Here is a 121,839-nt window from a genome sequence, read left to right as displayed (position 1 = left end):
CTCTATCCACTAGGCCATGCTGCTTCTCGATATCTAAACATTCCAGAAGAGGAGCTGGGATGGGAGGGTCGATGCGTGAGTGAGGTTTTTTGAAAGCTCTGTTCATTCATTCATTCATTCATTCAATAGTATTTATTGAGCGCTTACTATGTGCAGAGCACTGTACTAAGCGCTTGGAATGTACAAATCGGTAACAGATAGAGACAGTCCCTGCCCTTTGACGGGCTTACAGTCTAATCGGGGGAGACGGACAGATGAGAACAATGGCAATAAATACAATCAGGGGATGAACATCTCATTAAAACAATAGCAATAAATAGAATCGAGGTGATGTGCATCTCATTAACAAAATAAATAGGGTCATGAAAATATATACAGTTGAGCGGACGAGTACGGTGCTGAGGGGTGGGGAAGGGAGAGGGGGAGGAGCAGAGGGAAAGGGGGGAAAGGAGGGTTTAGCTGAGGAGAGGTGAAGGGGGGTGGAGGGGGAACAGAGGGAGCAGAGGGAAAAGGGGAAGCTCAGTGTGGGAAGGCCTCTTGGAGGAGGTGAGCTCTAAGTAGGGTTTTGAAAAGCGGAAGAGAATTAGTTTGGGGTACCTCTTGCCCTAGGGAGATCTTGGAGATGCCAAAGAAACGTCTAGTAGCAGCTTGGGTCCATCTCATCTGCTCTCACCCAATCTGAATCCCAGTTTAGGAAGTTGTTATGATGATGATGATGATGTTAATGGCATTTGTTAAGGACTTACTATGTACCAAGCACTGTTCTAAGTGCTGGGGGTTATCAGTTTGTCCCACATGGAGCTCACAGTCTTAATCTCCATTTTACAGATGAGGTAACTGAGGCACAGAAAAGTTAAGCGACTTGCCCAGTCACACAGCTGACAAATGGCGGAGCCGGGATTAGAACCCATGACCCGTGTGAGTCCCGAGCCCGTGCTCTTTCCACTAAGCCTCGCTGCTTCCCCTATCCTATCGGCTGTTATCCTACTTCTGGAATGTTGGGGTTTTTTTAAATTGTAGCATGCAATTCTTAAGCTAAGGAATCAGTTCTGTGGGGCAGTCTCCTTTTCAATTCCATATTCATTCAATCGTATTTATTGAGAGCTTACTGTGTGCAGAGCACTGTACTAAGTGCTTGGGAGAGTATAATGTAACAAACAGACACATTCCCTTACCACAGTGATCTTACAATGTAGAGGGGGGATTAGGAATTAAACAGAGTTCAACGGTCGAAAGAAAAATATGATTATCAATGGTAATTAATAACTACTATATCTATTAAGCACTTGCTGTAGGCTAAGTCCTTGGGTAACTACAAGATAATCAGAGTGAACAGTCTCGGTCCCAACACAGGGCTCATAGGGAAGCGGCGTGGCTCAGTGGAAAGAGCCCAGGCTTGGGAGTCGGCGGTCATGGGTTCGAATCCCTGCTCTGCCACTTGTCAGCTGTGTGACTGTGGGCAAGTCACTTAACTTCTCTGTGCCTCAGTTACCTCATCTGTAAAATGGGGATTAAGACTGTGAGCCTCACGTGGGACAACCTGATTATCCTGTATCTACCCCAGCGCTTAGAACAGTGTTCGGCACACAGTAAGTGCTTAACAAATACCAACGTTATTATTGCTATTATAATCTAAGAAGAAGGGAGAGCAGGTGTTTGATCTCCATTTTACAGATGAGAGAATTAAGGTACAGAGAGGTTAAGTGACTTGCCCGGTCAGCGGTAGACCCGAAACTAAAACCCAGCCTCTTCTTTCTACTCTCCTGGAACCCGCATTCTGCTTCCATATTCAGTTGGATTTCATCGTTAGGTTGACTTTTCTTGATTAGTACTTTACCTACCAAAAGATTCTGAGCCCCATGTGGGGCAGGGACTGTGTCTGACCTGATTATTTTGTCTTTTTCCCCGAGCTTAGGATAGTTCTTGGCACGTAGTAAGTGCTTGGAAAATAGCACAGCTATTATCATTATTATTATCAAATCCATGAAATAGATGAACTTCCACAAAATCAATCGATCAATAGTATTCTCTGATCACTTGCTGTGTGCAGAGCATAATTTTTAGCATTTCAGAGTTTAAAATACTTAGACATAGTTTCTACCCTCAAGGAGTTTACCGTCTTGTCGGGGAGACAGGCAGGAAGATAAATTTCAGCTAGGAATGGGTACTGGAGTATAAAGATATGATAACTGCTACGTGGTGGGAGTAGTTAAATGGCACAGAAGTGCTGATTGTAATAATAACGTTGGTATTTGTTAAGCGCTTACTATGTGCAGAGCACTGTTCTAAGAGGTGGGGTAGAGACAGGGTAATCAGGTTGTCCCACGTGAGCCTCACAGTTAATCCCCATTTTCCAGATGAGGGAACTGAGGGTCAGAGAGGTGAAGTGACTTGCCCACAGTCACCCAGCTGACAAGTGGCAGAGCCGGAATTCGAACCCATGACCTCCGACTCCCAAGCCCGGGCCCTTTCCACTGATTATCTTGGATCTACCCCAGCTTTTATTACAGTGTCTGGTGCAAAGTATATGCTTAACCATCATCATCATCAATGCGATAAATTGAGCACCTACTATGTGCAGAGCACTGAACTAATAATAATAATAATAATATTGGTATTTGTTAAGCTCTTACTATGTGCAGAGCACTGTTCTAAGCTCTGGGAAAGACACTGGGTAATCAGGTTGTCCCGCGTGAGGCTCACAGTCTTAATCCCCATTTTACAGATGAGGGAACTGAAGCACAGAGAAGTTAAGTGACTTGCCCACAGTCACACAGAGAGCATAACAGAGTTAGCAGACATGTTCCCTGCACAAAACAAGTTCACAGTCCAGTAGGGGAGATAGACATGAAAGACATTACAGTCCAGAGAACTGTATTTAATGTAAGACTTCGATTTCAAATAATTGCCACCCAGCAGAATGTGGCCTCCTGTTCCCATGAAGGACCATTCCCTTTCTTGCTCCCAATACTTCTGGGAATTATTAAAAAATATCATATAAAAATTAAAGTGGAGGATGGAGGATTTGAAGTGGAAGATTGGAAATGAATGTAGATCGTAAGATCCTTGATGGCAGGTATTACGTCTTCTCTGTAACTGTACTCCTCCAACTTCAGTGTCGGGACCACTGTAAGCACTCAATAAATACCATTGATTGATTGATTAAATCACAGAAGGCCATCTGGGAGAGATGGAATTGCGTAAGGGCGTTGCTGATGGGGCGAGCAGTGGGTCTGTTAGATGGGAATGGGGAAGGAGTTCCAGGCCAAGGGGAGCGTGAGAGCAAGAAGTTGAAAAAGGAAGAGATGAGGAGGCCCCAGTGACAAGATAAACTTGATTCTATCTATTGCTATTTCTTTTGCCTGTCCGACTCCCCCCGGTTACACTGTAAGCCCGTCAAAGGGCAGGGACTCTCTCTATCTGTTACCGATTTGTCCATTCCAAGCACTTAGTACAGTGCTCTGCACATAGTAAGCACTCAATAAATACTATTGAATGAATGAGTGAATAAACTTGAAAGTACTGAAGCCCGCAAGTTGGGGAATCGTGTCGTCGGAATAGAAGCCATAGGAGCAAATGAGCTCCCCAAGGGTAAAGAGCTGAAAGTAGGAAAGACTTTGAATTTCTAAACTATTCAATAACACCGTGACCCTGCGAGGTTGCTAGACGTTCCAACCGACATGCCCACAAGCAATCCATCAAGCAGTTGGGCAGGGATTGTCTCTATCTGTTGCCGAATTGTATATTCCAGGTGCTTAGTACAGTGCTCTGCACATAGTAAGCGCTCAATAAATATGAATGAATGAATGAATGAATGAATGAATGAATGAATAAAGCAATCAGAGTAAAAAAGCATCTACACCCATAAAGCGATTAGAGTAAAAAAGCAGCTGCATGGCCTAGTGGCAAGGGCCTGGGAGTCAGAGGACCTGGGTTCTAGTCCCAGCTCTGCCATTTGTCTGCCCTGGGACCTTGGGCAAGTCACTTAACTCCTCTGTCCTCCGGTTCCTTCATCTGCAAAATGGGGGATATGACTATGAACCCCATGTGGACAGGGACTGGGCCCAAACGGATTACCTTGTATTCATTCAGTCAATGATATTTATCTACCACAGTGTTTAGAATAATAATGTTGGTATTTGTTAAGCGCTTACTATGTGCAGAGCACTGTTCTAAGCACTGGGGTAGATACAGGGTAATCAGGTTGTCCCACGTGGGGCTCACAGTTAATCCTCATTTTACAGATGAGGTAACTGAGGCACAGAGAAGTTACTGACTTGCCCACAGTCACACAGCTGACAAGTGGCAGATCCAGAATTCGAACCCATGACCTCTGACTCCCAAGCCCGGGCTCTTTCCACAGAGCCACGCTGCTTCTCTAACAATAGTGCCTGGCACATAGTAAGTGCTTAACAAATACCAGGAAAAGAGAAAAAATAGTAATTGTGGTATTTGCTAAACTCTGTGTGCCAGGCACTGTACTAAGCGCTGTGGTGGATTCAAGATAATCAACACTCCCATGTCACCTAACCACTCGCCAGACTCCTTGTTTTATTTTGTTCTGTTTTTCTTTGCTGTCTGTCTCCCCCTTTTAGACTGGGATCCCGTTATTAGGCAGGGATTGTCTCGATCTGTTGCCGAATTGTATATTCCAAGCGCTTAGTACAGTGCTCTGCACATAGTAGGCACTCAATAAATATGACTGACTGAATGAATGAACCACTCACACCCTGTAGCAGTTATATGCATTCCTTTATACTCCAGGACCCAATCTCAGCTGAAATTTATTTTAGTGTCCTGTCTCCCTCACTAGATTATAAAGTAGATTGAAATATTTGAAAACAACAGAAAAACTGTGATTGCAATCTGTTGCTTTCTCCATTATTTTTGATCTTTAGATCGGAAACAAAGGGTATTAGCATAGGTTGGAAATGCAGCATTACCTACTGGACATAGCATGGGCCTAGGAGTCAGAAGGATCTGGGTTCCAGTCCCAGCTCTGCCACTTGTCTGCTGTGTGACCTTGGGCAAGGTACTTAACTTATCTGTGCTTCAGTTCCCTCACCTGTAAAATGGGGATTAAGACTGTGAGCCCTATGTGGGACAGGGATTGTGTCCAACCTGATTCTCTGTATCTACTCCAGTGCTTAGAACAGTGCCTGGCACGTAGTAAATATTGCTATTGTTTTTGTCTGCCTGTCTCCCCCGATTAGACTGTAAGCCCATCAAAGGGCAGGCACTGTCTCTATCTGTTACCGATTTGTACATTCCAAGTGCTTAGTACAGTGCTCTGCACATCGTAAGCGCTCAATAAATACTATTGAATGAATGAATGAATGAACAAATACCAATATAATAATGATAATAAACCCAAATCAATCAATCAATTGTATTTACTGAGCGCATACTATGTGCAGGGCATTATACTAACTCCTCGGGAAAGTAGGGAAGCAGCGTGGCTCAGTGGAAAGAGCACGGGCTTGGGAGTCAGAAGTCATGGGTTCCAATCCCTGCTCTGCCACTTGTCAGCTGTGTGATTGTGGGCCAGTCACTTAACTTCTCTGTGCCTCAGTTACCTCATCTGTAAAATGGGGATTAAGACTGTAAGCCTCACGTGGGACAACCTGATGACCCTGTATCTACCCCAGCGCTTAGAACAGTGCTCTGTACATAGTAAGCGCTCAACAAATACCAACATTATTATTATTATTATTGTTATAACAGACACATTCCCTGCCTACCAGGCATTTACAGTCTAGAGGGGTAGACGGTCATTAATATAAGTAATGAACGACAGATATGTACATAAGTGCTGTGGATCTGGAAGGGGGAATGAAAAGAGAGAAAGGCATGTTGTTGCAGAAGGGAGAGGGAGAAAAGGAAAGAAGGGCTTAGTCGTGGAAGGCCTCTTGGAGGAGATGTGCATTCAATAAGGCTTTGCAGGTGAGGAGAGTGATTGTCTCTCAGATACGTGAACCATCCCCGTTCTCGCCTATCCCGCCGTCGACCCTTGGGCCACGTCCTCCCGCTGTCCTGGAACGCCCTCCCCCCTCACCTCCGTCAAACTCATTCTCTTCCCCTCTTCAAAGCCCTACTTAGAGCTCACCTCCTCCAAGAGGCCTTCCCAGACTGAGCTTCCCCTTTCCCTCTGCTCCCTCTGCTGCCCTCTACCCCCCCCTTCACCTCCCCTCAGCTAAGCCCTCTTTTCCCCCCTTCCCCTCCCCTCGGCACTGTGCTCGTCCGCTCAATTGTATATATTTTTATTACCCTATTTATTTTGTTAATGAGATGTACATCACCTCGATTCTATTTATTGCTATTGTTTTAATGAGATGTACATCCCCTCGATTCTATTTATTGCTATTGTTTTTGTCTGTCTCCCCCGATTAGACTGTAAGCCCGTCAGTGGGCAGGGACCGTCTCTATCTGTTGCCGACTTGTTCATTCCAAGTGCTTAGTACAGTGCTCTGCACAGAGTAAGCGCTCAATCAATACTATCGAATGAATGAGTGAAATGAGGAGGGAAGGAGTTCCAGGCCAGAGGCAGAACGAGGGTGAGAGGTCGGCGGAGAGATAGACAAGATCGAAGTACAGTGAGTAGCTTGCCATTAGAGGAGCGAAGTGTGAGAACTGGTCTGTAGTAGGAGAGTAGCGAGGTGAGGTAGGAGCAGGAAAATGACTGAGTGAAGCCACGTGTTCCGCACATATGAATTTTAATGTAGTTTGTTACCATTTCCTACAGAGGTCCACTTAGGAATTTAATCCTTCTTTGGCAGTTTCTACAGCAGTTGACTCTTTCTAGATAGACCCACGGACTAGAAAACCAGTTAATTCTAAACACCAAGAGCTAGGGAAGATAATAACGTTAATAATGCTAATGGTATTTATCCATGCTTAATACGTGCTAAGCTTTGGAGTAGATTCAAGATAAGTAGCTGAGACATCGACTCCGTCCCACCACAGAGCTTAATCTCTAAAAGGGAGATCAGGTAAAAACCTCTTTACCTAACAGTCATTCAATCGTCCTGATTTTTGACATTAAGGTTGGAGATAAGCTCTTTAAAGAGAGCCTATTTATTTTGTTAATGAGATGTACATCACCTTGATTCTATTTATTTGCTATTGTTTTAATGAGATGTTCTTCCCCTTGATTCTATTTATTGCCATTGTTCTTGTCTGTCCGTCTCCCCCGATTAGACTGTAAGCCCGTCAAAGGGCAGGGACTGTCTCTGTTACCGATCTGTACATTCCAAGCACTTAGTACAGTGTTCTGCACATAGTAAGCGCTCAATAAATACTATTGAATGAATAAAGAGATCGGTTACCGGATCACATAGAAAATTAGAGTCATTGAGCAAGTAGAAAAATCAGTACAACTTTTGATATACCTCATCAACATGCAATACAAATAACCAGCGTGAAAGAGTAACATAAAAGCATAAAACTCACTGAAGAGCATCTTGTATCTAGTGACAAAAAAAGGCAAGATTGCCTATCCACAACACTTCTCATTTATAGACTAGAATGAGATGACTTATGCAGCAATTAAATTATATGCCAATTAAATAGGATTGCAAACTTTAATATAACATATCGCAAAACAAATAATGAAAGGTATTACTAGAGTGCCTCAATTACCCCTTTCTCAACCAAGAAGAATTGACATTTCAAAAATGAATATTGACCCAAGGATTATGTACTTGCAAAATTTGTAGTGAAACTCTGCCACTACTGAAGCGATCAAAGCCTTGGGAAGAAAAGAGAGAAGAATGTTTAATCCAGATGGAGCATCATCTTACTTCGGGCAAAGGATTGAAGGAACGTGAAAGGGATTGTGCACATATCAGATATTTAGCTTTTTTTCTCCAATAAAAAGGTAGTTTTCACTAAAAAGCATCCCGTTATGGCAGAAAAGAGAACTGGCAAACACCTTCATTTCTCTGTCCATATTCCTTTAATAATAACAATAATGGTGGTATTTGTTAAGCACCTACTATGTGCAAAGCACTGTGCGGATACAAGCTGATCAGGATGTCCCACGGGGGGCTCACAGTTTTAATCCCCATTTTACAGATGAGGTAACTGAGGCACAGAGAAGTTATGTGACTTGCCCAAAGTCACACGGCTGGGAAGCGGCGGAGCCGGGATTCGAACCCAGACCTCTGACTCCCAAGCCCGCACTCTTTCCACTGAACCACGCTGCTTCTCATGAAATGCTTTAGAAGTCAATCTTATCCTTAAGATATCCCAGAACTATTCCAAAACAAATGAATGCAATATCCAAATTCAGCTACACGAGTTTCCGGCTACTCCAATGTTGGATGACAAAGATGGGAAAAAGATTACTGAAACAAATGGGAAACTGGAGATATGGAATTATGACATATCTACTCGTGTCAGAATTACTTTAGAGAAGCAGCGTGGCTCAGTGGAAAGAGCACAGGCTTGGGAGTCAGAGGTCATGGGTTCAAACCCTGGCTCTGCCACTTGGCAGCTGTGTGACTGTGGGCAAGTCACTTCACTTCTCTGTGCCTCAGTTCCCTTATCTGTAAAATGGGGATTAAGACTGTGAGCCTCACGTGGGACAACCTGATTACCCTGTATCTACCTCAGCGCTTAGAACAGTGCTCTGCACATAGTAAGAGCCTAACAAATACCAAATTATTATTTACTGCTTTTAACCACCTCGTAACAAAAACAGAGCATGCCAATCTCCGTTCTACGTCCTCCAACAATCCATCCGTACCGAACGTCTGAGCAAATTTTGCCAGCTAAGCACCCACCAGTTGCAGTCCGCGAAAACTAATTCCCTCGAATGTCATTTGGCAGGGAACAAATACCATTATTATTATACTAACAATAATAATGATGCTTATTCAGTGCTTTTTTATAGTATTTGTTAAGCTCTTACTATGTCCCAAGAAGTGTTCAATGGGGTAGGAATCAGGTAGGGGTAACCCGATGGATGAATACCGATTTTCTGCCTAGACTGGCATTCAAAAATTAAGATGAAAAGGAACTAGGATTCTGCACAACTGGCAATTAATGAAAAGCAGCTTGGAGCCATGACAGAAATTAAAATCCTTAAAATGCTCAATGTCAGCCTTAGCGGCATTAGGATCACCGTGGTCGGTGGTGGGAAGCATGCCAAAGAAGAAGATAGGATACCTGCCCTTCAGGGGCTTAGAATCCAAAGGGGGATGTGGTAGACATGAACGGCTGAACGTAAATGTTGGGCAAACGGGTGAATCCACCCAACGAGAGAAAACCACAAGGGTTACGAAGCCTCTCCCTACACTGAGTGTCACTCGTTTATTCAACAGGCTAGATGTATTAGCTTCTCTATGCTGTAAAATGGGGATAAAATAATCTGTTCTCCACCTAAATCTGTGAACCCAATGTGGGACGGGGACTGTTCCGATTATTTTCCATCCTCTCCAGGGCTTAGTACAATAATCAGTCGTATCATCATCATATCATCATATAAAAATAATCCTATTTAGTGAGCGCCTACTGTGTACTAAGTGCTTGGGAGAGAGTACAACAGATATGTTAGATGCACTAGTACAGGGGAATCGCTCAACAAAGGCTATTATGATTATAGTTATTACAATAAATAAATGATATTGATTGAGTCCTTATTGTGTGCAGAGCACTGTAATAATAATAACGATGATGGCATTTGTTAATAATAATAATAATAATAATAATGATGATGGTATTTGTTAAGAGCTTGCTATGTGCAAAGCACTGTTCTAAGCGCTGGGGGGGTACAAGGTGATCAGGTTGTCCCATGTGGGGCTCACAGTCTTAGTCCCCATTTTACAGATGAGGTAACTGAGGCACCGAGAAGTGAAGTGACTTCCCGAAGTCACACAGCTGATAGGTGGTGGAGCGGGGATTAGAACCCATGACCTCTGACTCCTAAGCCCGTGCTCTTGCCACTGAGCCATGCTGATAACAGAGGCAGCATGGCATAAGTGATTAGAGCATGGGTCTGGGAGTCAGAGGGTCATGGGTTCTAATCCTGGCTCTCCCAAATGTCTGCTGTGTGATCTTGGGCAAGTCACTTCACTTCTCTGTGCCTCAGTTACTTCATCTCTAGAATGGGGATGGAGTATCTGAGCCCCACATGGGAAAGGGATTGTGTCCAGCCTGATTTGCTTGTATCCACCCCAGTCTTAGTACAGTACCTAACACATAGTAAGCACTTAACAAATACCAATATTATTATACTAACAATAATAATGATGCTTATCCAGTGTTTTTTATGGTATTTGTTAAGCACTTACTATCTCCCAGGAACTGTTCAATGGGGTAGGTACCAGAAAACCAGGTTAGACCGTCTTCATCTCCATTTCACAGATGAGGTAACTGAGGCACAGAGAAGTGAAGTGATTTGCCCACGGTCACTCAGCAGACAAGTGGCAGAATTGGGATAAGAACCCAGGTGCTCTGACTCCCAGGCTCATGCTCTTTCAAATAAGCCAAGTTAAGTGATCTTGGCAAGTCACTTAACTTCTCTGTGCCTGATAATTCACCTGTAAAATGGGGATTAAATCGTATTTCCTCCTACTTAGGCTATAAACCTCATGTGGCTGGGTTCAACCCATCTTGTATTTACCCAAAGGCTTAGTATGGTGCTTGACAATCAATCAATCACCCAATCAATCATATTTACTGAGTATTTATTGTGTCAGAGCACTGTACTAAGTGCTTGGTAGAGTACAATAGAGTTGGTAGACACAGAGGCACATTTCCTGCTCACAACTGTCTAGTTGACAGTCTAGAGGGGGAGACAGACATTAATATAAAAAAGCAAATTGTGAACCCCTTCTCAGGGTGGCACTTGGAGAGATTCCAGTCCTCTATCAGTCATGACTACGGGAGGGAGAGTCAAGCAGAGGCCTGTCCATTCCATTCCTAGCTTGGCCAGTGGCTAGCGAGTGGAAGGCCAACTGCTACAAGTCGGAGAGAGTCGAGGGCAGAGACTCATTTGCCGCACGGAAGGAAGCAATGGTAAATCACTTCCGTATTTTTACTAGGAAAACTACGGATCCACTACCAGAACGATTGCAGATGGAAGTGGGGCGTTCCGGGAGAGACGTGTCCGTGGTGTCGCGATGGGTCGGACACGACTCGACAGCATAAGACGACCACAACAACAAAATCGTGAACGTGTACGTAAGGGCCGGGGGCTGAGGGGAGGGTGAATAAAGGGATCGAATCCAGAAGAGTAAATGAATGCTTAATCGGGGAAGTCTTCTTGGAGGAGATGTGCCCTCAATAAGGCTTTGAAGGCAGGGAGGGTTGATTGTCAGATTCGAAGAGGGAGGGCACTCCAGGCCAGAGGCAGGATGTGGGCAAGAGGTCAGTGGCGAGATACATGCGATTGAGACTAGAAAAGCAAAGTGTATGAGCAGGGTTGTAGTGGGAGAGTAGCGAGGTGAGGTAGGAGGGGGCAAGGTGATTGACTGCTTTAAAGCCAACGGTAAAGAGTTTCTGTCTGATGTGGAGGTGGATGGGCAACTCCTGGAGGCTCTTGAGGAGTGGGGAAATAGTAATTGCTTAATAATTATCACGATTACTATGATGGCCACACAAGTTCTTTCCATTTCTGAGTCAGTCTTGATAGCCCAGCCCTCTGAACCTCTGTTCCAAGAGAGTCACCCCATCTCCTTAATTGCTGCAGCACCCTTTATTTTCAAATACACCACTCACCAGCTTGAGCAAGATGGGCAGAGTTTAGGGGCAGCTTTCCCGGTTCCTTCTCCCATTAGGGGACAACGTGGTATTTCTAAATAGGGCAGCAGAAACATCTCAGGAAAATTACGTTGATGCTCCCGGACTCATCGTCCTCTCTTCCAGTCAATCTGTGCGATACTGGGCTGAGGGATGTAGGGCGAGAGAACGCGGATGGCTCAGGGCACATAATCACCACTACAGAAGCAGTGTAGTGCTCAGTGGAAAATACACGGGCTTGGGAGTCAGAGGTCATGGGTTCTAATTCCGGCCCCGCCGCCTGTCAGCTGTGTGACTGTGGCTAAGTCACTTCACTTCTCTGTGCCTCAGTTACCTCATCTGTCAAACGGGGATGAAGATTGTGAGCCCCACGTGGGATAACCTGATTACCTTGTATCTATCCCAGCTCTTAGAACAGTGCTGGGCACATAGTAAGCGCTTAACAAATACCAACATTATTATTATTATTAATCCTGACTCTGCCAAATGCTTGCTATGTGACCTTGGATTAGTCCCTTCTCTGTGCCTCAGTTCTCCTGTTCTCCCTCCTACTTAAACTCTGAGCTTTATGTGGGACCGGGACTGTGTCCAACCTTAACCTGCATTCATTCATCCATTCATTCATTCATTCGTATTTATTGAGCACTTACTATGTCCAGAGCACTGTACTAAGCGCTTGGAATGTACAAATCGGTAACAGAGACAGTCCCTGCCCTTTGACGGGCTTAGTCTAATCGGCGGAGACGGACAGACAAGAACAATAGCAATAAATAGGATCAAGGGGATGAACATCTCATTAAAACAATAGCAAATAAATAGAATCAAGGTGATGTACATCTCATTAACACCCCAGTGCTTAGCACAGTCTTTGACACATAGTAAGTGCTTCACAAATAACATTTTTTAAAAAAATACTGAAGCAAAAAGCCCTCAAAATAAAACAACAACAACAAAAAATTGAGCAAATTCTTGTCCTGCTGGCAGTAGGACATAATTCCTTACTCTGAGCTTTTCCTATTTAAGTATTTTGTGAGCATTTGCTGAATCTCTGAGGGGCAAGCAAGCTCTGGAAAAAGGAAGCGCCTCAACGGACTAGGCCACGAGCTGACAGAGAAAGAGCCCAGTCACTTTGAAATGTGAGTCAAGGCCCATCATGTAAAAAACCTAACAAGGATCATGTGTTTCTCTTTCGCAAAGAGCTTGGAGGCCTTGGCAATGAAAGCTATATAAATTATAAATAGGACAATGAAACAAACAAATCAACACAGCACACACTGAAAGAAAGAAACTGCAAATAATGTAAAAATTATAATTTAAAATAAAGACTGCTATCCTTCAGTTTTGAAGATGGCACGCTTTAGACCTATCAGTGAGAGAAAGATCTGGGTGCTTGGGTGTGACCGGTTAGACGACGGGTTACGATACTTTCTGAAGTTTGTATATAGAGGTCGCCCCTCGCGACTATTGCATCCGTTACCCGAGGCACCGGATGCTCTTTCTCATTTTTCTCTTTCGGTGTCATCAATCAATCAAGCGTATTTATTGAGTGTTCGCTACGTGCGGAGTCCGCTACTAAGTGCTTGGGAGAGTACGGGATAACGGAGTTGGTGGAGTGTCATGTTCTCACTGAAGCTTCTGCTCCAAGACATTCATTCCGTTTAGGATTCCTGCCCGACATGAAGGTCTTCTGTGCTTGTTCGCCACCATTCTGTGGCCACGTCGTCTGAGTTTTTGCATCTTTTTGTCTTTAAAATATTTCTTCTGTTTACCCTGTTTACAGAGATTTCATTTTAGCTGTTCTACACAAGTAACGCCATTACTCAAAAAAAACACAAAAACCTTCAGATGGTTTTCCATTCTTCTCCTCCACCAGGAGCTCTTGTTCGCTGCCTTTTAAGGCATTCGGTCGGCTCTCTCTCTCTTACTTACCCACTCATCTCCCATTTACCCCAGCTCACACTTTTCATTCCTCACGATAATAATAACTGTGATATCTGAGAAGCAGCGTGGCTCAGTGGGAAGAGCACGGGCTTGGGAGTCAGGAGCCATGGGTTCGAATCCCAGATCTGCCACTTGTCAGCTGTGTGACTGTGGGCAAGTCACTTCTCTGTGCCTCAGTGACCTCATCTGTAAAATGGGGATTAAGACTGTGAGCCTCACGTGGGACAACCTGATGACCCTGTATCTACCCCAGCGCTTAGAACAGTGCTCTGCACATAGTAAGAGCTTAACAAATACCAACATTATTATTATTAAGCACGAATTATGGGTCAAGCACTGTGATTAGGTCAGATGCCCTGTCCCACATGGGACTCACAGTCTAAGGGAAAACAGGTATTTAATTCCCATTTTACAGATGAGGAAATGGAGGCCCTGAGAAGTCAGAGAAGCAGTGAGGCTCAGTGGAAAGAGCCCAGGCTTGGGAGTCAGAGGTCATGGGTTCGAATCCCAGCTCCGCCGCTTGTCAGCTGTGTGACTGTGGGCAAGTCACTTAACTTCTCTGGGCCTCAGTTACCTCTTCTGTAAAATGGGGATGAAGACTGTGAGCCTCACGTGGGACAACCTGATGACCCTGTATCTACCCCAGCGCTTAGAACAGTGCTCTGCACATAGTAAGAGCTTAACAAATACCAACATTATTATTATTAAGCACGAATTATGGGTCAAGCACTGTAATTAGGTCAGATGCCCTGTCCCACATGGGACTCACAGTCTAAGGGAAAACAGATATTTAATTCCCATTTTACAGATGAGGAAATGGAGGCCCTGAGAAATCAGAGAAGCAGCGAGGCTCAGTGGAAAGACCCGGGCTTGGGAGTCAGAGGTCATGGGTTCGAATCCCAGCTCCGCCGCTTGTCAGCTGTGTGACTGTGGGCAAGTCACTTAACTTCTCTGGGCCTCAGTTACCTCTTCTGTAAAATGGGGATGAAGACTGTGAGCCTCACGTGGGACAACCTGATTACCTTGTATCTACCCCAGCGCTTAGAACAGGGCTGGGCACATAGTAAGCGCTTAACAAATACCAACATTATTAAGTGACATGCCCTAGATCACAGAGTAGAAATGTGTTAGAGTCGGGATTTGAACCCAGGCCCACGCTCTTTCCACAAAGTCATGCCGCTTCTTCTCAAGATAACCTCCTCACTGTGCCTCCTTCTGATCTTTCTTCCCACCAACTGCTTCCTCTTTGCTCTGCCCTCAGCCAGGAAGTCCCCCAGCTCGCTTTGAATCCACCAGCCTGCTGCTCTTCCCCTCTTCAAAATTCTTCTGAAATCACCTCATCACCTGAATTCCCCAACTGATTTCTAATCCCCCTAGTTTATATTTCTCCGACAGCTCTATTACGACATTTACTCCTCTCAACCTCCTGTAATACTTCCTTGCATATCTTCAGTTCCTTGTGGTCAGGGGTCACGTCTGGCAAGCAGCAAGGCCTAAAGGAAGGAGCACGAGCGTGGGAGTCAGCGGACCCGGGTTCTAATCCCAGCTCTGCCCACGGCTTGTTGTGTGACCTTGGGAAAGTCACTTAACTTCTCTCTGCCTCAGTTCTCCTGTTCTCCCTCCTACTTAGATTGTGAGCTCCATGCGGGACATGGACCATATCCAACCTAATTCACGTGTACCTACCACTGTGTAATACTACCATTCATTCAATAGTATTTATTGAGCGCTTACTATGTGCAAAGCACTGTACTAAGCACTTGGAATGTACAAGTCGGCAACAGATAGAGACAGTCCCTGCCCTTTGACGGGCTTACAGTCATCCACCCATCACTGTGGATGGCACTACCGTCCTTCCCGTCTCACAAGCCCGCAACCTCGGTCTCATCCTTGACTCGGCTCTCTCATTCACCCCACACATCCAATCCGTCACCAAAACCTGCCAGTCTCACCTTCACAACATCGCCAACATCCGCCCTTTCCTCTCTACCCAAACAGCTACGGTTGCTGGTACAAGCTCTCATAATATCCCGAATGGACTCCCGCATCAGCCTCCTTTCTGATCTCCCATCCTCCTGTCTCTCTCTGCTTCAGTCTATACTTCATTCCGCTGCCCGGATTATCTTTCTGCAGAAACGTTCTGGGCACGTCACTCCCCACCTCAAAAACCTCCAGTGGTTGCCTGTCGACCTTCGCATGAAGCAAAATCTCCTCACTCTTGGCTTCAAAGCTCTCCATCACCTTGCCCCCTCCTACTTCACCTCTCTTCTCTCTTTCTACTGCCCACCCCGTAGGCTCCGCTTTTCTGCCACCCACCTCCTCACGGTCCCCCGTTCACACTTAGCCCGCTGTCGACCCCTGGCCCGCTTCCTCCCGCTGTTCTGGAACGCCCTCCCCCCTCACCTCCGCCAAACTAACTCTCTTCCCCTCTTCAAAGCCCTACTGAGAGCTCACCCCCTTCCCAGACTGAGCCCCCCCTTTTCCCTCCCCTCCCCATTGCCCCTACTCCCTCCCTCTGCTCTTCCCCCTTCCCCTCCCCACAGCACTTGTGTTTATTTGGACATATTTATTGCTCTATTTTATTAATGGTGTGCATTTATCTATGGTTCTATTTCTCTATTTTGATGGTAGTGATTCCTGTCTACTCGTTTTGTTTTGTTGTCTGTCTCCCCCTTCTGGACTGTGAGCCCGTTGCTGGGTAGGGATTGTCTCTATCTGTTGCCGAATTGTACTTTCCAAGCACTTAATACCGTGCTCTGCACACATTAAGCGTTCAATAAATACGATTGAATGAATACCACAGCGCTTAGAAAGTGTTTGACGCATAAAAAGCACAAATACCATAAAAAACATAACTCTGTTGTACAGTACTCTTGCAAATAGGACAGCATTCTGCACATAGTAGCACAATAAATACCACTGACTCATAATAATGATGGCATTTGTTAGGTGCCTACTATGTGCCAAGCACTGTTCTAAGCGTTGATCTTACATACCCTATTACTTCATCACTAACTCATGTACTTTGCCCCATTTCCTTCTTCCTACCTGAAATGTATTTAATGTCTTCCTCCTGTTACACTGGAAACTCTTCAAGGACAAATATCAGGCCGACTTACTCCATTGCACTCTCTCCCACAGAGTCAGTCGAGTTTCTGCTCACAGTTGGTGCCCAAATACTATTAACTGATTGATACCTGATACCTGTCCTCAGAGCAACGGTTTGGATATTGCTAGTACAGTGCTCTGGAAATACGCAAGTGCAGAGCTCAGTAAATACGATTGACACATTGCTTCTCCCACATTCCCCTCAGTGACATTGTACTCTATTGTAATATGACCACCATTGCTTGGAGGTTAGCGGTCTGGCTGCATTCTAGGATCTTTGTGAGACTCTACCATGTTGTCTGAGGTCAGGTTCTGCACATGGCAGGCGTTGATGGAGCACCTCTGGAAGTGGGAAGCCTCCCTAGAGACCATTCTCAGAGCCATAAAAAGTCTGAATAATACATTTGCTTCATATTCCTTCGGCCTGGTCTGAATCTTCCTACCACGGATGGCACCCCATTCTGTCAGACTCCCAGAGGACCTACTAGCCTTCTTGATTTGCTATTCCCATTATCATCATTGAACAGTGTTTTGCACACAGTAGGCGCTCAATAAATACACGACTTGCCCTAGGTCACACAGCAGACTTGTGGCAGAATCGGGATTAGAACCCAGGTCCTTCTGATTCCCAAGCCCCTACTCTTTCCACTAAGCCACCCTCAGCTACAATATTTTTGAATGTCAAGAAAAGCAACTACAGCCCTGGCACTTCTGAAAAAAGTTAGTTGCCCACAGTGTTCTCCATCGCTCTGGGCATGTCACTCCCCTCCTTAAAATCTTCCAGTGTTGCCTATCAACCTCCACACGAAACAAAAACTTCTCACTCTGGGCTTCAAGTCTCTCCATCACCTTGCCCCCTCCTACCTCTCCTCCCTTCTTTCTACTGCCCACCCCGTACGCTCCGCTCCTCTGCCGCTCGCCTCACCATCCCCCCTTCACTCCTATCCCACCGCTGACCCCAGGGCCACGTCCTCCTGCGGTCCTGGAACGCCCTCCCTCCTCACCTCCACCAAACTAATTCTCTTCCCCCCTTCAAAACCTTACTTAGAGCTCACCTCCTCCAGGAGGCCTTCCCACACTGAGTTTCCCCTTTTCTCTCTGCTCCCTCTGCTCCCTCTCTACTCCCCCTCCGCCCTCTGCTCCCTCTCCCTTTCCCTCCCCTCAGCACTGTGCTCATTTGTATATATTTTTATTGCCCTATTTATTTTGTTAATGAGGTGTCCATCCCCTCAATTCTATTTATCGTGATTACATTGTCTTGTTTTTGTCCGTCTGTCTCCCCCGTTTAGACTGTAAGCCCGTCAATGGGCAGGGATTGTCTCTACCTGTTGCCGAATTGTACATTCCAAGCGCTTAGTACAGTGTTCTGCACATAGTAAGCGCTCAATAAATACTGTTGAATGAATGAGATACCATTCGGTGACCATCGGACAACGTGTTATTTTCTCATCAGGTACCCCTACATATTGTCTCATGTGATAAATGGATAACCTTATGCATCTGTAAAGCATATACACAATAGGTTTGGTTATTTATACGCATCTTATTTTAGATAAGAGATGTCGAAATGGAATTCACATGATTTGTTCAGTCAAATCATACATCCAGAGCAAACAGCATATGCCCTCTAGACTGTAAGCCTGTTGTGGGAAGGGAATGTGTCTGTTATACTCTCCCAAGCACTTGGTAGGGTGCTCTACACAGAGTAAGTGCTCAGTAAATATGATTGAGTGACAGATACGACTGACTGACAAAGCCCAAACTAGGTTTTTAGATCAACCTCTAGAGTTGCCATTAAGGTCATGGAGCAGAAGCGATCCACTGATGTTGGCATTGTTTTCTTTCTTTACTACCCTTTCTTTGGCTACGATTTGTGCTTCATCTTTCCCTTGGCCAGTCCCATTACGTTGAACAGATAATAAACAACATTATGCGTCACATTAAAATCAGATTGCTCAGAATTATTATACTGGAGACTACAGTACTGGAATATTCTACTTTATTATCGGAGGAAAAAAAGAACAAGGAAATTAATCAAGAAAAAAATCCAATAAAACCCATTTGGTATTTATACAAATAACCCGATCTGACATATCCCATGCCTATAATGAACAATTCAAAGTTAGTTAGAACACAGCTCACATACTACCTAATTATAAATGTGTACACATACAATTACTTTGGGGTGTAATTTAATACAAGCAACATATTTGTTCCCAAGATTTCTATCAGACACCACAAACGTGGTACTCACTTGGAAATCTTAAAAATAACTTCTACAGTTACTTGTTTTTTACCCAGTCTTCGAGCAACAGTGCTATTCAGCAGAACTGAATCTATTATTTTACTTGGAAAATTATTTCATTTTCAGGAGTTCAGCACAAGGAGATTTGGAGGTTGGACTGTCTACTGTGATTATAAAATCGGCCTCGTCAGGATTGATCTTCCTGTCAGTAAGAATCTTTGATCCCTCTTCATTTTCTGGTGAATGAAACTGAACTTGGGCTAGTTTCAGGGTCTACCCACGAGAGGTGAGCTGTTTTCCTCAAAACCCCCGCCGCAAGCTGCCACGCTGTCGTGTATCTCTTCTGGGGCCCTCCACATCCTGCAGGAAACATTTTTCAGAGCGGGAAGATTTCCAAACATCTAATTAGAGTCATATCCCTGGTTCCTCAGCAGGAAAATGGGGTGTCTCTTATCGGTGCTTAGAAAATGTCAGCATATGGCCCTTTCCGAGGTGCGCGTCTATCTTGTGAGGCCCTTAACTCGGTTAATTATGATTCTACCGACTCTGGTATTTTGAAAAGCTCTCCTAACCACAAGCACACCAACTCCGATGTGCAGCTTGCCTACTTCAAATCGCTTTGCTTTTACTTGTGTGTGAGCTCACATCCTCAAAGAGCTTCGTGGAGGAAGAAAACAAAAGGGATAGAGAAGAATCTGGGTTCGTAAACTACGGTCCGAACCCTACGAAACTGATTCTTTTTCTGGATACAAGGACGTCCTTTCTCACAGTATCCTGCCACCCTAGTTATTCAATCGTTATGTATTTCGATGATCATCCCCATTGCAGGAAGAAGGTACAGTCCCCAGACAGGCTAAAAAGAGCTTCTGAGAAACCTAACTGAAGCTTGAAAATCTTTAAAATTGTCATGCCCCTAGGGTTTATTCCTCTCTGCTACCATGCTGCTCATGATTAACATTTCTTCATTAAAGAGAAATCCCTAGTTCTGGTCCTGGCAGGACATACATTCCCCGTATCGTAGTAATATTCTTTTATCCCTTGTAAAAGGACCGCTACGTTTGGACACGCAGCATCGACCCTCACTGTAAAATTAACCTATTAGGGAAATTTCCTGGAACATTTTTTAAAAAAACCCACCAAGTACAAGTGTAAATGCCTCAGAAATAGCCATACGTGACCATTTGTCCGTGACACCTTCAATTACACAAATCAGCAGTGCGGCCCTGTCAGCGCTTAGCCGGGGTTTAACGATCGTACCAGAAAATTGCACTGAGCGGACAGATAAAAAGTAGGTCAGAATGAAGAATGGTGCGGGGCAAATGAACTCAGGGCCATTTTTCATAAAGGATGAAATTCATCCCTTTGGAGATAAACCTTGGCCCTGTAACATTTCTAAGCAACATTTTCTCGACTCAGTTTGGATCAAGGCTCCTAACGTAGAAGAATTACGCGGTTAAGGAAACACTCTCTGTCATAGAACAGAACTTTAACTTGAGGGTCAATTGGAAATGACCCAAAAAAATTAATTCCCAAAGGATGAGCATTCAACCAAAGAGGAGATGGAAAGAAACTCTGCTTTCTCAAGTGGAGATGGCTCCTCTTTAAGCTCCGCTATCACTTGGCAGTACACTTGAGTAATTCCGTATTAGCTACATTTCTGTTCATGGCCAATTCTAAAAATTTCTCCTAGTCATCTGGGCGGTGGACCTTTCCTACGCACAAACCTGTCACTGCTTTTTCTAATTTGCGGTAGAATTTATAGCAGATTTGTCCATGTGTCACAGCACAGATTTTCCAAAACACGGGAATAAGAACACTTTTTTTTTTTCTGTTAAGGCAAATCTTGAATGTATCTTTTCTTAAGGCTCTAAAATCTGAAGACCAAACCTATTCAAAACCAAAAATGAACCCATTGCTACTGAGAAGTTAGACAACCTGTATATTTTAGAGATTTCGCTGGGGGCACCCCTGCCTGATGGAATTGAATATTAATAATAATAATGGCATCCTTAAGCACTTACTATGTGCCAAGCACTGTTCTAAGCGCTGGATGATTTGGGCATCTAGGTTACCCTCACATGTAGTTCTGGGTGTCTCTGGATCTCTCGGGGAATGGATCCAGGACAGGGTCAAGCCTGCGCAAAAGAGAAAAGCTTCTTGAGGGCAGGAATCATGTCTCCGAATTCTTGGGGATTCTCCCAACTACAGGTAATGGCCCAAGGGAGGTATAACCTACTCCGGCCTGTGGAATTCTCGAAAGCCTGGGTGGGGGTTCAGTGCTTGGCTCTAGGGTGGGAAAAGGCTCATTGTGGGCAGGGAATGTGTCTGTTCTGTTGTTACAGTGTACTCTCCCAAGCGCTTAGTACAGTGCTCTGCATACAGCAGGTGCTCAATAAAGACAACCGACTGATTACAAAGCTTAGTCGTCTGGTTTGACCCGATCCCAGGGTACCTCAACGGTCTCCCATACGCCCTCTCTCCCATCCCACTATCTACTAGTGCACATCAACAATAATATCTAGCCACCTATAACCTGTATCAGCCTTCCTCCTCACTTCATATATAAAGGCCCACTACTCCTGGCACGGACAAGGAAAAGGTGGGGAGAAATCACTTTAGATTTTAATCTAGAGAAGGAAAGAAAAAGCCATCTTCCAGCCTGAATCAGAGTTCTAAACTGAGTAATATGAAGGCATATTCAAGCAAAAAAAGGGTGTAAGCAGCACTATAAAAATGTAACGGCAGAGCAGTTACGCACTGAAGAACGTATCACAGGAGAAGAATCATCTTGCCGGAAGCCCCATTGCTGTGAATGATGCTTTCATGCGCCTGAGCGGCTTTTTCCAGTGGGTACTGAGGGCCGACGACAGGTTTCAACCAACCCGTTTCCATGCCCGCTTGGAGAGCGGCCGCAGATCCCCGGATGTCCTCCTGCAGGGGAGAAACCACCACAGGTTCTGTTCGGGGCCACCCCATTTGGAAGGCGTTTACAAAAAACAAATCAAATGACAATTTGGAACTCCACACGGGGTATCATCCAAAAGCCGTCCCTCACGACCCTGAGCTTTGTGCTGTCTTGTCTTCATCCCCAGCACTTTTGCAAAAAAGTAATTGAAGTATTCAGCTAATTAAATTGGGTCTGAGTTTCCTTGCCCCCAAATCAGTCAGGCTCATGCTTATACATGTTTAACGATTTTCAATCTGCCAGAATAGAAGTGCCGTTTCAATTCTACATTCATTTAAACCAAATGACTGTTTTCCTTACCTTGGTGGATGAAAATAGAGCGGTCCCAATTATGCTTGATTCTTTTACCATGGTGTCCCTGGGATTTATTTCAACGGGACCCCTGCTGCCCACCACCTATCACAAACATGACATTTCTCAGTGCATAAGAAAATGTAATGGAGCTTTGAGGTTTTACATTTAAAGTCGCGTCCGAACGGGTAGACGATAAAAAAGGAATACTCACTATGACCCTTCCTCCATAGGACAGAAGTGACAAATCATTACTGAGATTGACGTTCGATAACATCTCGATGATTACGTTTACTCCTTTTTCTCCAACAGATGCCTACATGATAAAGCGGATAGAGATTTAACTTTTAATAAGAGGAGCATAAATCCCTAAAAAAAACAGGATGCTATTAAAGTTCAACTATATCAAGTACTGCAGCCAAGTCTATTTTGGGATTCACCCAGCTTCTTCTAGATTCTGAAAAACAAGATCTATCTGTCAGGGTGGCCGACATTGAGGTTGGGGGCATGTGGCCGATATACCTGAAGTTTGGGTTTCATTCATTCATTCAATCGTATTTATTGCTTATTGTGTGCAGCACACTGTACCAAATGCTTGGAAGAGTCCACTGTAACAACAAACAGACACATTCCCAGCCCACAACAAACTGGTAGGTATGGAGACTTTCTGAAGGGGGCAGGATGATGGGATGGGACAGTTAGCTCTCAGTTAGCGCACTGAAAGAAAAAAAGGAGGGTGAGGTTTGAACATTTAAGGCGGTTAAGAGGAAGGACAATAAGGCTGCAGCAAGAACAGATCATTCCCTCATCACCAGGAAGACTATGTGACAAAATTCAAGCAGCAGGGTGACCACTCCCTCCTCCTTCGGACATTTAGAGAGAAGCTCTTCCCAAACACGTCACACTAGCTGACTTGACCATAACCTTTTTGCAAGGATTGAGCAGAATACTGATGGGGGAATACCCCGAAACATATGGACACACCTCAGGAACGCCCCAGACCACTCAGACTGAGCTCGGAAGAAAAGAATCCCACCTTTGGGGCGGGAGGGGGGAAGGATGGCAGGGATGTTGGGGGAGGTAAAAGAGGGATGGCGGGCAATAGGCTTTGCTCTGTGGGCCGGAGTCCACTGGTCTAGACGCTAAATCCACCCCTCTAGACCGTAAGCTCTTTGAGGGCAGGGAATATGTCTGTTATACTGTTACACTGTACTCTTTCAAACGCTTAGTACAGTCCTCTGCACATAATGAGCACTCAATAAATATGAGTGACTGGTCTGTACACCGGTGTAAAGGAGAGCCATGAACTTGAACTGTTGTGAACCTCTGCCTCAGCGTGGTTTAGCAGAAAGAGCCCGGGCTTGGGAGTCAGAGGTCGTGGGTTTTAATCCCGGCTCCGCCACTTGTCAGCTCTGTAAATTTGGGCAAGTCACCTAACTTCTTTGTGCCTCAGTTACATCATCTGTAAAATGGGAGTTAAGACTGTGAGCCCCACGTGGGACACTCTGATTACCTTCTAATTACCGTGTACAGAGCACCGTATTAAGCACTGGGGGACAATACACAGGTGAGAATTAGAGCCGGTACCTCTCCCTCTGGGGACTTACAGTTTAATGAATCAATGGTATATATTGCTTAACTTTATGCAAAGCCCAGTATTACACACTTGGGAAAATGCAAAACAACAGAGTTAGTAGACAGGATCCCTACCCACAAAGAACTTACAGTCTACAGAGTCTTTAACCACATTCTTAGATTGAGATATCGAAATGGAGACATCATAAATTGGAGTCAGAACTGACAAAAAGGAAACTGATTAACAGTGACTAATGCAATGGGAGACCACCAAATACGTTTCCCTAAAACTCAGATTTCAGCAGAATCAGGAACGTGATCAATCGCAGATGATACTAAATTGGAAGACGGGTGAAGGACTCGGAGCAGTTTAGCCAAAACAGAATGCAATTTAGTGGGATTGCAAGAGGCAGACACAAAAGGAATGATGAAACACTAAAACCCAAGACAGACCAACACACAACATAAAAACAAAATCGGGCAGGGTTGCTGTGGCGAGAGGAGCAGAACGTCAGGCTCCTTGTGGCTGAGAGTCCAGGATACACCCGTAGCCACAACCGCCACTCCAGCGGCCACCGTCCTGCCCAGGGTAGGCTCTCTGCAGGCCTCACGATGCAGTGTTTTCCTTTTTCCCAGCAGGGTGGTGGAAAGCAGGACAAGATGGGAGTGTGTCTGTTATACTGTTCTCTCCCAAGCGCTTAGTACAGTGCTCAGCACCCAGTAAGCCCTCGATAAATACGCATGAATCATGAACGAATGAAGATAGAATCTCCTCGATGGCGTGGAGGAGAGCGGGTGCCGGTTCCCAGGGAAGCAGCGTGGCTGGCTGGCCGGTTCGGGAAACGCCGAGAGCGAGCAGGAATGCCCAGCCCAGTGAGCACAAAGCTCACAATGGCGGGATGGAGGGCGGCAGTTTATGGTGGATGTTTTTCCCGGGCTCTGAGAGAGAGTGGGAGCAGCTTTTATCCCCAACTTGGCCAAACTACGGGGTTCTAAAGTCCCGGTTTCCCTGATGGGTCGGAGGGGAAGACTTTTCGAAGCCTGGTACTCTGGGCCAGAAGCTGGGGCCATCAGTAATGATCTAGAACCAAGTAACCACCACTAAGCACCCAGCCCCGACTTGTTCCCCTTACCAGCCTGAACCCTCCCGTTCGAAGGAATATATGAAATCCAAAAATACAAGGAGGATCGATTAGAAGAAGGGTCTGCACAAGGAGGAAGTGTCTCCCGAGTGGGAGTCAGTGCTCCACCCAAAAGGTCCAGCTCGCTCACAGGAAAGAATCTGGGCTGTTTTCACCAAACAGCCTCTACTTCACCAAAATAGTCTCTACTGGAAATGATATAAATAATCTCTTCCTTATCTTCAAACACTAAGCACACAGGAAAGTGATGTAAAAATCAGATGGGCTTTGAAAATTTCTCCATATTATAACTTTAAAATAAGCGAGGTGCTGGGCTGTACTTCCACAGTCTGAAACGACGTGATTCGGAAAAGGCTGTTAAGACAGTAAGCACGTTACTGTCGAATTCTGCCATTTTCATCTAATTAGGTTTACTGTAAAGGCTTACGCATACGAAAACAACAACAACCAAAGAAATGGAAAGCTCCCTTAAGCAAGAAAGACTCTGGAAAGAAAAACACAATCTCACACAGCAAATGTGGGCAAATTACACCAAGGAAACTTTCCGTAAGACTCTTATAATAGAAAATTACCTTAATTTTATCAATATAATTAGTCTCTCTGTGATTAAACACTTCATGGGCTCCATTTCCCGAAACAATACTCCGTCCCTCCTCAGTACCAGCTGTGCCTAAAACCTTTAAGCCGTAAGCTCGGGCAATTTGGCATGCTGCTAGTCCCACCTAGAAACAAAAACACAGGGCTAGATCATCTTTCGGTTATCGTCTGTCACCCTTCCTCTCTGAACAGCCACGCGTTCAACTCTAGCCAACTGCTTCGATAACGGCAACGGGCAGGCAAACAGAACAAAAGCATTAATACAGGAATGTTCTACAAATAATCCCACCTTGGCAATTAACTCGGACACTGGGGAGGAGAAGCAGAGAAGTGGCGTGGCCTACTGGGTACAGCAGCAGCCTGGGAGTCAGAAGGACCTGGGTTCTAATCCCGGCTGTGCCACTTGTCCACTGTGTGACCTCGGGCAAGTCGCTTAATTTCTCTGGGCCTCAGTTTCCTCATCTGTAAAATGGGGATTAAGGTTGTGAGCCCCATGTGGGACAGGGACTGTGACCGACCCGATTTGCTTGTAATCACCCCAGAGCTTAGCACATAGAAAGTGCTTAACAAACAGCACAATTCTTCTTTTTATTATTATTATTATTATCATTATTACTATTAAGCCTTATTCATCTGACTGGGGGAGGGGCCTGGGAAAGGAGGCATGAACTGGCTAGATGAAAGGGAAAGGTGTGTTTTAGTTCTTTTACTCTCAGCCAAGAGGAGGGAGGTAGGCCGAAAAATGGCCACGGTGCACAGAGAGGCAAAGGGCATCCGCTGCTGCTCCAGTGATTAAACACTTGAAACTCACAGCCACTTGTGTCGGCTGTGTGACCTTGGCCAAGTCACTTCACAGTTCCTGTTACCTCATCTGTAAAATGGGGATTAATAATGCTGGTATTTGTTAAGCGCTTACTATGTGCAGAGCACTGTTCTAAGCGCTGGGGTAGATATAGGGTAATCAGGTTGTCCCACGTGAGGCTCACAGTCTTCATCCCCATTTTCCAAATGAGGGAACTGAGGCCCAGAGAAGTGAAGTGACTTGCCCACCATCACACAGCTGACAAGGGGCAGGGCCGGGATTCAAACCCATGACCTCTGATTCCCAAGCCCAAGTTCTTTCATTCATTCATTCATTCAATAGTATTTATTGAGCGCTTACTATGTGCAGAGCACTGTACTAAGCGCTTGGAATGTACAAATCGGTAACAGATAGAGACAGTCCCTGCCCTTTAATGGGTTTACATTCTAATTGGGGACTTTCCACTGAGCCACGCTGCTTCTCGGGCAAGACTATGAGTCCCTTTTTGGACAGGGACTATGTCCAACCTGCTTTGGCTCTATCTACCCCAGCACTTAGAACAGTGCCTGGCATAGAGTTAGGTACTTAAATATCTTTAATTTAAAAATAAATAAACTTTGGTTGCTCTCCCTCCTTGTAATTCATTTGGGTCTGTCTTCCCTCTGGTCTGTAAGCTTCCTAAGGGTAGGTTTTGTGTCTACTACTTTAGTGCACACTTCCAAATGCTTAGCACAGTGGTCTGCACAGAGTAAGCGCTCAATACTTTCCACTGATTGATTTCTCAGGTCTTGATTTTGTAACCTTTGCTACTTTCAGAAACAAATTGATAAGGCGGCAATCAGAGCACAAAGTGCTTCGTTCCCAACAGAGTGTAGTTCTTTAGTGTAATATAGGGTTTCAAGGGTGTTTTTTATTCTTTTAAAAAAAAAACTAAAGAAAAGGGCATCTCCAATGCGAGGCATCAACTACCTCTGACTGGCTGAGCAGCTGATCAGACCCCACTCAGATAGTTATCTAATGCCACTTCTTTGCCTTGTCTTTCCTTGGCTCCGTTTTCCCGCCCCCCACCTGACAGAACTGGGCCACTACCACGCTGACGCGCCCTGGGTAACAGTCATAATTGTGGTATTTGTTAAGTGGTTACTATGTTCCGGGTACTGTACTAAGCACTGGGGTGGATACAGGAAAATCGGGTTGAACACACTCCCTGTCCCAGCAGGGCCTCACAGTCACAATTCCCATTTTACAGACGAGGTTCTGAGGCCCGGAGAAATGCAGCGATTTGCCCCAGGTCACACTGCAGACAAGTGGCAGAGCCGGGATTAGAACCCATGACCTTCCCACTCCTAGGCCCGTGCTTTACCCATTACGTCCTGCTGCTTCCACTGTCAGAGGAGGTGGTCCCATCACCCCCACCAGCAGTGACCCCAACCCCTGCTCCTCGTCCTCCGCTCCCGCCCCTCCGTAACACGCTCCGTCTCCATGCCCCTGTCAAATTACTGGCCGTCTTCTCTCCCGGTGAGGAGACCAAGCCCGGTGCCTCCATGCCCCATCCTCCCAAGGGACCCCAGCCCCTGCCAGATGGACCGTTTTCTCTTCTTTCATCGGCTGGGACTCGGAGACATTCCCTGCAAACCGAGCTGGGGCCCGGGTGCGGATCCACAGCCGGGGGCTGCGTTGGCAGACTCTGGGCCGTTTTAAACAGACACCAAATAATCCCATAGGAATTTCCACTAAATGGAAGAGGAGAGTGCAAACAGAGGCAAAACGAGGTGCCGCTTTCTGAGCCGTCTGATAGAGCGGAAAGGATGAGAAGCATTTTGCCCAGCGGGCTGCCAGCCTCGGCCAGTCAGCCAAGGGATTTAATAAAAAAAACCCAGCCAGTTCAGAGCACAGTGTGGGTTTTGCTTCTCGCTGATTTCCGAACCATTGTGCGGCTATTGGACTTCTGACAAGAGACGACGGAAGAGGGTTGCGCTATTCTCGCTCCGGTTTCTAGCCTGTTCAGAGGTTGGCTTCCGTGGGCCCAGACGGTTTAATCTGAGCTCTTTTGAAAGGCCTTCTTCTTTAGTGTCGTATTCGGGGGAGGCTCACCAACAAACAAGTATCTCCTGAGAGCAGAGTATAAGAGACTGTGTCCCGAACGATGTGTCCAATAAGCACATTTCCATTTTCAGGGCCCAAACACAGATAATGGGAATGTCTTCCAAATGAGAAATTCTTTTCGCTTTCTGGCCCCGTCTTTTTGACTGTGGTACAGAATCCAGGACCTGAATAGAGTGTGGCTTTATTTTTGTTTTGTTTTTTAAATCTAATACTCTCTGAGCTATTAAATCCCTTGACTGAGGAACGGATAGGAGTCTGGAAAGAAACCCTCTTATTCCTTCCTGCTATTCCAGGGAAACCCAGTGAAGTCTACAGTTTGCTTTATGCTTCCAATTGCACTGATCCATCATCAAGTCAAAGTGACTTTCACTTATAACAGCGTGGTCTAAGTGGATCGAGCACGGGTCTGGGAATCAGGAGGACCTGGGTTCTAATCCCAACTCCGCCACTTGTTTGCTGTGTGACCTTGGGCAAGACAATTCACTTTCTCTGTACCTCAATGACCTCAACTGTAAAACAGGATTAAGACAGTGAGCCCCATGTGGGACATGAACCGTGCCCAACTTAATTTGCTTGTCTCTACCCAATGCTTAATCCAGTCCCTGGCACGTAATAGTAAGAATCACCGCGGTATTTGTGAAGTGCTTACTCTGTGCCAAACACTGTACTAAGTGCTGGGGTAGATACAAGATAATCAGGTCCCACATGGGGCTCAAAGACTAATAGGTATTGCATCCCCATTTTGCAGACGAGAGAACCGAGGCACAGAGAAGTTAAGCAACCTGCCCAAGGACACACAGCAGGCAAGCGAGGGAGCAGGGATTAATGTTGGTATTTTAATGTTGGTATTTGTTAAGCGTTTACTATGTGCCGAGCACTGTTCTAAGCGCTGGGATAGATACAGGGTAATCGGGTTGTCCTACGTGAGGCTCACAGTTAATCCCCATTTTACAGATGAGGTAACTGAGGCACAGAGAAGTTAAGTGACTTGCCCAGTCACACAGCTGACAAGTGGCAGAGCCGGGATTCGAACTCATGACCTCTGACTCCCAAGCCCGTACTCTTTCCACTGAGCCACGTTGCTTCTCTAGAACGCGGGTCCTCGAACTCTGAGGTCCGTGCTCTTCCCACTAGGTCATGCTGCTTCTCATAGGAAGCGCTAACATAGACCATTCAAAAATTAATGAAAAAACCCAAAGAGGCACTAAACCAAACCCCAGTGCCCTGAAAAGAGGTGAGTAACCCGCTTTGAGGAAGTCCTAGGAAATCACTGGTTTCAACCAGACCCTTAGCACTCTAGAACTGTAAAACGTCACTTCGTGCAAAATGGGTACATGGGTCCCCTCTTAAATTCTAACCTTAGAAGTTTAACTTTCCCTTTAAATTCCTTGGAGACAGATTGCCAGCTAGATACTGAAATTAGCTGCTGACAGAACTTCATCCCCTGAGGGCTTCACTATAGGAAGGCTGTTAAATGCTCCAATCCCACAGAATATTCAGTATCTGGAGATCTAGAAGAGGTGTGGCCTAGCAGAAAGAGTATGGGCCCAGGATTCAGAGGTGCTGGATCCTAATCCTGGCTCCGCCACTTACCCACTGTGTGATCTCGTGGAAGTCATTTCACTTCCCTTTGGCCTGTGAGCTCGGCACGGAATGGACCTGTTATATTGTATTCTCCCAGGCACTTAGTACGGTGCTCTGCACACAGTAAACGCTCAATAAATACAATTGACTGATGGATTCTCTGTGCCTCGATTCCCTCATCTGCAAAATGGGAATTCAATACCTGTTCTTCCTCCTAGTTACTCTATGAGCCCCATGTAGGACCTGATTATCCTGTATTACCCAGGAATTTATTAGTGTTTGGCATATAAGTACTTACCGAATACCACAGTTATTGTACTACCTACATAGTGTCAGAAAGGATACAACAAAAGTCAGGAAAGCTCATAATATGAAGTTCTGAGAGAACGCCACCCTAAGGTTAGGGAATTTGTCTATTGTTGTATTGTCCTCTCCCAAGCACTTAGTACAGTTCTCTGCACACAGTAAGAGCTCAATAATTACGATTAAATGAATTTCCTATTCTCCAACTTCCCCTTGAACCTCTTCAATCCAGGCTCCACCCCACCCCTGCTCTCTCCAAGGTCATCAATGCTGTCCTTCTCACCAGGTTCGTTTAGATTCCTTCCTTAATCCCCCTGGACCTCACAGCAGCTTTGGACTCTGTGGACACCCCCCTCCTTTTGGAAACAATATCTAAGCTTCGTTTCTCCTTGTTCTCTTCCCACTCTCTCCTCTCTCCCTAACTGTATCTCCCACTCTCCAAATGTCTCTCTCAAGCCTCGGTTCTAGGTCCCCTTCTCTTCTCATGGGAAGCAGCATGGCCTGGCGGATACAGCTCGGGCTTACGAGTCAGAAGGTCGTGGTTTCTAATCCCGGGCTCCGCCGCTTGTCTGCCGAGCGACCTTGGGCAAGTCACTTCACTTCTCTGGGCCTCAGTTGCCTCATCTGTAAAATGGGGATGAAGCGAGTGAGCCCCACATGGCACGGGGCCTGTGTCCAACCTGATTAACCTGTCAGAACACTGCCTGGCATATAGTAAGCACTGAAACACAATTTATTATTATTCTCAAACTACACTCACTCCCATGGGAAGCTCATCCACTCCCACGGCTTCAACTACAACCTCCACAAAGATGACTCCCAAATTGACCCTACTAGCCGTGGTCTCTCTCTCCTTCCCGGAAATCTTGCACTTCCTTCTGCCTCCAAGACATTTCTACGGTCAGCTCGCCAACACCTCAAGATCAGCCTGTCTGAAACTGAACTCATCTTCCCCCTCAAATCCTCCCCTCCTCTCATTTTTGCGATCATTCTTGACAAACACCACCATCTTCTCCGTTTCCAAAAACCCACAAACTTGGCATTATCCTGGATTCCTTTCTATCTTTCAACTCCCAGTTGAAAATTCTAATGCTTCTTTCTTCACATCTCCAAAACCCACCCTTTCTTCAACACTAAACTGCCAGAACCCTGGTCCGAGCACCTGTCATTTCCGAACTTGACTACTATATCTGCATCTGCTTCCTCGTGAGTCTCCTTGCCCCCAATCCATACTTGACGCTGCTGCCCAGATCACTTTTCAAAAACATTATTCTATTCATGCTTCTGAACTCCTCCAAAAGTTCCACAGGCAGGTCTTCCCTCTCTGCATCAACCAGAAACTCATGAATGTTTTATTTTAGGCACAGCATCATCATCATTATCAACATCATATCAGAATAACATTTGTTAAGCCCTTATTATATGCTAAGCACTGTACTAAGCGCTGGGGTAGATACAGGACAATCAGGTCTCACAGTCTTCAGTCAGTGGGAGAAAAGGTATTGAATCCTCTATAGATGAGGGAACTGAGACACAGAGCAGTTGAGTGACTTGCCCAAGGTCACACAGCAGGCAGGATTAGAACTCATGTGCTCTAACTCTCAGGCCTGGGTTCTTTCCACTAATAATAATAATAATAATAATAATGGTGGTATTTGTTAAGCACTTACTATGTGCCAAGCACTGTTCTAAGCATTGGGGGAGATACAAGGTAAGCAGGTTGTCCCACTTGGGGCTTACAGTCTTAATCCCCATTTTGCAGATGAGGTAACTGAGGCCCAGAGAAATTAAGTGGTTTGGCCAAGGTCGCACAGCAGACAAGTGGAGGAGCCATGATTACAACCCATATCCTGACTTCCAACCCCATGCTCTTTCCACTAGGCTACACTGTTTCTTAATCAGGTCAATAACCCCACCGCTTAACCTCATTCGCTCTCAGGACACCTCAGCTCACATGCTTCATTCCTCACTGTGCAAAGCACTGCACCAAATGGGTCATTCTCCTCTCTGGCCATCGACGTCTGCCTCACGCCCTTCCTCTCTCTCCCCAGACCTTCGCCTCCTGCAGATCAGGGCTCTCCCCATTTTCAAGGCTCTTCAGAAATCACATCTCCTCGAGGAGGCCTTCTCTGATGGATCTCTCATCCCCCCACGCTATTTCCCCCTACTTCCACATCCCCTAAGCACTTGGGTGCCCAGCCCCCACTCCAGATGTATTTATATTTACCTATCCTTAAACTCTGCGGCTTTCTCACCACCTGCAACTTATTTTAGTCAGTCCCACCAGATCATAAGGACCTTGAAGATGGGGATCTTGTCCACTAACTCCGTTGTATCCTTCCAAGCACTTACTACAGTGCTCTGCAATACTACTGAGTCTCTCGAAAAAAAATTCCTTTACTTCAGTCTCTCTCATCCTTTGCCTCCCTGGGCCCAAATGGATTCCATCACTGCTATTCCCTAATTTTTCTGCCGGTTGAGTCCTTTCTTCTTCTTCTCTCACTTTTTGTTCCTCTGATCTGGACCTTTCCTCTCAGGTTCCATCCCTCCAATCCTTCCCTCCCACGCTCCCATCTTTCCACCCTCCCCGCACCTTTCATTCATTTGATCGCATTTATTGAGCGCAGACTGTGTACGGAGCACTGTAGTAAGTGCTTGGGAGAGTACATCACAACAATAGAGTCCCAATTCCCTGCCCACAATAATCTTACAGTCTTGGGCGGGGGTCGGGGGGGAGACAGACATCAGTAAAAATTAAATAAAATAAAATTGTAGATACGTACATAAGTGCTGTGGAGCAAAGAGAGCAAATCACAGCGATGCAGATGAGAGTAGGAGATGAGGAAAAGTGGGGTTTAGTCTGGGAAGACTTCTTGAAGGAGATGGGCCTTCAATAAGGCTTTGATGCTGGGGGGGTGGGAGTCATTGTCTGTGGGATTTGAGGAGGGAGAGCGTTCCAGGCCAGAGGCAGGGAGTGGGCAGGGGTACCTGCTAGCTCAGCTGTCTCCCTGCCTGGCCCTCTCTATTCTAGAGAAGCAGCGTGGCTCAGTGGAACGAGCCTGGGCTTGGGAGTCAGAGGTCATGGGTTCAGATTCCAGCTCTGCCACTTGGCAGCTGTGTGACTGTGGGCGAGTCACTTCACTTCTCTGTGCCTCAGTGACCTCTTCTGTAAAACGGGGATGAAGACTGTGAGCCTCACATGGGACAACCTGATTACCCTGTATCTACCCCAGCACTTAGAACAGTACTCTGCACATAGTAAGTTCTTAACAAATACCAACTTTATTATTATTATTATTATTCACCCACTCTGCTCTCCTGCAGGACATCTCTATCGGTTGGATTTTCTTTCCTTTTCTCTGGCTGCCCATTTCACCTTTCACCTTATCTCTTTTTGATTTTCCATGCGTGCCTGGTCTTCCACTTGGCTCTCTTCCCCAACTCCTCTCCCACGTTCTGCTTCGTCCTCCTGTGATTTCTCTCTTTTTCAGGGTCTCTTGTTCTGTTTCCTTTTTTGAATTGGTATTTTTTAAGTGCTTGCTATGTGCTAGGCACTGTACTAAGCACCAGGGTCGATTCAAGCTAATCAGGTTGGACACAGTCCATGTTCCCCTTGGGACTCTAAGTCGTAATGCCCATTTTACAGGTGTGGTAAATGAGGCTCAGAGAAGTGAAGTGACTCGGCCACGGTCACACAGCAGGCAAGTGGCGGAGACGGGATTAGACGCCAGGTCCTCGGACTCCCAGGCCCTTGTTCTATCGACTAGGCCGGGCTGTTTCTCTAATTCCACTTCTCCATTCTCCTACCCCTAGATCTGTTCCCTATCTTCATTCTTCCAGTTTTTGGCCATCCTCATGTACGACACTGATGGGCAGTCATTAAGATGACTGGTGGAATGGACTGTAAGACCCTACAGGCAGAAACTAAGGTTACTTTTGTCCAGTGCAGAAAAGACTTTGACAGATGATAAAGTTCAACGTAATTTAGACAAGATTCATACTGAGAGAAAAATAATAATTGCAATAATAATAATACTTGTGGTATTTGTTAAGTGCTTACTATATGCCAAGCACTGTTCTAAGCGCTGGGGTAGATACAAGGTAATCAGGTTGTCCCATGTGGGGCTCACAGCCTTAATCCCCATTTTACAGGTGAGGGAGCTGAGGCCCAGAGAAAAATAATGTTGGTATTTGTTAAGTGCTTATTATGTGCAGAGCACTCTTCTAAGAGCTGGGGTAGATACAGGGTAATCAGGTTCTCCCACGTGAGGCTCACAGTCTCAATCCCCATTTTACAGATGAGGTAACAGAGGCACAGAGAAGTCACGTGGATTGCCCAAGGTCACACAGCAGACGAGTGGCAGAGCCGGGACCCACGGCCTCTGACTCCCCGACCCGTGCTCTTGCCACTATGTCATCCCTGCCGAAGTTAATACCAATAAAAACAGAACAGAAACAAAACAAATACGCAAATTATTATGCTTTTGGACAGTTACAAACACCTCTTCAAAATACTTACTCCTCCACTAGCCCCATGAACTAGCACACTTTCTCCTGGCTTGGCGTGAGCCCTGAAACACAAAGCACATTTTATCATTCACCTTTTAACCTCATCGAAACCAAACTGTCAATCAGTCACCTAAAAAAAAAACTATGGGAAAAAAATACATTCACCTGTCATCTCTCCATTACACTAACTTTTCTTGGAGAGAACCTGGCCTGCACTCTGCACTCTGCCTAAAGGAAAATGTCGGACGCTTATTCTTTCCTTAAATCAAAAACAATTGTGAAATGACTGTAATGACTATTGGAAATCTATATTGTCACTTCTCTAGGTTCGGGGAGCAAGATTCATTATTAGAGTACCTGTTAAATGCTTACTTCGTGCCAAGAACTGTTCTAAGCGCCGGAGTACACACAAATTGATCAGGTTGGCCATAGTCCCAACTCACACGGGGCTCACATTCTTAATCCCCATTTTATGGATGACGTAACGGAGGCCCAGAGAAGGGAAGTGACTGGCCCAAGGTCACACTTTCAAGCTCTACGCTCTGTTTCAGTTGTTGCTGTCGGGTCAGTGGAAGATGATGTTACCCCAATTCTTGTTGCTGCCCACAGAGACTTTCAAACGTGCTCCAATCTTCCTCAAGTCTTTCTAGCATGGCATCGCTTTCTACGACCATTTGCTCCATTTCTCCTTCTATTGCCAGTCAAGGGAACGTGAAGTATTCAGTAGCCCCCAGATTCTTGAAATGACTTAACGGCCAGAGGAGTGACCAAAAACAGACAGCAAGTCAGGCAAACCAGTGACCAGATCACAGGCTTCTGGGGATTCAGATTTGGTTCTGAACGAGGGTACCTCACTCCCGCCAAGTAGAAAGAGCCTGGGCTAGGGAGGCAGAGGTCATGGGTTCTAATCCCGCTTCTGCCACCTATCAGCTGTGTGACTCTGGGCAAGTCACTTCACTTCTCTGGACCTTGTTACCTCATCTGTAAAATGCAAGCCCTCTGTGAGCCCTTTGTGGGACACCCTGATTACCTTGCATCTACGCCAGCGCTTAGAACAGTGCTTTGCACATAGTAAGCATTTAGCAAATGCCATCACTATTATTACTATCATTACTGGAAACAATGGACGGACATACTGCCGGACCCTGAGACCAACACAATCATCCTGTCCAGACTCAATTTCAAACACCGGCAACTCCTCTGACTGCCTGAGAAATGATTCTGCTCAGATGGTCTAAGGATACTGGGTCAGCTCTGGGAAGGGCAGGGCGTGAGAGATGAAGGGAAGGCAGATGCCTGGCCTCCAGCGCGTAGTCCAGTGCTCTGCACAGGGTAAGAGCGCAATAAATAGCTTCCTGCTACGCTTCAGGAGATGAACTGCTCCTCGCTCGAGGGAACACACAAGACTGACGTCCTGGAAGGAAGAACGGTTTGGAGTAGCCATAGCTTGGTTATTACCTGTGGAAGAGAGCACGGTAGGCTGTAAAATATGGAATACCAATAGCTGCTCCTTGCTTAAAGTCCAGCTGATCAGGCAGGGAGAAAACAGTATCATCTGAAGCTACAGCATACTCCGCGTAGCCCCCCGAGATGGTACTCGAAGTGAAAACTCTGTCCCCTTTCTGATGGAAAAGATAATCAAAACATGATTGCGGGGTTTTTGCATGCCGTTATCCAAATGGCTGCAATCCTTTGGAAAAATGCTTCTGACCCAAAAGGAGCACAGGGTGCTTCATTTTTGTTAATGCTGCTTTTTCCCTGAAGAGCTCAGGGTACTGCAAAAATAACTCTGAAGCTCTTAAAACTTCCGACAGGAAAATTTGAAAAGGAGAATAGGGGAAGAGGAAAGAAACCAACAGAGAAAAAGAGAGGGAGAACAAAAACAGGAGGAAAGGAGGAACTGGCAGTGACAATATCACATGACTGTAGGAAGGAAAGAATAAAGATATAAAGTTCCAAGCGCTTTTAAAATCCCACCAACTGCATCCACAAGGCTCCCCTGATTAACATCCAACACCGCAAGTGAGTATCACAAAGTTAATCCCACTTTATGGGCAGAGATTCCGCCTAATTGGTGAATTCCCTGACATTACTCATTTTACAGGCTGCTTAGCACGCGATTATTACCATTCAACGTCACTAAGGAGCAATCCTGACCCTCCTTAGAAAAAAGGGAGCAGGACATGGAGAGGAGGTAGGGTGAGAAGGAGATCTTGCCTTTCTGCCGCAGGGCATTCCCCCACCCCGTCCTCCCAGGAGACATCCGTTTACTCCCAATTTTCCTAGACCTGGAAGCCGGGGAGGTCTACTCATCTCTCCCCAGCTTCCCCTTGTCCTGCCCAGTAATGAAGAAAACAGTTTCTAATTTCCCCTTTCCTACAGTTTCTCCTTTTGGAAGTCCTGTGGAAAGAGCAAGGATCCGGTAGCCAAGAGACTGTGAAAAGCGAGAGGCTCTGCTGGGGTGAGAGGCAAGAAAAAGGGGGTGCGGTCTAGGATAGAGGGTAGACTGGGAAGAAGGGGTGTAGTGTGTGTTTGGGGGAGGGAGGCGAGGGGAGAGAGGGGATAGCGGGACTCTCCGTCTATTGTCTACTCTCTTTTCTGCTTGCTCGAGGGGTCAATGCGTCTCTGCCTTCCCCATTATAATGTGAGCTCCTTGTGGGCAGAGAATGTGTCTCGTGCAGTGGTTGTACTTTCCCAAACACACCGTACACTGTACTGCACCCTGTGGTTCTCAAAAAAAATCCATTACTATTACTGTCGCTACTAGGTTCAAAATCCCGACTCTGCCGCCTGTCAGCTGGGTGACTTTGGGCAAGTCACCTCACTTCTCTGTGCCTCGGTTACCTCACCTGTAAAATGGGGATGAAGACTGGGAGCCCTACTTGGGACAACTTGATTACCTTGTATCTACTCCAGCCCTTAGAACAGTGCTTGGCTCACAGTAAGCGCTTAACAAATACCAACATCATTATATTATTAAGAGAGAAATCACAGGCCGGTAAGATGCTCCGGGGAAAAGTGAAAATTCAGACGTTTGTCTCCACTTCTCTTCCTAGACCAAAGCGCGGCCTACAGTCCTCGCTCGATTTCCTCCATCTCCAAATTTCTCCAGTATTCAAGCCACTCTGAACTGGAAAAAGAAAACGTGCTGGTACAAGTGACGATTAAGAATCTCCCAAGAGGTTGTACGAACGTAAGAAAGTCAGACTCAGAGACGATCCCTTTCCAACTTGAGTTCAGCAATGTACTTCTGAGTTCAAAACCAAATTTTCATTGGGCAGCCAGTTTATATCTGCAACAACAGAAACAATCTAGACCGTAAGCTCTTCTTCCATACTCTAAGCTCTAGCTGTGGGCAGTGAATGTGTCTGCTTAGCGTTATAATGTCCTCTCCCAAGCGCTTCGAACAGTGCTCTACACACAGTAAGCGCTCCATAAATACGATCGCCTGACTGACCGTTTAGAATTCAGGTAAAACAGCATTCTTAATTGGTTCCGATATAATTACTGTAAGGATTTTCCACCAGGAGGACGGCCACCAGGTAAAGTCAGATGTTCCACAGTTCATCCTGAATTTCTTTTACATCCATTTCTCCTGAAATGCAAGGGCTGCATCTGCGTTAAGGAAAACTCGTGTCGGAAAAAAGCGTTATTTCACATTGTAGCCAGATGGGCGTTGTTAGAAAAACGGCCCCTAATTCCTAACAGTGTTCTATCCACACGCAGAGTGAAAAATGCATTATGGCAGAAGTGACTGCATTTGAAATCAGGACAGAAAATATGTTCGGTGTAATTTGGGCTTTTCATTTTCTGCTAATATTCAAAATACATTTCTTTTCACAGGGCTCCAATACCCGAAGACATTCTCTTGAGACCATTCTCAGATATCTACAGGTTTGGAGTAGCATCCTTAGCACCCTGTATGAAACTAAGACGGTTACTGTTATGGTGTTTGTAAGCGCTTACTATGTGCTGAGCACTGTTCTAAGCGCTGGGGTAATCAGATTGTCCCACGTGGGGCTCACATTTTTTAATCCCCATTTTTACAGATGAGGTAACTGAGACACAGAGAAGTTAAGTGACTTGCCCAAGGTCACACAGCAGATGAGTGGTGGAGCCGGGATTAGAACCTACAACCTTTGACTTCCAAGCCCGTGCTCTTTCCACTAAGCCACGCCGCTTGGAGGGAGCAGAAATCTAGGCAACGGACATTCCGACGTGTATTCACACCATTCATAATCAGTCGATGAATCCTATTAAGTGCTTACTTAATAAGAACTTTAGATCAAGAATAAACTGCTTGCTGACTGACGACATTCCAGAAGCCAGGAATGTATATCATTAACGGCTCCTATTCCTAAAACCAACTGTATTTTGCACTACCAAATATTGGACCAGAGTCTCCCAATGTCTGTGTTTATTTCCTGATAATAAATTAGTCATTTTGGGGGAGATGCATCAACTCTTTCAGTCAACAAAGGCCCCATATCATACTGCCTGAGTGCCCCTGAGGGCAGAACACTGTTCTTTGGGTGGGGGACAGTACGTTAGTAATAATAATAAATAAATGGTGGTATTTGTTAAGCGCTTACTATGTGCAAAGCACTGTTCTAAGCGCTGGGGGATACAAGGTGATCAGGTTGTCCCACGTGGGGCTCACAGTTTTAATCCCCATTTTACAGATGAGGGAACTGAGGCACAGAGAAGTTAAGTGACTTGCCCACAGTCACACAGCTGACAGGTGGCAGAGCCAGGATTCTAACCCGTGACTTCTGACTCCCAAGCCCGGGCTCTTTCCACTGAGCCATGCTGCTTCTCTAATAATAATAATAATGTTGGTATTTGTTAAGCGCTTACTATGTGCAGAGCACTGTTCTAAGCGCTGGGGTAGATACAGGGTAATCAGGTTGTCCCACGTGGGGCTCACAGTCTTAATTCCCATTTTACAGATGAGGTTACTGAGGCATAGAGAAGTTAAGTGACTTGCCCACTGACCTCAAGCAGTTTACAATCTAATGAGGAGGATGGACAGGTATAAATTATTTTCCAATGGTGAAAGAGGCCTGAGGACAAAGACACATCGGGTGGTAGGATGAAAATGTCACTCTTTTCTGTTGGGAGTGTGTGTTTTTTTGTATTTGTTAATAATAATAATAATAATAACGGCATTGGTTAATCACTTACTACATGCAAAACACTGTTCTAAGCGCTGGGGAGGACACAAGGTGAACAGGTTGTCCCACGTGGGGCTCACAGTCTTAATCTCCATTTTACAGATGGGGTAACTGAGGCCCAGAGAAGTTAAGTGACTTGCCCAAAGTGAACCAGCTGACAAGTGGCTGAGCCGGGATTTGAACAAATGATGGCATTTGTTAAGCACTTACTATGTGCTAGGCACTGAACAGCACTTAGAACGGTGCTCAGCGCGTAGAACACTGCTTTGCACATAGTAAGCGCTTAACAAATGCCATCATTATGATTAAGAGCTGGGGTAGGTACAGGTTTTATAAGATTGGACAAGGTTCATGTCGTAACGGGTTCAGAATCTTAATCTCTTAGTACAGTGCTCAGCACACAGTAAGAGCTCAAATGCGATTGAATGAATGAATCCCCATTTTACGGGCGAGGTAAACTGGGACCTGGAGAAGTGAGGTGACTTGCCCAAGGTCAGACAGCAGAAAAGTGGCAGAGCTGGGATTAGAACCCAGGTCTTCGGACTCCCAGGCCCGTGCTCCTTTTACGAGGCCGCGCTGCTGAATAAATCAAAGAAATAAATACTCATAGTGATAAATCATAATAACTGTGGCATCTGTTAAGCGCTTACTACGTGTCAGGTGGCACTGTTACTAAGTACCTGGGTAGATGCAGGAAAATTTGGACGCAGTCTAAAGATACAGTGGAACTGACCAAGTTAAACATTGACACTGGGCAGCAACTGGGAAGCAGCGTGTCTCAGTGGAAAGACCCTGGGCTTCGGAGTCAGAGGTCATGAGTTTGACTCGTGGCTCTGCCACTTGTCAGCTGTTTGACTGTGGGCAAGTCACTTCACTTCTCTGTGCCTCAGTGACCTCATCTGTAAAATGGGGATTAACTGTGAGCCTCACGTGGGACAACCTGATTATCCTGTATCTCCCCCAGCGCTTAGAACAGTGCTCTGCACATAGTAAACGCTTAACAAATACCAACATTATTATTATTATTACAGGCCTGGACAAAATATTTCCCCAGTCGTCTCTGCTCCTCCCAAAGGGTCTCTCTTGTTTCCTATCACGTTTACTTCCCATATGTTCATTCTTTGCGAGCGCTTAGCACTGTGCCTGTAAGCATTTAATACATACCACTGCTACTATTCATTCAATCGTATTTATTGAGTGCTCACACTGTGCAGAACAATGCACTGCGCGCTTGGGAAAGTAGAACACCACAATAGACAGTGACATTCCCTGCCCACAGTGAGCTTACAGTCTATGGGAAGTAGTGTGGCTCAGTGGAAAGAGCCCGGGCTTGGGAGTCAGAGGTCATGGGTTCGAATCCCAGCTCGCCGCTTATCAGCTGTGTGACTGTGGGCAACTCACTTCACTTCTCTGTGCCTCAGTTCCCTCATCTGTAAAATGGGGATTAAAACCGTGAGCCCCACGTGGGACAACCTGATGACCCTGTATCTGCCCCAGCGCTTAGAACAGTAGTCTGCACATAGTAAGAGCTTAACAAATACCAACATTATTATTAGAGGGAGCTTGGTAAACCTCAAGCACAACTGGACTCTCCCTTTCCTTCTGTGCTTCCACTCTGTAAAAGTAATTCTATCCTGGAACTGATTTTTACGGCTCCTTAGTCGATCGTATTTACTGAGCGCGTACTATGGGCAGAGAACTGTACTAAGCGCTGGGAAGAGTAAAATACAATAGAGCAGGTAGACCAATTCCCTACCCATAATATAAGAGACACGTTCCCCGCCCACGAGTTTAGGGGGTAGAGGATAGTCTTAAGAAAACAGACGGAAGCACACCAAACTGGAAAGCTGCTAATGGGGGTTATCTGGGGTTATTCATCTTTAAAAGATCGTTTTCTGAATAAAAAGCAAAATGACACCCATAAACAACGGACGGGACGGCGGTGCTGTACCTGGAACGCGGTCACCCCTTCTCCGACAGCTTCTATCACACCGGCCACATCTGTGCCAGGAGTATAAGGCAAGGTTGGCTTTCTACTGTAGGTCCCTGAGCGAATATACGTCTCCACTGGGTTGACGCCACACGCATGGACTCTGATTAGAACCTGCAGTGAAAACGTAGCTGGCTGCACATTAGCCGGAAACGCACGTGGCGGTTGAAAACATACCGAAATTCGGAATCAACGGTATAATATTTCTGAAGCGCTTTGCCCACGATTGAACCAGGGGGTTAAGGAGCCCTTGATCTGGATGTGAGAAATAATCTGGAGAGGAAAGATAAAAATACTCCTCCCCCCTCGCCCGTCGCACGAGATTAAAACGTCGGGCTGTCGGGACCAGGCCGGCTTGGTTAAAAGGGCTCACGGTCCCCGTCCCGGAGAGCTACTTCAATCGTCAAATGGGGACACCTCAATCTCCTCTTCTTTATGCGCATTCTGGAAATAATTGTCGGGCTCAGATCCTTCTTTTGGACCCTGACGTGACTCATATGCTAAAGATTAACATTCGGGGTAATTATCTCCTGTTCTTAAATAATCACTCCCACCTGATTTTCTTTTGGGATCGGCACTGCAACATCTGACTGGAGTTTAAGCACTTCAGGCCCGCCAAATTCAAAAACCCTAATAGCTCTCATCAACTTCCTTCCCGTTGCCATGGCGATCTGGATATCTGGAACAGAATAAAAAAAAAACACTGTCACATTCTATCTCCTCCATTGCTGTGTTTTCTCCCTGAAGGGAGTGGATCAAATAATTCTCTTGAAACTACATTTTAAATCAAGAGCTCGCCACTGACCTCATTTTGCGGGAGAGGGAGTCTCATCTTACAAATCCCTCAGCTACAAAGGAGAACGATTACTACTGCTTCCTGAGAGGATTCTTGGGGGTGGGTGGGAGAGACTGGGGTTAGAAAGTGGATCAAGCACTTAAATAAAAACAACATTTAGATACAGATTATACTGGAGCCAGTGAGTACAGGTAGGACCTCTCATTTCTCTTTTATGCACACTCGGGCTTCTACGTCTTGGCGAAAAAGGCACTCTTAGAAATTAATGTGTTTAGTGACGTTTAATAGGGGAACTTCAGTTATTCATGATTCAGTTCACTTCCTTCACGCCATGTAAGAGATGCATGAATGTGTTTCTAGGTGTAGCGTGGCTCAGTGGAAAGAGCCCGGGCTTGGGAGTCAGAGGTCATGGGTTCGAATCCCGGCTCGGCCACTTGGCAGCTGTGTGACTATGGGCAAGTCACTTCACTTCTCTGTGCCTCAATTACCTCATCTGTAAAATGGGGATTAACTGTGAGCCTCACGTGGGACGACCTGATTACCCTGTATCTCCCCCAGTGCTTAGAACAGTGCTCTGCCCATAGTAAGCGCTTAACAAATACCAACATTATTATTATTATCATTATATTTACTGAACCCTTACTGTGGGCACAGCACTGTACCGATGGCTTGAGAGGGCATTATGGCAACACATTCCCTGCCCAGAAGACGCTTAAAGTCTAGAGGGGGAGGCGGATATTAATATGAATAAATACATTACGGACATGCACATAAATGCTTTGGGGCTGAGGGGTCTTGGGGGTGAATCAAGGGAGTAAAATGAGGGGTGACGTAGAGGAGAGTGGGAGAAAAGGAAATGAGGGCTTAGCGTAGCCCTCTTAGAAGAAGTGTGCCTTCTTATCTCCAATATAATAAGGCTTTAGGTGTATACTGCATTCTCCTAAAAACACACACATAAATAGAATGTCTATTTATACATATATATGTGTGTGTAAATATATACATACACACACAATATGTTCAAATAGAGGTAAATGCACATACGCTATGCATCCCATGTGTATACAAAGAGGACAGAAAATTGAGAGAGCACATAAAGCATGAACTGAAAGGAGAAAAAACACTTTCCTGGGAAAGTGCGGATGAAAGTCTTGAAGACAGTTCCTTAATGAACAAATGAAAAATAACCACAAGACGCTGACTGTTTTTGAACAAGACTGACCATTAGATTTCCATCTCTATAGGCGATTTACAACTACCAATTTTTTCTTTTCGAGAGTGGAGAACAAAACCCTTCCAAAATGTCTCTTTTTGCACAAAATCCTTAATAAGACAGGTCTCAGTTGACCGATTCTGCCTTCGTGCTTCCAATATTATGACAAGGCAATGAAGCCCATGGGCAAAATAAGCCCAAAAGTACATGTAAAATCACATCGTCACTGTGAAGCCAGCTGTAACCACACAGAGGTAAATGATGAAATCTGGCAACATTTGCCTGAATAATTATTTTTTGAAAACAGAGTTGTTACCAATGAACATGAGAAAACCTCTACGTCGAATGCTATCAAAAACCATGCGGTATCCGCTAAACCTTTGATCTAATCAGCTCCTCCAACTCACTAGGCATTGCCCCACGAGGGGCATCGAAGAATCTAGGATCGGAGATCAAAGAATTTCGAATTGCAATGATACTTAGGTCTGTACCAGACGAGCCTTGAGTCCACGCAGGCTGAAAAAATACCGTTCCTCAACCCATCCAAAATGTCGAACGTATTTTGGATTAGAGAAAAAATCTGGATAATGGACTGAATCAGGGCAGTCAGTTAATACGACATTAAGCGCATACTAGAGAAGCAGAGAGGCCCGGAGGAAGTTATTTCTTCTGCACAGGTTCCACTTTTAAGAAATCTCAGAGGAGACCCTCACACAGAGCCCCAAGAAGAGGGCGGGAGATCCGAATGCAGCCAACGTGAAATACCGAATGATCGTTGAAGTGTTTGAATCCCAGAGCTCTGACAGAAGGGTTAAGCTGCGGGAAGGAAGGTCAGTCGGCCAGTCAGTCGATCGTATTTATGGAGCGCTTACTCCGTACAGAGCACCGGGCTACGCGCTTGGGAGAGGACGATATAACAGAAACATTCCCTGCCCACAACAAGCTTACAGTCTAGAGGATACACCAGCACGACCAGTACAGATCTTCCAAAGAAGATTTGGAACCCGACCCAGAAAAGAGGGCAGCGACGGACGTTTCGGCTCTAGCTGGGGAATGAAGAGACTGGGGAGCATTCAGTACAGTGCCCGGCACGTAGTAAGCACTTAACAAATACCACTTGACGACAAAGGAGAAGTGGAAAACCACGGTAAGTTTTCTTCCTTACGATTCCCAGCCTTGCTCAAATCGCAAGACGTATTGTCTCTGTTTTTCCACTTCTTCCTTCAAGTTTATTAAAAAAAAAGAAAAAGCCACCAAACCAACGAGGCTCTCTAAGTAGTACGTACAACTCTGTAACTCATGCTTCAGTCTCTTTCCAAAAGGAAACACCGGACCTGTAAAAATGTCCTACCGTAGGCACATCTGCCTGAAAGTCCGCAGACACGTCTTCCTCTTGTCTCGCAACGTGCCTGCCTTGTCTTCTCCCCGAGTGGGAAAATACAGTACAGCAGATCAAGCGAAAAAGGGTGGCTTTCTGAGCGAGCGCTGCAAACTCTTGTTTCAGACGGTCTCCCCCTCGGGGAAAGTGGGTGGATTTCGGATGGCAGAGAGGAGACGGGAAAAGAGGACAAGCAAGGGGGACGGAGAAAAAAAAGACTGTGGATTGAAAGCTACCGGGAATCGGTTCTGGTTCCAACACCGCTCAGGTTGTTTAACGTCTCATCCGGGACCCGGGGAAAGGTCTCCTTTCCATCCTGCCTCCCGGGAGGGGCAAGTCTGAGGTCTCCATCCGGACACCCCGCTTCAATCCCGCCTCCCGTGGGACTGGAGCTGAGACTGTGGTTGACTCCCCATTAATAATAATAATGTTGGTATTTGTTAAGCGCTTACTATGTGCAGAGCACTGTTCTAAGCGCTGGGGTAGAAACAGGGGAATCAAGTTGTCCCACGTGGGGCTCACAGTCTTAATCCCCATTTTACAGATGAGGTAACTGAGGCACAGAGAAGTTAAGTGACTTAATAATAATAATAATGTTGGTATTTGTTAAGCGCTTACTATGTGCAGAGCACTGTTCTAAGTGCTGGGATAGACACAGGGGAATCAGGTTGTCCCACGTGGGGCTCACAGTCTTAATCCCCATTTTACAGATGAGGGAACTGAGGCACAGAGCAGTGAAGTGACTTGCCCACAGTCACACAGCTGACAAATGGCAGAGCTGGGATTCGAACTCATGACCTCTGACTCCAAAGCCCATGCTCTTTCCACTAGCCACGCTGCTTCGGGACGAAATAGCTATACTAATAATGGTCTTCGTTAAACACTTACTGTGTGCCAAGCACTGTTCTAAGGGCTGGGGTAGATACACGGTAATCAGGTTGTCCCACGTGGGACTCACAGTCTTAATCCCCATTTTTCAGATGAGGGAACTGAGGCTCGGAGAAGTGAAGCGGCTTGCCCAAGGTCACACAGCGGACAGGTGGCGGCGCCGGAATTAGAACCCAGATCCCCTGACTCCCAAGCCCGGGCTCTTTCCCCTCAGCCACGCTGCTTCTCCAACGGCTACTGCAGGAGGAGTCTCAGATGGCAGGGACAGCGCTCAGCTAATTCTGTTGTACGGTACTCTCCCAAGCGCTCAGTACAGCGCTCTACACAGAGTAAGTGCTCAATAAATACAATTAAGAGCCTCTGTGTCTCCCTGCTTTCCTCTCCTCCACATTCCCCCCATTTCCCTCCCCATTCCCTACCCCCTTCCTCCTCCTCTGTGAAGCAGCATGGCTTAGTGGAAAAGTACAGGCTTGGGAGTCAGAGGTCTTGGGTTCTAATCCCGTCTCCCCCACTTGTCAGCTGTGTGACTTTGGGCAAGTCACTTCATTTCTCTGGGCTTCAGTGACCACATCTGTAAAATGGGGATGAAGCCTGTGAGCCCCATGTGGGACAACCTGATTAACCCTGTATCTACCCCCAGTGCTTAGAATTGTGCTTAGCACATAGTAAGCGCTTAACAAATGCCATAATTATTATTATTTTTACCTAACCCTCTCTGCACTCTCACTCGGTGCCCCGTGGAGCTCACTCATTTCCCCCCAGCACACTCTCCCTCCCCACCCCATGTCCGTCTCTGTGGGTCTCCTGTAAATTGGAATTTAAGACTATGAGCCCCAGTGGGACAACCTGATTACTTTGTATAATAACGTTGGTATTTGTTAAGCGCTTACTATGTGCAGAGCACTGTTCTAAGCGCTGCGGCAGATACAGGGTCATCAGGTTGTCCCACGTGAGGCTCCCGGTCTTCATCCCCATTTTCCAGATGAGGTCACTGAGGCCCAGAGAAGCAAAGTGACTTGCCCACAGTCACACAGCTGACAAGTGGCAGAGCCGGGATTCGAACCCATGCCCTCTGACTCCCAAGCTCAGGCTCTTTCAACTGAGCCACGCTGTCTACCCGAGGGCTTAGAACAGTGCTTGGCACCTAGCAGGCGCTTAACAAACACTTTATTATCATCAGGGCTGTTCCTCCGCCTTCCTCCAACCTCAGTTCATCCACCCGTATGTCCATCTATCGTCACGCCCAAGTGAAACACAAGTTTTTCTGCTAGTCTCCCGATCACCGCTGTTTCCGTTCCCGTGGTTAAGTCCACGAGAAGCAGCGTGGCTCAGTGGCAAGAGCCCGGGCTCGGGAGTCAGAGGTTGTGGGTTCTAATCCCGGTTCCGCCGCTGTCAGCTGTGTGACCTTGGCCAAACCATTTAACTTCTCTGTGCCTCAGTTACCTGCCTCAGTTACCTCATCTGTCAAATGAGGTTTAATAATAATGATAATGTTGGTATTTGTTAAGCGCTTACTATGTGCAGAGCATTGTTCTAAGCGCTGGGGTAGATGCAGCGTAAATCAGGTTGTCCCACGTGAGGCTCACGGTCTTAATCCCCATTTTACAGATGAGGTAACTGAGGCACAGAGACGTTAAGTGATTTGCCCACAGTCACACAGCTGCCAAGTGGTGGAGCTGGGATTCGAACCCATGACCTCTGACTCCCAAGCCCGGGCTCTTTCCACTGAGCCACGCTGCTTGTGACCCCCATGTGGGACAACCTGATCACCTTGTATAATAATGTTGGTATTTGTTAAGCGCTTACTATGTGCCAAGCACTGTTCTAAGCACTGGGGCTGTGTGACTTTGGGAAAGTCACTTCACTTCTCTGGGCCTCAGTTCCCTCATCTGTCAAATGAGGATTATGACTTTGAGCCCCACGTGGGACAACCTGATCACCTTGCATAATAACGTTGGTATTTTTAAGCGCTTACTATGTGCTAAGTACTGTTCTAAGCACTGGGGCTGTGTGACTTTGGGCAAGTCACTTCGCTTCTCTGTGCCTCAGTTCCCTCATCTGTAAAACGGGGATGAAGACCGGGAGCCTCATGTGGGACAACCTGATAGAGAAGCAGCATGGCTCAGTGGAAAGAGCACGGGCTTTGGAGTCAGAGGTCATGGGTTCGAATTCCAGCTCTGCCACTTGTCAGCTGTGTGACTTTGGGCAAGTCACTTAACTTCTCTGTGTCTCAGTTGCCTCATCTGTAAAATGGGGGTTAAGACTGTGAGCCCCACGTGGGACAACCTGATTCCCCTGTGTCTACCCAGCGCTTAGAACAGTGCTCTGCACTTAGCAAGCGCTTAACAAATACCAACATTATTATTACCTCGTATCTCCCCCAACGCTTAGAACAGTGCTTGGCACATAGCAAGCCCTTAACAAATACCAGCATTATTATTACCCCACCTAGTAAGCGCTTAACAAATACCAGCATTATTATTATTACCCCATCTAATAAGCGCTTAACAAATACCAGCATTATTATTATTACCCCACCTAGGAAGCGCTTAACAAATACAAGCATTATTATTATTACCCCACCTAGGAAGCGCTTAGCAAATACCATTACTATTATTAAAAATTATTCCAATGGGGAAACCGAGGCACAGAGCTGTTCAATGACTTGACCCGTGTCAGAACCCGACACCGAGACCCGGTCGTTTTAAATCCACTGTCTTTTTCACCCCTCTCGCTGCACTACTTTGTATCTACCCCAGCGCTTAGAACAGTGCTCTGCACATAGTAAGTGCTTAACAAATACCAACATTATTATTATTATTATTATTATTTTCCTCTCCCCTCTCTGCCGCCTGAAATGAAGTCATGACATCCATCTGGCTTCTCTTGGGTTCAGGGCGAATGTGATGGAGAAGCCGGCTAAGCCGAGAGCGACGGGTCAAGGGGGTCCACGGGCAGAATGAGTATTCATTCATTCAATAGTATTTATTGAGCGGTTACTATATGCAGAGCACTGTACTAAGCGCTTGGAAAGTACAAATCGGTAACAGATAGAGACAGTACAATCCCTGCCCTTTGACGGGCTCACGGTCTAATCAGTCACGAGTAGCCAGCGTGACTCCCTAGACGCCCCTCCTTCGGGAGCCGGACTCCCGAACGGAAGCCCTTTCTAATCGGAGAGGGTAAACCGAGGCTGGGTGCGAGGGATGGCACCCGAAAGAAAGTCGCGGTGCGAAGCTGACTGTGTCATTTGAGTCTGGCAGGGCTCTGGCCCATAATGAAATATAGAACCGTGCTTGGGAAATATCCTTTTATTGACCATTCATTCATTCAATAGTATTTATTGAGCGCTTACTATGTGCAGAGCACTCTACTAAGCGCTTGGAATGGACAATTCGGCAACAGATAGAGACCGCCCCTGCCCGATGACGGGTTCACGGTCTAATCGGGGGAGACGGAGGGTCAAAAACAAGACAACATAACGACGATAGATACAATCGAGGGGATGGACACCTCATTAACAAAATAAATAGGGTAATAAATAATATATACAAATGAGCACAATGCTGAGGGGAGGGGAAGGGAGGGGGGAGGAGCAGAGGGAAAGGGGGAGCTGCGAGGGAACAGAGGGAGCAGAAGGAAAAGGGGAAGCTCAGTCTGGGAAGGCCTCTTGGAAGAGGTGAGCTATATGCATCATTAACAAAATAGAGTAATAAAAAATATATACAACTATACGTAAGTGCTAAGGGGAGGGGAAGGGGGTAGAGCAGAGGGAGGGAGAAGGGGGAATGGGGAGGGGAGGAGGAGCAGAGGGAAAAGGGGAAGCTTAGTCTGGGAAGGCCTCCTGGAGGAGGTGAGCTCTCAGCAGGGCTCGGAAGAGGGGCAGCGTGGCTCAGCGGAAAGAGCCCGGGCTTGGGAGTCAGAGGTCATGGGTTCAAATCCCTGCTCTGCCCCTTGTCAGCTGTGTGACTGTGGGCAAGTCACTTCACTTCTCTGGGCCTCAGTTCCCTCATCTGTAAAATGGGGATTAACTGTGAGCCTCATGCGGGACAACCCGATGACCCTGCATCTACCCCAGCGCTTAGAACAGTGCTCTGCACAAAGTAAGCACTTAACAAATACCAACATTATTATTAAGAGGGGAAGAGAGCGTTTGGCAGATTCACTCATTCATTCAACAGTATTTAATACCGATGACCACATGCAAGCCGCTTTATCGGAACTGCCTGAGTTCAATTACCGTCTCGTCTTTTTACCTCCTAAAGGTGGCCAACCACACGCTGCACGAGAAACCTGAAATTAGCATTTCACCCTCAAGCGATGATCTTTTCTAGGCCAGGCTTAAGCCTCCTTGCTTCTCATTAAAATTGCAAAGATGGAAAAGATGTCGGAGGAGAATTTAATATAAACTGCACGGGCCCATTCTCCAAACCTAAGTCGACCTGGAATCGGAGAAGTGAACGGCACCCGTCACATTTAGAAAACTAAACGAGAAGGCCTAGCGACAAGGCAAATCCGCCTTGCAAGGAACGGGGCCGATCCCATGAAGGAAGCAGCAGAAACGCTTAATCGAGAAATGCGAACATAGCGGGGGACACATTGGGAAAAGCAACCAACGCCCCCATGCTTTTCCTTGCTTACGGGAACCTATTCCACTCATGTCTCTCCCTCTTAACTCTAAGTCCCTCGTGGGCAGGGAACGTGTCTACCAAGTCTACCAACCAACGAAAACTCCTCACTCTAGGCTTCAAGGCTCTCCATCCCCTTGCCCCCTCCTACCTCTCTTCTCTTCTCTCTTTCCACCGCCCACCCCGCACGCTCCGCTCCTCCGCCGCCCACCTCCTCGCCGTCCCCCGTTCGCGCCTATCCCGCCGTCGACCCCTGGCCCACGTCCTGCCGCGGTCCCGGAACGCCCTCCCTCCTCACCTCCGCCAAACTGATTCTCTTCCCCTCTTCAAAGCCCTACTGAGAGCTCACCTCCTCCGAGAGGCCTTCCCAGACTGAGCTTCCCCTTTCCCTCTGCTGCCACTCTACCACCCCCCTTCACCTCCCCTCAGCTAAACCCTCTTCTCCCGCCTTTCCCTCTCTTCCTTCCCCTCTCCCTTCCCCTCCCCTCAGCACTGTGCTCGTCCGCTCATTTGTATATATTTTCATTACCCTATTTATTTTGTTAATGAGATGTACATCACCTCGATTCTATTTATTGCTATTGTTTTAATGAGATGTTCATCCCCTCGATTCTATTTATCGCTATTGTTCTTGTCCGTCCGTCTCCCCCGATTAGACTGTAAGCCCGTCAATGGGCAGGGACCGTCTCTACCTGTTGCCGATTTGTACATTCCAAGCGCTTAATACAGTGCTCTGCACATAGTAAGTGCTCAATAAATACTACTGAATGAATGAATGAACTCTGTTGTACGGTATGCTCCCGAGTGCTTACCTCAGTGCTCAGGACGCAGTAAGTGCTCGATCAATACCACCGACTGACCTGGCTGATTCAAGGCTGCGTTACGGCACCTGGGTCCCTCTACTCTTTCATATTTCATCACCAATGGCACTCTAAAAAGAGTCCCGAAGCAACGTGGCTTAGGGGAAAGAGTAGGGGCTTGGGAGTCAAAGGATTTGGGTTCTAATCCCGGCTCTGCCACTTGTCTGCTGTGTGACTTTGGGCAAGTCACTTGACTTCTCTGTGCCTCAGATACCCTCGCTTGTAAAATGGGGATTAAGTCTGTGAGCCCCAAATGGGACAACCTGCTTACCCGGTATCTACCCCAGCGTTTAGAACAGTGCACATAGTAAGCGCTTAACAAATACCATAATAATTGTTTTTATTCTATGGCATCTGCTGGGAAGCAGTGTGGCCTAATGGATGAAGCATGGGCCCGGGAGCCAGACGACCTGGGTTCTAATTCGGCTCTCCTACTTGCCTGCTGTGAACATGGGCAAGTCGTTTCACTTCTCTGAGCCTCAGTTTCCTCAACTACAAAATGGGGATTCAGTTCAGATTCTCCTTCTTACTTGACTGTGCGCCCCACGTGGAACAACCTCTTTCCCTGGCCTGATTAAAATGAACCTTACCCCAGCATTTTGAACAGTACTTGACACACCGTAAGTCCCGAACAAAAATAATGAACGATAACAAACACTGCAATTGGCTCAAGCGCTTAGTGCAGCGCTCTGCACATAGTAAGAGCTCAGTAAATACTATTGAATGAATGAATGAATTTACGGTCAAGTCTGCCCCACGAGGGACAGGGACTGTGTTTATTCATTCAATCGTATTTATTGAGCGCTTACTGTGTGCAGAGTGGTGTACTAAGCGCTTGGAAAGTACAATTAGGCACTGTGTATTGATTCCCAGTGTTTAATACAGTGCTCTGCCCACAGTTAGCATTTAATACTGGTCCTTCTACTCTACTCCCTTACATTACCCTCTTCTTAATGCACATTTATTCCTATATCAATATCCAGGACGCTACGCCAATCCATTGTAGTGAACGCTGGTCCTTCTCTGTTTCAAGTAAAATCATTTTGGGAAGGCCTTCAAGCCAGGAAACTCATCACTGTTGTTTTCATCCGTTAATACCCAATCCAACGTCCTGGGTAGCTACTCTGCAGAACGTTGATAATCTTTTGAATTTCAATTCCAAACGTAAACTTTTGATGGATGGCCCCACCTTAAATCAAGTATTTTTAACTAAAAATGTACGTTTGATTGAATTTCTTTAAAGATAGAAGAGGTTAAGAATTCTTTCAGACCCTAAACTAGAAACAGGAGCTCATTAAACAAACAGACGAGGCGGTGGGAAACGCAGTCACACAACACGGTTCTTTTTAACGATGAACGTGCCAAAATAGCAACAAAGGGTAAAATACTAAAACGGTTTCGTTAGTTGCTCTGAAAAATTGCTTTACGGGCGTTCAAGGCTGCTAGGGAAAGTCATTTGAAGTCTAAAGGTCATAAACCACTGGAGCAACCTGAAGTTTCACATTTCTAGACCATAAGTTATCTCTTTCTGCAGCTTCCTTTGGGAAGTGGGGGGGAAGGGCAAAGCATTCAAATGAGGAAAAAAAGCATATTTTCTCAGTTGGTTTAAGGCTGGATGACGCCACGATCATCAAGTTGGCAAAGGACCTGAATAAAGCGCTCCAATCTCAACACCGGGAATATTTTGATTCCAAAAGTGGCTACGGGGAGGTTGGAGAGCAAAAGGCCTGAAGGTTCAAAAAGGGGCTGAACTTGAGAAAATAAGAATAATAATACCAATTAATGGTATTTGTTAAGCACTTACTACGTAGCAACCACTGTTCCAAGTGCTGGGGTAGATACAAGGTAAGCAGGTTGTGTCACTTGGGGTTCGCAGTCTTCATCCCCATTTTACAGTTGCCTGTTTACTTGTTTTGTGTTATTTTGTTGTCTGTCTCCCCCCTTCTAGACTGGGAGCCCATCATTGGGTAGGGATTGTCTCTATCTGTTGCCAAATCCCTCAGCACTGTGCACATTTGTATATATTTTTATTACCCTATTTATTTTGTTAATGAGGTGTCCATCCCCTTGATTCTATTTATCGCAATTAAGTTGTCTTGTTTTTGTCCGTCTCCCCCGATTAGACTGTAAGCCCGTCAATGGGCAGGGACTGCCTCTATCTGTTGCCGAATGGTCCATTCCAAGCGCTGAGTACAGTGCTCTGCACATAGTAAGCACTCAATAAATACTATTGAATCAACAGTACTTGCCTGTCTACCTGTTATGTTGTCCATCTACATGTTTTGTTTTGTTGTCTGTCTTCCCCATTTAGACTGCGAGCCCGTCGTTGGGCAGGGATTGTCTCTGTTGCCGAATTGTACATTCCAAGAGCTTAGTACGGTGCTCCGCACGTAGTAAGCGCTCAATAAATATTAATTATGGTATGAATGACTGAATAGTAAATGTTTAACAAATACCGTAATTATTATTGTGATTGATAATGAATGCTATAGATTGATCGATGATGCCGCAAACCCTATCAGAGAGGGTGCCCGTAGGGTGAAGCGGGACGCTTGGCATCTGCAGGCCCGGGGCTTCAGGGCGGGGGGAAGCGCGGGCATTTAGCGGGTGCGCCTGTTAGGAGACATTACAGTAGAGATTGCGGCTAGAGAAGCCGTATGGCTCAATGGATGGAGCCCGGGCTTGGGAGTCAGGGGTCGTGGGTTCTAATCCTGCCTCCACCACATATCAGCTGGGGTGATTTTGGCCAAGTCATTCCACTTATCTGGGCCTCAGTTCCCTCCTCTGTAAAATAGGGATGAAGAGTGTGAGCCCCACGTGGGATAAACTGATTATCTTGTAACCCCACTCAGTGTTTAGAACAGTGCTTGGCTCACAGTAAGCGCCTGAACACCATCATTATTATTATTATTCAAATCCCACCCTGCCGCTTGTCGACTGTGTGTCTTTGGGCAGGCCATTCACTTCTTTGGGCCTCAGTTCCCTCCTCTGGAAAATAATAATGTTGGCATTTGTTAAGCGCTTACTATGTGCCGAGCGCTGTTCTAAAGGCTGGGGTAGACACAGGGGAATCAGGTTGTCCCACGTGGGGCTCACAGTCTTAATCCCCATTTTACAGATGAGGGAACTGAGGCACCGAGAAGTTAAGTGACTTGCCCAAAGTCACACAGCTAAGTGGCCGAGCCGGGATTCAAATCCATGACCTCTGACTCCAAAGCCCTTGCTCTTTCCACTGAGCCAAATGGGGATGAAGTCTGTGAACCCCACACGGGACAACAACCTGATCACCTTGCATCCTCCCCAGCGCTTAGAACAGTGCTTGGCACATAGGAAGTGCTTAACAAATATGATTATTATTATTATTCTAATCCCGCCTCCGCCACTTGTCAACTGTGTGACTTTGGGCAAGTCGTTTCACTTCTCTGGGCCTCAGTTCCCTCCTCTGTAAAATGGGGATGAAGACTGGGAGCCCCACAGGGGATAATCTGATTATCTTGTACCCCCACTCAGCGCTTAGAACAGTGCTTGGCTCATAGTAAGCGCTTAACAAATACCATTACTATTATTACTCTGATCCTGGCTCCGCCCCCTTGTCAACTGTGTGACTTTGGGCAAGTCGCTTCACTTCTCTGGGCCTGCGGATGAAGTCTGTGAGCCCCAAGGGGGACAACAACCTGATCACCTTGCATCCTCCCCGGTGCTTAGAACAGTGCTTGGCACAGAATAAACGCTTAAGAAAGATCACTATTATTATGATTATTCTAATCCCGGCTCTGCCGCTTGTCAACTGTGTGACTTTGGGCAAGTCGCTTCACCTCTCTGGGCCTCAGTTCCCTCCTCTGCAAAATGGGGATGAAGACCGTGAGCCCCACGGGGGACAACAACCTGATCACCTATAGAGAAGCAGCTCAGTGGAAAGAGCCCGGGTTTAGGAGTCAGAGGTCATGGGTTCGAATCCCAGCTCTGCCACTTGGCAGCTGTGTATCTGTGGGCAAGTCACTTCCTTCAATAATATTTATTGAGCGCTTACTATGTGCAGAGCATTGGACTAAGCGCTTGGAATGGACAAATCGGCAACAGGTAGAGACAGTCCCTGCCCCTTGACGGGCTCACCTCATCTGGAAAATGGGGGTGAAGACTGTGAGCCTCATGTGGGACGGCCTGATTGTCCTGCATCTACCCCAGCGCTTAGGACAGTGCTCTGCACATAGTAGGCGCTTAACAAAGACCCACCTTATTATTGTATCCTCCCCAGCGCTTAGAACAGTGCTTGGCACCCGATAAGGGCTTAACAAAGACCGTCATTATTACTTATTATCATTGTTCTCTGCAAAACGGGGGCGCAGCCTGTGCGGCCCTAGTGGACAAGCTGATGACCCCGTATCGCCCCCAGCGCTTAGGAGAGTGTTTGGCACAAAGGGAGCGTGAGAAGCAGCGTGGCTGAGTGGAAAGAGCATGGGCTTTGAAGTCAGAGGTCATGAGTTTGAAACCCAGATCTGCCACTTGGCAGCTGTGTGACTGTGGGCAAGTCACTTCACTTCTCTGTGCCTCGGTTCCCTCATCTGTCAAATGGGGATTCATTCATTCATTCAATAGTATTTATTGAGCGCTTACTATGTGCAGAGCACTGTACTAAGCGCTTGGGATGAACAAGTCGGCAACAGATAGAGACAGTCCCTGCCGTCTGACGGGCTTACAGTCTAATCGGGGGAGACGGACAGACAAGAACAAACTGGGAGCCCACGTGGGACAACCTGATTCCCCTGTGTCTCCCCCAGCGCTTAGAACAGTGCTCTGCACATAATAAGCGCTTAACAAATACCAACATTATTATTATTCTTATTAAATCACTTAACTTCTCTGTGCCTCAGTTCCCTCCTGTGTCAAATGGGGATGAAGCCTGGGAGCCCCACGGGGGACAACCTGATTCCCCTGTGTCTCCCCCAGCGCTTAGAACAGTGCTCTGCACATAATAAGCGCTTAACAAATACCAACATTATTATTAATAAGTCACTTAACTTCTCTGTGCCTCAGTTCCCTCCTCTGTCAAATGGGGATGAAGCCTGGGAGCCCCACGGGGGACAACCTGATTCCCCTGTGTCTCCCCCAGCGCTTAGAACAGTGCTCTGCACCTAGTCAGCGCTTAATACCAACATTATTATTATTATTATTAAGTCACTTAACTTCTCCGTGCCTCAGCTCCCTCCTCTGTCAAATGGGGATGAAGCCTGGGAGCCCCACGGGGGACAACCTGATTCCCCTGTGTCTCCCCCAGCGCTTAGAACAGTGCTCTGCACCTAGTCGGCGTTTAACAAATACCAACATTATTAGTAGTAGTAAGCGCCATGGTGAGGAGCAGGACGATTAGAGAGTGGGGTCCCGTTGGCGGGGAGGCGACGGGGGCCCTGCTCACCCGACCTCAGCTGCCCTGGCCCGTCCTCCCCGGCCGGCCTGGCCGCAGGGCTTCGCAGAAGGTACGTATGCACCGCACTGGCGCCGCACGCCCACCGCCCCGCCCCCTCGGCCTCCAAGGGAAGCAGCGGGGCGGAGCCGAAAGAGCCCGGCCTGGGGAGTCGACCATTCATTCATTCAATAGTATTTATTGAGCGCTTACTATGTGCAGACCACTGGACTAAGCGCTTGGAATGAACAAGTCGGCAACAGATAGAGACGGTCCCTGCCGTTTGACGGGCTTACGGTCTAATCGGGGGAGACGGACAGACGAGAACAATGGCAAAAAATAGAGTCGAGGGGAAGAACATCTCGTAAAAACGATGGCGACTAAATAGAATCAAAGCGATGTACATTTCATTAACAAAATAAATAGGGTAATGGAAATATATACAGTTGAGCAGACGAGTACAGTGCCGAGGGGATGGGAAGGGAGAGGGGGAGGAGCAGAGGGAAAGGAGGAAAAGAGGGTTTAGCTGCGGAGAGGTGAAGGGGGGGCGGTAGAGGGAGTAGAGGGAGAAGAGGAGCTCAGTCTGGGAAGGCCTCTTGGAGGAGGTGAGTTTTAAGTAGGGATTCGAAGAGGGGAAGAGAATCAGTTTGGCGGAGGTGAGGAGGGAGGGCGTTCCAGGACCGCGGGAGGACGTGACCCGGGGGTCGACGGCGGGATAGGCGAGACCGAGGGACGGCGAGGAGGTGGGCGGCAGAGGAGCGGAGCGTGCGGGGTGGGCGGTAGAAAGAGAGAAGGGAGGAGAGGTAGGAAGGGGCAAGGTGATGGAGAGCCTTGAAGCCTAGAGTGAGGAGTTTTTGTTTGGAGCGGAGGTCGATAGGCAACCACTGGAGTTGTTTAAGAAGGGGAGTGACAGGCCCAGATCGTTTCTGCAGGAAGATGAGCCGGGCAGCGGAGTGAAGAATAGACCGGAGCGGGGCGAGAGAGGAGGAAGGGAGGTCAGAGAGAAGGCTGACACAGTAGTCTAGCCGGGATATAACGAGAGCCCGTAATAGTAAGGTAGCCGTTTGGCTGGAGAGGAAAAGGCGGATCTTGGCGATATTATAAAGGTGAAACCGGCAGGTCTTGGTAACGGATAGGATGTGTGGGGTGAACGAGAGGGACGAGTCAAGGATGACACCGAGATCGCGGGCCTGAGAGACGGGAAGGATGGTCATGCCATCGACGGTGATAGAGAAGTCTGGGAGAGGACCAGGTTTGGGAGGGAAGATGAGGAGCTCAGTCTTGCTCATGTTGAGTTTTAGGTGGCGGGCCGACATCCAGGTGGAGACGTCCCGGAGGCGGGAGGAGATGCGAGCCTGAAGGGAGGGGGAGAGGACAGGGGCGGAGATGTAGATCTGCGTGTCATCTGCGTAGAGATGGTAGTCGAAGCCGTGAGAGCGAATGAGTTCACCGAGGGAGTGAGTGTAAATGGAGAACGGAAGAGGGCCAAGAACTGACCCTTGAGGAACTCCAACGGTTAAAGGATGGGAGGGGGAGGAGGCGCCTGCGAAGGAGACCGAGAATGATCGGCCAGAGAGGTAAGAGGAGAACCGGGAGAGGACGGAGTCCGTGAAGCCAAGGTGAGATAAGGTGTGGAGGAGGAGGGGATGGTCGACAGTGTCAAAGGCAGCAGAGAGGTCAAGGAGGATTAGATGGTTCGAATCCCGCCTCCGCCACTTGGCAGTGGTGTGACTGTGGGCAAGTCACTTCGCTTCTCTGTAACCTCGTCTGTAAAATGGGGATGAAGGCTGGGAGCCTCGCGTGGGACAACCTGATGACCCTGGGTCTACCCCAGCGCTTAGAACGGTGCTCTGCACATAGTAAGCGCTTAACAAATACCAACATTATTATTATTAAGTCCCTTCACTTCTCTGTGCCTCAGTTCCCTCGTCTGTGAAATGGGGATGAAGACTGTGACCCTCACGTGGGACAACCTGATGAGCCTGTATTCCCCCCCTCCAGCGCTTAGAGCAGTGCTCTGCACAGAGTAAGCGCTTAACAAATACCAACATTATTATTAGTCTCTGGGCCTCAGTGACCTCATCTGTGAAATGGGGATGAAGACTGTGAGCCTCACGTGGAACAACCTGATGACCCTGTATCTCCCCCAGCGCTTGGAACAGTGCTCTGCACATAGCAAGCACTTAAATACCAACATTATTATTATTATTTTCTGGGCCTCAGTGACCTTATCTGTGAAATGGGGATGAAGACTGTGAGCCTCACGTGGGGCAACCTGATGACCCTGGATCTCCCCCAGCGCTTAGAACAGTGCTTGGCACCTAGTAAACGCTTAACAAATGCCAGCATTATTATTATTAAACCCCGCCCCAGCCACCAAGCTCCGTCCCTCAGGGGCGAGAGCCCGGTCCTAGGAGTCACAGGTCGTGGGTTCTAATCCCACCTCCACCACTGGTCAGCTGTGTGACTTTGGGCAAGTCACTTCACTTCGCCTCAGTGACCTCATCTATAAAATGGGGATTAAGACCGTGAGCCCCACGTGGGACAACCTGATCACCTTGTATCTACCCCAGCGCTTAGAACAGTGTTCGGCACATAGTAAGTGCTTAACAAATACCAACAATATTATTGTTATTATTACCCAAGGACTTAGAAGAGTGCTCGGCACACAGTAAGTGCTTAACAAATACCAACATTATTATCATTATTATTATTATTATTACCCCAGCGCTTAGAACAGTGCTCGGCACATAGTAAGCATTTAACAAATACCAACATTATTATTATTATTAGAGCCGAAGCCTCGCCCCTAGATAATGATCATATCTGGTAAGCGCTTACTATGTGCCAAGCACTGTTCTAAGCGCTGGAGGAAATTCAAGGTCATCAGGTTGCCCCACGTGAGGCTCACAGTCTTCATCCCCATTTTCCAGATGAGGTCACAGGCCCAGATGAAGTGAAGCGACTCACCCAAAGTCACACAGCTGACCAGTGGTGGAGGCGGGATTAGAACTGGAGGCGGGATTAGAACCCATGACCTCTGACTCCCAAGCCCGGGCTGTTACCACTGAGCCACGCTGCTTTGCTAGATCAGAATAGACTGTGAGTCCGTCAAAGGGCAGGGACTGTCTCTATCTGTTACCGATTTGTCCATTCCAAGCGCTTAGTCCAGTGCTCTGCACATAGTAGGCGCTCAATAAATACTGTTGAATGAATGAATCAGAAGCTCTGCCCCTCCCTGAGGCTCTAAGGCCGCAGCTAGATTCGAACCTTTCGCTCCTAGGGCCGTTGTCCTCTTAGAGTGGCTCAGTGGAGTCTGGGCTTGGGTGTCAGAGGTCATGGGTTTTAATTAATTCATTCAATTCAACTGTATTTATTGAGCGCTTACTGTGTGCAGAGCACTGGACGAAGCACTGGGAAAGTACAATTCGGCAACAGATAGAGACAGTTCCTGCCCAACAAAGGCTCACAGTCTAGAAGGGGGAGACAGACAGCAAAACCAGGAGACAGGCATCAAGACATCAAAATAAATAATGATAATGTTGGTATTTGTTAAGCACTTACTATGTGCCGAGCACTGTTCTAAGCACTGGGGGAGATACAGGGGAATCAGGGTGTCCCATATGAGGCTCACAGTTAATCCCCATTTTCCAGATGAGGTGACTGAGGCACAGAGAAGTGAAGTGAATAATTTTGGTATTTGTTAAGCACTTACTATGTGCCGAGCACTGTTCTAAGCGCTGGGGTAGATACAGGGTAATCAGGTTGTCCCATATGAGGCTCACAGTTAATCCCCATTTTCCAGATGAGGGAACTGAGGCCCAGGAAAGTGAAGTGACTTGCCCACAGTCACACAGCTGGCAAGTGGCAGAGTGGGGATTCGAACCCATGACCTCTGACTCCCAAGCCGATGCTCTTGCCACCGCGCCATGCCGCTTCTACCCATGACCTTTGACTCCCAAGCTCTTTCCACTGACCCACACTGTTATCTGTTGCCGACTTGTTCATCCCAAGCGCTTAGTACAGTGCTCTGCACATAGTAAGCGCTCAATAAATACTATTGAATGAATGAATGAATGAATACTATGTGCAGAGCACTGTACTAAGCGCTTGGAATGGACAATTCGGCAACAGAGACCATCCCTGCCCAACGAGGGGCTCACAAGAATGAATTTATTTTAACAATATAATAATATTATTCATTCATTCAATTCAATAGTATTTATTGAGCACTTACTATGTGCAGAGCACTGTACTAAGCGCTTGGAATGAACAAGTCGGCAACAGATAGAGACGGTCCCTGCCGTTTGACGGGCTTACGGTCTAATCGGGGGAGACGGACGGACGAGAACAATGGCAATAAATAGAGTCAAGGGGAAGAACATCTCATTAAAACAATAGCAAATACATAGAATCAAGGCGATGGACATTTCATTAACAAAATAAATAGGGTGATGTAAATATATACAGTTGAGCGGACGAGTACAGTGCTGAGGGGATGGGAAGGGAGAAGGGGAGGAACAGAGGGAAAGGGGGAAAAGAGGGTTAAGCGGATAATATTCTATATCATAATATTAATAATATAAATATATTTATTATATAAAATATAATAATGATGTTGGTATTCCCATGAATGAATAGATTTATTATTGTAATAATATTATAACAATGTTGGTATTCACATGAATGAAAAAATAGCTTTATTATTCTCATTGTTATTAGACTCGAAGCTCCGCCCCCAGGCCCAGGCCTGCGAGAGGGCGGCGCGGAATAGGTTTGTCCCCGCGCGGCCGCCGTAGCGCCAACATGGCGGCGACCACGCCGACACCTCCCTCGCGGCGCGCGCCAAGGAAGATGCGGCGGCGCGGGGGAGGTTTGTCCCCGCGCGGCCGCCGTAGCGCCAACATGGCGACGCCCAGGCCGGCCCCGCCCTCGAGGGGGCCGCCATGGAGGGCGGCGCGGCGGAGCGGGCCGCCCGCTTCGGGAGGTGGAAGGCGCAGGCCCTGGGCAAGGCGGACGGGAGCCGGAAGGGGAGCGTGGACGCGGCGGTGGCGGAGCTGGTGCGCTCCCTCAACCAGCGGGCCCGCTTCTTCACCACCAGCTCCTGCGCCGGAAGGCTGCTGCTCCTCCAGCGGGTACAGCGCGGGGCGGGGCGGGGGGAGGGGGCGAGGCAAGGGGAAGGGGGAGGGGGAGGGGCGGGGCCGGGCTGCGCGCGCACAACCGCACGGCGCCCTCCACCGCTTTGAAAAATAAAAGTCCCCCGTTGCCAGGGGAACGCGCCGCGCTGCCGTTCCCATGGCGACCCCCCGCCGCCCCTGCTGGAGAGACGGCAGAGCCTCCCGTTACCAGGGAAATGGGCCTCCCCTTTCTCAATGATGATTATAATAATAATAATGTTGGTATTTGTTAAGCGCTTACTATGTGTCGAGTGCTGTTCCAAAGGCTGGGGTAGACACAGGGGAATCAGGTTGTCCCACGTGGGGCTCACCGTCTTAATCCCCATTTTACAGATGAGGGATCTGAGGCCCAGAGAAGAGAAGTGACTTGCCTAAAGTCACACAGCTGACAAGTGGCCGAGCCGGGATTCGAACCCATGACCTCTGACTCCAAAGCCCATGCTCTTTCCACTGAGCCACGCTACTTAATCATCATCATGGCATTTGTTAAGCGCTTACTAGGTGCAGAGCACTGTCCTAAGCGCTGGGGGAGATGCAGGGTAAGGATAATGTTGGTCTTTGTTAAGCTCTTATTATGTGCAGAGCACTGTTCTAAGCGCTGGGGGAGATACAGGGTCATCAGGTTGTCCCACTTGGGGCTCACAGTTTTTAATCCCCACTTTTTAATCCCCATCTCCATAGAGAAGCAGCGTGGCTCAGTGGAAAGAGCCCGGGCTTGGGAGTCAGAGGTCATGGGTTCGAATCCCGGCTCTGCCACTTGTCAGCTGTGTGACGGTGGGCAAGTCACTTCACTTCTCTGGGCCTCAGTGACCTCATCTGGAAAATGGGGATGAAGACTGTGAGCCTCACGTGGGACAACCTGGTGACCCTGGATCTCCCCCAGCGCTTAGCACAGTGCTCGGCACACAGTGAGCGCTTAACAAATACCAACATCATCATTTTTACAGATGAGGGTACTGAGGCCCAGAGAAGTGAAGTGACTTGCCCACGGTCCCACAGCTGACAAGTGGCAGAGCCGGAATTCGAACCCTTGACCTCTGACTCCCAAACCCGGGCTCTTTCCACTAAGTCACGGTGAAGCGCTATGTGCCAAGCACTGTTCTAAGCGCGGGTAGTGATGGTTCTTGTTAAGCGCCGACTATTTGCTCAGCACTGTACTGAGCGCTGGTAATGGTGGTAGTTGCTAAGCGCTGACTCTGTGCCAAGCACTGTTCTAACCGTGGGTAATGATGGTATTTGTTAAGCTCTGACTATGTGCCAAGCACTCCTCTAAGCCCTGGTAATGCCCCTTGTCAGCTGTGTGACTGTGGGCAAGTCACTTCACTTCTCTGTGCCTCAGTTCCCTCATCTGTAAAATGGGGATGAAGACTGGGAGCCCCACGTGGGACCATCTGATTACCCTGCATCTACCCCAGCGCTTAGAACAGTGCTCGGCACATAGTAAGCACTTAACAACTACCAACATTATTAAGAGAAGCAGCGTGGTACAGTGGGAAGAGGCCAGGCTTGGGAGTCGGAGGTCATGGGTTCGAATCCCGGCTCCGTCGCTTGCCAGCTGTGTGACTTTGGGCAAGTCACTTCACTTCTCTGTGCCTCAGTAACCTCATCTGTAAAATGGGGATGAAGACTGGGAGCCCCACATAGGACAACCTGATTCCCCTGCATCTACCCCAGCACTTAGAACAGTGCTTTGCACAGAGTAAGCGCTTAACAAATACCAACATTATTATTATATTAATGATGGTAGTTAAGCGCTGACTCTGTGCCAAACACTGTTCTAAGCGTGGATAATGATGTTTTTTCTTAAGCGCTGACTCTGTGCCAAGCACTGTTCTAAGCTCTGGTAACGGTGGTAGTTAAGAGCTGACTATGTGCCAAGCACTGTTCTCAGCGCTGGTAATGATGGTAATTGTTAAGCGCTGACTATGTGCCAAGCCCTGTTCTAATCACTGGGGTAGATACAAGATGATCAGGTTGTCCCACATGGGGCTCCCTGTCTTCATCCCCATTTTCCAGATGAGGGAACTGAGGCACAGAGAAGTGAAGTGAACTGCCCAAGGTCACACAGTAGACAAGGCGGAGCCGGGATTAGAGTAATAATAATGATGGTATTTGTTAAGCGCTTACTATGTGCCGAGCACTCTTCTAAGCACTGGGGCTGGGATACAAAGTAAGGAGGTTGTCCCATGTAGGGCTCACAGTCTTATTCCCCGTTTTACAGACGAGGTAACTGAGGCCGAGAGAAGTGAAGTGACTTGCCCACAGTGACACAGCTGCCAAGTGGCAGATCTGGGATTCGAACCCATGACTTCTGACTCCCCAGCCCGGGCTCTTTCCACTGAGCCACTCTGCTGCTCTGATCTCACAATCTACACATATTCTACCCCAGTACTTGGCACATAGTAAGCACTGAAAGTTACTGCTATCATGATTACGATGATTTGTATTGCAGTTTTATGCTTATGCCTTCTTATCCAAATAATAATAATGTTGGTGTTTGTTAAGCGCTTACTATGTGCAGAGCACTCTTCTAAGCGCTGGGGTAGATACAAGGTAATCAGGTTGTCCCTCATGAGACTCACAGTCTTAATCCCCATTTTACAGATGAGGTCACTGAGGCCCAAAGAAGTGAAGTGACTTGCCCACAGTCACACAGCTGACAAGTGGCAGAGCCGGGATTGGAACCCATGACCTCTGACTCCCAAGCCACGCTGCTTATACCCGAATACTGTATTACAATGTATATATAATACTGCATGCTCTTCAACTACTCCTCGATTTTTGTTTTTCCCCTAGGACAGTGATCATTTTGAAATACAGAAACAAAACTGTTCCTGGCTCTTGGTCACTCACCAACTCCTTGGAAGAGAGGATTTGGTAAGGAAGACAGCTAAGTTTTCTGATACCTGGAGACTGCGATTAAGTGTTCCCCAGTCCATCCTAGCTAATGAAAATCATTCACTTCTCTGCTGCTTCTCAGTAGAAGGAGCTCTGAGTTCAAGAAGCGTGTGATTACCAAACCTGTTCGATGTTCAGAGGAAGATCTGAAACGTTGACAGAAAAAGTGGGACGTAAGTTAGTAGAGCAAAATGAAAGCGAATATTGAAGAGGACCAAGAGATGAAGAGATGGGGTGGTGTCGAGAGGACAGGGAGATAAGGGAGGATGGGTCTGAGGAACTGGGGGGGGTGAATAAAAGGGACCAAAATTATGTCGGGACAATAAAGTCCCGTTGATATCATTTATAAAATGGCACAGAGGCAGCGTAGTTTAGGGGGAAGATCACAGACCTGCTATTAGATTTCAGTGAGGATCTTTCCTAATGAGACTGAAATTGGGTCCCGCTTCACTACGTTGCATGAGGAAGGATCCAAATCAGCCATCTCTCCTTAGGAATACAGCGTGGCTCAGTGGAAAGAGCCCGGGCTTGGGAGTCAGAGGTCATGGGTTCGAATCCCAGCTCTGCCATTTGGCAGCCGTGTGACTGTGGGCAAGTCACTTCACTTCTCTGTGCCTCAGTTACCTCATCGGTAAAATGGGGATGAAGACTGTGAGGCTCACGGGGGACAACCTGATTCCCCTGTATCTACCCCAGCGCTTAGAACAGTGCTCTGCACCTAGTAAGCGCTTAACAAATACCAACATTATTATTATATCATTTATAAAATGGCACGGAGGCAGCGTAGTGTAAGGGGAAGATCACAGACCTGGTATTAGACTTCAGTGAAGATCTTTCCTAATGAGACTGAAATTGGGTCCCACCTCACTACGTTGCATGAAGAAGGATCCAAATCTGCCATCTCTCCTTAGGAGTACAGCGTGGCTTAGTGGAAAGAGCCCGGGTTTAGGAGTCAGAGGTCATGGGTTCGAATCCCAGCTCCGCCGCTTGTCAGCTGTGTGACTTGGGGCAAGTCACTTCACTTCTCGGTGCCTCAGTGACCTCATCTGGAAAATGGGGATGAAGACTGTGAGCCTCACGTGGGACAGCCTGATTACTAAGCGCCGTGTCTACCCCAGCACTTAGAACAGTGCTCGGCACACAGTAAGCGCTTAACAAATACCAACATTATTATTATTACAGTCTAATCAGCTTGGACACGGTCCCTGTCCCATGTCGGGCTCACGGTATTAGTCCCCATTTGGCAGATAAGGACTGAGGCACAGAGAAGTGAAGTGAGTTGCCCTAGTTCACGTAGTAGACAAGGGGCAGAGGCAGGATTAGAACCCAGGTCCTGACTCCCAGGCCCGAGCTCTATCCACTAAAACGGATTGCTTTTCTCTTCTTTTGTTCTCTGAGATTCCCAGCCCCTTGAGGGACAGGTACTCAAGCCGCTTGTCTCCTGTCTGACCTAGTACCTAGTATTGTGTTTGTCGCGTAGAAAGCCTTAATAAATAGCGTCATCATTACTACTCTCGCCATCATCATCATCACTCATACTTGGTATTTCTTTAGATTCTAGCTCTGCAGAAAGCTAGTGGCGATGCAGTGTTGAAATTTGAACCATTCGTTCTTCACGTGCAGTGTCGAGAGCTGCAGGACGCCCAACTTCTGGTAAAATGAAACTGTGTTGACTCCTCCTGGGTGTAATGTTAGAATTTAATTCCTTTAACGTTTGATTCATTTAGTCTTCCCTTTCCACCCCCTGACTTTCCCATCACTGTAGCCGGCCCCACCTTCCTTCCCGTCTCACGAGCCTCGGTGTTATCCTTGACTCCTCTCTCTCATTCAAGCCACATATTCAATCCATCACTAAATCCTGTCGGTTCAAACTTCGCAACATCGCTAAAATCTGCCTTTTCCTTTCCATCCAAACCGCTACCACGTTAATTCGAACACGTATCCTATCCCACCTTGATTACTCTATCAGCCTCCTCGCTGACCTTCCTGCCTCTTGTCTTGCCCCACTCCAGTCTGTATTTCACAGAAAACGTCCATGTTTCCCCAATCCTCAAGAACCTCCAGTGGTTGCCCATCTCCTGCATCCAACAGAAACTCCTTACTGTCGCCTTTAAAGCAGTCAATCACCTCGTCCCCTCCTTCCTCGCCTCACAACTCTCCGTCTACAGCCCAGCTCACACACTTCGCTCCTCTAATGCCAACGAGCTCACTGTACGACGATCTCGTCTCTCTCGCCGTCAGCCTCTCGCCCGTATCCTGTCCCTGGCCTGGAACGCCCTCCCGTATCATATCCGACAGTCACTAATCACTAATTAAAACCGTGAGCCCCACGTGGGACAACCTGATCACCTTGTATCCCCCAGCGCTTAGAAGAGTGCTTTGCACATAGTAAGCGCTTAAATACCACAATTTATTTTCATCACTCTTCCCCCCCAACTCTCTGACTTTCAAAACCTTATAGAAGACCCGTCTCCTCCAAGAGGGCTTCCCTGACTAATCCTTTCTCTCCTCCTTTCCCACTCCCTTCTGCATCACCCTGACTTGCTCCCTTTACTCTCACAACCCCCGCCCCCAGCTCCACAACACATATGTATATATCTGTAATTTATTCATTGATATTAATGTCTGTCTCCCCTCCTTTGGGGCAGAGAATGCGTCTTTTGTAGTGTCATGTTGTACTCCCCCAAGTGCTTAGCACGGTGCTGTGTACACAGCAAGCGCTCCGTAAATACAATCGATTGATTTAGCGATCTGAAATATTGCATGCTAAAAAGAATCACAACTGACTTTTTCCTAAATGTTTTCAAATAATCTTCGTTATTTGAAATAGAACTGTTGGATAATCAGTGTGCCGTACGAACCCAGTTTTTACTCATTTGTTTCCTCTACTTTCTATATCTCGTATAATTATGTTTCCCTTATTTGATTTCCTTTTGTACTCCCAGTTAATTTAATTTTCTGTCTTGTGGGCACTCTACTGAACAAATGCTTTCAATGAGTAAGTTAATTCAACTATTCCCGTGACATTACACGTATAAACTGTTTTAAAGCACAATCTGAAAGCCCTAATGACCCGTAACGTCTTCCGAGACGTGTGATATAGACCTTAACAACTTTGCAGAGGTAAATCTAAGTAGAGACCAATTCTTCAAAAATGGACCTTGTTTTCTACAGCACTCTGTGGCCATAGAGTCTGGATTCAGGAATTCTGGTATTACGGTTGGAAGAAAAGGAAAGACTATGATGGTAAGATCCATTTTCTACAACTTTCCCGTGCTGAAACGGGACGATCAGTACTGAATCAGAACCCACGTGCTTTGCGATAGCAATGTTTATACATGAAATTTGTACACCCACGTTTATCCCTTCGTAAGTTTTTTTTTTTTCTTTTTCTGAGAACCTTGATGTAGCATTTTCAACTACCTTTCTCCTTTCAAGTCTGATGATGAAAGGAATGAAAAAAAAATCGGGGAAAACAGCTTTTATGCAGGTATTGGCAGCTATTCAGTTTCAACTTGTAAACAGAGCCTCACCGATGCACTGCTGAGGAGGTTTTCAGATGCGGTTGGGAATTTGATTTGCCCTTCCAGTCTGCGTTCAAGTTTGCATTTTCTTCTTCTCCTTCCAGTTTCGAATAGAGCTTTGGAAATGCATGGCCCATATTGGAACTTAAAAGTAAGGGGTTCTTATATCATTTTACCTTGTAGTACGTTTTAGCACAGTGCTCTGCACACAGTAAGTGCTCAGTAAACACAGTTAACTGTTTCCCTGGTGGACACAGGGGTAGAAATGCCAAAGTCTATTCAGAAGTTGTTTATGCATTCCTTGTTCTTTCATCCATCTAGGTTGAGCCAGAGTGAATAAAAGCGTGGCCTTCATTTCTCTGTAGGAGAAAGGTTCTGGTAGAACCGATTCCACTCAGAGCTCCCATGTCGGTTGTTTTTTTCTGTTGTCTTTGCCGTCCACGAGACATATCCTAAGAGTAACCAAATCGTTTCGCCGTTTCAGGCTGTCAGGAGTACCCACGTTTTGGAAGTTCCACTAAGCCACAAGGGAAAACTGATGGTAAGTCAGGAATATATCGACTTCCTGATACAAATCGCCAATGAAAAAATGGAAGAAAACAAGAGGAGAATCGAAAGGTCGGTGAACTGGATGTTTACCTGTGTTCTCGAAAACACTTGAGTCAGCATTGGAAATGGCTGGGGGTCTGAGGACCTGGGTCCTAATCCTGGCTCTGCCTTGCCTTCTGTGTGACTTTGGGCTTGACACTTAACTTCTCTGTGGCTCAGTTTCCTCATTTGTTAAAATGGGGATTAAAAACTTGTGTATATTTGTATATATTATTTGTTATTCTATTTTATTAATGATGTGTATCTATCTATGATTCTATGTATCTATATTGATAGTATTGATGCCTGACTACTTGTTTTAGTTTTGCTGTCTCCCCATTTTAGACTGTGAGCCCGTCGTTGGGCAGGGATTGTCTCTATCTGTTGCCGAATTGTCCATTCCAAGTGCTAAGTACAGTGCTCCGCACACAGTAAGTGCTCAATAAATACGATTGAATGAATGATTAATGGAGAAGCGGTGAGACCTGGTGGATAGAGCCCAGACCTGGGAGTCATGAGGAACTGGATTCTAATCCTGACTGTCTCACTTGTCTGCTGTGTGACTTTGGGCACGTCGCTTCATTTCCCTGTGCATCAGTTACGTCATCTGTAAAATGGGGATTAAGACTGCGAGCTCCATATGGGACATGTACTGTGTCCAACCTGATTAGCTTGTATCTACCCCAACTCTAAGCACTGGGCCTGGTACATAATAAGCACTTAAGAAATACAATTTATAAAAAACAGAAAGAAAAATGATCAAGAGATGCCTAATGGTGCAGGTAATAACATGATGATCTCCAATAAAAGTAATAGGTCACCAAGGTCAACAAGCACATCCACCTTCATTGGTCAGTTTAGCAATTTGCACCCATCAGTGGACAATTGACAATCTTCAGAGTGATCAATCAAGAGTATAAAAATGGTGGTTTTTGTTAAGCACTTACTAGGTCCAAAGCACTGTTCTAAGCGCTGGGGGATACAAGGTGAGCAGGTTGTCCCATGTGGGGCTCATAGTTTTAATCCCCATTTTACAGATGAGGTTACTGAGGCACAGAGAAGTGAAGTGACTTGCCCAAAGTCACATAGCTGGCAAGCGACGGAGCCGGGATTCGAACCCATGACCTCTGACTCCCAAGCCTGGCCTCTTCCCACTGTACCACGCTGCTTCTCTTAATAATGTTGGTATTTGTTATAATAATAATAATGTTGGTATTTGTTAAGTGCTTACTATGTGCAGAGCACTGTTCTAAGCGCTGGGAGAGATACAGGGTAATCAGGTTGTCCCATGTGAGGCTCACAGTCTTGATCCCCATTTTACAGATGAAGGAACTGAGGCACAGAGAAGTTAAGTGACTTGCCCACGGCCACACAGCTGACAAGTGGCAGAGCCGGGATTCGAACCCATGACCTCTGACTCCCAAGTCCGGGCTCTTTCCACTGAGCCAGAGCACCTCCTTTCATTCATTCATTCAACAGTATTTATTGAGCACTTACTATGTGCAGAGCACTGTACTAAGCACTTGGAATGAACAAGTCGGCAACAGATAGAGACAGTCCCTGCCGTTTGACGGGCTTACGGTCTAATCGGGGGAGACGGACAGACGAGAACGATGGCAATAAATAGAGTCAAGGGGAAGAACATCTCGTAAAAACAATGGCAACTAAATGTGGGCAGATCACTGGGCCAAGTGCTTGGAAACACTCCATAGTTCTCAACGCAGTGCCTGGCACATAGTAAGCGCTTAACAAATACCCTCATTATTAATTATTATTTACTGAGTGCTCACTGTGTGCAGAGCACTGTACTGCACCAAGTAACAGAGTGGGTTGTCCCATTCCTTGCCCACAGTGAGCTTACGGTATAAATGAAGAGGCTGGTAGAATTAGTAGAAATAACCCCAGCTCTCAGGGAGTTCATAATCTTGTCGGGAAGGAAGGCGTTAAAACAATTTACAGAGAGGAGGAAGAAGGGAAAGTGATTATGCAGAGGAGAGCGTGTTTAAGTAATGGAGTATATAAATGCCTCTCTTCAGATACATTATAGGTGGTTGTGAGTATATAAGTGAGTTCATAAGAAAAAGAGCATGGCATAGTGGATAGAGCACAGGCCTGGGAGTCCGAAAGTCATGGGTTCTAATCCTGCTCCGCCACGTGCCTGCTGTGTGACCTTGGGCAAGTCACTTCATTTCTCCTTGTCTCAGTTGCCATATCTGTAAAATGGGGAGTGACACTGAGCCCCATGTGGGACAGGGACTGTGTCCAACCTGATTTGCCTGTATCCACCCCAGCGCTTAGTAGAGTGCCTGGCATCTAGTAAGCACTTAACAAATACCCCGGTTAGTATTATTTTTAAGTGCATAGTTTGTGCAGAAGTAGTGAGGGAGGGAGGTAGGGGTAATGTGACCTGGGTAAATAGAAATTAATCAGGAAAGGCATCCTGGAGGAGGAGGTGGTTTCAGAAGGACTTTGAAGTTTGGGGCGTGCTGAAATCTGACAGGGGAAGGAGTTTCAAGCAAGATGTTTGGCTGGAGCAGCCGGGGGTTGGAGGTGAGAGAGACAAGAGGCAGGCGCTGTGAGAAGGTTAGTTGGAAAGGAACGAAAAGTACGAGCTAGGGATGGGGCAAGAGAATAGAGTAGCTAAGAAGAGGGGAGAGAATTGATTGCCTTAAAGCCTTGTTGTTGCCTTTATAATTAGAATATTTGCTGTGGTTCTACTTTGTGCAGAACACTGCACTAAGCAGTTGGGAGAGAACAATAGATGCACATTATTTGCAAATAGTGGAAGCTATAGCAGGTAGGATGAGCTAGCTGAATAACTGAATATTCAATAATTAAATCATTTGGAATTTTACCCTCTGTGACCACAGTCTTGAGACCTAGGAATTACATACTCTCTAAATGATTAATTTTATTTAAAGATAAAATAGTGCACGGGAGATAAAGATTTTTTCATAGTACTGAACGAGGTGGAAAACCCAGCTGCGTAGTTTCCACAAATTACGCCTATTTGATTTCATAGTAAATAAAAGACTTAAAAAGGTGTGAAAATAATTTATCAAGCTGTTGTTGCTGCTTAATAGCCAAAGAAGTTCCTGCTTTCCCCCTTTTTTCAATCAAATCCTTTTTTCAGAGTCAGTTATAATCTTATTCCTAGGCCCTCTCAGAAAGGCAGGAGAGTAAAAGACAGTTTTGTATGTTCTCTTACCTCAGTGAAACCAGCTCTTATCCACAGGATACTATGAAAAGGTAAAGAGGAGAAAATAATCATAGAAAAATTGATTTTTTTCACATTTCACTCACTTTATGAAATGCTTACCCAATAAAAGAAAGATTAACAGATTCCTTTTCTTCCAGAGTAGAAGCAAAAGCAGAGTTTTAGATTTTGCTTTTCAGGGATCCTTATTGTTTCATATTTTCCACTACTTTTCAGGCTTGAAGCATCCCACGATGGCAATTATGAAATCTCATAGTGGAAGGTTAATTTAGGGTAAATTACATGGCAGTGTTGAACTGTATTTATAACTTGTAATTGATAAGGCAATTGACACAAGTCTTAATTCCTCTAAACTATAAGCCTATATGACTATAAGTACAATTTTGTTGTATTCTCCAAATTGCTTGATACAGTGCTCTGCATACAGTAAGTGCTCAATAAATGATTATTGATTGAGTGATTGAGTTCTCATGAGCATCTTTCATAATTGGTAGGGGGAATGCTTAGAGAAAATGAACCCTAAAACCGGCATAGTTTCAGTTTAGTAGCTCTTGATTACCAGTGTTACTAATGAAACCTTGCTCTTCTAAAGCCATGGAGAAGTTTCCCAAAATTGGGTGGGGAGGTTGAGCAAGTACTGGAAATAGGTAAATTTTTCAGTCAGTGGTTGGTAAAGTCATTCATTGAAAATCTGGTTTCAGAAATGTGATTTCATCATCTCCTTTTTTTTATAGGTTTTATAGTCGTCTCCAACTGGCTTTGAAAACCGAAGAGACCCCGAATAACGCAACAGCAGAGAAAACTCCTGTTGTGTATACCCGCAGGCGAAAAAGAAATCCAGAAAGAGCGCAGGACAGCCGTGTCTCCCCAGAGAAAGCTGACGCGCGGTTAGAAAGCGATGGTGATTCAGAAATCGATCTCGGTTTTTTCCTTGAAAAGTATTAGTGGGCGTAGTTTGAATAAAACTGTCTTGCTGCACTTTGGGGTGCTGGTGGAGAAGAGGCACTCTTGAACCCATCCATGGATAACGAGGATGGGCGAGATTCCGCCAGCCAATTGGCTGACTTCAGTGCTATTCCAGGCTTGCAGCTTTTCCCACGGTGGCCCCACCTGCTCTGAGCCAGTAATGGATATAGCTTTAACCCCTCTCGACACAACCCTGAAGAAAGCAAACACACGGGGGCTTGGAGTCAGGAAGAATCCCCCATGGCAGAAGTAGCCACGCCATCAACTTCTATATCCCGAGCTCCCTCTTCAACTTTAGACCCTCAGGTGGAACTAACTAACCACCTACCCCTGCAGGAGAATCAACCTCGGTGGCCAAGACCACATAGGACGGGTGTCATTTTAGAATGGATTGTTTTCCATTCTATAGAGAGTCTTCAGCACCAATCCTAAGGTTGGTTGCCTCCCGGTGTGAAGGTTATGGACGCTCCTGCCAGTCAATTCAACTTCAGAGCCTGCCCCCAGCAAAAATCATCACATTTAATATTCACAATATTTACGTGCTTATGGTGTGCCAGGCACTCTACTGAGGACTGTGGGGGGAATACGATCAAATCTGTTTGGACACAGTCCCTGTTCCACTTGGGGCTCAGTCTCGATCCACATTTTTACAGATGAGGTAACCTGAGGCACGGAGAAGTGACTTTCTCAAGGTCACACAGCAGACAGTGGTGGAGCTGGGATTAGAACCCATGATCTTCTGATTCCCAGGCCTGTGCTCTATCCACTACCCCATGCTGCTTCTCTTACTAAGCAACTACTTGCTAAGCACTGCGGTAGGTACAAGATAATCAGGTTGGACACAGTCCCTGTCTCCCTCCCTCAGATCTTGAAGAGGGAGGAAGAACAGGTACCAGATGTCCATTTTACACATCGCAGCCTACTGGAATGATGGCAGTACTTTATTAATAATAATAATAATAATGTTGGTATTTGTTAGGCGCTTACTGTGTGCAGAGCACTGTTCTAAGCGCTGGGGTAGATACAGGGTAATCGGGTTGTCTCATGTGAGGCTCACAGTCTTAATCCCCATTGTCCAGATGAGGTAACTGGGGCCCAGAGAACTGAAGTGCCTTGCCCACAGTCACACAGCTGCCAAGTGGCAGAGCCAGGATTCGAACCCATGACCCCTGACTCCCAAGCCTGTGTTCTTTCCACTGAGCCACGCTGCTTCGTCGAGGCCGCCTGGGTTCTAATCCCAGCTCTGGCACTTGCCTGTGTTATGTTACCTTGCGTGACTGACTTACTTTCTGGACTCAGTTTCCTGATCTATAAACTAGGGATTAAAATACGTATTTGTCTTCCCCCTTAGCCTGGGAGCCTTATATGGGCCAAGGACTGGGTCTGATATGATTGTGTATAACCCAGATCTTAGCGTAGTGCCTGGTACTTTGTTTTTTTACATATACTATCCTTATTATTGCGTTAGGAAACCGAGGCACAAAGGAGTTGACCGGCTTGCAGTTCATCCAGCTGGTCAGTGGCGGAGGTGGCAAAGATGACAAAATTCCTCACATTTCTAAGGAGAATATATTAGAGATGCGGCATGGCCTAGTGGAGAGAGCACGGGCTGGGGAGTCTGAAGACTTCATTCATTCAATAGTATTTATTGAGCGCTTACTATGTGCAGAGCACTGTACTAAGCGCTTGGAATATATAAATTCGGCAACAGATAGAGGCAATCCCTGCCCAGTGACGGACTTACAGTCTAATCAGGGGAGACAGACAAAAACAAGACAACATCTAATCCCAGATCCGCCACTTACCCGATATGTGACCTCGGGCAAAAGGCTTAACTTCTCTGTGCCTCGGTTTCCTCCTCTGTAAGATGAGGATTCAATATCTGGTCTCCCACTTAGGCTGGGACCCCCATGTGGGACAACGACTGTGTCTGAGCTGCTTAGATCGCATCTACCACAGTGCTCGGCTCATCGAGCCCATTATCATTTTATTATATTATTTCAATTTGAATGGTTCCTGGTACTATTCAAGATTGGCATCTCTAGGTCACTTCATGTAGCGCTAGCACCATCTGATGGTGCAACTGTGGAGAAGGGAAAGGAAAGGACCCAGAAGGTGTCGAACCCTGACAGAACGTGTCGCACCCTGAGCCGAGGCTCAGAAGCCAGAAGAAGGAATGACAAGCCTCCTGCCGAGAAGCACCGTGAGCAGTTGTTGAGTTTACCTGTACGGTAGAGCTGGAGCACAGTGGGACGCTACTTCCATATAAACTAAGACGGAAAGTAATCAATCGTCAAAAATAAATTGACACCTCTGCTCAGAAAACAAAGATAAATCTAATGATTTTCACCAGTTGTTTATTCGGGGAGATGATGGCTTTACATTCACTCGGTTCATTTTCCGAGCCTAAAGTAAAACTCAAAAAGCTCATTAAAGCCGCTATATATGGTTCCTTGGTAAAGTTTTGAAGTGATAATTGATTGCCACTAGAGGTAATAAAGCAAGATGTGATAAACGTAATGGAGACTTCTTATGTTGGAATGAGAGGCTTTGTACATAAATGAGCCTGTAACTCTACACGCCATCACATGCTGCCCAATACAGCCACATTCTCTCCCCCAGGATGGCTCTATCATAGGGTATGTTTCCCAAACATGTCATTAATAATCATAATGTTGGTATTTGCTAAGCGCATACTATGTGCAGAGCACTGTTCTATGCGCTGGGGTAGATAGAGGGTAATCAGGTTGTCCCACGTGAGGCTCACAGTCTTCATCCCCATTTTAAAGATGAGGTCAGTGAGGCCCAGAGAAGTGACTTGCCCAGGGTCACACAGCTGACAAGTGGCAGATCCGGGATTCGAACGCATGACCTCTGATTCCCCAGCCCGGTCTCTTTCCACTGAGCCACGCTGCTTCTGTTAAAGTTCTGTTCCAGAAGAGTCCCACTGCCAAGGCTGAATCCTCCAGGTAAGTAAAAATCACTCTGTGTACATCCTTCCCCATGTGACCATGACCTGGCCCTTCCCCCTCCCCTCTCCCTGTGGGCTCTGTGACCCCCTTTCTGCATTCCAAACTCGGAAGCTTCATCCTCCTCTGCACTGTGGCCTAGTGGATGAAGCACGGGCCTGGAAGTCTGGAAGACCCGAGTTCTAGTCCCGGCTCTGCCACTTGTCTGCTGTGTGACTGAGGGAAAGTCATTTAACTTCTCTGTGGCCCAGTTACCTCATCTGCAAAATGGGGATTAAGACTGGGAGCCCCATGGGAGACAGGGACCCTGTTCAACCCGATGAGCTTGTATCTACCCCAGCGCTTTGTTCAGGGCCTGGCACACCGTAAGTGCTTACCAAATACCACAGTTATTATTATTATCATCACCAACTTCTCTCCCCCCACCACACTCCAGCACTTTTAACCAATAATGATAATAGCAGTAATCATCATTATCATCACATTGATGATGGTATTTATTAAACTAGATGTCAAACTCTTGTGCTACGTACTAGGGCCGATAAAATGCAAAGTGACCAGACACAGCCATACAGGACTCCCAGATTAAGGGAGGGAACGGGTGCTTGATCCCCATTTTACAGCTGAGGGAACCGAGGCCTAGGGAAGTTGAGTTACCTGCCCGGTTTCACACAGCGGGCGAGCGGAGGGACTGGAATTAGAATCCAGATCTCCCGGCTCCCAGCCCTGTGCTCTTAGACGCAGGCCTTTCTCAAGTGCACAGCTGCCATCACCTGAGGGAAAGAGGCAGGAAAGTCACTGGTATGTGAGGTGATTAGCTGGATGCCCCTCCTGTTGGCACCAAAGCACAGGGATCCAGCTTGATTTGCCCAACTGCCTCCCTCCCGGACTGCTCTCAGCTGTCCGGCAGGCTGGAGAGTCAGAGGTCATGGGTTCCAATCCCAGTTCTGCCGCTTGTCAGCTGTGTGACTTTGGGCAAGTCACTTCACTTCTCTGGGCCTCAGTTCCCTCATCTGTAAAATGGGGATTAAGACTGAGCTCCACGTGGGACAACCTGATCACCTTGTATCCTCCCCAGTGCTTAGAACAGTGCTTTGCACATAGTAAGCGTTTAACAAATGCCATCATTATTATTATTAAAACACCTCCCACCAGCCACCCTCCCCAGACTCCACCGTCACTGCAGGGAAGCCACAGCTGCCCTCCGCTGGACCTCCCTCGGACCCCGGGGGCTGCTTCCGGCCCCCAGATTCCTCAGGAGTGCTCAACCCCGCTGAAGGGATGCCAAAGAGTCGGCGACACGAGGCATTCGGTTGGTTTACGGACTCATCCGAGGCTTCTATCCAGTCTACCGATCGATCCCAAGGCGAAGGCGCCGAACCAAGAGCTAACATGACACCTTCTTCTCCAACCTGTCACGTGAGACAATGGCCTGACGCCCGCCCCGATCCCTCCGCTGAGAGCTGAGAGCTGCCAATGCTTCTGCCGCCAGGATGTGTGGGTGAAGGAAGAGGCACACGCATAATAATAATACTGATTACATTTGTTCAGCGCTTACTAAATTGCCATACGCTGGGATAGATACAAGGTTATCAGGTTGTCCCACTTGGGGCACACAGTCTTCATCCCCATTTTACAGATGAGGGAACTGAGGCAGCTGTGTGACTGTGGGCAAGTCACTTAACTTCTCTGTGCCTCAGTTCCCTCATCTGTAAAATAAGGATTGAGACTGTGAGCCTCACGTGGGACAACCTGATGACCCTGTATCTTCCCCAGCGCTTAGAACAGTGCTCTCGACATAGTAAGCGCTTAACAAATACCAACATTATTATTATTGAGTGACCTGCCCAAAGTCACACAGCTGACAAGTGGCAGAGTCGGGATTAGAACCCACAGTCTCCGACTCCCAAGCCCGGGGCTCTTTCCACTAAGTCGGGGTGCTTCTCTGAGCATGAGGTGGGGGGTGAACCTCTTCCTCCCCTCAAAGAATGAAGGCGGTACAAACTGAAGACGTTCTCTACAGGCTCCCCTGGATGGATCTCTAGCAGCCAAAGCAGCTCTCTTCTATCTCCTTGGGAGGATTTGTCCTGCCCCAAAGTCACACCGGACAGCGAACGGCTGGTACAGAGCTGCTTCGATCTGCAGCGCTTTCCTGCTTTGAGGGGAGGGTGTGGATCACCGCCCTCAGCCCTGTAAAATTAATATCAGCCATTAATATCGGCAGCTCTCTGGGAGCTCTGGCTCCCTCCCCTCCCACATGCTTGCCACACTTCCAGCTCATGAGTTGGGGAGGTGGATATCCTGGTGGTCTGGGGGTGGCCCAGACTTGGGGTCAGCTCCGGGGTGAGCGGGGTCAGCTCCAGGGTCACCCGCACGTGTTTCGGAAGAAAGCACACGTGTCCCCGCGGTCTGTCTGGGTTCCTTCCGCCTGAGCATCACAGGAAATCCAGCCTCCCTCTTCCCCGGCGCTGCCTCCTGCTCGCCAGATGGGCTGACTGGGTAATCCCATGAGGCGGATCGATGATTAGCCCTTAAAAAAAAAACCCAGCTTGTATCGTCTTGAGGGATTTCACCTGAATGGCGCTTCATGCAAAACGTGCCAACCCTTCGTGGAACCAACCCAGTGCCCGGCGGCCGGCCCCCGCCCCAAACAATAATAATAGTAATGATGGTATTTCTCAAGCGCTAGGTGTCACGCACTGTTCTAAGAGCTGGGGTAGATACAAAGCGCTCAATAAGTACGATTGAATGAATGAATACAAGCTAATCAGGTTGGGCACGGTCGCTGCCCCACATGAGGTTCACAGTGTTGCTCCCCAATTTACAGTTGAGGGAACTGAGGCCCAGAGAAGTGAAATGACTTGCCCAAATTCAGACAGCAGACAAGTGGCAGAGCCGGGATTAGAACCCAGGTCCTTCTGACTCCCAGACCTGGGCTCTATCCACTAGGCCCTGCTACTTCGGAGTACAGTTGGGTCAGACAGCTTGTTGGGTCAAACCAAGCTGCCTCCTGGCTGCATGGGATAAGAAGGTGAGGCTAGAACCCAGGTGTCCGACCACTGGGAGAGACCCGACTGGAACTCTGGTAACATTTTGCAGTCACCCTCCAAAATGTCTTTTGGTAATGCAGAGCTGGTATCCAGCAAACCACTCTACGGAGGGCTCAGACTGGTAAATTTAACCGAAGAGGGCAAAGGATTTTAAAGACATTGTAAAACACAGCTACAAACGATGCTGCTTCCTACCTGAAAACTGGGAATCGATTTTCTTTTTTAATGGTATCTGTTAAGCACTTACCGTATCAGACGCCGTTCTAAGCACCGGGGTAGATACAAGATGATCAGGTCGGACACAGTCCCTGTCCCAGATGGGGCTCACAGTCTTAATCCCCATTTTACAGCTGAGGTAATTGAGGTACAGAGAACTTAAATACTTGCCCAAGGTCACACAGCAGACAAGTGGCAGAGGCATGATTAGAACCCAGGTCCTCTGAATCCCAGACCCATTCTCTTTCCACTAGGCCACGCTGCTGAGGCCAGATCTGCATGGCATTGTTATCTTTTAAAGCAAAATTTTCATGAGAAACAAGAGATGAGGATGTCAAAGTGAAAAGAGTGTCGGGTGCTGTAGGCATTAAGCATGACAACACAACCAAGAACAGCCTTTTTGTGTGCACAATGTCGCCAGGGCTGTGGGTCCCACATACCGAATTGTACATTCCAAGTGCTTAGTACAGTGCTCTGCACATAGTAAGTGCTCAATAAATACTACTGAATGAATGAATGAATGAATATATGTACACTTCACCACCAGATGTGTCTTCAAATGTGAAGTACATACTTAGATTATAAATTCCTGAGTGCAGAGATCATTTATATTCTTTACATTATGCTCTCCCAGGCAATTAGTACAGTGGTCTGCACAGGTAGGTGTTCAATAAATGCTAGCGATTGATTGATTCAGTGAGTTTAATAGAGGGGGTTGAGTTTGTCTTTTTAAATGGTGTTTTAAGTGCCGGCATAGAAACAGATTAACCGAGTTGGACACGGCCCTGACCACCTATGGCTCACGGTCTTAACCCCTGTTCTCCAGATGAGGTAACTGAGGCTCAGAGAAGTGACTTGCCCCAGGTCAAACAGCAGACAAGTGGCAGAGCAAGAATTAGAACCCTCTGGGGCCCATATGCTCTATCCCCGAGGCCATGCTGCCTTTCGGTAACTGTCTATAAATTCCATTATTATCCCAGCATAGTAGAAGCCCCAGCTGTAGATAGACCTAAGAAGGCAGAAACACCCCTCCTCACTCCCTCTACTCACACACTACTGGATGGGGAACAGACCAGCTAAAAATCAAACCATCCCGTATGAAACAGGGTGAATGGCCTCTCTACCCAGGAAGCAGGTAACTGATAACTGGGCATCCTTTCTCCTTGTAGATCACAGTACGGTGCTCTGCACACAGTAAGCGCTCAATAAATACAATTCAATGAATGAATCTACCAACTCTGTTGGATTGTAATTTCCCAAAGCGCTCAGGACAGTGCTCTGCATACAGTAAAGGCTAAATAAATACCACCGATTAATTAGCGAGGGCCCAGAAGCTGCATGCCATTTGCCAAGCTCAGCTGCTTTCAAGAGGTTAAAGTTTCAAGTGTGGTCAGATGAAAGTGAAAGGAGAGATGACAAGTGAAAACACGACAACAACCAGAAAAACAACTTTCCTAAACAAACGGAATTCCCAGAGGATGAGGCTCCACGAAATGGATCTCTAATATGGGGATGCAATACCTGTCCTTCCTCCTATTTAGACCATGAGCCTCGAGTGGGACAGGGACCTTATCTGACCTGGTTATCTAGTAAATGCCCTAATGCTTAGCACAGTGCTTGGCACATAGGAAGCACTAAATAGCAGTTATCTCGCAATATTTCTATTTCGTGAGTTTTACCTATTTCATTCCTACACCTATCACATTATGTCCCGAGGTAGGGTGAGACTTAATTAGGGTAACTGCCTTCAACATCTTGCGGACGGGCCCTAATCGATCAATGAAAAGTACTTACCGAGCACTTCCGGGGTGCAGAATATAGGACTAAATGTGTGGGAGGATTCAATAACATGAGTAGACACGATCCCTACCCTCGAGGACTTTAAAATATAGCTGGGGAAACAGACACTAAAGTAAATGACAACAAGGAGGGATCCCAGGCCTGGGAGTTGAAAGGGCCTGGCTCCTAATCCTGCCTCTTGTCTGCTGTGTGATCTTGGGTAAGTCACTTAACTTCTCTGGGCCTCAGTTATCTCATCTGTAAAGCGGGGATTAAGACTGTGAGCCCCATGTGGGACGGGGACTCTGTTCAACCTGATCAGATGGTATCTACCCCAGAGTTTGGTATGGCAAACGGCACAGAGTCGGCACTTCAATTCCATTTTAAAAAATTCACTAGGCAGAGGGGTTAACTTTGCAGTTCCATGGTCTTCCAGTTTTGTTTTTCCTTATGATGCAGAGGGAAGTGAGTAAACCCTACTGAATTCGCCAGTGCCTGTTGGAGCCATAACAGCCGGTTAAACTTCCATCCATCGGACCGCGTTTTTCCGAAGTCAACGACACTTTTCTAGAATTTCAGAACAGACCACTAGGTGGTAGAGCACTACATAGAAAAGTCACCTTCACAGGCAATTCTTGAGGTTTATCTGGGACTTGGATAGTGTCATTTTTATTCAATTTTGTCTGTTTGAATCTTTGTTCTTAGTGAAAGCCTGATATATATATATACACATATATATATGCACATACAAATTTATATTTATGCGTGTAAATGGAGAGATAGATATCAGATTATTCATATAATGTATAGGATTATACTCTATAAACATATACAACAAAATATTATATAAGCATATAATTAATATAATTATATATTAATTTTCCATCCTTGAATACTCGTAAAAGTCTTGGTATTTTCTAGAGACATGAATACACACATATGAGCTGAATATACACATGAGTATATAGAGAGAGAGAGAGATTTAGATAGATGGATAGATAGATAGATAGATAGAGAGAGAGAGAGAGATAGAATATATATGTATATAGTCAGGGCTTTAGAAAACACCAAGGCTCTTACAGGTATTTTAGGATGGAAAATTAATCCAAATTAAAGAAACCATTAGGAGCAAGTTCAAAAATTCTCTGTCTGTGGGATGACATATCCTGCAGTGAAAGCCTAAACGTTTGAATCCCCCACAAATGTGTATTTGGAAGGTTCAATTATTTATAAAATTGCAAGTTGAAAGCATTAAAAATAAACAGGTTTGAATGTAAGAATGCTCAAACTAAAGTCTTATGCCAGACTTCAAATAGGTTCTAGGAATTTCAAGAGTTGCTGTATAGGTAAAGTGTATGCCAGTAGATTATTTAATGTACAAATTAATCAAATAAAACTCCGTATTTATGAGAAGAGTTACATGAGAATTGGAGGAGGAAGCTATGACTTAACAGTCTTTCTTTTATTTCTTCAGAATTCCTGCCTCACTACTCCTGAAAATATTAAATTTTCCAAATGTCACAGGCTAAACTTGCAGTGTTTCCAACACTATTTGAAATTAGGCTACTTAAATTTTAAATGTGTTTTCAATGAAAAATTGCCTAACTAAATTAATTTCATTCTTTATTGTGTTTTCAAATATATATCATTTAAAGCCAAATACCTTTCATCAATAGAGGGAAATTCAGATACAATAATTCTACTTAAAACCATCTTAATGGCTTAGTAGGTCACCTCAATGAGGAGTAAAAGTCATTTTAAATTTAATGCTGGTCGACAGCCGGTGATGACTGCTTCAACTAGAGTTTAGAAATGATTTTATTTGCTCCTTGAGCTTGAGGGAATTCCATTTCTTTCCATCTCTTTGTCATTCTTGTTTTGAAGTTCAGTGGAATTTAAATACTGTTCTCCACTTTATTTATTGTAGTGTAGTTGAGTCACAGATGATTGCCCTACTCAACGACCTGTGGAACGAATAAAAACGGATAGGTATCTTGCAGCAACACAATAGAGTCGGAAAGAAAGGAGAAGTTTGATATAAATCTGAAGAGCTTCTCTGTGTATTTCTGTTGTCTGCTACTACTATTATGCTAGCGATACAGACACCGTAACATCTGGTTTCATCTCCGTAATTTGTGTTTTGAACTTTTCCTCTTTAAAACAAAAAAAATAAATAAATTTTTGTCTAAATATTACATTTGTGTTTTCACTTACAAATGGTTTGGAGCATTTGACGTCTCTTCCCGCTCCAGCTTACTTTTCATTGCTTGCCTGGAATTTTTTTTTCTTTCACCTCAACCTTAAGAGTTTTTCCAGAAGAGTCCTGATAGGATATTCATAGAATCTTTATCCTTATAGGATCCTTTTAGGATATCAGTTTATTAAGGTGATGGAGTCTGGCTTTTTAAATGACCCTATCTCATCTTTGACTTTTAGCATCTCTCTTAAGGCTGGTCATAGTCTTAAATTCAAAAAATATTATTGAGTAATAAACTGAATATACAAAAGCATGTGTTCTTAAATATATGGTCTGCCGTCCTTCTGGATTTTGGCAGTCTAAATATGGAAACAAGCATATAGTTTGCATCAGTTCTGGTACTGGGCTTTCTTTCCATGGGAACTATGCAATCCAGTTTAATTTTCTAATCTGTTGTTCTCGATAGTTCTCTCAGCAGGGCAAACCAATTTGGAGGCAGGCTCTTCTGAATTTTATAGGGAATTAGTGATTTGGAAATCCCCAAGAGGTGATTACGAATGAGTTTTCTGTGCTTCGAAAAATGAAAAAGGTATTCCAAAGTCTCAGGTCTGACTTAAATAAAACAATAAATGGCACGATTTATTCGTCTGAGTACCTTTTACCAATAGTGCAGTCTGCATGTGTAATTCTTCATCAATCAAAATGAAACTATATTTCAATGATTTCAAAACATCATGTGAATGTATTCAAAATGGCCCTAAATGGTCATTTAATGCTGGAAACCATTTGTTTCCTATGAAGATGGATGTCAAAAGTTATCAAGCATATTTTACTACTGTTGCCATTCAATGCTATTATTTCTTTAAATTAATCTTTTTTGTGGAACTCAATGTTTTCCTGAAAACCTTTTCGTTATGTCTGCCATCACGAGCATAGATCATCTTTTATCAAAGTGGAACGTAGTAATTATTCTTTTCAAATCTAACCATTGTAATTATACATTCTAAATATGAATCCCAGTGTTTAGTTAATTAGGTCATATGACTGTAATGTCACCTTGCATTAGCAGCAGATTATCAAATCTTGACAATTTCATCATATCTCCATAGAGGTATGCAAGTAGAAAAGGACTACTGTAATTGTGAGATTGAAATGAAATAACCATAATGCAGAATTCTTAAAATATTTTATGTTTCTTCTAATGTTGTTTGACAATGAAATTGATCATTATAGCATATTGTAATTCTACTAATAGATCATTACTGTTCCTGTGTGGGAAGTGTGTAGAAATGGGCTCGATTTTTTTTTTTCTAAGAACGCTTTCAAGTTAAATAGAATGGAATTCAAAAATGTAGAACTGAAAGTATTTTGGTATTTCAATTTACAAATACATGAATTATTAAACTTTTCCAAAACTGTACTGTGCTTAACAAGGAAAGCAGTGCAAATTGTACTTAGAAACGCTGCCATTTTTAAGGGCTTTAATTTCAATTTTATGTTTCTCCCTTTTAATTTCCACTAGCAAAGTGGAAGCTGGTAATATTGGCTATTTTTCAATGTAAAGATTTTCATTCTAATGATCAATTTGGGCAATATTAAAAATATATTTTTTATTTTTCATTATAATCAACTTTGGCTAGAGGGTGTCGATAATGTCTATGCTATCTCTCTTTAACCTGTGTTTTTGTGCATTTTCCTCATAAACAGACTACAACCAGATTTTCTAAAATCCTTCTTTTGCTCTATGAAAAATCATTTTGGGATTTTAAAATTAATTGTTACATTCTAATGTTAACTGCTTCCAGTTTGGGTAGACTAACCTTTATTAAGCAAAGAGATTTCTAAGAGATTATTTTACTAAGACACCCTCTCCATGTCCATAATTACAAAATACATGCCAAATAGAGTTTGAGAATTCTATTTTGCTTCAGAATGCTCCCATTGGGAATTGACTTTATGGACATACAGGGATTTCTCCAAATTTTGCCATTTATTTAGATGAGTGAACTTTAAAATTCCCAATTCCATTTTAAGTTTAAATTAACTTTAAAGTGTCAGAGATAATGAGTTGCAGCTTGGTTAACTAAATAACTCAATTACTTTTTCCACTAGCTCCATTACTAAAATAGGATTTTCTTTTTCTAAGAAAGAAGAAAAACATCAAGATACTTGTCATGAATGAAAATACAGTATTTCACACCTGTCTTTTACAATATCATCAAAGCTTCTGTCACGAAATCCCTCTTCCCAACTTTTATTGTTGTGTTAGCCGAATGATATTTCTTTTACAGCTCAAAGACGTACATGCTGAAGTTAGAATAAAGAAAAACGCATGGCTGGTTACAAGAATTTCAAGCTCTGCAAGAAGGATAAATGAACATTTTCTTTGATTGCTTAGGTCAAAGAAACAGGAGAGGATTTTTTTCTTACCCTAAATGAATATTTTTATTTGATAAACCCATTTGCTGGTTAATCCTATTCTAGCCAAGCTATTAGAATGTGAATACTCACATCACTGAACTTGAAATGAAATTCTCTTCTCATGATTTGCCTAAAGAGATGGTTTCCTGACACTAGGGGTCATTTCAGCTTGCACCATTATTGCAGGGGCTACATGGATTTTTTTTTTTTAATACAGAGTTTGACATTTACTACCAAAGTGTTCTCCTGGAAAAAGAATTTGCTGGGATCTGACTAAAAAACTCCCAGTGCTTTGTTTTTTAAAAAAATCAGGCTCCAGTATCTTTGCCTATCGATTAATTTTGAAAGGCAATCTGAATATGTTGTCTATGGTTTGTTTTCCCCATAAGGAACCAAACTGCACACACAAATGAAATGTTGCTGTGTCCAGGTTCCTGTATGTGGCTTTATACATATATTCATTGGATTAACACCGAGCCACTTTCCTGAAAGCATATTCATGGGACCCCCCATCAGCCATAGTAAACATGCTCTTTCTGCTATGAGTATTTTGGGGGGACTTTTATAGATGACTATGAAGTTTGCCCCTGCACATTTTGGAATATTCCTCTACAGATATAAAACTAACCAAGTTCCCTTGATGCAAATATTTGCATCTCAGATCTCAAAATATTTGGTACTGCCATACTAGTCAACAGAGATAGCATTCTCTCTCCGCAACAGGAAACTAACCTATGATCCTAAAATTTGTACTTTATCCAACATGCAGGAAATCATTCTAAATTGAATAAATGAATTAAAAGATATACTATAGAACAACTGATTCCATTTTGCAGTAACTTTAAAAAATTTCTTTGAATCTAGTTTCATGCCTTCTTATGAAAAAAAAAAAGGAATGGACCTGTGAGAAATGAAAAATGTAGTCTCCGTTCTACTTGCCTACATTTTCTAGGCATTTAAATGTTTGATATTCAGTTATAAATTGCTCTTTTCTTTTGTAAAGGTACTCCAAAGATCCTTTCAAAATTTATTGGGTGGCAATAAATACAGCATACTAAATATAGTAAGTCAAATTTAAAGTGGGTATTTCGATGTCAATTTTAGGAGCTGCTTCATGCATATATTGAATTTATGAGAAGAAACACTGAAAAGTAATGCTTTTTCTCCATTTTTGCATGAATGAAAAGATAAATTATTCATCAACTATTCATTGATTTAAGTGTTTTACAATTAGAATTATGTTGTCAATGCTGCAAACATGGTGTGTTTGATCTGCAGGCCACGGTGCTACAATGCACTGGGAATTCTTTCCTGCTAAATACTGTTGGTTAAATCACTGAAAAAGAATCAAAAAGGCAAAGATTTTACTACCAGTTCATTTACCAACTTGTGGAGCTAGTTTGAGCAATTCCTTCAATTTCATTCCTTTTAGTTGGAAAAATAAAAATCCAGAAAACTGTTTGCTGACACATACTATTTAATGCATTGGAGTGAACACACACATGCATTTAAGGTGACAGAAATTTTGATAGTGTAACTATCATATTGACCTCAAACTGGCTCTTGTAAAATTAAAAATCAATGCGTGGAGATCCTTCTCATATTTGAAGATACATTTTAGGTGGAGGCTAATAAATGTTTGTCAAACAATTTGTATAATCATATTCCACTGGGATTACTCTCTTTTTTTTTCCTAACCCTCTGATTGTCAAAATAGGGAAAAAGAAAATGTCAAAATTCAAATATAAAAAATGCTTCAGAAATATACACTTCCACTTGTAAGATTAGAGTATTTTTTTCCATGTGAGATTAACACGACTAGATTTGTTTTAATGCGATCTGTATTAATTAAAGGGCGCTCTTTCTCAGCGGTAGCAGGAAGCTAAAATATTATACTGCATTAGGCCCAAAATAGGCATTTAGAACATGGTTATATTTAACTTGGCTAGCCAATACCTAGAGAAAGAAACCTCACCCCCAATCAGATCCCTCAACACTGAAAGAATGATCGGTAGAGAACGCCATGTCATTGCTTTATTTTGATTGGCCCCGCAGAGCACCAGGAAGGCTGATTTTCTTCCAAAATAGGTGATGCTCAGGAACCTTCACCAAAAAGCAAACACCAATCCATTCCCAAACTCGTTTAAAGATGTGTTGGGCAGATAGACACATTGGCACTGTTTCTCTCTCTCTCGGGTGCTCTCTAACTTTTGGGATGCTAAAATTCTGCCACCCATCATATCATATCACTTTTCAGATTTGTGCTTTACCTATTTTCAAAGTCCATTAGTTCCACTTCTGGTGTGACATCACTGGCTCCCTGTGTGGTAGAAACGGCAGCCCACAGGGGAAATATCTTACAAACAGCAACTGCTTCGCGCACTCTCCCCCCCTTCCTTAAAATAATAACCATTTGCTAAATTGTTGGGAAGTTGTTATAATTCCTTTTCCAAATTATTACTCGCCCTTTAGATTAGAAATGAGGCCAGGGTTAGCAATCAGCCCTAAATGGTAGGATTTCTCAAGTAAGAAGCACTTGTCTGATTGTGAAGTGGAAGCCATTATTGTCTTGATTGAGTCTTTTTTTTTCACTCGCTTGATTTGTAGTTGAGAGAGCATATTCACTACTGTACTGGGAGCAATCAGAGCTTCCCACCCTCATTTCTCCTCAGCGATTTCGGGTCCACTACTTTTGCACAGCTGCCACCTTTTAGCCTCCATCAAGCAGAATTTCTCCTTTTTTCAAAGGAGTGATGGGGGGAGGGGAAGAGACGAGCATATGACTTGTTTCCTGGGTGTTGGTTTTTGCAAGAGACGAGTTCAATTTTCATTTCCAAGTTTCTAGGCTTAAACCACAGGCCGGTACGGCGCAGCCCAGTGTGATTGAAAATCAACTTGGAATGAGTCTCGGAGCCTCGTGACGGGCAATTTTCTCTTTCTATATTTACATGGTCGGGAATAAACAGGTGCAGTGGCGCAAAGCTAGAACTTTAGCGTCCGAAACTGTGCTTAGCTTTAGCTCTGGCTTTGTTCACCATGAAATGCTACAGAAACACGATTTTGCACTTCTTGAGGCCTCACAGTTGTCTCTTGTTTGTTTTTGTTTTCTTTTCCTGAGAAACGATTGTTTCGCAAATCTCGGCCTCACAGAAAGGACCTACTAACCAAAGTCCCATCGTCCTCAGGTTCTAATTTTTCCTGAGCGTCAGTCGGACTGGAGATCACTTTTGCAGACAGCGATCCATCGATCGATCAATCTGCAGTATTTATTGAGCGATCCATCGATCGATCAATCCGCAGTATTTATTGAGCGCTTAGTGTACATGGAATGCAATAGAGTTGGTAGACACGATTCCTGATGGGGGAGAGGGGAGAGAAGCCTTCCCCTCAGAATCGAGTGCAGCAACTCACTCTACCCAAGAACCAAGGGGTGCGGTGACTTTTTACCTTTCTGATTTCTGATTTCTGATTTCTGAGTTCTTTCCTGACTATTTCAATTAGCACATGCTTATCCTATGACAACGAACTTTCAAAGCTCTGGATAATTTTTAAAACCCTCCTGCACCGTCCCGTTGATTGCACTCGAGAAACGACCCCTCGGATCACACCGACACCAAATCGGGAACTCGCACATTCTGCTTGAGGTTCATGAAATCCAGAGTGACGTGGCATTCAAATAGACATTCTCTATCTAGGTTCGTTTGGTTAATTGCATGATGCCCAGAATCAATCCATCAATCAATCAATGGTATTGAATGAACGCTTACTGTACACAGAGCACCATCGTACTAAGCATGGATGCTGTAACAGAGTTGTGAGGCGTGATCCCTGATCATAAGTTTACAAAAGATTGAAACTGCAATTATAGCTATGCAGAAGATTGAAATTTTATTACTTAAACTATACACCCTCTAAACTTGGGTAGGACTATTCTGTCTTGAAGTACACCCACCAATGTGTTCCATAGCCCCTTCATTTTTATCTTAATACAAGTAAGAAAAAAAAAGCCACATTGTTTCAGTCCAGTTGTGGTGACAGGGAGGAAACAATTTTACTAACACATTTCCTCTGAGTGGACTGAAAGCTTTTATTTGGAAGAGAAAACCATTATTACCAACTCTCCCATCTCTGACCCCATGTGGGCTACTATAATGTTTCTTGCCACGGGCTGCCGAAGTCCTCAAATCAACTTTTCTGTTCAAGCCACAATTACTTTTGAACTGTGGAACCCATAAATGCAACTGGAGCCCCGTAACTTCCACTTTTGGTCCTCCTGCTATTTAAAGATAGTTAAATGGTTTTTAAAAAAACTTTAAAAAAAAACACATTTAAAAGGGAGTGGACATGGTGCACTCTTCACAAAGGACTGAACAATTCCTTTAAAAAAAGTGCATTCTTTGTGAAATACTATTTGTTTTTTACTCAATTGGTTCCACAAATTGGTTTTGTGCAATAGCCTTCCTATGTAGAAGGTTTTTGTTTGGTTCCCCATTTTTCTCTTGCATCTGAGGGGCAACCGAGAACATATCTGCTGTAGCCAATGTGGCCTAAATTCCATTTGTTTCAGAGAGCCCCCTGGTTAGTCCATTGCGTTTCAGAGACCCCCACCGCTGTTAAGTGTTTTCTTCAGTAATCGATCCCGGGAGCGGGGAGGGGGTTGTGGCTAGGATCGTTCTTCTTGATATTGGCAATGACAGCGGTGTCATTGAAATCTGATGACATTTCTTCCCTGCTCTCCATCTCTTCAGGAATGCTAGCCCATCCTGCGGCTTTACTATTCCTCAAGGGTCTGACCAGGGAGGAGACATACTTAGAATTCCCGTTTAGACTGTGAGCCCATCATTGGGCAGGGATTGTCCCTATCTGTTGCCGAATTGTACATTCCAAGCGCTTAGTAAAGTGCTCTGCACATAGTAAGTGCTTAATAAATATTATTAAAAAAATACTATTGAAAAAGAAGTGGAGTGAAACCCATGTCTTCAAATACTGCCATTTTCATAGTCATTCAGTCAGCCAGTCAATCATATTCATTGAGCGCTTACTGGGTGCCGAGCACTGTACGAAGCTCTTGGGCAAGTATAACAGAGACATTCCCTGCCCACAGTGAGCTTTCAATCTAGAGGGGCGGCAGAGATTAATATGAATAAATTATAGATATGTACATAAGTGTTATGGGGCTGGTAGAGGGGATGAATGAAGGGAGCAAGTCAGGGAGACGCAGAGGGGAGAGGGAGAAGAGAAAAGGAGCCTCGACCTTGATATTGGAAAGTTTCCTGAGCAGACCAGCAGAGAGTTGCCGTCATTTCTGCAAGATTTTCTCACTGTGTGGCAGCCTGGTCTAGTGGAAAGGGCGTGGAACTTAAAAGTAAGAGATCTAGATTTTAGTGCTAGCTCTGCCACCGGCCTCCTGTGTGTCCTTTGGCAAGCCATTTAACCATTCGGGGCCTTTGCTTCCTCATCTGTAAAATGTCGATGCTTTCCCTATCCATGAGATTGCAAGTCCCCTGTGGGACAGCATCCATGGCTGATAATAATAGTGAAAATAATAATAATTGTGGTATTTGTTAAGCGCTTACTATGTGCCAGGCACCGTACTGAGCACTGCGGTAGATACAAGGTAATACAGTCCCTGTCCCACATAAGGCTCACAGTATTAATTCACATTTTACAGATGAGGAAACTGAGGCACAGAGAAGTTAAGCGGTTGGTCTGATAATTCACGTACCTGCGACGGTGCTAAGCACAGTTCTTCGCATGTAAGAATTAATATATCTCATCACAGCAGTAACAATAATCACACTACTAACAATCCACCCACACTCCTTAGCTTTATTATGGTAGTGTCTGATGGTATCTATAGGATCTTGGTTGATGCCTAGAAGTTCTTGGTTTGGTGGTGTCACACCAAGTCATGGATCTCTTATACTTCATTCATTCAATCATATTTATTGAACGCTTACTATGCGCAGAGCACTGTACTAAGCACTTGGAACGTACAATTTGGCAACAGATAGAGATAATCCCTGACCAATAACGGGCTCACAGTCTAAACGGGGGAGACAGCAAAGCAAAACAACAAAACAAAACAAGTAGTCTGGCGACAAAACAAGTAGTCTGGCAGCATTCTGTCATTTTCCTCACAATATTCCAATATGCGTTTTGATAAGCATATTTTCCCTTCGATCCTGAAGGCCTTCCAAGTATTGTTTTGCTGGAGGAAACTCTTCAAACTCAGAATCATTCTCATGAAAACAGATATAGGACTGTCAGCTAGCAGTGTACATAATCTGACGGCAACCACCATAATCAATTGACCGTGTGCAGAGCGCTGTATATGTGCTTGGGAGAGTTTCTTATGACTGAGTTGGTAGACAAGTTCCCTGCCCACCATTCATAAGACAAGTATTATAGTCTCTCACTGTTTGTCTTATATTTCTTGCACTTCTAGGGCTCTTGGATGTTGTCCTGAAGCTACTGCATTTAACTTCAGAGCTTGAATATGCCATTTCCTGGTTTGAACTGTGAATAAGCTCCATTTAGATAGAGTGTTAAGCAGTGAAAGAACACAAAGTGTAATTTCCCATAGTAAATAACATAAAGCAAATTCATGCTTTCCAAGTTGCAAAATATTTATCCTAACAATATAAGGTTCATAACTGTAGTTTCACCATCACCTAGCAATGTAAATATGGACCAATAAAGATTGGAAACTGGATTTCTTGTGTGTTCATATGTACACACAGTACTTGTCCAGTTGTTATCTTCCACATCCCATTCAGAGAAAAGGCATCCTCTTTCAGGTTCCAATGCCAAAAAACAATAGCATAAAAAATGTTCTGATTCTCGAAATTTTTTGAGTGTATCCATGGTGTCGTTCTCTAGTCTGAAGGTAGGAGATAGGTGATTATGACAGATCCTAAGCACCTCACTGCGAAGCCAGAGAGTTTTGCTCTTGCATTTTCCAGTCTCTGGGGATGTTGTGATTTTTCTACATTTCAGAATGTCATTCTTCTAGACATTCTTGCAGATCCTTGTGTTCAGGGAACATGTCTAACAACTTTAATGTATTTTATTCATTTATTCAATAGTATTTGTTGAGCGCTTACTATGTGCAGAGCACTGTACTAAGCCCTTGGAATGTACAATTCGGCAACAGAGACAATCTCTGCCCGTTGACAGGCTCACAGTCTAATCGGGGGAGACAGACGGACAAAAACAAGACAACTTAATCACGATAAATAGAATCAAGGGGATGTACACCTCATATTATATCCCCCCAAGCACTTATTACAGTGTTCTGAACACAGTAAGTGCTCAATAAATACCATTAATTGACTGCTACCTCCTCACTCAGAGAAGGCTATCTCCAAAGCTAGTGTGTTAGCTTCTTTTTTCCACAGCTAGTCAAGTGGCAAGATGAAATGAGATATTCTTAATAATAATGTTGGTATTTGTTAAGCACCTACTATGTGCAGAGCACTGTTCTAAGCGCTGGGGTAGATACAGGGTAATCAGGTTGTCCCACATAAGGCTCATAGCCTTAATCCCCATTTTACAGATGAGGTAACTGAGGCACAGAGAAGTTAAGTGACTTGCCCACAGTCACACGGCTGACAAGTGGCAGAGCCAGAATTAGAACCCATGACCTCTGGCTCCCAAGCCCGGGCTCTTTCCACTGAGCCATGCTGCTTCTCAATTCTTAATCAATTAAAAGTATTCACTGAGCGCTTTCTCTATAAAGCAAACTGCACTGAGTGGTTGGGTGAGTACAACAGAGTGAGCAGACACAATTCCTGTCCTCAAGGATCTTTCAATCTAGTGAGGCGAGCAGAATGGTCTCGGCAAAGACTCTATCAAAAACTTATTTCTGAAGCACAGGTTCTTGCTGTGTCCCGTTCTCAGGCAGCTATCTCTGCACTCTGTAGCTGTGGCTCTGGTGACTCAAACGCAAATGTGCAGAAAGAAGAGTTTGCTTTAGGAGCTGAGAGAGGAATAAAGTCTCAAAAAGACTTCCTCCCCCTGCCCGGATAATAATAACAATATAATGGTATTTGTTAAGCACTTACTATGTACCTGGGACTGTACTAAGCCGGAAGTGGATCCAAGCAAATTGGATTGGACACAGTCCCTGTCCCGCAGAGGGCTCACAGTCTTAATTCCCATTTTACAGATGAGGTAATTGAGGCCCAGAGATTTGAAGTGACTTGTCCAAGGCCACACAGCGGACAAGTAGAGGAGTTGGGATTAGAACCCATGACCTTCTGACTCCCAGGCCCATGCTCTATCCACTATGCCATGTTGGATGAGCACCAATGCAACTCCTAAAAACAGTGGTAATTTTTCTACAAAGTTTCATCCATCTCCACATCAAGCAAAATCTCCTCTCCCTCGGACTTCAAGGACTCAATTAGCTCTCTCCCTACCACTTGTCCTTTCCACTCCTTTCCCACTACAACCCAGGCTGCACACTTCCTTCCTCTACTCCTGACCCGCTTACTGTCCTACGTGGTCTTCCCTCTTGCCATCTACCTTTTGCTCCTGTTCTTTCTACCTGGAACTCCCTCCTCCTACATTTCTGTTTATATTATCACTTTTCCCATCTTCAAAACTCTATTAAAAAATCACATCTCTTGCAAGAAGCCTTCCCTGACCATCTTTCATCTCCCCATGCTGTCTACCTCCCTACTTCTGCCCAAAAAACTTGGATGTTCATGCCCCTTGTCCCCATAGCAATTACTTTCATATTCTTATTTCTCTCCTGCTTCCCCTACCTGTAATTTATTTTAACATCTGCCCCTCCACTATACTGTAAGCTCCTTGAGGTTTGAAATCACACCTACATACTCTATTGTAATTTCCCTAGGTATTAGTACAGTGTTCTGCACAGAGTAAACACTTGATAAATACCAGCGATCAAACGAGTACTGAAGCTCATCTTCCGGAAATGAGTCGGAATGAACAGTGAACGGACTAGCTTGGCATGTAGCAATCAGGAGAAAGAGAACTTTAATATCCATCCCTCTCGCAGCCCCTTGGTACTTTTTTATGGTATTTGTTGAGCACTTACTATCTGTCAGGGATGGAACAAAGCACTGGGGTAGGTTGGACACAGTCCGCGTCCCTCAAGGGGCTCAGAGTCTTAATCCTCCTTTTACAGATGAGGTACCTGAAGCAAAGGGAAGCTAAGTGATTCGTCCAAGTTCCCACAGCAGACAAGAAGAGGAGCCAGAACTAGAACCCAGGTCATCTTACTCTCAGACTTGTGCTCTTTCCACTAGACCATGCTACATCCCGTATACTTCCGTACATTGTCTTGTGTTATGCTGTCGAGTCATTTCCGACCCATAGCGAAGCCATGGACACCTCTCTCCCAGAACACCCCATCTCCACCTGCAATCATTCCGGTAGTGTATCCACAGAGTTTTCTTGGTAAAAACACGGAATTGGCTTACTATTGCCTTCTTCCGCCCAATAAACTTGAGTCTCCACCCTCGACTCTCTCTCATGCCGCTGCTGCCCAGCAAAGGTGAGTTTTTACTTGGAGCAGATTGCCTTCCACTCACTAGCCACTGGCCAAGCTAAGAATGGAAGGGTCAGCCTCTGTTTGATTCTCCCTCCCGTAGTCGAAACTGGTAGAATATTGGAAACTCTCCAGGTGTGACCCTGAGAGGGGCTTCTGCACATATCTACCTACAATTTATTTGATTTTAATTTCCCCATCTAACTCCTTTTGGGCAGACATCACCTGTACCTACTCTTTTGTACTGTGCTCTCTGAAATCAAGGGAAGAGGAGAAAAGTAGCATGGCCTAGTGGAAAGAGTATGAGCCTGGGAGTCAGGAGGACCTGGGTTCTAATCCTGGCTCCATTTGTTTGCTGCATGGCCCTGGGTAAGTCACTTAACTTCTCTGGGGCTCAGCTACCTCATCAATAAAAAGGAGATTATGACTGTGAGCCCCAGATGGAACAGAGACTGCATCCAATCTGATTATCTTATAACTACCCCCAGGCTTAATACAGTCCCTGGCACTTTTATTATTATTAAGTGCCGCCGAGTCATTTCCGATTCACAGCGACTCCATGGATATACTTTCTCCAGAACGCCCTGTCCTCTGCCATAATCCACAACCTTTCTAATGGTTCTTCCGTTATCGTTGTTGTGGTCTCTATACATCTAGCTGCTGGTCTGCCTCTTCCACGTTTTCCGTGGACTTTTCCTAGTACTAGCGTCTTCTCCAGAGAATCAGTCCTCCTGTTTATGTGTCCATAGTATGCTAATCTAAGTGGAGTCATTTGGCCTTCCAAGGAGCACTTTGGATTAATTTGCTCCAAAATCCATTTGTTTGTCTTTCAGGTAGTCCAAGGTATTCTCAAAAGCCTTCTCCAACACCACATTTCAAAAGAATCGAAGCTCTTTCTATTCTGTTTGTTTTTTCACTGTCCAGCTTTCGGATCCATACATTGCTTACCCTTTTTTTAAAAAGTAGTTAAGTCGGTGCTTTGCCCACAGTAAAACTCAATAAATACCAATTGTTGACAAGGAGCTTTCTGCAGAGGCTTTGAGAAGATCAGAACAGCAAGGGGTACCTTACAAAACCTTGGTAATAGTTTCCCCCGTTTTTCCCAAATCCAATTCTTACTCCCATGGCATCTCCGACACCCCACTGTCAGCAAAAATGAGCAGATTCACACACAGTAACCCTCTTTTCCTATAGAGAGTCAGGACAATTACAAAGACGATACAAATCCCTCCAGAAGGTGACCTGCCCAGTCCATTGTGGGGAGCTCGACCCTGCTTATTTACTAAATTGTGGCTTTTGGCTCATGAGAACAAATAATTTATATGTAATTCCTTTTGATGAATTTCAACAGGCAAGCGTGCAGACTGAATTACCGTTATGGGACTCAAAGTGTTCAAATTACCTAAGAAGAGCACGAGAGAAACAGAGCCATGACAATTAGCTGGCTGGGCAGCAGCAAATTAATCTGCATCATCCCCAGCAAAAATGAATCACTCAGGGGAGCAGCCTCAGAGAGAATCAATACATCACTGCAGCAAAAGATGATGGATAAGTATACACCTTGTGAACTGATGACAGTCTATTGCGTTTTGGTGTTTTCATCCACTTCCACGTGCACGGATAAACCCTCATTATCATAGCATCATTTTTAAACCTAAGGGACAGACTATACATTGATGCATATATATCACATTGTATATATGTAATTATATTTCATTATATACATGCATATAAATACAATTATGTGATATGGGTGTGTACATACCCCCAAAACAACTTTAAACTTTTGTTGACAATCATATGTTTACCTTGATTTACAATTGTGTACATATACGTGAGCTTATATATGTATACACACACATGCATATATATATTCACACACAATTGTAAAAGAAGGTAGACATGTGATTGCCTGCAAAAGTTTAAAGTTATTTTGTGAATTTCCCATTATGGTTAACAACCAATAAAAGTGAATTTTCCTTTCATATAAGATCTTGCTTGCAACTGAACCCAGAATCTGCTAGGTGACAAAAATCGCAAGGTTCGCACAATGCATGGCCTATCGTGGAAGGGAAATAACGATCAAGGAGAGCTAGAGCACAAAAATAATGGTAATAAACTTAATGAAGATGAAATGAGGAATGAGAGATTAAGAGAAATCAATGGAATTAATACATGGCTTACAATGTTCCCTACTCATGGAAAACTCAATTAGGGTGAGAGGAGTGATTGACCTGAGAAATGCGCAAAGACGTAATTCAGATAGTTGAAGACGTCTAAGGCCTCCACTCAGAAGGATAATAATTTTCACAGATACTTCAAGTTCTGCATTTAATAATAATAATATTATTATGGTATTTGTTAAGTGCTTATTACATGCCAGGTACAAGCAAATCTGGTTGGACACAGTCCCTGTCCCATGTAGGGCTCACAGTCTCAATCCCCATTTGACAGATGCGGGAACTGAGGCACAGAGAAGTGAAGTGACTTGTCCAAGGTCACATAGCAAACAAGTGGCAGAGCCAGGATTAGAACTACACCTTTAGAATGTGAATTTCCTGTGGGCAGGGATTACGTCTCTTGGTTCCTTTGTGCTTGCACATTTGGTTACTAAACTTTCCAAGCACTTAGTACAGTGCTCTGCACAGCGTAAGTGCTCAATAAACACGATTGAATGAACTCCCCTCCCCCAGCCAGGAGTACCACTTACATACCTACTGTTAATCTCTGTTGCTTTATTTTAGTGTCTGTTTTTGCCATTAGGTTGTAACATCACTGAGAGCAGAGATAGACCCTGTTTGCATCAAAGGCAGAAGTGCTAATTGCTTGAGGTTTTCACCTCGTCTCCCTTCTGTCATTCTTCTCCAAACTCCTTGAGCTAGCTGTCCACCCTCTGTCTCAAGTTCCTCTCCTCCAATTCTGTCTTTGACCTCTCCCCTCCCACCCCCATCCCGCAAATCTGGCTCCGTTCCTTCATGCCACAGTAACCTCCCTATCAAAGGTCATAAATGATGTCCTTCTTGCCAAATCCAACAGCCTCTACTCCATCCTAGGCTCCCTTAACTTCACAACTGTCTTCGGCAATGTCGACCACACCTTTCTCTTGGAAACATTATCCATCCTCAGCTTCACTGACACTGTCCTCTCCTGGTTCTCCTCCTATCTCTGGCCACTCATTCCCAGTCTCTTTTGCGGGCTCCTCCTCCACCTCCTTCCCCCTTAACTGAGGGTGTCTCTCAAGGTCCAGTTCTGGGCCCCCATCTATTCCCCATCTAAGCCCACTCCCAGTATAGTGCTCTACACACAGTAAGAGACCCCCTCCCCCAAATGTGAGCCCACTGTGGGCAGGGATTGTTTCCCTTTATTGCTGTATTGTACTTTCCAAGCACTTAGTACAGTGATCTGCACAGAGTAAGCACTCAATAAATACGACTGAATGAACGAATGATTGAAATATGATTAACTCACTGACTGCAGTGAGTTTGATTGGAAGCAGCGTGGCTTAGTGGAAAGAACACAGGTTTGGGAGTCAGAGGACGTGGGTTCAAATCCTGACTACGCCATTTGTCTGCAGTGTAACCCTGGGCAAGTCATAACTTCTCTGTGCCTCATTTACCTCATCTGTAAAATGGGGAAAGGACTATGAGTCCCATATGGGACAACCTGAATACCTTGTATCTACCCCAGTGCTTAGAACAGTGCTTGGCATATAGTAAGCACTTAAATACTATTATTATTATTATTATTATTACAGATGTGCTTGGGTGTCTCTATCTGATCATCCTCTACCCAATTAGGAGACACATCATGTACTAGTGGTTAGAGCATGGGTCTGGGAGTCAGAAGGATCTAGCTTCTCAACCCAGCTCTGCCACTTGTTGGCTGTGTGACTTTGGGCCAATCATTTTGCTTCTCTGTGCCTCAGTTACCTCATCTGTAAAAGGGGGATTAAGACTGTCAGCCCTATGTGGGATACAGATTGTGTCCAACCTGACTAGTTTGTACCTGTCCCAGCATTTAGTACAGTGCCTAATAAAAAACAGGAAAACAAAAGAGATGAGATTTATTTGCAACCCACTGTTTAGTTACATCCTTTGACTGGTTCCTGAAAATGGGATCTGATTTGTTTGGAACATCTGCCAATCACATGCCACAATTTGATACAGATGGTGGCGGTGGAGGCGGGGGGTGGGGGAGGCGCGGAGGTAGGTAATTTCCCTGAGAGTTTCAAACCACCCTAAGATGCTCACTATGCTGCAGTCTGGCTCCTTGGAGGTGGGGCGGGGGGGGGGGGGTGGCAGTGAGGATGGTGAGGGGAATGTCCACGAGCCTTACAATACTCGATCCTCGTTATGGGGGGAAGGGAAGGGAGAGTTGTCTCCACAACGCTTCACTAGGCTATTTGAGAAGGGGTGTTGTCCCTATGAGCCTCACAGTCATACACCCTGGCTCCTCCAGAGGCTGGAGAGACGGGGATTAGCATACCAAATAGTTGTATGTAGCAGGGAATGTGTCCATTTATTGTTATATTTTATTCTCCCAAGTGCTTAGTATAGTGTTCTCCCAAGGACTTAATACAGTGCTCTGAACATAGTAAATGCTCATTAAATACGATTGACTGACTGACTGCTCAGAATGGGTAGGAATGGCAATCACGCTACTTCTTCCCTACCACCTTGTTGCTAAGCTGGTGACTGGGTAGTTTAAACTCCATAAACAATGGATGAGGTGTTGCCATAAATAGCTACTTATTGGTTCACCTTGAAGGACTTAACCTGATATATGGGCTGTAGCTCAAAATGGCACTAATCCTTAGTAATAATAATGATGGTATTTATTAAGTGCTTACTACGTGGGGGATACAAGGTGATCAGGTTGTCCCACGTGGGGCTCACAGTTTTAATCCCCATTTTGCAGATGAAGCACAGAGAAGTTAAGTGACTTGCCCAAAGTCACACAGCTGACAGGTGGTGGAGCCGGGATTAGAACCCATGACCTCTGATTCCCAAGCCCGGGCTCTTTCCACTCAGCCACGCTGCTTCTCAAATGCCTAGGAAAGTACTTTGCACTGTGTAGGCACTCAGTAAATAGCATTGATTGATTGATTGGAGAAGCTGAATGGAGGAACATCAAGGTAATAATCAAAGATAGATCACTCTGGAGTCTGAAATACGAATCTTCTCGTGGAAGTCTAATACCGTTCGTTGGTCTATTTTTAAAAGTAAATGAAGAAGATGAAAATGGAAAATGCACTGCCTCAGGAGGAATTAAACCAATTTACTCCATCACTGGAATGTGATATTAAAGGAAGCAGGTATATCAACATTCTTTATCATTTACTTCAATCAGATTGCTAAAAAGGAAAAAGAATGTGATTTGCTAGCATCTGAGTTTCCTTATAAAGTAACAAATATTCAGAACTTGTGAATTTATATTTACCCTCCTTGGTACTCACGTATGCATGTGTATTTAATTCTATATTTGGATCACTCTATAAATATTTTTATGTTTTTCTCCTCCGCTAGAGTGTAAGCTCCTCATGTTCAGGAAATGTATTATCTTTTTTCTGTACTTACCAAACACCTAGTAGAGTTCACTGCAATAAATGTGGACCCAATAATTCTAATACTATTACTAGTCCTACTTGAAATTAACAGAAATGTGTCATTTGCTCTGCCAAAGGAGAATGCCAGGGTCCTCCAGGCATGAGGAATCACCCAGGTCACCAGTGAATGTTACTAGTATACTATATTACTAGTATATTAGTATTTTTGGAAGGATGATTTCCAGTGAAAATAACCATTTTTGACCCATCTGCCCTGGGTACACTGACACAAATCAATCAGTCATTGATTGAGTGCTTACTGTGTGCATTTCACTGTACTAAGCACTTGGGAGAATAATAATAATTGGTATTTGTTAAGCGCTTACTATGTGCAGAGCACTGTTCTAAGCACTGGGATAGATACAGGGTAATCAGGTTGTCCCACGTGAGGCTCACAGTCTTCATCCCCATTGTACAGACGAGGTAACTGAGGCACAGAGAAGTTAAATGACTTGCCCACAGTCACACAGCTGACAAGTGGCAGAGCCGGGATTAGAACCCATGATCTCTGACTCCCAAGCCCGGGCTCTTTCCACTAAGACACGCTGCTTCTCTAATATAACAGTTCCTAGATAAATTCCCTGCCCACAACGAGCTTATAGTCTAGAGGAATCTCACACCATAGTGGCGAATGAGTCTTGGAGCAATCATACAGACTTTGTGCGAAGATCTTACGTGAAGGAATTGATTCTAGTGCTATTGGTGTCTTCCGCACCGCTTAAGATTCTCTCGGGCCTTCTGGTGGGTTCTCCTTGGGGTAGTCATTCAATTCATTCAGTCGTATTTATTGAGCGCTTACTACATGCAGAGCATTGTAGTAGTAGGAGTAACAGCCGAGCAGGTAGTCAAGGGTGCGCACAGATGACACAGGGCTTGTTTAAATACAAGACTCATTTAAGGCCAAAGTGTCGCTAGGATGGGGTCAATTTTGAGCCATAGTACCATAGGAGAACAGGTAGTTCCAGAATAGGTGATGTGGTCTCAGCCTCCCATGTCCACCAGACTGTTTTCTGACCGTTCCTGGTCCAATCTACTTTAAGGAATAGCCTCAGTGGCCCTAGAATTAGAGTGGGCACTGTTCCAGCAGACATTTTCCTACTCCTGGCTGTTTCACCACACATCCCCACCACCACCTCCCAGTACCACCCTCCCAGTGAGCTGCGGGTGAGACTTTTTGCTGGGAGCAGGGTACAGCTGTACCAAACCAGGGGCTCTGGGGAAAGCACTGTGCAGACTGGAGTATTGTCTATATTGCTACATGCATAAATCTTGCCCAAAAGCTAGTCTCAGGAACCCCAACATCAGCACATCTGCCTCCTTGAGAGTGGCCCTTCCCATCCCAAATCAGTGCCCCTACAACTCAAAATCATCTGGGGGGGCTCTTAGCCTCTCCACGGTGTCATCTGTGCCGAATTTGCCCAGTCAAGGTGCTGGCACTAGAGACAGAGCCCAGTCCTAAAGCTTAAGGATCCACCAGATGATGCCAGGAGAGGGCTACCTCCCAACCGCTTTCTGTCTCCAAATTCTCCCAAACACACTACCTCCATCTTACGTGCTACAACCGCTAAGGCAGTAGCAAGAGTGTTGCTCTCAGAAAGCTGGTAACTTTCTTAGCTACTTGTAGTTATTGTTTATGATATTGCTCATGGTGGTGGTTGTCTTTGTTGTTGGTTGATGGTGGTGGTTGGTGGCAGTTATAGTTGTAATAGCACTTTTTGAGAACCCATTTGACACAGCACCTCAAACCAGGTACTTGGAAAGAACAGAATGAAAATGTGCCATGTTCCCTGCCCACAAGGACCTCACACTCCAATCAAGCTCTTTCCAATTCAACCTCTTTTCCCCAGCTCGCTCTCCCTTCTGTGTCATCTATGCCCTTTAATCTGTGACCTTTGGACATTTGATATTCTCCCCAACCCCACAGCATTTACATACATATCTTTAAATTATACAGTATACTTATTTATCTGTAATTATTAATCCATATTCATGTCTGTCTCCCCCTCTAGTCTCTAAACTTGTTATGGGTAGGGAATGTGTCTGCTTATTCTGTTGTACCGTACTCTCCCAAGTGCTTAGTACAGTGTTCTGTACATGGTAGGTGCTCGATAAATGCAATTGATTGATTGTTGATTGCATGGGGAGATATACTTTAAAATATTTACAACTAATTAGAGTGGTCGGGTAAATAAATGGAGCAGACAGGTAGACATGAGCGATGAGGAAGAGATAAATACAGCTATAAATGCTAGAGTTGGCTGGAGGGAGAATCATCCAGAAGACTCAGGATTAGTCATTTATTGATGACTGGCAGAGTCATCAGGGAAGGCTTGTTGGAGGAGATGGGACTTTAGAAGAGATTTAAATGAGGGGAAAGCTGTCATTTTGTATTTTTTGAGGAGAGAGGGAGTTCTATGTCCTGAAACTGTAAGCAAGGATCGGTGTGCTATTGTCATAACTCCATTAAATCATGCTCTCCCAAGGGCTTAATACAGTGCTCTGCATAGAGTAAGTGCTCAATAAATATGATTGCCTGATTGATTGTTGGGGTAAGGTCGTTGGAGTTGTTGATTTCATTAACTGCTTACTATATATGAAGCTCTGTTCTCCGCGCAGGATAATCAGATCAGACGCATTCTTAGTATCTTTTGCAGGCTCCTCTTCCATCTCCCACCCCCTAACTGTGAGGGCCCTCAAGGTTCAGTTCTGGGTCCCCTTCTTTTCTCCATCTACACCCACTCCCTTGGAAAACTCATTCGCTCACACAGCTTCAACTATCACCTCTATGCTCATGATACCCAAATCGCTGGGTGATTTATGTCACAAGTCCGTAACCTTGGCATTATCCTTGACTCCTCTCTCGTTCCACCCACCTGTTCAAGCCATCACAAAATCATGTAGGTTCTACCACCACATCAACTCCAAAATCCACCCCTTCCTCTCCATCCGAACTGTTACCATATTAATCCAACCACTTATCCTATCCCTCCTTGATTACTCTATCAGCCCCTTGCTGACCTCCCTGCCTCTTGTCTCTCCCTACTCCAGTCCATATTCCATTCTGCTGCCCGTATCATTTTCCTTCAAAAACGTTCAGTCCATGTTTCCCCACCCCTCAAGAAACTCCAGGGGATGCCCATCCACCTCCGCATCAAACAAAAATTCCTCCCCATTGGCTTTAAAGCACTTAATCACCTTGCCCCTTCCTACCTCACCTCACTACTCTCCTACTACAATCCAGCCCGTACACTTCATTCATCTGGTGCTAACCTTCTCACTGTACCTCCATCTCATCTGCCTCATCACTGCCTCTGGCCTGAAACACCCTCCCTAATCACATAATTGCTCTCCCCCACTTCAAAGCCTACTGAAGACACATCTCCAGGAAGCCTTCCTTGTCTAAGCCCTCCTCTTCTCCCAGTCCCTTCTGCACCTCTCTTATTTACTCCTTCATTCATCCTCCCTCCCCACAGCACATATGTATATATGTGTATATATCTGTAATTTATTTCTTTATGTATTTCTACTGTCTGTCTGTCTCCCCCTCTAGACGGTGAGCTCATTGTGGGCAGGAATGTTTCTGTTGTTATATTGTACTCTCCCAAGCGCTCAGTGCAGTGCTCTGAACATCAGCAAGCACTCAATAAATACAATTAAGTAAATGAATCAATGAATGAGATACACTTCCTTCCCCAACAGAGGAACTTTCAATCTAAAAGGGGGGAGAGGCAATGGGGAAACTGAGGCACGGGGGGGGTTAAGCGACTTGACCAAAGTCATGCAGTGGGTTATTAGATGCCTCTTTCCTCCCTGTTCCACAGTGCCACTTGGAGGCTAGATAAACATGATAAGCACTGGACAGACTGGAGTACAGGCAGGCAGGCAGGTCAAGGGGGAGGGAGAGCAGCACAGAGCCCCAGCGTTCCCGGCAACATCGTCAGCCACTTGGCTTCCCGACCAATAGGCTCCCAATCCAAAAACTAAGACCAAAACAAACACATATTCCTCTTTACTTGGTTTGAAAGGGGGCTGTTTCTAATTATGTTGTTGTTGTTTTTTCTTTTAAATACACGTTACCTTGCCCAGTGCAGACACACCAGAACCTCTAGCAGAACCTGATTTGGGAGAGAGCGAAAAAAAGATGCAGAATTCTCCCCGCAATATTTTCAATGAGAGAGAGGGCCCCTCCGTGTGGGCACCTCAAAGTCTTTGCTGACTCATCTCAGTAATTTCCACTGTGTGCCTTGGAGGACGGTAATTAATTTAATTCCCAGTTAATTTCTAAGGTGCCCTTGTAATATCCTGTCATGAGGTGCCTCTTCAGCACTTCTGTGTCCCCTGAACACTTGAGTACCCACAGTTTCCTGAAATATTTCTCTACATATCTTACAGGCAACTAACTCCTCTACTTGCATCTTTTTCCTTCTTTCTTCCCTCTAGAAACTATTTCAGTGTTTGTCTCCCCCAGTAGATTCTAAATTCTTTGAGGGCAGGTATCATGACAACATATTTTATTGTACTCATGGTAAATATTAAATTTAGTGCTCTTCCTGTATGGTCAATAAATACAACTGATCAGTTGAAGAAATGGAGGCACAGAGAGGAATATGTCTTCACCGTGGACCCAATGAGACTGATTAGAATCCAACAGGAGGCCCTGAAAGACTCCTGGAAACCAGATGATTGGATTTCAAATAGTACTCAGCCCCTCACCCTTTAAATGAATTACCCAATAGCATTTATAATAATGTTGGTATTTGTTAAGCGCTTACTATGTGCAGAGCACTGTTCTAAGTGCTGGAGTAGATACAGGTTGTCCCTCGTGAGGCTCACAGTCTTAATCCCCATTTTACAGATGAGGGAACTGAGGCACAGAGAAGTTAAGTGACTTGCCCACAGTCACACAGCTGACAAGTGGCAGAGCTGGGATACGAACCCATGACCTCTGACTCCCAAGCCCGTGCGCTTTCCTCTGAGCCACGCTGCTTCTCAGTTTATCATTTTTGATGGTACTCGTTAAGTACTTACTATGCATTAAGGACTGGGATAGATACAAGACAATCAGTCGGACACAGGCCCTTCCACATGGGGCTCAGTCTAAATGGGATAGAGGAGGATTTAATGCCCATTTTACCGATGACACTGAGGGTGATGGGCAGGGCACTTGTCTACGACTGTCATACTCTATCACGCAAGCACTTAGTACACTGCTCTGCACATAGTACGCACTCAATAAATACCATCAATAATGATGATGATGAAGCACAGAGAACTAAAGTGCTGCCGCTGCCCGGCTCATCTTCCTGCAGAAACGATCTGGGCATGTCACTCCCCTTCTTAAACAACTCCAGTGGTTGCCTATCGACCTCCGCTCCAAACAAAAACTCCTCACTCTAGGCTTCGAGGCTCTCCATCACCTTGCCCCTTCCTACCTCTCCTCCCTTCTCTCTTTCTACCGCCCACCCCGCACGCTCCGCTCCTCTGCCGCCCACCTCCTCACCGTCCCTCGGTCTCGCCTATCCCGCCATCGACCCCTGGGTCACGTCCTCCCGCGGTCCTGGAACGCCCTCCCTCCTCACCTCCGCCAAACTGATTCTCTTTCCCTCTTCAAAACCCTACTTAAAACTCACCTCCTCCAAGAGGCGTTCCCAGACTGAGCTCCTCTTCTCCCTCTACTTCCTCTGCCATCCCCCCTTTACCTCTCCACAGCTAAACCCTCATTTTCCCCTTTTCCCTCTGCTCCTCCACCTCTCCCTTCCCATCCCCACAGCACTGTACTCGTCCACTCAACTGTATATATTTTCGTTACCCCATTTATTTTGTTAATGAATTGTACATCGCCTCGATTCTATTTAGTTGCCATTGTTTTTACGAGATGTTCTTCCCCTTGACTCTGTTTATTGTCATTGTTCTTGTCTGTCCGTCTCCCCCGATTAGACTGTAAGCCCGTCAAACGGCAGGGACCGTCTCTATCTGTTGCCGATTTGTTCATCCCAAGTGCTTAGTACAGTGCTCTGCACATAGTAAGCGCTCAATAAATACTATTGAATGAATGAATGAATTGAATAAAGTGACTTGTCCAAGGTCATGCAGCAGAGAAACGGCAGAGCCGGGATTAGAATGCTAATCCTCTGACTTTCCACTATGCCACCCTGCCTACTGGGTGCAGGGCACTGTGCTAAGCACTTTGGAGAGTACATTAGAGTCCAGGAGGACTCCAAGACTGGACACTAGGTATTCCCCCAGAGTTCAGAATTGGTGAGGGTACAGCTGACTCGGGGAACGGATAGTCTGGCTAGGGAGGCTGAAGAAATGGGCAGATTTCATTTAATAATAATAATAATGATGGCATTTAAGCGCTTACTATATGCAAAGCACTGTTCTAAGGGCTGGGGGGATACAAGGTGATCAGGTTGTCCCACGTGGGGCTCACAGTTTTTAATACCCATTTTACAGATGAGGTAACTGAGGCACAGAGAAGTGAAGTGACTTGCCCAAAGTCACACAGCTGGCAAGCAGCAGAGCCGGGATTAGAACACATGACCTCTGACTCCCAAGGCCGGTCTCTCTCCACTGAGCCACGCTGCTTCTTGAGAACTCTCTGCAGAAAATGCTGCTTTATTGAGAACTCTCTGAGTGCAGACCACTGCACTAAGCACTTGGGAGAGTACAATAAACCAACATAACACACACACATTCCCTGCCCACAGTGACCTTACAATCTAGAGGGAGAGACAGACCTTAATAAATTACATATACGTACATAAGTGCTGTGGGGCTGAGAGAGGGAATGAATTAAGGGAGCAAGTCAGGGTGACATAGAAGGCAGTGGGAGAAGGGGAAAAGAGGGCTTAGTTAGGAAAGGCCTCTTGCAGGAGATATGCCATCAATCAGGCTTTGAAGTGGGGGAAAGTAATTGACTGCTGGATATGAGGAAGCAGGACGTTCCAGGCCAGAGGCAGGATGTGGATGAGAGGTCTGTGAAGAGATAGACGAGATCGAGGTACTGTTAGCACTAGAGGAGCGAAATATACAGACCAGGTTGTAGTAGGAGAGTAGCAAGCTGAGGTATGAGGGGGAAAGGAGATTGACTTGTAGTTGGAGGACCGGCCGGTGGATAAAACAACCTGACCTATCTGCTATTTCTTAGCTGGCACAGAATTGACTTCACCTATCTTGCCACAGATTGTTGTTTTCTGATTTTCTTCTTTCTAGATCAATCAGTAAATCATTGGTATTCATTCATTACCAACTGGGGGCAGAGGGCTCTACTAAGCACTTGGAAAGAGTTCAGCAGAAGCAAAGTTCTTGGTTCCTGACCTCAAGGAGCTTGAAGACTGTAAATGGAGAGTTAGAAATTATTTACCCACAGTTGGATCTGGAGGAAGAACAGCAACGCAACAGGAAATGATATGAAGCAGCATACCCTAGCAGAAAAAGCACGGGCTTGGGAGTCAGAGGGCCTATGGGTCAATAAATCATATATTTTGAGTACTTACATGTCCATTGCACCGTACTAAGTGCTTCAGCACTTAGAACAGTGCTTTGCATATAGTAAGTGCTTAACAAATACCATCATCATTATTATTAAGAAATTACCATATAAAACAATAGGACTTGAGTTCTAATCCCGACTCTGCCACTTCCCTGCTGTGTGACCTGGGGCAAATCACTTCACTTCTCAGTGCCTTAGTATCGCCATCTTTAAGTGGGGCTTTGATACCTGTTCTTTTTCCTGCTTAGACTGTGAGCCCCATGTTGGACAGGTACTCTATCTGACCTGATTATCTTGTACCTACTTAAATGTTATTATTATTATTGTTATTATTATTACAATTATCCGGATGTCATAGCAACAACTAAACATGGCTCAGTTGAGAGGGATTAAATTAAAATGCTTTGGTTTTAGGGGTCTCAACTATGAGGTCATTGAAAATAATATTTGTATTTCCTACTAGGGTACGAAATTGATGGTTTAACTAATGAAGTAGAGGGACAGAACATAAGCCATGAATATTGATTCCAGCATTCATCCCACTGCTTAGAATAGTGGACACATAGTAAGCACTTAATACCATAATCATTCTTACTATAAAGCAGTATGGCCTAGTAGAAAGAGCACAGTATTGGGAGTTAGGAGATATGGGTTCTAATCTTGACTCCACCACTTGCTTGTTGTGTGATCTTGGGCAAGTCACTTCGTTTCTCTGTGCCTCAGTTCCTTTATCTGTAAAAATGAGGATTAAATACCTGCTGCCCTCTCCCTTAGACTGTGCATTCTATATGGGACAGGGGCTCTGATTTGATCAATTGTCCCACCTCCTCTGCTCTTCCCCCTTCCCCTCCCCTCAGCACTGTGCGTATTTGTATTTATTATTACCCTATTTATTTTGTTAATGATGTGTATATCTCTCTGATTCTATTTATCTTGATGATGTCTGCACTAGACTGCTTGTTTTGTTTTGTTCTGTTTGGCTTTGCTGTCTGTCTCCCCCATTTAGACTGTGAGCCCGTTATTGGGCAGGGATTGTCTCTATCTGTTCCCGAATTGTACATTCCAAGCGCTTAGTACAGTGCTCTGCACATAGTAAGCGCTCAATAAATACTACTGAATGAATATTAAATGAATGAATTCCTCTCCAAACTCCTTGAGAAAGTTGTCTACTCCCTCTGCCTGCACTTCTCTTTCAGTTCTCTCCTTGATTCCCTCCAATCTGGTTTATATCACCTCCACTTTTGAGAAACTGCCCTCTAAGGCCACCAGTGACCTCCTTCTTGCCAAACCCAATGGCCTCTACTCCAGCCTAATCCTTTTCAACCTTTCAGCTGCCTTGGACACTGTAGACCATCCCCTTCTCCTTGAAATTTTTTCCAACCTTGGCTTCACTGACACTGTCTTCTCCTGGTTCTTCTCCTATCTTTATGACTTCCTTCTCAATGTCTTTTGCAGGTTCCTCCTCTGCCTCCACCCTCTGACAGTGGGGATCCTCAAGGCTCAGTTCTGGGTCTCCTTCTATTCTCCATCTACACCTGTTCCTTCGGACAACACGTTCACTCCTATGGCTTCGACTATCATCTTTCCATGGATGATTCCCGAATTTACCTCTCTGGTCCTGACCTCTCTTTCTCTTCAGACTCGTTTCCTCCTGACTTTAGGACATCTCTACCTGGATGTCCCACTGACTACTCAATCTAAACACATCCAAAACAGATCTCCTTATCTTCCCACCCAAACCCTCGCCTCCCCCTGTCTTTTCCACTATGGTAGATAGCATCAATATCCCTATCTCACCAGCCCATTATCTTGGCAATAGTCTCAACTCATCTCTCTCATTCAATCCATATATTCAATCTATCCTCAAATCCTGTCGGTTCTACCTTCACAGCATCGCTAAAATCCTCCCTTTCTACTCCACGCAAACAGTTACTGTGCTAATCTCTTTAAACTGTATGCTCATTATGGGCAGGAAACATTTCTCTTGATTTTGTTGTACCCTCCCAAGCGCTTCTTACAGTGCTCTGCACATAGTAAGTACTCAATAAATATGACTGATCGATCCAACCACTTATCTTATCCCCCCGGACTACTGCATCTGCTTCCTTGCTGACCTTCCTCCTCGCTTACTCGCCCCACTCCAATGCTTACTTCACTGCTGCCTGGATGATTTTACTAAAAAAAAGTTGAGTCCACATCTCCCCACTCTTCAAGAGCCTTCAGTGGTTCAATACATCAAACAGAAACCCCTTAACAGTAGGCTTCAATAATGTTGGTATTCGTAAAGCACTATGTGCAGAACACTGTTCTAAGTGCTGGGGTAGATACAGGGTAATCAGGTTATCCCATGTGAGGCTCACAGTTAATCCCCATTTTACAGATGAGGTAACTGAGGCACAGAGAAGTTAAGTGACTTGCCCACAGTCACATAGCTGACAAGTGGCAGAGCCGGGATTCGAACCCATGACCTCTGATTCCCAAGCCCGGGCTCTTTCCACTGAGCCACGCTGCTTCTCTCAAGGCTTTAAAGCACTTAACTCATCCTCCCACTTCACTGCACTGATTTCCTACTACAGCCCAGCCCGCACATTTTGTTTGTTAGTGGCAGCTTGCTCCCTGAACCCCAATCTCATCTATCTTGCTGCTGACCCCTTTCCCCCATCCTCCCCCTGGCCTGGAACACCAGACCACCGGTCTCCCCCAAAGCTTTATTAAGGGCCCACCTCCTCCAAGAGGCCTTCCCCGATTAAGCCCTCTCTTCCACGGCTCCCTCCCCCTTCTGTGTTGTCTCTGCACTTGCATCTGTGACCTTTGAGCATTTAATGTTTGTTCCACAGCACTTGGGTAAATATCCATAATCTATTTATTTAGATTAATGTCTGTCTCCCTGTCACCCTTCACCAGGGACTGGTTCTTTTGGAATCGGTGCAGCGAGAGAGAGAGAGAGAGAGAGAAAGAGAGGCCGGGGATGGAAAACCTGAGTTTTGTATAGGATTTATTCTGCGGGGTGAATTGAATTATTTAGATGCAACAAATCGGACTTGCCTTTTGGGAGAAATATGGTTTTAAAGCTTTCCTAACGGGAGGAATACACTATGTTACTTGCGTGGCCGGACACCCGAGCCCACTTATGATTTACTCACAACATGGTGAGGCGGCTGGCTGCCATCATGTGCTCGCCCCACCCAGGAGGAATCCACTTTTGCATTAAATACACTTTTGCGTTAAACACTAATGAGTTACATACAGTTATGAGTTACACTTATGAGTTACATACACTTATGCATTAAACCCAGTTATGCGTTACCCACTTATGGTTACTCACACTTGGTGAGGAGGCTAGCTCCCACCGTATTCACGTCCCACTGGGGAGGCACCCACTTAGACATCAAATCCACTTATGTGCTACTCGCACTCGGTGAGGCGGCTACCTCCCATCATATTCACGTCCCCCTGGGGAGGCACCTACTTAGACATCAAATCCATTTAAATGTTACATACCCATGGTGAAGCATCTGGCTTCCAACCCCACGAGCGCTCAGCAGGAGAGGACACTCACCCATCCCACGGCTCCTCATTCGGTGCAGGCAGAGCGGCCTTCTCACGCTTTGGACAGAGGCGACCTGCAGCCGGCTGTTGCAAGTCCAGTTCCTCTGCACAGAAGGTTAGAGGCGGCAGGTATTTATCACCTGTGCCCTTAGGCCATTCCAGCTTCTGGCCTCAGTTTATCCAATCTCTGCCCTTCCCCCTCCTCCATTCCTAATTTGATTGGCACGGGGGTGAAGGGCACCTTCTGTATTCCCAGCTTGGGCTGTCAATCTGGCAGTTTGGGTTGTGGGGGCGGTGTCCTACCCTGACTTCCGAGTTCTGCCTGCTGGCTCAGAAGGTCACAAGATAACATTTGACCTTGAGATGGTCAGTACCCCAGGGTCACCTTGGAACACTCCCCCACTAGACTGTAAGCTCTCTGTGGGCAGGAAGTATGTCTACCAACTCTGTTGTATTGTACTCTCCCAAGGGCTTAGTACAGTACTCTGCACAGAGTAAGCGTTCAATAAATAAATAAATAAATGGCTGACTACTTGTTTCGTTTTGTTGTCTGTCTTCCCTTTTAGACTGTCAGTCCATTGTTGGGCAGGGATTGTCTCTACCTGATGCCAAATTGTACAATCCAAGCCCTTAGTACAGTGCCCTGCACACATTAAGTGCTGAATAAATACTGGCATTGTATCTATGCCAGTTCTTATCACAGTCCTTAGAACTTAGGAAGCATTTAACAAATACCATTATTATCATTACTTCAGTTTTCTCTGTCTCAGTTTTCTTAACTGAAGAATGAGGATGAGAAGTCTCTGTGGGACAAGAGTGCACATGCATGACCTGATAATCTTGCATCTAGCACAGTGCTGCACATTTAGTAAAAGCCTAACAAATACCAACACCCCTACTCCTCACCATGCACACTCTCTCTGAGTGCCCAGAAATTACACAGTCGCAGAATCTTCAAGCTTGTGGAGAGGCAAAATTCAGAAGCACCACAGAAAATAATCCAGGCACCTCTTTCAGGAAGTATTTTAGGAGTCAGGAGACTTGGGTTCTAATCACACCTCAGCCAACTGTTTTCTATGTGACCATGGGCAAGTCAATTAATTCTCCATGCCTGTTTCCTCCACTGTGAAATGAGGATTCGATACCTGTTCTGCTGCCTATTTAGGCTGTGAGCCCCATGTGGGTCTGCTAGACCTTGTCCAACCTGATTAATCTTTACCACAGTGCTTAGAACTGTGCTTGACACATAGTAAGTGCTTATATACAACAATAATGATACTGTCTTCCTGCTTAATTCCCAAAATAATAATAATAATACTGATAATAATGGTATTTTTTAAGCACTTACTATGTGTCGAGCACTGTTCTAAGCCCTGGGGTAGATACAAGAGAAGCAGGTTGGACAGAGTCCCTGTCCCACATGGAGCTCACAGTCTTACTACCCATTTTACAGATGAGGTAACTGAGACACAAAGAAGTCAGGTCTACCCAACAGACAACCCTAGCACTTATGAATTTCCTACCCATTCTTATGACTGATTAATATAGGCACATTCAGTGATTTATTCAGTTATTGATTCTGATATATTTGTGGTTCTACTTGTTATATCCATGTGGTTTGCTTCTATTATACTTGTCTAAGCAGTGAATATGGTGCTTTGCACTGAGTAGACACTCGTATATCACAACTGGTTGACTGGAAGCATCTGAAGCATCTGATTACTCCTAAACATAATAATGATGACAGTACTTGTTAAGAACCTACTGGATACCAAGTGCTGGGGGATATTTAAAGAATCAGATTGGACAAAGTCCCCAACCCACATGGGTTTACAGTCCAAGAGAGTGGAAGAACAGTTTGGGAGGCCTATATTACAGATAGGGAAACTGCGGTGCAGGGAAGTTAAATGTCTTTCCCATCATCATACAGCAGAGAAGAGGTGAAGCCACATTTAGAACTCAAGTCTTCTGTCAGCCAGACCCAGTCTCTCTCTGTTAGACCCCACTGCTTCCCTCAGAATACAGTGTTAAGTACCTGCTAACTGCTCAGTAAACATCCACCTCACCATATAATAACTATGGTACTTGTTATGAACTTACTATGTGCCAAGCAATGTTCTGAGCACTAGGGTAGATAGGATTTAGTCCGGTTGGACATAGTCCATGTCCCACATGGGGTCCATTGTCTTAATTTCCATTATACAGGTGAGGTAACTGAGGCCCAGAGAAGTTAAGTGACTTGCTCAAGGTAACACAGCAAACCTAAAATCTGTCCTTTCCTCTCTGTCCAAATTGCTACTATGTTAATACAATCATTTATCCTCTCCTGCCTCGGTTACTCTATCAGCCTCCTTAATGACCTCCCAGCCTCCTGGTCCCTCCCCACTCCAGTCTACGCTTCACTCTGCTGCCTGGATCATTTTTCTACAAAAACATTCAGGACATGTTTCCTCATTCCTCAAGGAATGTCAGTCATTTCCCATTCACCTCCACATCAAACAAAAACTCCTCACCATTGGCTTTAAAGCACTCAATCACCTCAATCCCTTCTACCTCACTCCTACTACAAACCAGCCCACACACTTCACTCCTCTAATGCTACCCTTTTCACTGAACCTCACCCTCATTGCAGATCTCTCCTCCTCATCCTACCTCTGGCCTGAAATACCCTTCCTCCTCAGATCTGACAGACAACTACTCCTCCTGCTTCCAAGCCTTATTGAAGGCACATCTCCTCCAAGAGCCCTCTTTCCCTTTTCTTTAGCTCCCTTCTGTGTCACTCTGACTTGCTCTCTTTATTCATCCCTCTTCCCAGCCCCACAGTACTTTGTGCCTATTTGCAATTTATTTATATTAATGTCTCCCCCTCTAGACTGTAAGCCCATTGGGGGCAGGAAATGTATATGTTTATTGTTATATTGTCCTCTCCCAACCACTTAGTAGCACTTAGTACAGTGCTCTGAGCGTGGCTCAGTGGAAAGAGCACGGGCTTTGGAGTCAGAGGTCATGTGTTCGAATCCCAGCTCTGCCACTTGTCAGCTGTGTGACTGTGGGCAAGTCACTTAACTTCTCTGTGCCTCAGTTACCTCATCTGTAAATGGGGATTAAGACTGTGAGCCCCACGTGGGACAACCTGATTCCCCTGTGTCTACCCCAGAGCTTAGAACAGTGCTCTGCACATAGTAAGCGCTTAACAAATACCAACATTATTATTATTATGATTGAATATATGAACAAGTAATAATAATAATGGTGGCATTTGTTAAGTGCTTACTATGTGCAAAGCACTGTTCTAAGCGCTGTGGGGGATTAAAGTGATCAGGTTGTCCCACACGGGGCTCACAGTTTTAATCCCCATTTTACAGATGAGGTAACTGAGGCACAGAGAAGGTAAGTGACTTGCCCAAAGTCACACAGCTGAAAAGCGGCAGAGCCGAGATTAGAACCCATGACCTCTGACTCCCAAGCCCAGGCTCTTTCCACTGAGCCCCGCTGCCAAGTCTGACTCCCAGACCTGGGCTCTGTTCATTCATTCCCTTGTATTTATTGAGCGCTTACTGTTTGCAGAGTACTGTACTAAGCCCTTGGAAAGTACAATTCAGCAATAAAGAGAGACCATCTCTGCCCACACCGGGCTTACAGTCTAGAAAAGGGGAGACAGATATCAAAACAAGTAAACAGACATCAATATAAATAAATAGAACTATAGATATATGCATATTGAAACAAGTAAACAGTCATTAATATGAATAGATTATAGACATTTACAATATACATAAGTGCTGTGGGGCAGGGGGGTAGAGACAAAGGAGCAAGTCAGGGAGATGCAGGGAGGAGGGGGAGCTGGAGAAAAGGGAGGGTTATTCTGCGAAGGCTTCTTGGAGGAGGGGAGTCTTCAGTAGGGCTTTGAAGGGGGGAAAGTGTGATTGGCGGATTTGAGAAGGGAGGGCATTCCAAGCCAGAGGTAGGATGTGGACCAGGAGTCGATGGCAGGACAGGTGAGAACGAGCACTGTGAGGAGGTTAGGGGCAGAGCGTGGGGGCTGGGATGTAGAAGGAGAGAAGGGAGGTGAGGTAGGAGGGGGGCGAAGTGATGGAGAGCTTTGAAGCCAATAGTGAAGAATTTTTGCTTGATACAGAGGTTGATAGGCAACCACTGGAGATTTTTGAGGACGCGGGGGTGACATGCCCAGAACGCTTCTGTAGAAAGAATCCGGGCAGCAGAGTGAAGTATGGACTGAAGTGGGGAGACACACTAGGTTGGGAGGTCAGAAAGGAGCTGTGCAGTAATCCAGTCGGGATAGAATGAGTAGGTCATGCAGGTCTGGGACAATGGAGACGGAAGACTTTCTAGAGTCTGGCTCCTCATCTTTTTCACGTTCAAATAACGCACGGAGAACTGTTTTCCCCTAGCATATGCCACCAGGAAGAGGCATTACGGTCATTGTTGAAATAATACAACGCTAAATTCCTGTATCTATGGTTAGCAATCATATGACAAATGCCAGAGACATTCTTAACTAATGTACGGTTCTCTCAAATTTGTTTCTGCATCTTTTGTTCTTAATTAACGTACACTCTGTAAAGTCTGGGCTGGAGTATGCCGGTAGGCTGCCTCCGCAGAATCGACTGCATTCGGGTAACGTATAATAAGCATGTAGTCAGTCTGCGCACTAGTCAAACTGGTCTAATGAATCCCTCTAGATGCACGCGGCCTTTCAGAGCGGAGGGGGTGGATTCTACGTGGGCCGAATCAATATTTACAACCGAAACGCCTAAGTTTCGTTAATGTTCCTGAGGGTCTCCCGCCGCGAGTAACTGAGCCGTCAGAGACGGGGCCGGGCCGCTGACCGAAACCTTAAGCCAGATCCTTCCCCGCGACGGAGAAGCTTCGGGCCACGGGGGCCGGGGCCAGCACGCTCCCCCCTGCCTCCATCAACCGGGGTCAGGGAGCCTGGAGGAGAACCGTTCTCGACTGTCACTTACCATTATCAGCTCCATCTACTGTATTTTCAAGCAACCTGAAAAGCGAGAACAAGGGGTCGGTTTCTCCAGGGCTACAGGGTGGTAGCAGGCCTCATGCCTGGTAACAGAAATGGATAACCATCTCTGTACAAACTTGACATATATAAATTGATTACATAAGTGGGCAGTGGTGGTCCTTTCAAGTGTATGCCTTTTGTTTCAGCTTTACAGTAAAATTACCAGCAGCAGTTTACAATTAAGGGAAATAATAATAACTGGATATGCTTTCATCTGCACATACAATTACAATGAACTGCATGCTTTAATAGGATTGTGAAAAATCTGCGTTTGACCCATACAAAAAAGTAAACATTCTTGTTCTGGATACTATATCATTATCACAACAAAGAGAAACTCCTGAAATCTGATGATTTAAACATCTGGAGAATGTTAATCACTTCAAAATGACGGATGTTTTTTATTTCAGCTTTTGACAGACACACTCCTTTCATAGATAGATGATTATTTACATAAATTACATCATCAATGTGAAAAAAATCAGAAATAACTTCAAAGGATAAAATGCTTAATTAAAAAGAGACTTGTATTTCTGTTTTTTTGTTGTTTTTTTTCTTTTTAAGGAGCATAAGGAAAAGACCCCTTCCTTCGCAAATCCTCATAATTCCTCGAAAGGGTCATAAATACGGAGCAGTTGGCCGCTAGGATCCCTTGACGCATGAGACATTCGGTCACCTTTTAGAATGAATTACTGTCTGTTTATTCTGAACTTGGAATCATATTAATAGCTTTGGGTTCATTTACCCCGGTTTAAATTTCTCCCCCGCTCCGATGGATGTATTTATTCGTTAGTGCCCAGCGAGTCTCGCCCGGGTGGCGAAAAACTGGGTGAATTGACAGGATGCTGACAAAGGCTGAGAGACCCCTGTTAGAGAAATTGCTGTGGTTTCTGGGAGTGCCCTCCCCGCCACCAATTAACCTTTGTGAACAGGGGAGGGAGAGAATCTTCTAAGGAAGACCCAGAGAGGACGGGACAACTAGGTTTGTGGATCTCATTTTGTTGATTGTAGGGCCAAAGGAAGGAGTTACCTTCGGGACCGGCCAAAGGAAACGCCGCTCCTTCGGGGGTGAAACCCAAGATCCGCCTTTAGGAGGGCAGCCTGCTCGTTTCCCCCACCCTGGAAGACTGCATTCCTTCAGGCCCGTCCAGTGACTGGTGGCGTGCTGCCTCATGCTGGCTGGTAGACCCGGACCAATTTAGCTGATCTACTACAATTTCCTCTTACACTCCAAGCTGATCTGCAGGCTGACCTTAGACAATTTGTCTTCTTTCTGGGAGAAATGTCACCCAAAAGGAAGCTATTAAGTTGAGAAAGTAATTCTGCCAGAGCAGTCCTCTGTATAAACAGAACTTGACCTCAGGTAATTTCTTTCTGGTCCTTCACAAAGAGACTTCAGAGATATGGCTGATCGAGGTTGAGATCTGAATCCGTCAATAAAAAGAAGAGTTTCCAAACGGCCCGGGGTGGCTCTGGAGTGGCCGGATTATATGGGACGGACGAACTGGCTATTTTGGGCGGGCGGCTCGGACAAAATAAGTTCAGAGTTGCAGAAGGTTCAATTTGGGTAGGGGAACTCACAAGTCTTGGCATCCAAGTATCATTTGGATACTCTAATTAGGTGCACGTCTAAACTGTAGACGAGGATCGCATTTGATTAAGGACTAGGTTTTTAATGGCAGGACTCAAGTATCTCTCTGATGGAGAATCAATTGTTTGTATTTACTGAGAACTCACTGGGAGCAGAGCATTGTAGTAATGCTCTGCACAGTACCGAGTTATGTAGTAATGCTGTACAGTATTACAGAGTTGGTAAATATATTCCCTGCCTATAAAGAGTTTACAGTCTAGAGGGGTAAAACTCACCCATTTACAAGCTGAAAAGAAGCCGAGACTTCTCACCTAATACCTTGATATGAGATTTCATTCATTTCGAGCCATACGAACAGTATACAAGAATCAGAAAGGGTTTGTGTCAGAGAAAGATCTCGTGTAGCATTCCGTTACTTTTACTTGAAGGATGACAGAGAAGGTGTTTGATATTTGATAGGAATTTGACCTGGGAAAAAAGAGTCTTCCTTTTCAGTCTCTTGGAAGACCTTAGATAATCTTTATGGTATGTAAGTCAAAGTGAGGTTTTTCTTTCCCTTTAACAAAGTTAGTGATCTCTGCCCTTCTTCAACCCTCCGCTAAAGTCCACCTTTCTCTTTTAACTGCTCATTTCTTCTTTCATCTTCCAAGTCAGGGTCCACCCTTTCCATTGTCAGCTTCCTTGAAAAAATAGCAAAGAAAAACAACAACTCCTCTTCTCCCACTCCTCCCATCACTCCCTAGTGCTTAATTCAGTAGTCAGCTTCAAGGCTGCATCTTTGAGACCACCCACATCATACGCAAGAGCTGCAAACAGAACAGTGCTGAAAACCTGTCAGCTGGAATTGACACAGAGGGCTGTCAGGTTGGATTTTAATGCCATTAACATTTTTCTAAATTTTCAGATGGAGCGTGGGGACTGGTGTTGACAGGATTAAGCAAAAGAAAGACTCAGGGACAGTCTCTCAAGTCCATTACTACCTTTTGGGGGTACATTTGAGAAGGTCACAGCTCTCTGGCTCTCTCTCTTCCCCGCCTTCCTCCCCCTCACCTCAGTTTTCCCAGTCTGCAAAATGGAAGCTCACATTTTAACAAACCGCCCAAGTTGAATTCATTCATTCATTCAATCGTATTTATTGAGCACTTACTCTGTGCAGAGCACTGTACTAAGCGCTTGGAATGTACAATTCGGCAACAGAGAGAGACAATCCCAATTCAATAGGGAAAAGGACTCCAGGGACCCCTGATGAAAGTTCTAAAGAAGAAATCACAGAGGAGTTGATGATACATCTGTAAATTGAAAGAGACAACTGGCATTTAGTGTGGGAACTGAGAAGCTGATTTGAGAGCAGGAAGTCTTATACTCATTAAGACAGATGGTTTAGTTTTCACTAAGAGATGGAAAAGAAAGAAAATGGGTGAGTGGGCAGCGACAGGTCTTAAAAAGCATTTGTAATTCAGCCACGGACCACTTAATAAAGAATAATAGAGTTTCTGTCATGGATCCCATCCTCGTTGTCAACGTTTCCTCTAGACTGTAGGCTCATTGTGGGCAGGGAATAAATCTGTTTATTGTTACGTTGTACACTCCCAAGAGTTTTGTACAGTGATCTGCACACAGTAAGTACTCAATAAATACGATTGAATGAATGATTTGGATTGACTGAGGACTTTTTCTTGGACTATAAGACAACCAAGTATCGTTGCAGGGTTTGAATTCAGCTGGTATACGTATGTTCAGTCATAAGGCATCTGCTTTATACTTTTACAACTTTCTTGGCACATATCAAAATCAATATTTTGGACACAGTGCAGACATTCACCAGTTTGATTCTCTAAACAAGGGAATGGTTAGAGCCAAGTGGAAGTTTCACTCCTTGCCCTAGCAATCCATGAATGGTATTAATTGAGCAAAGTGGATAGAACTCGGGGCTGGGAGTCAGAAGGACCTGGGTTCTAATCTTGACTCCGCCACTCGTCTATTGTGTGAACTTGGGCAAATCACTAAACTTCTCTGTGCTGCAAAATGGCAATTAAGACCGTGGACCTTGGGCCTGTGTCCAACCTGATTAGCTTGTATCTACCCCAGTGCTCAGTACAGAGCCTGGCTGTTCAAGCACTTTAGTACAAGCATTTAAATGCCATTTTTTTAAAAAACTGCAAAATACTGTGCTAAGCTCTTAAGCAAGTACAATGCAACAGAGTTGGTAGACTCCAACACAGCCCATAAGGAGCTTACAGTTTATATGGAGAGACAGATATTAAAGTAGGCTAGGGATCGGGAAATTCATGTCCTGAGCAGTACCCTATTTCACAAGTCCTTAGGATCATGCCAGCTTAGCTCGTCTCTAGAGAAGCTTTTCTTTTCATTTCACTGAATTGCACTAGGCTGTTACTAGTTATTTGAATGAGCACTACGTCAGGGCTCTCAAATTATCCAACTCAAGAATGAACTGATGGACTGGACCAGAAACAGTAGCAAAATAGTTCTGGGGAGTTGTGTAGCAAGCTAGAGTCAAAGCCAGCTCCTCTCTTAATGGGGGAGGAGAAGGTACCCAGAGATAGAAAAGTGTTTGATCCTGAGGTCAACATCATTTAAACAAACATGTCTTTCTTTTCCCTCCTACCGATCTGCCCAAGGTCATGTTTTAGCATGGCGCTGAATCAACATAACTTCAGAACTTTCTGAGGATACTGAACCTTTAAATCTGCATTTTCCAGCTATTTAGCCACTTGCCACAGCTGGGAATTTCATTAGGAGTGAATTTCATTAGAGAAGTAGTGTGACCGAGTGACTAG

The 121,839-nt window shown here is 45.4% G+C and overlaps 2 protein-coding genes and 1 non-coding gene across 11 annotated transcripts; 1 reads left to right on the top strand and 2 right to left on the bottom strand.

Moving 5' to 3' along the window:
* Positions 1 to 18,773: 18,773 nt before the first annotated feature.
* On the bottom strand, positions 18,774 to 57,328 carry CRYZ (crystallin zeta). 5 transcript variants are annotated; one of them, XM_029062414.1, is made up of 10 exons: positions 57,251 to 57,322; positions 42,629 to 42,753; positions 42,036 to 42,188; positions 36,369 to 36,532; positions 34,921 to 34,972; positions 25,582 to 25,731; positions 22,507 to 22,608; positions 22,302 to 22,397; positions 21,795 to 21,967; positions 18,774 to 19,396 (listed from the first exon to the last, which is right to left on the bottom strand). In XM_029062414.1, exons 2-9 carry the CDS (start codon positions 42,737 to 42,739, stop codon positions 21,806 to 21,808), a joined length of 990 nt encoding a protein of 329 aa, XP_028918247.1. In that variant the 5' UTR covers positions 42,740 to 42,753; positions 57,251 to 57,322; the 3' UTR covers positions 18,774 to 19,396; positions 21,795 to 21,805. The 5 variants fall into 5 exon arrangements, with proteins under 5 accessions (XP_028918247.1, XP_028918245.1, XP_028918248.1 ...); XM_029062412.1 differs by having other exon boundaries at positions 18,774 to 21,967; positions 57,256 to 57,328; XM_029062415.2 differs by having other exon boundaries at positions 18,774 to 21,967.
* TYW3 (tRNA-yW synthesizing protein 3 homolog) lies at positions 57,177 to 73,620 on the top strand. Of its 5 annotated transcripts, none has more exons than XM_029062417.2 (6): positions 57,177 to 57,311; positions 65,212 to 65,292; positions 66,868 to 66,966; positions 68,488 to 68,559; positions 69,322 to 69,455; positions 73,377 to 73,620. In XM_029062417.2, exons 1-6 carry the CDS (start codon positions 57,183 to 57,185, stop codon positions 73,585 to 73,587), a joined length of 726 nt encoding a protein of 241 aa, XP_028918250.1. In that variant the 5' UTR covers positions 57,177 to 57,182; the 3' UTR covers positions 73,588 to 73,620. The 5 variants fall into 5 exon arrangements, with proteins under 5 accessions (XP_028918250.1, XP_028918254.1, XP_028918249.1 ...); XM_029062421.2 differs by lacking the exon at positions 57,177 to 57,311 and adding an exon at positions 62,169 to 62,373 and having other exon boundaries at positions 69,322 to 69,378; XM_029062416.2 differs by lacking the exon at positions 57,177 to 57,311 and adding an exon at positions 62,169 to 62,373.
* Positions 73,621 to 95,776: 22,156 nt separating this feature from the next.
* LOC114811863 lies at positions 95,777 to 95,913 on the bottom strand. The gene has a single exon (XR_003759559.1). It is a non-coding gene; the product is annotated as a small nucleolar RNA SNORA7 (small nucleolar RNA).
* Between the last annotated feature and the right edge of the window lie 25,926 nt (positions 95,914 to 121,839).

The sequence above is a fragment of the Ornithorhynchus anatinus genome, chromosome 4 (genome assembly GCF_004115215.2).
Source record: "Ornithorhynchus anatinus isolate Pmale09 chromosome 4, mOrnAna1.pri.v4, whole genome shotgun sequence".
Lineage (NCBI taxonomy): Eukaryota > Metazoa > Chordata > Mammalia > Monotremata > Ornithorhynchidae > Ornithorhynchus > Ornithorhynchus anatinus.
The sequence above is the reverse complement of the archived record's forward strand: the minus strand, read 5'-3'. Positions and strand labels throughout refer to the sequence as shown.

Bases quoted from the DNA above. Each gene is read 5' to 3' on its own strand.
- CRYZ (XM_029062412.1), bottom strand. From the start codon at position 42,739: ATGGCAACGGGAAGGAAGTTGATGAGAGCTATTAGGGTTTTTGAATTT. The intron at 22,609-25,581 runs GTAATTTTCTAT...TTTATCATGTAG, and splicing joins ATTATATTGATAAAATTAAG to GCATCTGTTGGAGAAAAAGG. The intron at 21,968-22,301 runs GTAAGGAAAACA...TCTCCCCTGCAG, and splicing joins CTCTATTTTCATCCACCAAG to GAGGACATCCGGGGATCTGC.
- TYW3 (XM_029062416.2), top strand. From the start codon at position 62,185: ATGGAGGGCGGCGCGGCGGAGCGGGCCGCCCGCTTCGGGAGGTGGAAG. The intron at 65,293-66,867 runs GTAAGGAAGACA...GTATTTCTTTAG, and splicing joins TCCTTGGAAGAGAGGATTTG to ATTCTAGCTCTGCAGAAAGC. The intron at 68,560-69,321 runs GTAAGATCCATT...TCGCCGTTTCAG, and splicing joins GAAAAGGAAAGACTATGATG to GCTGTCAGGAGTACCCACGT.